This window comes from Cricetulus griseus, chromosome 6 (genome assembly GCF_003668045.3).
Source record: "Cricetulus griseus strain 17A/GY chromosome 6, alternate assembly CriGri-PICRH-1.0, whole genome shotgun sequence".
NCBI classification, from domain to species: Eukaryota; Metazoa; Chordata; class Mammalia; order Rodentia; family Cricetidae; genus Cricetulus; species Cricetulus griseus.
In genome coordinates this window covers 321,393-446,222 of record NC_048599.1, presented here as the reverse complement: position 1 = coordinate 446,222, position 124,830 = coordinate 321,393, and the positions used below count along the sequence as shown (strand labels likewise).

The window sequence follows — 124,830 nt, the reverse complement described above, 5'->3', positions numbered from 1 at the left end:
AGATTTCTGGGTTTGAGGTCAGCCTGATCTACATAGAGAAACCCTGTCTTGGAAGGGGGGCAGAAATGTCTAATTGTAGAGTGTCATTAATTTCAACTCTCATTTGTTTCAGGCAGGAGCATTCCTGTTACTTAATAAGCACCTGAGTGTTTTAAATACTCTGATTCTCTTAGTTTCCATTCAGAATCACACAAGATGATTCAGTGTGATTAGGAATACCAGGAAACAGTACTTCATATTACTCCAGGTTCTCAGAACACAAGGCCAGGGGTGGCTTGCCCAAATCATACTATCTAGGAAAATCTCATTCAATGAGCACATAAAGAGCCAAAAACTCTTTAACTTTTTCTCCCGAAATGTTTCTATGGGAGTACCATGCTATCAATTCCAATGTACAGGGAATTCTCAGTGCTGTTACCACTGTAGGAATAGATGAAGAAAGTTGATCCACTGGAACTGGCACATATGAGAAGAGCTGGAAAGTTAGCATCCTTGCACAGAGCAGCTGCCATATTGGTTCTGGTAGGTAGAGTCAGCCAGGAAGGAGGAGCACTGACTAAACAGCTTCCAGCTGCAGTCCAATGCCCTGGAGTAATCCCCAAACATTTGCCAGGGTGCAATCCTTTCCTGTGTGACATAGATCCCAACTGGGAATTTGCTGAAAGCATTGGGAACATCCCCAGAGCCTGCATGTGCAAATATGAAAAACAAGTCTGAGGGATATAGTGGGGCTTCTGAGGCCCAATGAGGAGAAGGCAGAAGACTAGGTTTATAACTGTTTGGGTTCTCTGATGAGCCACAAGACTGGGCTCAGCCATACATCAGGACTGGAAGCTTCTTCATACTCCCATACTGGATCTGAACACGTTTCCAGGAACAGGTACCAGTCAATGAAGGAAAACAGAATGACAGTCATGGCACCCACACTCTGTGTGTGCAGTATCCACACTGAACACACATCTTCAAAATACACAGCAGCTACATATTCTCACAAAGCACTTATCCTACTGTACACATAGCTGCCACACACTGCATGCACAGTACCCATACTCTGAACTCATAGTACTCACACATTGCACACACAGCACTGACAATGCATGCATACCACATATCATCCACATAAGCACACGTAGCACTCACACTAACATCACTCACACACTGCACATACAGCACCCATAAACAACATGCAATGAAAATAACTGTATGCATAGTATCTACATAGTATATGCACAGTAGCCACAAAAATGCAGGCCACAAAGAGCATCAATACATAAAGAAAGAAATAGACAACAATTCAGGACACTTCATCTGTGATCATGTGTTCCCCATAATACTGTTTTTCCTTTCTGCATCCTCCTTTTGTTCTGCCCCAGTATCTTTCTGACCTTTGATGTTCTGGAACTCTGGGCACTTGCTCTCTATGACCATCCCTTCTTCTGTGGCTATGAGGGATGCTGGTCAAGGAATGCTTACTATGAATGACAAAGCTGCATTTGAAAAGAGAGGTTTTGAATGCAGCAGAGGCTTAGGTGACCCAAAGCTTCCTTGTAACCAGAACTTGGTGTGGAGTCTTAGACAGGTGTTTTGGTTTCCTGGAAGGGTTCAACCATATACATAAAGTCCAAACATCAAGATTACCTTGAAGTTGAGCAGGTCTCCTTGAAATACAAGTAAATATAAGTATTTAGAAGGTCACACATTCTGCTTAAAACTGGAAAATGAAGAATGCCAGTTGCACCAGCAAATTGTTCCCAGTTTGTCCTCATCTTTAAATGAAGATGAGTAATTTCTTCTTTCAGAAATTCTCAAACTGGTTTTGAACTTCCTAAATAAAAGCATCCTGCCACTCACAGACTTCAGTGCTTTAAATGGGATAGAATGAGAACACAGAACAGACCTATTTTGAGCACCAAGACAAGACTGTGGACCACTTTCTCTTTACAGCTCATTTTTAGTGGGTATATGGTAGAAGACAGTCCAGTATCCAGCCAGACCTGAACCTTCTGGGATGACTATCCTGATATCTCAGGGACTAAAGGATACTCAGCAACCACAACCCCACTGAAATTATACATATCAAAATTTTGTGCAACAGACCTTGTGCCTCTATTTTGCTGTAAGCAATCAGACCCCCTGTCTTTGTTCCTCCAAGACTGATGTCCCCTCTCTGCCCAGCTGCACTGGTAATGTGAACAGTTTTGTTTTCTGGCTCTGCCACTGTTCATATAGTCCTTGCAGGCAGAATGGTCTTAGTCACTACTTGCCCAGGTGCTGGGGATGAAACCCAGTCCTCACACATAACAGGCAGGCACTCTACTGCTGAGCTATATCCCCAGTCCTTAAGTTTCTATTTTCATGTATTTATTTAGCGTGCAAATGAATAATATATAGCACGCATGTGGAATTCAAAGGACAGTGTGCAGGAGTCAGTTTTCTTCTCCTGCCTTGTGGGTCTGGAGAACTCAACACAGGAGGATGGGCTGGGCAGCAAATGCCTTTCCCACTGAACCATCTCATCGACACCTCACTCCATTTCTTAACCTCTACTGAGCAGGTGACTGTGGTTGATTATTAATTATAGATGAGTCTAGAAAAATCTGTTATCTGGCTGTGACCCTAGAGCCTACAGATCTGACAGGATCTTCAGACTTCTTCAGAACTCAACAGTGTGTCATCTGTGTAACTCTTGGTGGGATTTTTTCAGGAAAATCAGGGATATAGTTACTCAACACTGTAGACAGGTAGATGCCGTGTCTGGATAAATTACTGCTCTTCTACCAATGAAGAGCTATTGCTTTGCTCTCCAAGCCCCAACAGATATGTACAAGTGAACATTAAGAGTAGAAAATATCTGGGGATGGAGAGATGGCTTAGTGGTTAAGAGCACTTGCTTCCCTTCCAGAAGGCCTGAGTTGGGTTCCCAGGACCCACTCTGGGAAAAACCACTTGTAACTCCAGCTCCAGGGAATCTGATGTCCTCCTCTGGCCACCTCTACTCACATGGCAGACAGGTAGGAAGGCAAACAGAAAGGCAGGCAGGTGTTATCTCTCTCTCTCTCTCTCTCTCTCTCTCTCTCTCTCTCTCTCTCAGATAAATGTAAAACTTAAAAAAAAAAGTAGACAGTTATCAAAGACTGTAGGTTAAACCCCCAGTTCTCCAAGTGTCCTATACTAAGACAAGTAATCTGCTCACAAGCAAGGGGATCATGCCACCCAAGTGTATCCACTGTTCATAGACACAGCTCTTGGACATGCTGGACTAGGGGTTACAGCTTAGTGGTAGAATATGTGGAAGGCTGAGTCAAACCCCCAGTACCATCACCACCACCAAAACCAAAACTAAACTAAACCCCACACACTTACCAGTCTTAAACCCCTGTACACAGTCCAAGATACAAGAGCAACTTTCTCTGAACCTCTAGACACAGGGACACAGGACCTAAGGGATATATTAGGAAAGAGGGACATTTTGTATTAAGTGCGAGAGACAATATTTCAGAATTAGAGGAAGAGATGAACCAATGAAGGAAACAAAAATGACTTACAAACATATGTCTACCCCATGCAAATAGCAATATTATCTCAACTTTTCAATAATTAAATTAAGTCACACTTTTTTTATAAGATTTCACTGTGCAGTTCTAGAAGGCCTAGAACTTATGTACAATACACTAGCTTCAAACTCACAAAGTTTGCCTGCCTCTGCCTCCTGTGTGCTGGGCTTAAAGGCACATGCCACCATGTCTGACTAAATTAAGATAATTTAAAAATTTTTATGTGCATGGGTGTGTTTTCTTGCATGTATGTAGGTACACCACTTTTCCACCTGATGTCTTCAAGGACCAGAAGAAGGAGTTTGATCTCCTGGAACTGGAGCTATAGATGCTTGTGAGCCACCATATGGACACTTGAAATCAAACCTGGGTCCTCTGGAAGAGGTGACAGTGCTCTTAACCACTGAGCCTTCTCTCTATCTCCCTTATCTTTTTTTTAAAAGGGTGGGAGGTGGGGGGGGTAGTTTCAAGACAGGGTTTCTCTGTATAGTTTTCGAGCCTGTGCTCGCTCTGTGAATCAGATTAACCTCAAACCCATAGAGATCTGTCTGCTTCTGACTCCCAAGTGTTGGGATTAAAGGTGAGGTGAGCTCCACCACTACCCAGTAAGATATCTTTCTTTCTTTCTTTCTTTTTTTTGTTTTTTTGTTTTTTGTTTTTCAAGACAGGGTTTCTCTGTGGCTTTGGAGGCTGTCCTGCCTGGAACTAGCTCTTGTAGACCAGGCTGGTCTCGAACTCACAGAGATCTGCCTGCCTCTGTCTCCTGAGTGCTGGGATTAAAGGCGTGTGCCTCCAACGCCCGGCTTTTTTGTTTGTTTGTTTGTTTTTCGAGACATGATTTCTCTGTAGCTTTGGAGCCTGGAACTCACTCTGTAGACCAGGTGTACACCACCACTACCTGGCTAAGATATCTTTTAAACTATCTTTTAAAATATATCATTTGTGTGAGTTTATGCATCTTTCCTATTCTGTGGGCAATTGAAATGACAGCCAGAAGTTAGAGAACTACTGGCAGAAAATGTAGAAGAAACTTAGTATGCCACCTGGATGTCTGTACAGACAGCAATAAGATAGCTGCTGAACCATGTCACTGCTTTCAAAAAGCAAAGAGGGGTCTCCCCATGGGAAGGGGCTATGTGCTGAAGACAAACTATAAAAGGTACAATATGAACTTAACCACATCTCATGCCCAGCAGGACTACCTTTCTGTCCTAGATCTGCCAGCTCTCACTAGTAATCCAATATCCACAAAGCAGAGGAAGACACAGTTAACTGGGTGCCAGCTCTGATTGAAAACCCTGAAGGCCATTGCCTCAGGTTACCTGAAGAAAATCCAAGACCCCTCCCCATCTTGCCTACACATTCTCTGAGATGCTTCTCACCCACATTTATTGTCAATTAGTTGTGTCTTCAGAATGACCCAAGGTCTGATCTGTAGCAGGTTCCGAATGCCAAAAAACAGCCATAGGAAACCCTGGGGTCAGACATGATCATGATGGTGTATATATCTCTTATTCCAGCTTTCAGGAGACAGAAGGGTCTTGAGTTCCAGACCAGTATGGGCTATGTAGCAAGATCAAGTCTCAAAAACTGAAGAGGGGAAAAAAAATAATAAGAAAAGCCAGAATGTCTGCTAACACAACTCAGACAGCACATCTGTCAGAACACAAAAAGCTCACTGTGTGCTGCTGAAAAACATACTGATGCTTCCCAACTTGCTACTCTGATAAATAGGTTAGTAATTTTTAAAATCCAAATTATGTTTTTAAAATGCTCAGCTGCTTGGTGGTGGTGGCACATAAAATTTAATCCTAGTGCTACATAAAGAAACCTTGTTTTTAAAAAAATCAATGAGCTCTTGGGTTGCGGTGACAGCATTGGAAGGACAGAGACCGCATCTTCTAGAGCAGTAAGACCATGAAGTTACTATTCTTTGTGTAAGTGCTTCCCTAATAAATACCTAATTGTCATTTAAAAAATAAAAAATAAATGAATAAAAATAAAACAGTAATTTAAAAATATAAATCAAAGCTAAATGTCAGAAATTTAATTAGTCAACATAAAATCTTAAATAAGTCATACTTGGGTCAAATTTGATTTATTTTTCTTTCCTTTCAGTCCTTCATACAACACCCTGTCAGAAAGTGTTCTTTTTCTTTTCTACCTGCAAGCAATATCTTCAGGCACACTCCACTAGTAAGCCAGAGCACAAGGAGGGCAGGGAATAAAAAGGTGGTTAGGCAATTATGTACACCTTTGATGTAGAATACAAATGATGTAGGAGGCAAAAGGATCCAGAGTTTAAAGCATCCTCAGCTACACAGTGGGTTTGAGGCAAGCCTGGACCATATGTAACCCTGTCCCAAACAAAGCATAACAAAACAAAAAGAATAGAAAAGACTGGGTGCAGTGGTACTCAGCTGTAATTTTAGCACTTAAAAAAAAAAAAAAAAAAACAGAGAAAACTGCCTCAAATTTGAATCCAACCCAACTAGATACAAAGTTTGAAGCCAGCCTGGGCTAAAGAGTAAAATTCTATCTCAAAAAAATAAAAGGATGAGAAGAAAGGGGGAAAAGAAAAGAGCTAATCCTCTACCAACTCCATATTCTCATATCCCAGCTCTCATGACAAGTTCAGGACCAGAACTGGTCAGACCAAAGCCAGCAGAAGCAAGAAGACAGAAAATCATGACTGGAACAAGTTGGCAATGTTTCAGGGACTTGTCTTTTGGTCTTAATAGAACATTTCCCTTATCTGTTTATTCTTAGGGGTCAGGCCACTCAGTAAACTTTAGGAACAAAAATTTCCACCCACTCCCAGCTAAGAGATAAGATTTAAAGGGAAATTCTAAATCCTTTTTGTTTTGGTTTGGTTTTTAAAGACAACTTTTCTTTGAGTAGTCCTGGCTGTCCTGGAACTCACTCTGTAGAACAGGCTTTCCTCAAACTTAAGAGATCTGCCTGCCTCTGCCTCCCAAGTGTTGGGATTAAAGGCATGCACCTCCACTGCCCCGGCTTCAAAGGGAAACTTTTTTTTTTTTTTTTTGGTTTTTTGAGACAGGGTTTCCCTGTGTAGCTTTGGAGCCTATCCTGGCATTTGCTCTGGAGACCAGGCTGGCTTCAAACTCACAGAGATCTACCTGCCTCTGTCTCCCGAGTGCTGGAATTAAAGGCGTGCGCCACTTAACAATCCACCATCACTCCAGAGAATTTAAATTAGAGTATGTTTTTACAAAAGAATAGAAAGCCTACTTTTTTCAAAAATGAGAAAAAAGACTAAATGAAACATGAAGCCCCTGGAACAGGAGCTTAAGGCAAGTGCTAGGACCCTCGTGTGTTAATTAGATGAGACAGTTGTTTCTAAAACTTTCTTCTCACTAACAGCTAAGACGGTGCCTAAGCACAGAAAGTGACTACACTGTGAGGAATTAGTTCAAGTATTTTTCTGCCCTATACACTAAATGGGCCTCTTCAGTTCTCAGAGGCTAGTCTAAGACCTCATGGAGTACAGTACAGCAGCTGATCGGTGCCCCAGAAACCAGACCACAGGGACAGAGTGGCCCAATTATCCTTAATTTGAAAACCCACACACAAGGAGAAAGTCAGGAAGATCACTGTTAAAATATAATTCAGTTTAGAAGTATTTGTAAATAAGACATCTTCAGCAGTAACAGACACCCCCCCCCCATACTTTCAGGCATCGTCTATGAATCTTTGAAGCATTTTCTCCATTTCTTGATGTGTATGGCCTGGTTTCTCTGTTACTGTGTGACCAAGGAGCACCAGAAGTCACAGGGAAGTGGACAGGACTGGTCTGACCCTGGCATAGCTGATTGATTCAGGGTACTGAGTGTCACCTGTGGCCCTGGTAACAGCTGACAAGTCAGAAAGAGATGAGATTGGGGTCTGGACACAGGACAACTTTACATTTACATAAAGCAATGGAACATGAATAGAAATTATCTAAGCAAAGCAAAATTCTCACACTCCATTGTCAGTATCAGTGAGAAGCTTAATTAAATGTCCTCAGGCAGGCCTGAGGCCAGAGACTGGATTTTGGATTTCTAGAAATCCAAAGTGAGTTCTTTCTACTATTCTAAAAGAAAACTAGCAATAACCACCCCCCAACATCATTTCCCTTCAGAGAGAGAGAGAGAGAGAGAGAGAGAGAGAGCGCAATTACAAGGTTTTCAAAGATAATGCTAAACCTCTATCTGCCTAAGTACCACTACCATTTGCTCAATCTTTTCTACAATAATATGGGATGTAACCTAAACTTTTCAGTTCAAAGTACCTAATATCACAAATTATACCAAAACGGAGGAATCCTACTATAATAAACTTTGCTTCATTATTCTCGTGGAAACCCATAAATTTCCTTTTGGTGAACAAACTATTCTCTTGCAGAGTGGAAACACTGCCTTGCACTGGCAAGATGAGGACTAGCAAGAGCGGAATTCGCGAATCTGCACCCAAATGGGAAGTTAGCCTAGAGGATGGATCCAATCCAACGTTCTACAAGCGAGACAATGTATCCACAGGAGTGCTAGGTGCACAGGTGTCAGTGCCTAGCCGGTTCACTAAACCCATTTTCTAATTACCATTTGTTTAAACATGCTGATAACAATCTTGCCACAGTAACCTTCACTAAATGCACGCTGAGATTGTAGCGTTGGGAACCGGAGGAAATTCATTGAGAATTTCAGTCAAACTTTCTTCTGTTTATATTTCTTCGGGTTAGAAATTGTCTGTCCTTCGCCCCATTTAGCTTGTTCCCGGGCTCCAGGATTCAGTCCTATTGTGTATGACTGGTTCCGCCTACTAATAGTGAAATCGCTAGCCATACCAGGGAATCCCCCAACTAGCCAGAACCCTCTCAATGGTACAGAAAATTCCGGTTTTGCCCTCAGGATTGAGTTGTCGGACACTGACTTTCGCTAACCTGTGAAACTGACAGGTCTATTTACTGGGAAACAAAGACGCGACTCGTAGCGGACCCGGTTCCCCTGCGCGCCCCGTGCGCTCCGAGCGCCGCGTCTTATCTGCGCTCCCCTCTCCGCCGCACCGGGAGGGCCCTGCACCCCAGTTCAGTCCAAGATTAAAATGAAAATCTAAAACGACCGGCGTTCAGCTTCTGGGGAGACAATGACCCCTAAGACCCCCCCAGGGCCCACCTCCCGCAGTTCCGACTCTTGGCAAACTCAGCGCGGGCGGGTCCGGGTGCGGCTCCGCTGCGCGGGCGGGGGACGCACAGGGCGACGCGGGCGGGGGGCACAGGGACGCCCCCGGGGCTGTCTCTTGGGGCCAGGCGTTGACGCAGCAGAAATTACTAGCTGGAAAATTCCCCTTTCGGAGGTGAGGAAGAGGGACCCCGGCGGTCGCAGTGGCTGCCGGAGGTGCCACGGGGCCAAGGGTTCGGACAGCTCCGCGCCGCGGCCGCCTCTGAGATCAGCCCCGCGGGGACCTGCCGCGCCGCCCCGCCCACGCCACTCGGGCCGTGGCCCCACCGGCCTGGGTCTCCGTCCGCGTTGTCCCCGGACGCCATCGCCCCCAGGAGGGCGCCCCCGCGAGGCGGGACGGGGCGGGGCCGGTGGCAGGGCGGGGGCGCGCCCTGGCTCACAGCAGCCAGGGCTGCAGCTGTCCGGCCCCCACCCGGCCGGGGCTCCGGCTCCGGCCAGGGCTTCGGCCCCGGCCCCGGCGTGGTGCGCCAGCCCGGCCGCGCGGACAATGAAGCTGGCGCAGCTTACCTGTGACCCCATGGGGCGCCGGCGCGGGCGGGCGCCGTGGCCGCGGACCGGTGTTCGCGCGGCCACCGGTGAGCGCTACGTCCGGGAGGGTCCGAGCTGCGCGCTCGCCCTGGTGGCTCGGTCCGCCCGCCCGTCCGTTCGTCCGTCCGTCAGGCCGGCGCGCGCCCCGCGCTGCTTCAGCTCCGCGGCCCCGCGCGCCCCGCCCGCGGACCCTGACCCCGCCCCCGGCGCGCGCCCGGCCGCCGCTGATTGGCCCGCGCTGCGCCCTGGCCTCGGCCACCGCCCCAGTCCCGCCCCCGCCCCGCGCTGCCGGCCCCGCCCCCCGCTCCGGCGGCAGGGCGCAGCGGACTGGCCGGGGCCGAGTAGCCGCCGGTGCTCCGGCAGCCCACCGCCCCCACCCCCGCGGGGCCGGACAGCGGAAGTGCGGGCTGGAGCTCGCTGGGCATTGTGGGAAGCCCCCTCCCATGGGCTTGCGAGTGGCAAGGAATGGGGTCCGTGGGTCCGACGCTCCCGCCCTGCGGGATCGCGCAGCCGGAGACCACCTGATGGGAGAGGTGGGCTGGACAAGGGCACCGCAGCAGGGTCGGGTTGGCGCACCCCGCGTTGTCTGGGGACGCACGAGACCCAGGGTCATGGCTGTCTCCGAACCCCGAGGAGCCGTCGCCGTACGCGCGTCTCCCAAACTTAGCGACTTCCAGGCGCGCCATGGCGGTTCGGCGGGCCTCATGCTGAGCGGAGAAAACGCGCTCTAGGGGCGCGGTGCCCAGGAGGAGCTGGTCACTGTGTGCACCCCCGCCATCCGGGGACCTGGGCGCTCTCGCAGAGAAGCGCGCGTTGAAAAGGGGGCCACGTGGCGGTGCCTGCAAGCGATACTCATATTTGGCCAACTAGGAGCATTGGCTGCCGCACGTCGGTCTTGTCATCCAACTGCCGGTGAGGGCGTGGGGCTCAGACAAGGGGCGAGAACCCTGTCTTGGCCCGCAGCTCCCAGCCAGCCAGTGATCGCATCTGGATTCCGGTAGAGCTAGGGATGGGTCTCCTCACCCCGCCCCCAGTGGTGCGGTGCCTCGCGTCCCTTCTTGCCTCCTGCGTCCTCGAGTCGCTGGGGAGCTGGAGCCGGCAGCGTACATTCCTCACTGGCATGCGCGGGGGGTTAAAGGCCACCACACTCCCTCCTGGGCACAGCGGAGGAAGGGAGGTGAGCCTGTAGCTGGCCAGGGGCGTAGGGGAGTTGAGCCCTGCTGGGCCAACCAATCGCGATTCGCTTTGGCCTGTCCGCGCCCTGCCTCCTCAAGGGGCCAGCGCCCGCGGAATTCCTCTGGAAGTGGGAGGTGCCCGCCTTGATGGAGGATTTCTCATGTTGTGTGAGGAGGCATTCACCGGAGGCAGTGGGAGGGCTGACTGGAGGGGATTCTCCTTGAGTGAGCAACGGCGAGCAGTCAGAGATGAAAGCCTGGGATACTCCCTCACACTTTGTTGGCTCCAAGAGATGGCTGTGCACATGCCTTGCCCACCCCTCACCAGGCATCTAGGCTGGCACTCATGGCCCAGGTGTCCCTAGCCTCGTTCTTTCTGTTGGGGGACCCTCTTGGCACAACTGGTCTGAAGCAATCCTCCCCTCCTCCGCACACACCTCCCACACACTCCTGCCAACCTCCATGTGCCTATCCTTGGAGAAATAGGGCTGGCACAGTTCTGGCATAGTGCTCCTGACCTCCAGGAGGGTCCAACTATGTACACCTCCCTCTGAGGGGACAAAGAGAACTAGCTGTAGATAGTCCTTTAGACCATCCCCTTCTCGATTTGGTCTCTGTTGCAGCCCATGAAGGAAGTAAAGCATGAGGAGACCTCTACAGTCACTCTCCCTCAGAGAGAGCTCCAGTTTCTCCCAAGGTAGCTAGGCACCCAAGCCATCATTCAAGGAGGACCGTGTTTGATGTTACAATGTCTGTTTTCCATGCAGAGCAATAGAAGAGCCTTGTCCATGAACACAATGGGGCTCCGTCATGGATCAAGAAACCCATAAAGAACCAAGCCTGTGTCTAACACTAACAGGCCCACTCCATATGCCAAAAAGGTTACTCATCTTCCTAAGAAGTCTTCTTGAATTCTGAAACGAGCCAGGGCAAAATAGATACCGCGTTCTCTAATACTCATACACACTCTTGCACCTCCACCCCAGCAGCTCTACCAGTGACTGAACCAAGAACCCTGTCTTTTCTGCACCAAAAGCCAACAGCAGGACACTGAGCCTAAACATAAAGACAATACAGCTTGTAGACAGATTTGAAAAACAATCCCCCTGAGATGAGACAGGCCCACCCTGTCTCTACACTATCACTGTTCTGCAAGCTAATAAGCCCCATAATTGTTTTAAAACTCAAACAGCAGCAACTGCAACTTCTTGGCAGATATGAGGGTAAAGGAAGTCATAGCTGAGCTGGCCCAGGCATCTTGATGTGTCTGCTTTGATGTGTTACTGTTACCAGCATGGCTCAGGAACTCACACCAGGTGGCCGGCCTTAGAGATGGCTCTCGAGGATGAACAGATATGTTGGCCTCAGTTGCACTCTGACCATGGCATTCAGCATCCATAGCAAGGGTCAGTCAAGATTCCATGAAGATAGGCATGATCCTTACTGTCAACAGTGAATAGAAAATCATGTGAACAGACAAATGTTCAGAATTCTGCAGCCACATGGGTCCATGTTTCTGTTGAGGTCATTGCATAGTACCCCCAGGAGCTGGAGAGATGGCTCAGTGTTTAATAACAGCATTTGCTTAATGCTCTTCCATAGGACTCATTTGGTTCTCATTCAGCATCCATGTTGGGTGGCTCACAACTGCCTACAATCCCAGTTCCAGGAGATCTAACACCCTCTTCTGGCCTTGATAGACAGCCAGCTGCACGAGTGCGCACACACACACAACACACACATTAAAAAGAAAAGTGGAGTCAGGTGTAGTGGCATACACCTTTAATCCCAGTACTTGGGAGGCAGAAGCAGATTAATATCTCCACGTTTAAGAGCAACCTGGTCTACAAAATGAGATCCAGTCCATTCAATAAAATCCTATCTTAAAAAACAAAAACAGCAGTCGGGTGTTGGTGGCACACGCCCTTAATCCCAGCACTCGGGAGGCAGAGGCAGGCAGATCTCTGTGAGTTCGAGGCCAGCCTGGTCTCCAGAGCGAGTGCCAGGACAGCCTCCAAAGCTATACAGAGAAACCCTGTCTGGAAAAATAAACAAATAAACAATAACAGCAATCAAAACCTCACCCCCAGTTATCTGTATGAGCATGTCAGGAGATCATCAAGGAACATACCAAACCCCTGAAGGGAATTAGCAGCAACAGACCACACATTCTGGGTGCCAGACAAAGGGCACAGAAGCTGATCAAGCCATGAAGGTGCTTCTTCTACCCCAGGTACCTGGAACACCACAATAGCCATTAAGAGTGCCATGAGGACCAGGTGGAGGCGGTGCACACCTTTAGTCCCAGCACTCTGGAGGCAAAAACATGTGGATCTCTGTGAGTTTGAGGCCAGCCTGGTCTACAGAGCAAGTTCCAGGACAGGCTCTAAAGCTACAGAGAAACCTGGGGTGGGGGTGGGGGTGGGGGCCATGTGGCTGACCAAACCCAACATCTTCTGTAAACCTTCGAGAACCCCATGTGCCACTTGCTTTGCTGGTACCCTGCCCTCCACCAACATACCATGTGGCTCTCAAAGGGCTCTCAAACAAGAAGGGGTCCAACCTCAGGCAAGTACTGTGAAACAATAGAGAAATCAGGGACTTACTTGCATTTAGCCTCAGGGTTTGCTTTGTAAGTAATAGCCTGGGAGGAGCTTTGGAACCGAAAATTCCAGAACAGCAAATATCCCTAGTAGAGGTGTCACCCCACCTACCCTGTCATTGCTAGACATCCTCCCCCAAGGCACCGTTTCCTCATCTACCCCCAGCTAGGTTTTCTGTAGCTGTCTTTGTCTCAGTCACTGGTCAGAGAGACTGCCTGTTTATCCTCCAGCCACTGGTGTTGCTCAGTCGTCCCCATGGCAACAGCCCTGGGAGTCCTGCCCCCTTCCAGAACCTGTCCCTGCCCTCTCCAGGACTCTGCTGGAAGTCCCTATCTAGAGAGGCCAAGAGCAGGGAGGAAAGAAAGGCTACTCCTGTGGTTTGGGGATACTGGGCTGCCCAGGGAACCGCCCAACACACATCATCCTGGTCCCATAGTGTAACTGAAGCCTGTCTTAATCTGCAGCAAAGATCAATCCATGGCCATGGGAGGGGCTCCTCACCCAGGCTTTTGTAATGTGGGCTTCCTGGGCATAGCTTGGCCAGGTCTAGAGCCATCTGGACCTGCCCTCCTGTCCAGGCCTCTGAAAGACTGTCCTCCAGAACTGCTCCAGGCCAGAGGCTACCTGCCAATCCCATGGCTGCCCCACCCCAACTGTCCTCCAGGCTTGTGCCCCTGCCAAGCCCCAACTGCCACTCCAGCTGCTATTGCCAACTGTCGCCCCATCTCCATTCCAAGTGCTCCCTCACCCCCAACTGTCCTTCCAAAGTACCATAGCCAACTGGCAGCTCCTTGCTGTCTAAGCCTTGCCTCCCACCTACCAGCTATGGGCCCAGGGCTTAGCATTCCAGAGTTCCCTGCATTTCCAACCATACTGGAAGGAGCAAAGCCATACCTGCTGTGTTCCTGGCTCATGGTGGGCTGTGAGAAGGAGAGGTACTGAGCCTCAAGATGAAGGGCTGCCCAGGGGCCAGGCCTCAACAAACCAAGGAGAAGAGACAGTGAAAGAACAGAGCAGAAGCAGAGGATATGTCAGCCAGCACCCTTTGCTAGACTTAGCACAGAGGCAAGAAGCAGCCACAGTGCCCAGTCAGAACCAAGTATATACTTTGGGTAGAGGCAGACCTTACCAGGCTGTGGGGTAGAGCTGGACCCTGACACAGTGTTTTCCTCTGAGAGTTTCTAAGCAGCTTATCCCTGAGAAGGTCCTGGCATAGGTCAGGAACAGATCTGCTCCCACCATACCCTCAGGTGCCCACCAGCCTTCCACACTAAAGGTGTACCCTGTTCCCAGGTCTCAGCTGATGTCCTGGGCCCACCCTAGACTGTCTCTTAAGAGTAGATTTTCCCAGACTAGTTCTAGATATTTCTCCAGCTCCCAGCTATGGTCTTCTTTCCCCTTCTGCATCCCCAAAGCCCCTTCTCCACTTTTATCCAATAGTCTCCGTGACATGTCACTTGTATAAAGGAATACTTGCCTCATCCAACCACATTTAGAAGCCTTGGTACTTTCCGGGGTCCGGCCTGTATAAGTCACACTCTACAAAGGCCATCTATTCCAGGCTGATGTCTTTGGGGCTGTAATCGAAACCAGCCCCGGGTCCAACCCTGAGTGGGAGAGTGTGGACCTGGGGAAGCTAATTACCCAGTGGCATTAAGGACGAGACACAGATATCTTGTCATTTCAGGAGGGCTCTCAGCCCATGCTGGAGTCCACGGTTTATTCAGGCACCCTCTTAAATAGCTTTCCAATCATGGGGGTGATATCAGAAGACATCTATTATCATATATAAAGCTGATACCAAATATTTCCTTTAATCCTAGAGGCACCTGTAAAACTGCATATCCTCGCCAGCCTCTCACCAGTCCCTAAGCACATATACAAGCCCTCAGAATAGGTGTACTGGGTACTCAGTCTTTCCCTGAACCTACTTGACAGGTTGCAGTCCTGGCTATGCCAGGACACCAGGCCTTGGGGGAGAAACTGTTGTTGCCCTCACTGGTACAAGTCTGGGGCTGTAATTCCACCTTAGTAACTCAGAACAGACAATGAGGACTGGGCCTTAGTCCCAGCTTTAAAGCCATGGTTCCCCAGAGGCTACAGCCTTCAAGGTTCACATTGCACAGGCTGGTGATAGCTCTACAGATAGCACCACAAGTGAAAAGGGACACCTGTTATGATAAGGCTTGAGGGGAACCTTGCATGGGGGACGTTGGCAAATTCCATGGCAGATGAGGTTGACCAAGGCGGGGGTGGGGGGGTGGGGTGGAGGGGTGGGGGGTGGGGTGGGAGGGGACGGGACAGGGACGACAAACACGCCAGGCAGACAGAGGTTAAGTGAGAAGTTTTATTAGAAAGGGGAGGGAAGGGGAAAGGAAAGAGAAAAGAGGTAAAGAGACAGAGACAGAGAGGGGACAGAAGAGAAGAGGGAGACAGGAAAAGTCCTGTCTGCCTCAGGGGAGCATCAGGAAAGAGAGAATGGAAAGAGATCATAAGTGGGCATGGGGGGTGTCTGTCTTCATGCAGACTAGTAGTCATGGAACCCTGGGCTGACCAGGGTACTGCCTGAGTGCATTCTGCCAAGTGACAGGGGCAGGCCAGCATAATGCCTGAATCCTTACAACACCTGGCTCTAACTTGGTATCCCATTTGGGAGTTCCCAGGTCTACCAGCCTGAGACAAGCTAGGGTAAGAAAAACTGTTGTGTCAGACTAGTACTAGAAGGAAGGAAAAGGCTGCATATTCTATGAGTACTTACTATGTGCCCAGCATCTCTCCATATGGTGTTCCCATTTGGGGCTGCAGAGATAGTTCAGTTGGTAAAGTGCTTGATATGCTAGCAGGAGGACCTGAGTTCAATCTTCAGCACTCACACAACGAGCTGAAGTGCAGTGACACCTGTGTGTCTGTAATCCCAGGGCTGGAAAGGTAAAGACAGATAGATGCTGGCGCTAGTTGGATAGCTAGCATATCTAGCCTATGTTGGCCTATTCAGAAGCCCAGATTCCAATAAGAGACCTTATCTTGAAAATAAAATAAAAGGATGGACAGCTCCTAAAGAGCTCTTGCCTCCTAGTGGTTCACAACTGCCTTCATGTTACCAGGTGACCACAAATGCTGTGAGATTGTTTTAAATAAGCACACTGAGCTGCAGTTCCAGAGTATCAGACATCCTCTTCTGGCCTCTTTGTCACTGTATGCATGTAGTGCACTTACATTTAAAAATTAATAATAAATTTTAAAAGTTAAAAGATCTCAGTTATGTTTTGTGACTTTCACCATGGCATACCATGACCAGAGCCAGAAGGTAACAGATGGTGATGGTGCAGCCCACTGTACCCTACACAGCAGCATATGAACTCTGGGCTTTGGAATACTTGTAAAATAGATCTCAAATCCAGATGTGGTTGTGTGAGGGTTGCATTATTGGCTCTGATGAGTACATGGATCTCATATTAGATGATGTAAGAGATTCATTCTAAAACAAAGTCAAGAAAACAACTGGGCCAGATCATGCTAAAAGGAAATAATATTACTCTGCATCAAAGGTTTCCAACTAGAAGTGGTCAAGGACAGGAGACATTGAGAAGGCAGTAAAGTATTTTTGAAGGTATCTTCTGCCAGATGAGGTGGCGCACACCTGTCATCACAGCTACTGGGAAGTCTGAGACAGGAGGATCTCTTGAGTCCTGGAGTTCTAGGCTGTAGTGTGCTGTGCAGATCAGGTGTTTGCATTAAGTTCAGCATCAATATGATGACCTCCCAGAAGCCAGGACCACCAGGTTGTCTAAGGAAGAGCAAACGGAGCATGTCAAAACTCTCATGCTGATCGGTAGTGGGATTGTGCCTGTGAATGGCCACTGTACTCCAGACTGGGCAACATAGCAAGGACACAAACCCAAAAACACACACACTCTTTTAGACACTCACCCAGACACATTAATCCCAGCATTTGACAGACAGAGGTAGGCAAATCTTTGAGGCCAACCTAGTCTACAGAGTGATTTCCAGGACAGCCAGAGCTATACAGAGAAACCCTGTCTTAAAAAACAAAACAAAAACAAATAATAATAAAGGTGTCTTATGCTGGGAGCAGACTGAAACATTTATATTGTATATTATTGTATTTATATTGTATATTATTGGGTGACAATAAATGCTGTGAGATTGTTTTTGTTTTAAAAAAAATCTCAGCCCATCGGTGGTGGTGCATGCCTTTAATCCAGCAGAGACAGGTGAGTTCGAGACCAGCCTGGTCTACAGCGTGGGTGCCAGGACAGGCTCCAAAGCTACCGAGAGAAATGCTGTCTCAAAAAAAAAAAAAAAAAGAAAAAGAAAAGAAAAGGAGCTGGAGAGATGGCTCAGTGTTTAAAAGCACTGGCTGCTCTTCCAAAAGACCTGAGTTCAAGTCCCAGCAACCACGGCAGCTCACAGCTGTCTATAACTCCATTTCCAGCAGATCTGGCATCCTCACATAAACATATATGCAGGAAAATCATCAATGCACATAAAATAAAAATAAATAAATTATTAAAAAAGAAAAACCCCCAAGAAATAATAATCTTGGGCTGGGGAGATGGCTGGGATGTTGAGAGCCCTGGGAGCTCTCCCAGAGAACTGGGGTTCTATTCCCAGAACCCACATGGTGGATCACAGCTGTCTGTAGCTCCAGTTTCAGGGGATCTGGCACCTTCAAACAGTTATACATACAGGAAAAACACCAATGCACATAAGATATAAATCTTAAAAAAAAAAAAAAAGCCAGGCATTGGTGGCACACGCCTTTAATCCCAGCACTCGGGAGGCAGAGGCAGGTGGATCTCTGTGAGTTCAAGGCCAGCCTGGTGTCCAAAGCAAGTGCCAGGATAGGCTCCAAAGCTACACAGAGAAACCCTGTCTCAAAAAACCAAAAAAAAAAAAGTAAAAGAAATAAAACACAAGGTAACACCTCAGCTATTTTATGTATACTGGCATTGACATGTACAATGTCTCTTTTTTCCAGGGCAGTGGTCTGGGTCAACATCAATCTGTCCTGCCATCTTCATCAAGTTTTATGGGCCTTTACCTACACCTTTTTGGGTTTTTTGTTTGTTTGGTTTTGGTTTTTTGGCTTCTCCCCCGTCTCCTCCTCCTATTCTTCTGGGATAGCATCTTACTGTATAGGCCTCTGGTTTGTTTTTTGAGACAGGGTCTCACTTGTAACCCAGGCTGGCTTAGAACTCACTGCATAGCCCAAGCTGTTCTCCGACTTCCAGCCTCCTGAGTGATTGTTCACAGATGGTCATCCCTGTTGGCTGTATACACATAGGTGCACTTACCTGTCTCAATGAACCCAATGCCAAGTCCAATCTGGACCTTGGCCCTTCAAAAGGTCTTTCCTTGAGGGGCTCCATGTTAAGAGGCAGACAAACCTTTGAGCTGAATCTCAGAACAGCATAGCATGCATCTCTGCAGGGATTGGAGGACTGTGAGCTACTTTCTATTAGGCCTGGTTCTGTAGATGAACGGGGATTGGAAGCACTCACCTCAAGCCAAGCAGGGAATTTCTTCAGTGGACTGAGCCACACGTGAGTACTGGATGGCTGGTGATGAGGCCCACTAGGATCATGTAGGGTGAGCCAGGTTCTGACTATAGCCAAGATGAGGTTTCTGTAGAATACCAGTAAGACTTTTGAACAAGAGATACAATCTAATTATAACTCATCAGAGGAACTTAAGGGAATAGGACTGATGTAGCCTTGAATTAGAAGAAGTAAGGGACAAAGGGAAAGCCAGAGGATGTGCTTGCCTTTCCACATGGCAGTGGGTGACAGATGACTGTTCTTTGAACTGGAAGCCAAGAAGGTGCAGATGTAGGACCCACAGCAGGCCAGGCTTAAAGGAGAGAAACCAGGACTGCAAGGTCTGCAGGAACAAGTTTAGGAGGAAACAACAGGAGTGGCACTGACATTAATCACTTAACTCCCAGGGATGCAGAGAATTGAGGTCAAAAGAAGCCATACAGCAGTTAGGTAACCTATGGTCCTTCTCCCTCTTTCCAACCTATATTTTCAGAGCAGAACATTGTCTTTGGATGACTTTGGCCCTCATTGAGTTTCCACATTCTGCCCCCACAGAATGGAATTGTAGGGCCCTGGTCTAGACTGCAGCATGATCAAGACATTGACCCACAGCAGATAATGATCTTTAGGATCCCTATCAAGATACAGCAAAATACTACCTGGGCATAGTGGTACACATTTTTTTTTTCTGAGGCAGGGTTTCTTTTTGTAGCCTTGGCTGTCTGTCTTAGAATTCACTCTGTAAACCAGGCTGGCCTCGAATTCAAGAGATCCGCCTGCCTCTGCCTCCCAAGTGATGGGATTAAAGGAGTGCACTACCACCTCCTGACCCTGATCCAGTCTTAAACAGCTCGTACAAAGGTGATTTCAGCACCTAGGATCACACGCCTTCAATTCCAGCACTGGGGAGGTAGAGACAGGAATGATATGGCTGGGTGGAGAAAGGAATATGAGGAGGAGGAGACAGGATCTGAGAGCTTTTTGCCTCTGAGGATTCATGGAGACAGGATTGCCATTCAGCTAGATAGAGATAAGATCTACTGGCTTGTCTGCTTTGCTTCTCTGATCTTCAGCTTGAAGCTTGAACCCCAATATCTGTCTCTGAATCTTTAATCTGAGCATTCAGGAAGCAGAGGCAGAAGCAGGAGGATCTGTGTGAGTTCAGCCAAATCAGCCTGGTTTACATAGCAAGTTCCAGCTGAAACAGAGCTACAGAGTACCTGGTTTAAAAAAAAAATTATTTTTTACCAGGCATTGGTGGCACACGCCTTTAATCCCACAACTCAGGAGGCAGAAGCAGGTGGATCTCTGTGAGTTCAAAGCCAGCCTGATTTACAGCGTGAGTTACAAGACAGTCTCCAAAGCAATACAGAGAAGCCCTGTCTTGAACCCCCCCCCCAAAAAAATTATTTTTCATCTGTAGCTCGACAGATAGCCTAGTAGTTAAGAATACTTCCTGCTTTTCCAGAGGACCACAGTTCAATTCCCAGCACCCATTTCAGGTGGCTCACAACTGCCTGTAACTCCAGCTCCAGAGATCCCTTGCTTTATTCTGGCCTCCTTGGATATCTGAACACATGTGGTTGCAGACACATATACACATAAATAAAAATAAATTAACAGTAAAAACCCTAGCCAGATGACCTCCAGTTGTGGCCATGTGGGAACAAATCACTCTTGTCTCATTTCTCTGCTGCATAGTTTTAGGCTGAAGCTTCATTGTCCCTGCAGTGTCAACATATTTCAGGAGGTCCCAAAGCTCAGAACCTAGAATCTGTTCCTGGTCAGCACAATCTGAAGGAAGCAGAAAACATCTGAGATAAAAGTGAAAGACCCTTCCTTCCTTCCGTGTTCTCGAGTAGAACACCACCTCCCCAGGCTGGCTCAAATCAGCTCCTTCCATCTTCCTCACAACCAGTCTTCTAGATACATGAATCCTAGCTGGGCACCTGACTTTGAATTTAAGAGGGTGCCAGGTCATTCTCTGTTTACCAGACCAGTTGTACCCTTTACCAATTGCCCCACCTGCCACTCCCAACCCCTACACTATTTGGGATATCTTTGCTATCCCCTCAACCCCAAAGGCCTTTCTTGCTCCTGCCCCTTGGTGACTCTCAGCTGTTCCAGAAAATACCCCAAACTTGGTTGCTAGCCACCAAGATAAAGTCCTGCCCGGCTTCCCTTGATATTTTGTTCATTCCCCTTCCTGTTTCCCTTGGTCCCTACGACCTGATACTCCACAGCCATCCTAGCCAAAGTTAGAGTCACTCCACATGGTGTTAGATGGTCACAGTCTGTACCTGCAAATCTTTATCATCTTATTAGCATCATTGTCATAGGAGAGTTGACAAACCATACACCTCAGGTGTCTGAGGGGTAGGAGAACTAGGGAGGAGATACTGAGAATGGGCTGAGATTTGGGAGGATGTTTTCAGTCTTAGATAGCTGATAGACATTTCCTTCCTGTTAAGATTTGGGCTCGGGCTGGAGAGATGGCTCAGAGGTTAAGAGCACTGACTGACTGCTCTTCCAGAGGTCCTGAGTTCAATTCCCAGCAACCACATGGTGGCTCACAACCATCCGTTATTAGATCTGGTGCCCTCTTCTGGTGTGCATATATACATGAAGCAGAATGTTGTATACATAATAAATAAAATCTTTAAAAAAAAAAAAAAGATTTGGGCTCAAAATTGTCCTGGTTGCTTTGAGAGGCCCAAAGGCTGTGGGACCTTTGGAGGAGGCTATATTGCAGACCCAGACTTTGCTGTTCCTGAGACCTGCATGCTATATGGCAGAGAGCAATATCTGAGGGTTTCCTCTGTGGGCCTTTGCCATCATCAGGTCCAACCCAGGATGAGCTCATATCCTGGGGAACCCAAAACTGGGGGCTAGAAGGGGCTGGAGCCTTGGCCAAAGCCTTATGGGAGAGCAGAGGTCCTGCCCTTGGTTAAGCAGCACATGCAAGCAGCCTCCCCACCTTGTTTGGTCTCCCTCTGCTTCACTGTCCCAAATCCAGTTGGCCTAGGTGGTCAGAGTTCCCCTTTCCTGGAGCCTTATGGAGTACTGCCCTTCTACTGGGATGGAATATCAAAAGCCAGGCTCCCTGACCTCAGCCCCAGGTGGCAGGCTCCATTTCCTCCTCCCTGGGGATCCTGGTGCCGGGGTGGAGGCTGGAGTCCTTATCAGACCACAGGTTTTCCTGAGGAAGGAAGGCTGGGTGTGTATTCCAGGACAGGCGCCTCTCTGGGTGTGCCTAGGCCAGCAAAGAGGGACATATGCTCTGCCATTCCTCCTGGAGTGAAGATAGCTTCTCCTTGGGAAACTCAGGACCACAAAGACAAAGCAGTCCACATTCTGGAGATCAGAAGCCTGGGAGCAGAGGCACACATTCCCTGAAATCTCTGACAATGTCAGCACCATCAGAGAAGAGCCTACAGCAGCCCCACCAGATGCTCAGAGGGTCTTGTAACCTGTTCAGCTGAAGAGATATGCATGGTTGGGTTCACCAAACCACATCCATGACATGAACAAAACCACAGAAGAATAGCACCATCCTCTTATGGGTGCTGAACAAGATGCCTTCAGCTTTTGGGCATTTATCAAGCTATATCCTTAGAATATGCATACCTTCCTATAGGCATATGATATATAAGCTACACACGGGGTGGGGGTTGTATCTAAGAAGCCCTCCATAGATCCTTCCAGGGGGAAGAATGTTCCCTGAGGACTGCTTGTCTTGTGTCCTGACTGGGCCAGCCCCTGAGGCTACCTTTCTCTCTTCAGGGAACTCACAGGACCCTCTTAGAGGGAATAAATCCAGGGAGGGAAAGGGTGCCCTAGGAGAAATCATGGTTTGGAGCAGAGCCTGGCTGGCCAGGCTGACCACCAATGATGCCTCTGCCTTGCTAGGCGAGGCTCATGAGCAGCCCCCTCCTTCCGCTACTTTAGGGTAGAAGGATTAAACTGTATGGATAGGACCAGCAGATGTTGAGCCCACCTCACTAATGTGGGCAACTGGCCAGGGAGCGTTGGCGTGAGACAAGGGAACTGCCTGCCTCACCCACTAGAGGTTGCCCCTCCCTCCTCCCTCAGGGTCTGATCTCAGCAGCCTCTACCCCTTCCGCTTCCAGAGGCCCAGGGGCTATTTTTAACTTGGCTGAGCTGCCAGAGTAGAAGGTGGACCAAGCCCTAGGGGGAGGGCCCAGGAGAAAGGGCCTAGCAGTTGCTGTCCAGCCCCCACCCTCTAGAGGTCCAGGCATCCTAGGGGCACTGGTCATTCTTAACCTTACAGGAGAAATAGTATTCCATTCACTACCAGAGTTACAAAGGAAGGCCACACAGAAACTGAGGTTCAGAGATACACTTGAGACACACATCAAATGCACACATCTACTGTACCAAAATTCATACTTATTCTCTCTCCTCTCTCCTCAGTGTGTATGTGCGTGCGTGCGTGCGTGCGTGCGTGCGTGCGTGCGTGCGTGTGTGTGTGTGTGTGTGTGTGTGTGTGTGTGTGTGTGTGTGTGTGCTGTTGTGGAATGTAAGGACTAGATGCTGAAGTAAAGGAGAGAACTGCTTGGCCCAATTTGTCCTTCTTCACAATTACCAGCCCAAAAAGGATACTCCAGGTTCACAACACTCTCCTCACCCTGGAAACACCTTCTGATTCACAATTCCACAAGAAACAGGCTTCCCAGGAATCTGAGCTGAGCTGAGCTCAAAGGCATCTTCCAAAACCCTCATTCTCAGTCCCCACAGAAAGGACAGGAAACTCAGGATGGACTAGAAGGGCAAGAGTAGTATTCTCCTTGTCCCCTCCCTTTTCCCTGTTCCCATCCTTCCCTCCCAGCCTTTGCTTCATAGCAGCTGTCCCTGACCCAGAAGAGAACTGGAGTCTGATCTGCAGTTCTGTTGTGATCCTAGGGGCTGTAATGGAGGCCTCATTCACTTCATCAGGTCTAGAGGGAAGAGGCAGCAGGAGAAATTGCCCTCCACCCTCTCGGCCCCTCTCCACTCTTGGGCGGCTCCTGGGAGGAATAAGGGTGGGGAAATGGGGGAGGACAGGACATCCTCTTGGCAGGACATAGGACAACAGGCCGGAGGTTCCCAGACCCTGTCAGGGCCATAGGGGGAAAGGTCACTAGGTCCTAGGACTCACCAGGAGTGCCTCAACAGCCAGGCTGTTGCTCACTACACCTGGCCTACTAGGACTTGTGAGAGCCCCTGTTTTCCTCCTAGGACCTGAGAGAACCAACTTCGCTACCAGGACTCACAGAATCTGTGAGAGTTTCCATCCCATATCAGAGTCCACGGAAGCTACTCTACCCTCTTAGCCTCCTAGCTGTGCTTCACACTTGGCATAGCACCCACTTGCTATCTATGGGCACCGCTGCATGTCTGACTTAACTCTAAGTGGGAAATGGCACCTGTGAGCACGTTGGCATAGAGCTCAAGTCTGGATTTGCCTGTTCCCCTTACTAAGAGGGTCACCATGTGACCTAGGGTCTCTGCCCCAGGGATCCATGCACAAGACATGCTCTACAAGTGAGAAGGAAAACAGCAAGGAAAAGAAACCCTTTGTTGGGGATCTGGTAGGACTGCTCCAAAACTTTGTCAAACTTTGTCTCCACTTCTTACCTTTATGTCTTTCTTCCCTTTCTCATGGTTCCACTTCAAATTTTTTTAAATCTCTTAAAAATATTGAGACTGGCCAGGCAGTGGTGGTGCATGCCTTTAATCCCAGCACTCCAGAGGTAGAGGCAGGCGGATCTCTGTGAGTTCGAGACCAGTCTGGTCTACAAGAGCTAGTTCCAGGACAGCCTTCAAAGTTACAGAGAAACCCTGCCTCAAAAAAAAAAAAAAAAAAAAAAAAAAAAAAAAAAAAAAAAGAGACTGGGGAGATGGCTCCATTTTTAAGAGTATTGGTTGTGAGCTGGTCAGTAGTGGTGCACACCTTTAATCCCAGCACTCAGGAGGTCTACAGAGTGAGTTCCAGGACAGCCAAGAATACACAGTGAAATCCTGACTTGGTTTGCTCTTCCAGAGGACCAGGGTTCAATTCTCAGCACCTACACGTGACTCAAAACTGTCTGTAACTCCAGTCCCAAAGGATTCAAAGCCCTATTCTGGCCTCTGAGAGCACTGCATGAAGATGATACCTGGAGATGCATACTGACAAAATACTCAGATACATAAAATAATTTTTAAAATATTTTAACAACAACAAAAAAGCCAGGTGGTAGTGGTGTACGCCTTTAATCCCAGCCCTGGGGAGGCAGAGGGAGATTGATCCCTGAATTCAAGGCCAGCCTGGTCTACAGAGTGAGGTTTTTTTTTTTTTTTAAGATTTATTTATTTGCCGGGCGTTGGTGGTGCATGCCTTTAGTCCCAGCACTCGGGAGGCAGAGGCAGGCCGATCTCTGTGAGTTCGAGACCAGCCTGGTCTATAAGAGCTAGTTCCAGGACAGCCTCCAAAGCCACAGAGAAACCCTGTCTCAAAAAAACAGAACAAAAAAAGATTTATTTGTTTATTTAGTGTACACTGGGACTTTTGCCTGCATGTATGTTTGTATGAGGGCGTCAGATCTCCTGAAGCTGGAGTTACAGATAATTATGAGCTGCCATGTGGGTGCTGGATATTGAACTGGGTCCTTTGGAAGAGCAGCCAGTACCCTTAACCACTGAGTCATCTCTCCAGCCTCCCAGAGTGAGTTTCAGGACAGCTAGGGCTGCACAGAGAAACCATGTCTCAAATATATAAGTGTGTGTGTGTGTGTGTGTGTGTGTGTGTGTATGTGTATGTACATATATTTTTTTTTACTTATTTTATGTGCATGTGCCTGAGTATATTTATACATACTCTACATGTGTACAAGAGTCCATGGCAGCCAGAAAAAGGCATTGGAGCCGAGCATTGGTGGCACAAGCCTTTAATCCCAGCACATGGGAGGCAGAGGCAGGCAGATGTCTGTGAGTTCCAGGTCAGCCTGGTCTACAGAGCAAGTGCCAGGATAGGCTCCAAAGCTACACAGAGAAACCCTGTCTCAAAAAAACAAAGAGAGGGAGAGAGACAGAGACAGAGACAAAGACAGAAACAGAGAAAGGCATTGGATCCTCTGAACAGTTTTGAACCATCACTAGGTGCTTGGAACTGAACCCAGGTCCTCTGAGACATTTCTCTAGACCCACCTCCAATTTTTACATCTTTTCAAAAAATTAATCTCTATTAAAATCTAATTTGTACATATGATAGTCACCCATATTAAGTACAGCACAAATGAATTTTAACAAATTCATGACTATGCCCTCTTGTCATGAATGCCATGGTTCTAAGATTTCATGTAAACAGAATCATGCCTTTTGTATGGTAGTGGTGAAAGGTTCAGGCATTATGGTGGCCTGGCCCCGTTACCTGGCAGAATCTACTCAGGCAGAATCCTGGTCAGCCCAGTGTTCCATGGGAACTAAGTCTGCACACAGGTGTAAAGGACCCCTTTAAAAGACAGACCACTACCCACTTACACGCTCTCTCCTTTCTCCCTTCTCTCTCTTCTCCTACTCTACTCTAATGCCCTCTTTGCTCTCTTCTACTCTCACGACCTCTTCTCTTACGTTCTCTTGCTCTCTTGCCCTCTCTCTCTTCTCTTCCTCACTTCTCTCTCTTGCCTTCCTCTCTCTCCCACTCTCCCCCTCCCCCACCTGGAATAAACTATGGTTAATGTAGCTCTCATTCTCACATCTCATCTTGCACCTCTCTTTTATATTTTTAAACTTTTACTAAAGAACAACAAATGGTATGTATGTGGGAGTGGTCATGGTAGTGGTGGTGGTGGTGGTGGTGGTGGTGTGTGTGTGTGTTGCTTCAAGTAGTACTTGGGATTAAATCTAAGATCTATGCCCTCCAGGTAAGTGCTCTACCACTTAGATACATCCTAAACTCTCTTATTATTTCCTTGAGAGAGGGCTTCACCTAGTTGACCAAACTGTCCTTGAATTCACTCTGTAGCCAAAGCAGACCTTGAACTTTAATCCTTTTGCCTTAGCCTCCTCAGGAGTTGGAATTACAGACCTGTGACACCAGCCTTGGCTCCATATGTGGTATTCTATACATGGCTGTTTCACTTAGCATAAAATCTCTGAGATGCTTTTCTTCCCATTGTATAGAAGCATCCAGCTTGTTTATTGGTCACCAGTAGATGGATAATTGGGTTTTCCTAGTTTCAAGACATTATGATTCATGCTATGAACATCTGAGGACAAGTCTGTATAAACATGTTTAATTTCTTTTTGATAGACTCTGGAACAGAAGCTGGGTATGTTGCTCAGGGGTAGAGTGCTTGCCTAGTATGTTCTAAGTTCTGGCCTCAATACTCAGCTCTGCAAAACAACAAAAACAAAAGTAAAAAAGACTGGTGTTGTTCTATGTTCTGTATCGTGTTTTCTAAACTTTTTATATATTTGATTTTGGTTTCCCATTATCAGTTGTAGACCTCTAGAGGTGGAGATCTTACTTCTGTTTCTCATTGTCTTAATCTGGCTGTTTCTGTGATAAAAGATTTACCAAAATCAACTTGGGGAGGAAAGAGTTTATTTCACCATATAGTTTATAGTCCATCATGAAGGGAAGTCAGGATAAGAACTCAAGGCAGGAACCTGGAGGGAGTGAACTGAAGCAGAGGCCATGGAGGAACACTGCTTCCTGGCTTGTGCACTCCTCTCTCTCTCTCTCTCTCTCTCTCTCTCTCTCTCTCTCTCTCTCTCTCTCTCTCTCTCTCTCTCTCTCTTTGTGCCCTACAGACTCCCCTATAGGCCAGTCTGATGAAGGCATTTTTTTCAGTATAGTTCCCTTCTCCCAGATGACACTGGCTGTGTCAAGTGGACATAAAAAGCTAACCAACATACTCACTGATAGAAACAGAGAACTGAACTAAAGCACATCTCTTGACCAAAAGAATATTCTTGAATGGATAAACTAATGAATGAATGGTGGATTTGGGTCCTATCAAGGGGGTGGAAGCAATAAAAGTGATGCTGATGTTAGGAATGGGGCAGATGAAAACAATGTTCGCCTAAGACCGCTGGAAAACATAGGTATTATAATTCACAACAGTAGCAAAATTAGTTATGAAGTAACAACGAAAATAATTTTATCCTCTCAGGCCCATGGCACCAGCAAGATAGGCAAGTGTCATGGTCTCCATACTGCCAGGAAGCTCTGCAGTCACCGACGGGACCAGAAGTGGCATGATAAACAATACAAGAAAGCCCACTTGGGCACAGCCTGAAGGCCAATCCTTTCTGAGGTGCCTCTCATGCAAAAGGAATTGTGCTGGAAAAAGTAGGGGTTGAAGCCAAACAGCCAAATTCTGCTCTCTGGAAGTGTGTCAGGGTGCAGCTCATCAAGAACGACAAGAAAATCACAGCTTTCATGCCCAGTGATGGCTGCCTGAACTTCATTGAGGAAAACGATGAAGTTCTGGTTGCTGGGTTTGGTCGAAAAGGTCATGCTGTAGGTGATATTCCTGGAGTCTGCCTTAAGATTGTTAAAGGAGCCAATTTGTCCCTTTTGGCCCTGTACAAAGGCAAAAAGGAGAGATCAAGATCCTAAATTTTGACAATGGAAGAACAGTAATAAATTTTTATATTCTGAAAAAAAAGAAAAGAAACTAATTTTATGGTTTGGGTCATCACACCATGAAGAGCCGTATTAAGGAGTCACAGAATTAGGGAAGTTGAGTGATGGGGGATGTCCTTCTCTATATGTGCTTCTCTTATTGGTTGATGAGTAAAACACTGTTTGGCCAATAGAGGCAGGAAGATAGGTGGAATTAGGAAACGAGAATTCTGGGAAAGATATATGGAGAGAGACCTCAAGGAGACGCCATGTAGAGACCAGGAGGATAGGATGTGTCAGGCGTTCTCTAGTAAGATAAGGCCATGTAGAAATATATAGATTAGTAGTTATGGGTTAATAATTAAGTCAGAGCTAGCCAATAAGAAGCCCTGGCCATTGGCCAACAGTTTTATAATTAATATAGCATCTGTGTGTTTATTTGAGGCTAAAGCAGCAGTGGGACTGGACTGGAAGAAACTCCAGCAACAGTTGAGAAATACTGCCTTAGAACCTGATGTCATCAAAATATATACACTCTGAAACAACCATTTCTCCTTCCTCTGTGTCTATCATGTTGACCCCCAAGACTGTTATATCACACAACTGCTTTCTACAGCTACTCTTCTGTACTTTTTAGCTGCTTTCTCATCCAGTTTAATTTTGTGGTCCATCATTAAGAGTTGCTTCCTGGAATTACCAGAGGATTTGAATTTTAGTCTTCTTGTAGTATCCATCTGAGAACTCGGGCCAACACTCAAGCCACTGCTCATGCTGACACATCAACCTAGGAAGCCTGTGGAACCATGGATCATGACACTTTTCCTAAACACTTAGGATTTTGTATATTTAATTTTATAAAACATTTTCTAAGCTAGGCATAGTGGCAAACACCTTTAATCCCAGTACTTGGGAGGCAGGAGCAAAAGTCGGATCTTTGTGAGTTTGAGGGCAGCCTGGTCTACATAGTGAGTTCCAGGACAGCCAGAGCTACAGAGTAAGACATTTCCCAAAACTGAAAAACAAAATAAAAATAAGTTTTAGAATTATTTTTATTTTACATGTATGGGTGTTTTGTCTCTTTGTATATCTACCTGTTCACCATATGCATACTTTGTGCCCAAGGAAGACAGAAAAGGGTATTGGATTCCACTGGGACTGGAGTTCCTAGTTGTGAGCTGACCTGTGGGTAATGGGAATTGATGCTGGGTCCTCTAGAAAAGTAGCCAGTGCTCTTAACCACTGAGCTATGTCTCCAGTCCTAAATTTTTTGTTTGTTTTTAACAGCTGGACAGTGGTAGCACGTCTTTAATCCCAACACTTGGGAGATAGAAGTAGGCCAGATCTCTGAGTTTGAGGCTACCTTGGTCAGCAGAGTGAGTTCCAGAACAGCCAGGACTCCACAGAGAAACCCTGCCTCGAAAAACCAAGAAAAAAAAAAAAAAAAAAAAAGATCAGGTAGCCTCAAACTTCTAAAGATGACCTTAATTTTTGTATCCTCCTGTCTCTACTTTCCAAGTACTAGGGCTACAGGCATACAACACCTTACTCAGTTCTATGTGTGCTAAGTATTGAACCTTAGGATTTGTATATGTTTGAAAAGTACTCTACTCATTGAAGGTCATCTCCAATCCAGAATCATGTCTCTTGATTGTCTCATCTTGAAACTTTTTTCATGACTTTTTGATCATCTGTCAGTGTTAACTACAAGCTCTCCACACTAGAGCTGTGCACTTGTTCCTAGAGCACCAAAAGGAATGCCCAGGAATTCCATAGGCATTAAAATCAGATGCTCAGATTCCTTGTATAAAATGTAGGCTTTGCTTATAACTTGAATGTATCCTTCTAGGTGGGTAAATACTCTACCACTGAGATACATCCCCTAACATAGAATTTAATCTTTAAATAACTTATAACACAATATAAATAAATTATGTGCTCAGTTATGGATGTATTCTTCTTCCAAACGTTTTGAACCTGAGGTTGGGTAAATCAGACCACTCTGTGCATACAGAGAAGGAAGGTCGATTGCCTTTGTGAAATACAACAAAGTTTGGTATCTTCAGCGGTGGCTTCCTTTCAAACTCTGTGCCTTGATTTTGCAAGTCTGCAAGTCTCACTTATCTTCCTACCTCCATCCCAGGTCTCTACAGCCCACTGGCCTTGTTCTCACATGCACAGAAAACCCAGCTTGGGGCTCTCCAGGTTTAATCTGAAGATTAATTCTTATAGTCAGTCTCAGTTTCTGTTCTCTGTAGTCTTTTTGTTGTTGTTGTTAAACCCTCACTTGGACCTTTATTTGAAAATATTTGCTGGTATCTAGGCAAAATGGCCATGCCTGTAATCCTCATTGGGGAAGTAGAGGAAGAAAGATTAGTAGTTCAAGGTCACCTTTGGCTACATATCAAGTCTGCGTCAACTTGAACTACATGAGACCTATTTCAATAATTAAAATATCAGGTGAATAAACTTTTCTGAGGATGGTGAAGGTGGAAGTGAAGAGGACAGAGAATGAGGCACCCAGATCACTACTACCAAGAGCAAAGAATGGCCACAAAATAAGAGCTACTTCATTTGCCCTGATGGTGTCCATGGTAGAAACCCAGCTAGGCAGAAAAGGAAGTCCACCCTGGCATCTGATGCTTATTACATAAGGGACCCCTGCTGCCCTGCTGGCACTACTCCCACCCAGGTCCACAGGCCCTGCCTGGGACTTTCCAAGGGCAGAGCCAATGACCAGGAGTCTTTGCTAGGGCATTTAGGGCACCCAGTCATTTCCTGAGAAGCCTCCCTTCCTTTGCTCTTCTTCCTCCCTACCTCCCACTCTGGGGGGTTTCCGTAAGTCCAAGGTCTGCTATTTTCAGTTGAGAGAGGGACCAGTTATTTGACCCACTGTTGCTCCTACAGGAACCTTCGAAAAATAAATTGGGGATGGAATTAGGACAGGGATAGCAGGAGTCCTCTTTTCCCTGGTCCTCATACCCAGATACACCTGGCACAGAGGGTGGCTCCCTAGCTGGACTCTAAGCCTGTGGACAAGGTTACTTGCCTTGGGGAGGGTGGACTCAGGGCCTGGGTAGGATGCCACCTTCTTCCTGCAGCCTCATTCTAGCACTTCAAAGGCTTCTTGAGGCTTTGTGGTCACTCTGGGCTCCTGACCAACTAGAGGGGTTGGGGAAGCACTTGTTCCCTCAGAGTTTTTTGTTTGTTTTTTATTTTTGTTTTTTCAAGACAGGGTTTTTCTGTGTAGCCTTGAATGTCCTGGAACTCGTGCTGTAGGCCTTGACTCACAGAGATCCACCTGTGTGTGTGCAGCCAGCTGGGTGGTTGTGGCTCTCTCCTTAAATCCCAGCACTTGGGAGACAGAGGCAGGCGGATCTCTGTGAGTTTGAGGCCAGCCTGGTTTAGAGAGCTAGTTCCAGGACAGCTAGGACTGTTAGACAGAGAAACCCTGTCTCGAAAAACAAAACAAAATGACAAAAAAAAAAAAAAGGTGTGTATAGCCACCACCAGGCTGCATCCTCAGTTTTGACTCAGCTCAGAGAAGCTTCAAAGTGGTGAGGGTAGACAGAGGGTGTGCTTATCACCAGAGCTGGGGTGGTGGACATCATAGCTCCTTCTCTGCTCCTTTCACCTTCTCTGCCTCACTACCTTCCCTGAGTGGGGCCCAGGGCAAAGATACAGACACTTTCCTGGCCCACAGATCCTGTCTTGGATCAAGTGCCTCCTGGGATCTGTGATGTGTGTAGGTGTGGGTGGCCTGACCCTGAAGTCCCAGATATAGAAGTCACAGGAATCAAGGTGTGGGTACCTTCCAGGCCAATCTCCTTTTCTCTCTTTTGTCCCTTCTGTTCTGTTCCTTCTCTATTCTCCTATCCATGGTAGGTAGGCCCCAGAGTAGAGAGTAAGAAAGGGAAATGAGAAGAAGGGCCAGTTTGTTTGGGCTTGCCATGGGATCCTGGCCCCTACTATCCAGGCTGTGGTGGGTTTGACCCCACTACAAATCCCTGTCCTCGGTGGATGGAGTGGAGTGAGTTGCAGCTCTGGAGCAGCTGCCCTAAACTGGGGCCAATGCTGAGAACAGAGAGTGCCTGGGGGATGGGGCAAGTTCCAGAGTCCCTTGGGATCAGCTCTGGGACAGTTGCCATTTTTAATCTGTGCAAGTGACTTAGAAGGAGCCGCGAGGGCCATAACCTAGATCAGCACAAAGTAAGCTGGGTAGGTGAGCCCCCTCCCCCAGCCATGTGCCAGAGGGTGAAAGAGGCCCTGGTCACAGTCTTCTATCATATAGGACACAGATGTGGGTCTGTTGTGGCTCTGCATATCCAAGGCCTGTCCACATATCAAGAGACACTTGGCTCTGGGCTGGCTCTCTTCCCCCACCCCCAAACCCCAGGACTCTCCCCAAACTGGGGTCACCCTTGAACTCACAGTCCTGGATGCTTAGGCCTCAGTGGAAGCCAGCTTTCAATCTACCATCCAGGGAGGTTGGAGTTGTAGGCCCAAGGGAGGAAGGCACAGGGCAGTCAACTTAGCCAGGAAGCACTTTGCCTCTGCCAACACTACCTGGGTAAAGAGTAGATTTGGTTCCAGACCAGACTTCATTCTTAGGAACCACTCTGAAGCACAGCTTTCATGCTTTTCAGTGACTTCTCTGGGTAAGTAATGACTACACAGCTGGCTGACTTCAATTTCCCTTTTAAGCCCCAGGCCCACTTCCTACCACTGGAGCCCTCTGGCTGTGACAAGCTTAGTGAGAGGAGAGTGACAGGGTGCTGAGCAGGGTCCTTAGGTCATGCCTTAATTCTCTGTGAGCTTAAAATGGACTATCCTTTCTGTAGCAATTTATAGGGTGCCACTACCCTTTAGTTTTCCTATAGTTCCTTTCAAGAAGCCAGGAAAGATGTGGATAACATTTTCACTGTGGGGATCTCGGTACCCTCTCACAGAGTTGAGTCTCCTTGCAAGTCTCTCTTCTGGGACCCTCTTGACTGAATTCTTTTCCAGCCTCTATTACTGGTTTTCAGATCCCAACTGGCCAAATAACTCTGAGTCAGTGACCCAGGCTGGCAAGATGGTTCAGCTGGTAAAGATGCTTGCTAATAATCCTGATGACTTGAGTTTAATCCCTGGGACCCTTGATGTAAAAGAGAGAACTGACTCCCACAAATTGTCTTTTAACACACACACACACACACACACACACACACACACACACACACACACACACACACACAGAGTAATGAAAATTAAAACAAACAAAAAAATAGTGCCAAGAAAAAAGTCCATGACCCACCTTTCCATCCACCCTCAGCCCAGCTTTATAGCCTCTCTTTTTCCAAGACCCAGGGCTGATGGTCTCAAGTCCAGACCATAGTTTCTATCTGATCACCAGGAGTATATCACAGGTTGTCTCTAGGGGAAGGCTTCCCAATGGGCTTCTGACTGACAGGGAAGAGTGGCTTCTGCTGCTGTTCTAGTCAGTGGTCAAGACAGCGTTCATGAAATCTATACACACAGGATAGATACACAGTAAAAGTCCAGAGCTGCCCTAGATGGTGTAGAGCTTTCAAATATAAGTTCTCTTCTGGAGTGGGAAAGACTTACTGGTTGAGAAGGACTTTTGCAATAGCAATTTGAACATAGCCTTTGATAAAACAACATACTCTTAGGAATCTAGTATGTAGAAAAAGCATCTAGAAGAAAGGGTCCTTGGAAAAAACTGTGCCTGTACACATTGAAGCCATGTTTGCAGAGGGGAAAGCTCTCGAAGACTCTTGGTGATACCTGTCACGTTATCAGAATACCCAGGACAGTTTTACAACAGCTTGCCCCAGCAGCAGTGAAGCTCATGATACATTGTCATTCTACAGTGTACACTAAACTTATTTCTGTAAATAGAAATAACAAAATAAGAGGCTGTAGGTATGGCTCAGTTTTCTGCTTGCTTACTGTGCAGAAAATTCTGAGTTTTCCCAGTGCATAAACAGAGTATGGTGGCACACATCTATAATCCCAGTACTTGAGAAGCAGAAGTGGGGCTATCAAAAAGTTCAAGGTTATCTTCAGCAACATGGCAAGATCTTGACCAGTCGGGGAATACATGAAATTATATCAAAAGAGAAAAGGGGTTGGGGCAGGGTTTGTATGTATATATGTTTGTAGCCAAAAGGAGACAAGTGCGAAAGGACTGACTCAGGACTTAGGAAAGAAGTGGAGAGAACATCTAATTCACTGGCTGAATTAGAATGTTACATTTTGGTTAACAATAATAAAACTCACTTTATATAAAACCCTGGATATTTCCATTGTAGAATAGCTAAAGCCCCTGCTTTGAGACTCCCAAGCCAGAAGCGAGACTGCCCCCTGACCCTTCAAGTTGTATCTGGGAACCCAGAGATCAACTCAGGGTCATTACCTTGGCTTGAACCCCATGGAAACACTATTCACTCTCATAGTCTGTAGAAAGAATGATGTAGTGAGCCCAGGGAACTCTGATGGCATCTGAGTCCACCCTGAGATCTGTGAAAAACAGCATGACCATTCTCCTCACCACTGTCAAGGCTCTGACACTGGCCCCTCCCCACTGGTCCACTCCCTCAGGGCAGGTATAGGGGGTGCCAGCAGTAGTACTGGGCAAGGATTAGTGTGTCTTCTGTTCAAGTTCTGCTGGGGTTTAGGCTTTCATTTCTTCCTCTTCATGTACCAGATATGTTGCCCAAAGGGTGTGTCCAGTGTGGTTACAGGCTTTCACTGTGACTGAAGGTTCAGAAGGGATAATTTGAGGCTTTATCACCCCAGGATGGGTGTTAGAGCTCTCTGGGGAGGGACAGCTCACCAGGTCCTTCATCCTGGGCCAGACAATGGAGCAGCTCTTCAAAGAGCCAGGAAGGAGAGGGTTCCCCACCCACCCTACTGTCCTTCAGGGCAGTGGATAATTAATTCTCTGTGACTCCAGATGTTCAGCAGCTGTCTTGACCATTTCCGCCCCTTCTCTTGACCCCTTATCCGCCAGGAAGAGTCCCCTCCTGTCCTTGGGCTCCAAACAACCCCCACCTTCCCTGCACCCCATTTCCTGAGCAGAGGCGTTTATACAACTCAGCTTCTTTTCCTGAAGGCAGCTTCAGATTTCTCAAAGCCAGGGTGCTGCCATGGTCAGCTAGTGATGAGCTAAATACCCTCTTCCAAGGGACTCTGATCCTGGCTCCAGCCCTTCTGGCCTCTGGGACTGGTTTTCTCTCTTTCCTTTCCTTCTCCAAGGGTAGCTTTTCAGACTTAACAGCATAAATCAAGAGCCTCTAGGGAGGTGAACAGAACTGGCCAGAGAGGAAGCACTGCCTCAGTGGGGGAAGGGGGACATCCTGGACTAGCAGTGGGGATGGGGGGTGGGGGTATGGTGCATACTCAGATGTCTCCTTGGAAGGAATGGGTGGCAAGGATTCTTTCACAAACTGATAAGCAGGGACACAGAGTCCTGCCCCCATCCCCCACCCTGTTACATTGCTGTAAACAGGGGACTGAAGGTGAAATGATCCTGCTTGCTGTTGTTGCAGTTGGTCCAGTCTGGGTAGTGGAGGGCTCTTCCAGTAGAGGATAGCTTCATTTTTGTCACATGCTTTCCTGTCTGAACTGAGTTGGTGGTTCTGGGGCATTTGGGCTCCCATGGACTGGTAAGGTCAAGGACCAGACCAGACACACACTAAGGCCTGGAACCCCTTGGGACTAGTAGCTCCAGTCCACTGACCTCTGCCTCCAAAAATCTGATCTCTGGCTCTCCCTATCTTTTCCTTCTCTTTACAGGGGCAAGCTAAGAGCATTTGGACTGGGCTGAAGAATAGCCCCTTTCCAAAAGTCTCAGAGCAGATCAAGGTGGGAAAGTGCCTCCAGGAATAAACAGAGGGCAGTGTCTCCATGCACCATGCAGACAGTCTTTCAGGACATTGCCAGTGCCACTGAGGCTATTCCATCTGCAGAGTCCACAAACCCTCAAAGAACCTTCTTCACCAGTTGCTTATACCTGGGCTGAAGAGGCAGGGAATTCATTCTCTCTTCTATGGAAGTCACTACTATATCTCACACAAAATGAACCAGATGCCTTGGTCTTCAAGGCAGGTAATAACAGTTTCTAGAGAGTGAATGCCCCGCCCTCCCTAAAGTTTCTACCTTCATCCCTACAGGGCCAGAGTTGGACATTTCTGGAGTGTAAGGACAACAGATATCTTCAGGACACTGTCAATCCCTTGACCCAAAGTGAGGTACTGAGTGGTCTCTTTCCAGGACTATTGTATCCCAGTACCTAAGGAAAGTGTTTGAAGAACCTTAAGACACACTCTAGTCTTCAGACCTGACCAGTGAGCAGAGAAGCCCAACTGGAACAAAACCTGGACAGTCAGGGGAATCTGGGACTTGGAGCTGGATGCATATGCATCTGGGGCAGAATTTCCAGATTTAGAAAAACAAACCTAAAAACAGGACATGGCATTAAAATGAACTTCAGAACCTTGTGATTGTGGCACATACCTTTAATCTCAGCACTCGGAGTCAGGTAAATTTCTGAGTTCAAGGCCAGCCTAGTCTACAGAGCAGCTCTAGGACAGCCAAGGCCATATAGAGAAACTCTGTCTTGAAAAACAACAACAAAAAAAGAACTTCAGCCCGGGCATTGGTGGAACACGCCTTTAATTCCAGCACTCGGGAGGCAGAGGCAGGTGGATCTCTGTGAGTTCGAGGCCAGCCTGGTCTCCAGAGCGAGTGCCAGGGTAGGCTCAAAACTACAGTGAGAAACCCTGTCTTGAAAAAACAACAACAACAAAACTTCAGATAACTTTAATATACAGGTATCATTTGATTTTACATCCTGATAGATGCACTGTAAGTTACAAGTATTCTTTGTCTGTTATTTATTTATTTATTTTGAGGTGAGTAGTGGCAAGAATCTCCCTGTATGTTCCTGGCTGGCCTGGAACTTTCAGCAATACTGTCTCAGTCTCCTAAGTCCCGGGACACAGATGAGCACCACTGTGTGAGTTGGAGGCCAGGTCTAAGACTGCCAAGAATGATGTAGTGAGATCCTGTTTTTTGTTTGTTTGTTTGTTTTTAAGTATTTAATGGTAGTTAAGAGAGATGGCTCAGCAGATGAGAGCATGTTCTGCTCTTACAAAGGGTTCAGATTTAGTTCCCAGCATCAACATGGCAGCTGATAACCATCTGTAACTCCAGTTCTAGGGGATCCAATGCCCTCTTCTGACCTCAGTAGGTATCAGACATGAACGTGGTATACATACACACACACAGGCAAAACACTCATATAAAATAAATTAAACAATTTTTTTGAGGCAAGGTTTATCTTAGTAGCCCTGGCTGTTCTGGAACTGACTCTGTAGACTAAGGTGGCTTTGAACTCAGAAATCTATCTGCCTCTGCCTCCCTAGTGCTGGGATTAAAGGCATGTGGCACCACACCCAGCTTATAAAACAAAAGTTTTATTTAAAAACAATGTATTTGAGGGCTAACATGAAGGCTCATAAGGTATAGGTGCTTGCTGCCAAGTTTGACAATATGAGTTCAATCCCTGGGACCTATATGGTAGAAGAAGGGCACCAACTTCCATTAGTTGTTTTCTGACCTCCATGTGGATGGAATAGCATGTGCATGCCCAAACACATACACTCAAACTAAATAACTTTTTTGTTGTTGTTGTTTTTCGAGACAGGATTTCTCTGTGGCTTTGGAGGCTGTCCTAGCTCTTGTAGACCAGGCTGGTCTTGAACTCACAGAGATCCGCCTGCCTCTGCCTCCTGAGTGCTGGGACTAAAGGCGTGTACCACCAATGCCCAGCTGCAAACTAAATAACTTTAATAAAAATATGTTTAATACATCTAGCATACTGAGCATCACATTGTGGCCCAGCCTATTTTAAGTATACTCAGAACACTTTCTTAAATGAATCAATATTGCTGGGCAAAATCATTGAACAGAAAGTCTTATTATTTTATTATTTTATTTATTTTTTTTTTTGAGACAGGGTTTCTTTGTGTAGCTTTGGAGCCTGTCCTGGCACTCTCTCTGTAGCCCAGGCTGGCCTCAAACTCACAGAGATCTGCCTGCCTCTGCTTCCAGAGTGCTGGGATTAAAGGCGTGTGCCACCACCACCTGGCTTTAGAAAGTCTATTTTTACAACAAAGTGTTGACTACCTCATGTATTTTAGCAAATACTGTACTGAAAGTGAAAACAGGAGGTTTGTAAAGTTATGCTTCTGTACCACTGTAAAGTCATGGGGACCACAACTAGAACCCCAGCACTTATACCTGAGAAAGGAGGATTTTGAGTGAGCTTGAAGCTATTTTGAATCACACAGTGAGACCCTATCCCATACCACAGAGACACACAGTTTAATTATTTAAGGTCAACTTCAAATGGATATTAGGCATTTTATGTGTATTTGGGATAGGGGTGGGAAATAGCTTCTCAAAATCATAAATTCTGTTGATAGTCCTACTCCTCTGTTCCCTCTATGAACAGTTTTCCACAGCTGAGTCCAAAAGCTATGGAGTTGTCTGGGACAATAAGTCCCTTAATTGGAAAGTAGAACAGGAGACCAGGAAGTGGTTGCTTGGGCCTGAAAACCACTGTCCTTAAAAGCCTGAGGTCTCTTAAGTAGTCCTGGCCCTTGGGTTTAGGAAATCTGGCTGAATTTCCTTACTTTTTGCATTTGTTTCCAGTCTGGAACATTGCTAAGAGTTCCTGAGCATGGGAGTATGCTGCTCCCCAGCTCTGTCTGACCCTCAGGTGGGTTGGCCATCTTCAGTGCAAGAGAAAAAGGGGAACTCACCCACAAGAACCCTCTAGAAAAGAGGAAGATACAGTTTGTGGGTTGGTTCAAGTGGGAGAGAGATACTCAACCAGGGCTGAAAAAGAGGAACCACAGCTAGGCAGGACCTACCTGGTAGGTGATGGCTACTGTTGGCCCAATGAAACCAGGATTCAGAAAAGGTGTGTGTGTGTGTGTGTGTGTGTGTGTGTGTGTGTGAAGATGTTCCTAGCCCACCCTCATGCCCTTTCCAGGGAAAGTTAAGTGTGGAGCTGCAGGAGTAAGGCTATGAGCAAACACACCTAATTCCAACAGCAGCTCTGTTCTAACCTAAATTTTTGCTGGGAAATATAAACCATTAAACCCCAAGGTCCAAGGAGGGGCTAAGAGTGTGTTACCACAAAAGTTTGGCCCAGGTGTGGGAAATCCCTTTTGCTTAATTCTTTCTTCCCCTCAAAAGGAAGAAGTCAAGGCTGTTCATTTCTGGCCTCTTTGGTTGCCTGTGTTCAGTGGAGAAGGTTGGAGAAGCTAAAGGTGGTAGAAACATGGAAGAATGCTGCTGTGTGGTCCCAAGGTACTGTCCCAGGGTGTGGGACAGAACTTGAGATATACCAAGCCTTAGAACCCTTTGTGCTGGGCAGCACTTGGGAGGTGGAGACAGGTGGATCTCTGTGAATTCGAGGCCAGCCTAGTCCACAGAGCGAATTCCAGGACAGGCTCCAAAGTACAGAGAAACCCTGTTTCGAAAAACCAAAACAAAACAAAACAAAACAAAAAAAAAAAAAAAAAAAAAAAAAAAGAATCCTTTGTGAGCCCATTACTCTTGTGTCACTTCTCCCAGCAACAATGACTCACAAAACTGAGAGTGATACAGTTTTCCCTTGGCCCTGAAAGGCACAGGTCACAAAGGCCATTGGGGCCAACCAAGAGGAGTAATGCCATCAGAGAGCTGTGTGTGGCCCCTAACCCCGCAGCCGCCCGCTGGGACGGGCCTGCGTCTCCTGCCGCCATTCCATTACCAGGACTGGGCCTTCTGGCCTTGGGGCTAGCAGGGAACAGCACAGAGATTCACTGCCCATGTGTGTCATCTGCTTTATGAAGGCACTAGTGCACGTGTTCAAGATTTACTTGACAGCAAACTACACTTACAACTTCCGCGGCTGGCCAGTGGACTTCCGCTGGGATGACATACATACCACAGTCTCTGGTAGCAGCAGTCACCGTGCCTTGACGTGCGCTGCAGCTGCTGCAGGAGTATGGCTGCTACATGATGCAGCGCTGGGCGAGGATCCACTCACAAGGCCTCCACGCGGGACTCGGAGCCAAGCACAGTGCCTCCTCCAGCAGATCCGTGAGCTGCCCAGCCAACTCGCCAGCTATGCACTGGCCCACTCACTGGGCCGCTGGCTTGTATACCCTGGCTCTATGTTCTTGATGACACGTGCCCTACTGCCTCTCCTGCAGCAAGGCCAAGAGCGCCTAGTGGAGCGCTACCGTGGGCGGCGTGCCAAGCTGGTGGCTTGTGATGGCAATGAAATTGACACCATGTTCATGGATCGTCGCCAGCATCCAGGCAGCCATGGCCGTGGCCTGCGCCTTGTCATATGCTGCGAAGGCAATGCTGGGTTCTATGAGATGGGCTGCCTTTCCGCACCTCTGGAGGCTGGATACTCAGTGCTAGGCTGGAACCATCCTGGTTTCGGGGGCAGCACAGGCGCACCTTTCCCTCAACATGATGCAAATGCAATGGATGTGGTGGTCAAGTATGCACTGCACCGCTTGCATTTCCCACCAGCACATGTCGTGGTTTATGGCTGGTCTATTGGAGGCTTCACAGCCACCTGGGCCACTATGACTTACCCAGAACTGGGTGCACTGGTGCTGGATGCCACCTTTGATGATCTTGTGCCACTAGCGCTGAAGGTCATGCCCCACAGTTGGAAGGGGCTGGTGGTACGCACTGTACGGGAGCACTTCAATCTCAATGTTGCTGAGCAGCTGTGCTGCTACCCAGGGCCAGTACTGTTGCTCAGACGCACGCAAGATGATGTTGTCAGCACCTCGAGCCATATAGCTAATCTGCCATCCTGTCAAGTGGAGGGTGATGTGGAAGGTAACCGTGGCAATGAGCTGCTGTTGCGCCTGCTGCAGCATCGATACCCGTCTGTGATGGCTCGCGAGGGCCGCACGGTGGTAACCCGCTGGTTACGCACCAGCAACTTGGCTCAAGAAGCAGCATTCTATGCACGCTACCGCGTGGATGATGAGTGGTGCTTGGCAACGCTGCGTTCTTACCGTGATCACTGCCAGAAGGAGATGGATGATGCCAAGACCTGGGGGCCACACGGACTTACTTTCCCCTGGCTTGTGGGCCAAGGCCTGAGCCCCCGGCGGCGTCGGCAGCTTGCACTGTTCTTGGCACGCAGGCACCTCAAGAACTTGGAGGCAACACATTGCAGCCCATTGGAGCCTGAGGACTTCCAATTGCCCTGGAGACTGTAGCTACTGTTTATGTGACTTACAAATTTGGGCAGTTGTACATCTTTCAGCTCACCCACTCAACTCTTCCTCTCTTATACCTCTACAGAAAAGCAGGCCCTACTGGGATATTGGTGTCTGGGAGAGTGGGCAAGTATATCTTGGACTGTACTTGCCTTCACCTGTTTTCTGTTCTTTCCTGCTTCTGTTCTCGGTCTTCCTCCCACACATCAGAATGTCTATGCCTAGTTCTTGAAGGGAATGTAATGGTAAAACCTGACCTAATTTATGGTAAAGTGATGTCTGATCCTGGGAGGCTGTGGTGCTACAGGGAGTGTCTTTCACATGGCTTGGGCTACAGTGTAGCTCCTGAGAAGAGGATGTGAACTAAACATTCAAGTATCTCCTAGTGAAAGTACTAGCTGGGCAGTGATGACACACACCTTTAATCCCAGCACTCAGGAGGAATAAGCAGGCATATCTCTGTGAGTTTCAAGGCCAGACTGGTCTACAGAATGAGTTCCAGGACAGCCAAAGCTAAACAGAGCTATTGGGGGGGGGGCAAAAAGTAGAGTACTGGTATTGTAGGGCCTCATTGCTAGCAGTTTCAGCAGTTGCTGCTGTGTTCTCATTTCCACATTCTATGATGGAAGATCCATAGAGGGGCTGTTGTAGACCTAGAGTAATAGTGCACAAGGATCCCAGAGATCCTGAATGATTACTTGTTTTCTGGGCAGACCTGGGCTTTGTTCATGTCTCAAGAATGAAAAACATAAGGTGGGCATGGTGTTGCACACCTTTGATCCCAGCACTTGGGAGACAGGGGCAGGCAGATCTTTGTGAGTTGGAGGCCAGCCTGTTCTAATCCAGGACAGCTAGGGCTGTTACAGAGAAACCTTGTCTCAATCCACGCCCCCCCCAAAAAAAACCACTGCAAAACAGAATGGCAAGTCTTCAGCTCACTACCATCTGTACTGTAGTCACTACATGAAGCAGAGACTACTACTGGTTGTTCTTGTCATTTCCAACCCTGTGGACAGGAGCTGACCAGGTTGTGTTAATCAAGACGGTAAATAGGGAATATACATTAAAGGACAGCCCTGAACAGGGTATTGTCATAGTCAATGAATCACCTAGTCATGTGTAAGAAGATATCTGTAGGAAGAAGTGCCTGAGAAGGGTGGGGTAGTGGGAAGCTTCCAGGAACTTCCAGAAAGCTTCCAGTACTCATAGGGGTCTGGCTGGGGAGTTCAACTTTGTAGGAGGGTCAATTCTAAAAATGGGGGAATATCATTTAAGGATTTTTCTTCTGGGAAAATAAGGGCCAAAAGAAACAGTGAGACTTTCTTTTCTTTTTTCTTTCTTCCTCTTTTTTCTTTCCTCCTCCTCCTCTTTTTCTTTTGTAGATAGCTGCTAAGTGGTCACAACTCTCCCATCTGAAGTCAGGGGGACTTTTGTTTTCCTGTTAATGTTGGCACACTAACAGCACAAAAGTTCAAAGCTCTAGAATGATCTTTGGAAAATTACGTTACCCTCAGTGTGCTCATCTGTAAACTGGGAGGGGGCACCAGTGCTGTGAAAAAGAAATTGAGAAGACACTGGGGTGCATGAACAGGCCTGGGCTTCACTTACTGGGAGGGCCGAGCGTTCAGGGCTATGTGAACTCTTCCAGTACCAGACTGTGAGCCATCTCCAGCTGGAGAGAGCGGCGCCTGCAGGACAAGAGGTCGAATCGCGCTCTCTTTATTTTTAGTGCAACCCCCCAGACAATAAAAATGTTTTCGTAAAGAGGCTGCAAATACAACTTAATTTGTAGAGTGCTTGCTTAGCATGCATTAAGTTCTGGACTCTCGATCCCCAATACGATATAAATCGGCTGTGATAGCTTACTCCTGTAATCCTAGCACTAGCGAGGTGTAGGCCAGAGGATCGTTACATTCAAGGTGGTCCTTGTCTATATAGTCAGCTGTCTCCAAAACCAAAACCCAAAAGAATTTACCGGAGGCGGGGAGGGGTTGACAAGGGGCTGGGAGGATGCAAAGGCCTGAGTTTGACTCGCCGAGAGGCTCGTAGCCGAGGATATCATGGGGGTCAGCGCACTGTGACACAAACCGAACCATCCCTCAAGCTCCGGCCACTATGACCTTTTTTACCCAGGAATCTTAGTGGTGGAACCAGCCTGGAAGAATTACTTCCCGCTTCGTTGTAGTTTGGAGCTATAAAAGTGAATGATTTAGTCTTACGTAGGGCCAGAGGACATTCTCATTGGACACCACTTGAGCGAGGGCCGTGAATTAGGCGGAGCACAAACCCAAGCGGAAGTAAGGCAGCGCGTTGCTGATTACGTATTACAGCTGCGGCCCTACAGTTCCACTGGCTCGCGTGTACGCGGCTGCCAGCTTCCAGTACTCGGAGCTTAGCTCCTGTCGTGCCTACGATCTCCGTGCCGACGCCAGCTACAGCCCAGCTGCCACTGAATATGGACTCCGCCAGCCAAGGTACCCGCAAGTGGGTAGGGGCTGCGCCGCATTCCGGCAGTCGCGACTCGGCCCCCTCAGTCCTCTCTGCCTTCACCGGTCCGATTCATGGCCTTTCTTCGGCCGACAGGCCGTTGACCTCAAGGCTCCTTCCTGATGGTCGTTATGTGTGTGCTGTTTCTGCCTTGTTACGGCACCTGGGCCTCCCCTGGGATGTCTCTGAAGCGGCGTTCCTCGGCGCCCTCTCCGTTCCTAGAGTTTCTTAACTCCAGACATTTCTCCTTATGCGGTTCACTATCTGTTCGCCACTTGCTGGCTCTGCGGCCCTCTATCTTTCGTTGTTCCCTTGGGACTACCCCCATCTGGTGCTGAACTCTAGCCGAGGCGTTGTGGGCGGCTCTCTACAGGGAAGGGGCGGTGCAACCATCCTTGTGTTTAGGGCAGCGCCCCTTGGGTGGTAACGCCGCTGTAACCTACTTAAGAGGTTGCCTCATGGGAGAAGGGTAGAGTGAGTCAGGGGCACACCCAGAACAGAACTGATGCCAAAACAAGACACCGGAGACCAGTATGAGGTTGCCACAGAGAAGTGTGGCTCAGACTCAGGAGATTAAAATCTTGAGGTGGTACAAGTGGGGATGCTTACTTAACTACACTAGCTAACCTCAGAAAGCTTTTCCACGGTTTGACCTGCACCGACACATTACCTAAGTATTAGAATTTCTAGGGTTTGGTTTTGTTTTTCTGAGACAGGGTTTCCCTGTGTTCCCCTGGCTGTCTTTGAACTTGCTCTTTAGACCAGGCTGGCCTCGAAATCAGAGATCCCTCTGCCTCTGCCTCTGCCTCCTAGGTGCTGGGATTAAAGGCGAGCCCCCCTGGGGGGGCAGAATTTCTGGGTTCTTATACTTTCTGAATGTGTTTCTACTTTGATGGGTATTTGAGCTTTGGAAGTTCTCGTGGAGAGTGTCTTTTCCAGGAGCCTCAGTTGGTCTAAATGTTTTCCAGGTTTGGCCTGATTTCTGCTTCTTCCAGAAGCTGTTCTGGTCTCAAGAGTCTTCTTTGCAGCTCAGTTTCACTTGTCTCTGAAGGACTTTCAGCTTTTATTGTTGATTCTGGCTGGGAGGGCCTTAGTGAACCTAGTTAGTTTCAGGGATTTCCTGAAGCTATTTTGAGTTGTTTGCCTTCTTCCTTAAGGAGCTATCCCTGGGAGATGGAATATTTTCAATTTCAGAGGAAACTTTACACAACAATGGTAAAGGTCTTTCTCTAGTAGGTGTGAGTCTGTGGTTCTAGCCTGGCACCACAATAAAAAAGAAAGGAAAGAGGAGAGGGGGAGAGGAAGAGAGGACAAATTTGAAGCCACTGGTATCCTCAATAGATAGTAAACAGAGGTTACTCTGTGTGCTGGCTAGTGTTTGTCAACCTGACACAAATTAGAGTCATGTGAGAAGAAGGAATCTTTGTTGTTGTTGTTGTTTTGTTTTTTTTTTAAGACAGGGTTTCTTTTTGTAGCTTTGACTGTCCTGGAACTTGCTCCGTAGATCAGTCTGGCCTTGAACTCACAGAGATCTGCTTGCCACTGCCTCCAGAGTCCTGGGAATAAAGGCATATGCCACCATTGCCTGGTGGGAAAAAGAAATCTTAATTGAGAAAATACATTTATAGGATTGACCTATGAGCAAGTCTGTAGGGCATTTTCTTGATTGATGATTGACATGGGAGGCCCCAGCTCACTGCCACCCCTGTGCAAATGGTTCTCTGATAATATCAGAAAGCAGGCTAAGCAAGCCAGTAAAAGCATTCCTCCACAGCCTCTGCATCAGCTCCTGCCTCCAGGTTCCTGCCCCGACTTCCTTTGATAATGGATTGTGATGTGTAAGTGAAATAATTCTTTTCTCCCAAAGTTGCTTTTAGTCATGGTATTTTATCACCCCAATATATGACAATAGAAAACATTCTCCAACCCTATATTTGTAGAGATTTTTGAGGTACTTAACTGAATATGAGTAGATTCAGCACAATGAATATAGATGATGAAATAAACTCTCAGTTAAAAAATCTTAGTTAAACATTCAAGTCATTAGGGGCTGGAGAGATGGCTCAGCACTTAAGAGCCTGACTGCTATTCCAGAGGACCTGAGTTAAATTCCCAGGACCTGAGTTAAATTCCCAGCACCTGAATGGCAGCTCACAACTGTCTATAACTCCAGGATCCAATACCCTCACACATACATACATACATACATACATACATACATACATACAGGCAAAAAACACCAATAAAATACAATAGAATGAGAATTCAAGTCATGAACTGGCAAGATAAAGATGCTTGATGCCAAGCCTAACAACCTGATTTTTGATGCCCAGGTCCCAGCCTGATGGGAGGAAAGAACTGACTTCTCCAAGTTGTTCTCTGACCTCTACTCATGCCCTACCCACACAATTTTTTTTTTTTTTTTTAGTATTGATTTTTTTAAAATCTTTTTTTTAAAGATTTTATTTATTTATTATGTACACAACATTCTGTTTCCATGTATATCTGAACACCAGAAGAGGGCACCAGATCTTATAATGGATGGTTGTGAGCCACCATGTGGTTGCTGGGAATTGAACTCAGGACCTCTGGAAGAGCAGTCAGTGCTCTTAACCTCTGAGCCATCTCTCCAGCCCCAATTTTTTTTTTTTTTTTTTTTTTTTTTTTTTTTTTTTTTTTGGTTTTTTGAGACAGGGTTTCTCTGTGTAGCTTTGGAGCCTATCCTGGCACTCGCTCTGGAGAGCAGGCTGGCCTCGAACTCACAGAGATCCACCTGCCTCTGCCTCCCGAGTGCTGCGATTAAGGGCATGTGCCACCAACACCCGGCACAAATAAGTAAATCTTTTATTTTAGTTTTTCTTTTTTTATTTTATGTTTGTGTTTTGTCTGCATGTATGTCTGTGTACCTTGTGTGCTTGGTGCCAGTGGAGGTCAGAAGAGGACATTGGACTCCTGGGAACTGAAGTGACAGGTGGTTGTGAGCTACTGTGTGGGTGCTGGTAATTGAATTAAGGTCTTCTGGAAGAGCAGCAAGAGCTCTTAGCTACTGAACAATCTCTCCTGCCCCATAAATAAATAAATTTCAATCAAGAAAATGCCCTACAGACTTGCATGAAAGAAGCAAAAGTCAAAGTCAGATTCTTTAAAAAAAAAAAAAAATACAGTTAGGTGTGGTGTCACACTCCTTTAAACCCAGCACTAGGGCGGCAGAGGCAGATCTCTGAGACCAATCTGGTCTACCGAGTTCCAGGATAGCCAGGGCTACACACTAAAACTTGAAAAAAAAAAAAAGTCTGTAAAAAAATGTTGTCACCTACTGTTGAGCAGAACATCTTGTTTTCTAGTGTTTTCAATGTGTATTTAGAAGATTTTAGAATTTGTGCAGTTGACAAACTTATATGTGATTAAGATGTTTTTCTTTCTGTTCTATGCTTTTAACCAAGCTGGTGTTGAACTCACAGATGTCTGCCTGCCTCTGCCTCCTGAGTGCTGGTATTAAAGATGTGAACCACCATGCCTGGTAAGAATGGTTTGCTTTATGTGGTATCTTTTGAGATAATCGTGCAGATAGGAGGATGTGCCTAATGTCAAGAAAAAATGGTGACTCCAGGAACTTGAAGTGTGTCTAGTATGCTAGGTGTGTGAAAGAATGCACTCCTTCCTCTCTTTGTATATATGGCCATCTGTCTGTGAGAGGATCAGGGATGGGATTAAAGGTGATTTTTGTTTTGCTGATTCATTACTGGGGCTGGATGACTAACATGTATTCCATGTATGTAATCTTTAGCATTCCTTGAGTTGAATGGAAAGTAACACTTGCTATATTTACTTCCTTCATGCAAAAAACAAAACAAAACAAAACAAAAAAAAAAACCCAAAAAACCCAAAATAGAAACTTTATTAGATTGGATTGGTTTCTTTGAAGTAGGGCTTCCTGCTGTAGAAGATAATATTTTCACAAGGGAAACCAGAACCTGTGGTTTGGCTGCCTTCACTGGTGTTTCTTGTACTCTAGCAGCACAGGTGGTATTGAGTTTGCATCTCAGGTGCTCAAGAAGTAGCTGTTCTCCGTCCAATGCCCAGCTCATTATCATAGGCTTTTAGAGATATTTCTAATTTCTAGTGTTCTCCTGCCTTCTTTTGGCCACCAATTTCTTTCATTCTTGCTTCTTCCCTAGTAGAGTAACAACTTACTTGACACTTTTTGACTTCATTTTTGTCTCTGACAGATATCAACCTGAATTCTCCTAACAAAGGTGTGCTGTCTGATTTCATGACTGATGTCCCTGTTGGCCCAGGTGTGGCCTCCCGAGCTCAAGCTGTAGAGGGCCTGACAGAGGTGGAGGAAGAAGAGCTACGGGCTGAGCTTGCTAAGGTGCCTTGGTTTTATTTCCTATTCTGGTGTGATGATGAGACCCTTTGGGTTATGCAGAGAGTAGAACATGGCTTAACCCTGTGACAGAGCTGTTGCTGGGGTGTTACCTGCATTCTGTGTCTACTGGGCTATCTCTTTTCATGTGCCTATTTGTAAAGTGTAGACTTGAATCACCTGTTGAAGGCAGGGCCTGATCTCATCTCACCACTCTGTCTGGAAATACTAGGTGCCCCATGAAGAGGATGTCTGCACAATAATGTGTGCTTTAGTTTGTTTTAGGTTGGCCTCTAATTCATAGTTCTCCTGCCTCTTCCAAGTGCTAGGATCACAGGCAAGTGGCACCATGTTTACTTTTTTTTTCCTTCCTTCCTTCCTTCCTTCCTTCCTTCCTTCCTTCCTTCCTTCCTTCTTTCCTTCCTTCCTTCCTTCTTCCCAAGACAAAGTTTTCTGTTTAACAGCTCTGGCTGTACTGGAACTTACTCCCTAGGTTGGCCTCAAATTCAGAGATCTGACAGCCTCTGTCTCCTGAGCACTGGGATTAAAGGTGTGCTCAACCACCATCCACTCTTTTTTGTTTTGTTTTTTGTTTTTTAGAGACAGGGTTTCTCTGTGGCTTTGGAGGCTTTCCTGGAACTAGCTCTTGTAGACCAGGCTGGTCTCGAATTCACAGAGATCCGCCTGCCTCTACCTCTGGAGTGCTGGGATTAAAAGCATGAGCCACCACTGCCCAGTGCTCTTTTTTTTTTATCTTTATGATTAGGGATTTCACCCCATATAGGGTCAAGCAATTGTCTCCTGGGACTGTAGTACTGTACCACTTGGCCTGACTGAGAAGAAATTATTTTTCAGTGTAGCTATTTTACTATGACTAAAACTATTGGGGAAATATTCCATAGTGGGAACCCTTCAAAATTATCAAGAATCTTTGTTAGCCAGGCAGGAGTAGCACATTCCTTTAATCCCAGCATTTGGGATCTCTTCTCTGATCTCTGTGAGTTTGAGGTGAGCCTGGTCTACAAATTGAGTTACACAGAGAACCTCTGTCTCAAAAAATGTCCCCCCAGTCTTTTAGTTTGCCATAAGAACAAAGGACAAGTGGGCGGTAGTGTTACATGCCTTTAATCCCTGCACTCAGGAGGTAGAGGCAGGTGGATCTCTGAGTTCGAGGCCAGCCTGGTCTACAGATTGAGTTCTGAAGGTCAGGGGTACACAAAGCAACCTGTCTCCAAATTTGGTGGGGGGGTGAGAGAAGAGGGGCGTGGAGAATGAATGAGAATGAATATTACTCTTCTGTTGAGTAACTAGCTCTCACCAAGGCTTGGAGTTGACCTCTGGAACAACAGTTGCCATTAGAAAGCTTCTCTGTCCCCTAAGTCTCTGTCCCTCTGTCAATTCTGCTTCCTTTTTTTTTACTGTACAGGGGATTCCTCAGTGGGTCCTCACTTCTAGCAGATTCAGTTGCTATATCTAAGCCAGGCCCAGAACCCATTGGAAAAGAGACTTGTGTCCTAAAACTCATGTCCAGTCTTATGGAGAGCTCACTTCCCTTAAGCTCCTGAGGCTTAAGGGAAATGGGAAAAGTGGGTTTACAGTCCTAGAGAACTACTGACTAGAATGGTGGTAGAGTTTTCCAGAAGCTGGGGTGCTGATGCCAGATAAAAGCAGAACAGCTGCCATTGTGGGTACTATTTTTAAGATAGTGTTTCTGTAAGTGAAAACCTCTAAGAAAGTCTCATTATGGGCTGGAGAGATAGCTCAGTGGTTAAGAGCGCTCACTGCTATTCCAGAGGATCTGAGTTCAATTCCCAGCACCCACATGGCAGCTCACAGCTGTCTGTAACTCCAGGTCCAACAGATCTGGCATCCTCACACAGATATATATGCAGGCAAAACATCAACACACATAAAATAAAAATAAGTTATTTAAAAGAAAAAAGTCTCATTACAACCTATGTAAAGATGTTTGCTGGTCACTTCTTGTAGTAGTCATAGCCTCTCACGTCAACTGTATTTTTAATTTTTATTTTTTTATGCTGGGGTTCTAACTCAGGGCCCCCTATATGCAAGGCAAGCACTCTACCAATTGAGCTATATCCCAGCCCTGCTTCTTTTACAGGTGGAAGAAGAAATCATCACTCTGCGCCAGGTCCTGGCAGCTAAAGAGAGGCACTGTGGAGAGCTGAAAAGGAGGCTGGGCCTCTCTACTTTAGGGGAGCTGAAGCAGAACCTGTCTAGGAGCTGGCATGATGTGCAGGTCTCTACTGCGTAGGTACCAGTCCCATGTTGGGGATGTTCCTTTGGCTAAGAAGTGTTCACTAGGGATAAGCCTCTTTCTTGTTGATGGAGAGTATGGGTGCTGGGGAATAAGATGCTTTGTAACACTCAGTATTAAATGAGCCTGCTGGGAATAGGTGAGTTCTTAGGGACTCTGCCTGTTTTTACTCAGAGCATGAAATCTACATGTATTTCAAAAGGTAGCTGGATTTAGCTAGGTGTCCAAGTAGAAAGTGTTTCCCCTGGGTCCAAATTGGTCAGCGCACCAAAGAGGTCTTTAGAGAACTTTTCTGTGTCTGTAGAAGTGGGTCCCAGTCTTACATGTGACTGAACTGTTAGAATTTGGTTAGAGTTTGCTGTATTTGTGTCCATATTTCTCCCTTGTTAAAGCATTCCTTTGGGGGATGTCTCCAGAAGCTTTTTACTAAAGAAGCAAAAATTGAATCACATTTTATAAATTTCACCTATAGAAACCCCATGTTTCTGTACTAGGATGTTGGAGACTTTGAGTCCAGTCTCATAATAACTGTCAGAGCATGCAGGGGCCGTGAGCTGTGCCCTTTCCAGGAGCCTTCTGCTGTTAAAAGACCAGGTGTTCCTGTGTTGTGTTTGGGAGAGGGTGTGATCATCTTTGTCCTGTAGAGTCCTAGCTAGCCCTGGACCTACACAGGCATGGTAGTGGCTCTGGACTGTTTGGGTGGGCTGCAGAGCAGGGATGTTGCCAGGCAGTGTTTCTGTCTTCTCTGGAGTCTTACCTGCAGCCTGAAGCCTGTATTGAAATCATGTCAGATATTCATCACAGACTTTCTGTTTTTAGCTATGTGAAAACGTCTGAGAAACTTGGAGAGTGGAATGAGAAAGTGACCCAGTCTGACCTGTGAGTGCCAATGCTGTCGGTGCCCTTCCTCACTCTTCTTGCTGTCTTCCTGGGGCAGGGAAGCTGCACCCTTGGCACAAACTGTCTCTCAGTGCTTGCTGGCTACTGTTCTTTTCCTAACTATAACTAAAAATATGCTTTGAATACCTGAAGGATAAAGTACAGTAGTTAGAGAAATCCACCGAGTCACCAGACCATGCTTAAAGTTCTCTGTGTGGTTGTGTGAGTTTCCTGAACTGAGTGGGCAGTGTCTCTGAATATTAAATACACCCTGACTTGTGGCAGTGATGTGGTGGTTGATGCCATCTGACCTGTTGGTGGTGGTGGATTTTGTGCTTGTCTTCCAGTCCTCTGCCCTCAGGTTCAGCTCCAGCTGTTGGTATATAGGAGATTCTTGGTGGGGGTAGGAGTAATGATGGCACATGTTGGTGGGTTCATGAAGTTCTGTGATCTGGAGGTGCTGCACTGTCAACCACATAAAATATCAGTAGAGCATGAATTACTTGTGGGGAGGCGCTGTATGTCTGTCAAAGCTATAGTTTAGTGACTTCTGTTGTTTTGGGATCCTTAATCTAGGTAATAGCATGTCATTTACCTATGTCTTATTATAATATCTTTGTCCTCTGCTGGGTTGATTCATGATTTAATCAAACTTCAGGAGATGGTTTCTGGAAGATTTGACTGCCAGTAAATAGTCTCCTTTTAGAAGGAAATGCTGACATGGTTACTAGAAAGCTTCCATGCTTGGCCTAAAGGAAATTCTGCTGAGCTTATCCTAAAGGTGCCTGGGAACCACCTTGGTTCCCTGTGTGTGTAGGGCCTTAAGGTCTGGTGTCATATGGGAAGCAGTCGGGTGTAGAAAGCTCTGGTTTGCTTTGGTTCAACACCCAGTTGTTACCTTAGCTTTCCTATGAGCACTGACAGTTGTCTTCAGGACTACACTAGACAGTGAGTTTGCTGGAAGCATATATTCCCTTGGTGGAGACATTTGTCATTTATGCTGCTAGAGCCCTAGACAGGCTCATAATGCAGATTCAATATGGAGATAGTCTTGGGAGAAATGTATATTCATGGTGTTTGAGAAATCACCTTATATAGAGCTGTCTAGGATGCCATCTTGAAAAATTTCTTGAAGAGCTCACATGAAATACATGGATTCTGATATCTCCCAGAGAAATCTATGGCTTTGTGTGGAAGTGTGGCTTATGGAACACCCCATTCCAGTCACTTCCTCTGGCAGAGGCCTTCTTCTGTTTTTTTGTCCCATCTTTTGGGGGAAGAGCTGTCTGTCAGCTGTGATTCCTAAGCTAGACACATTCTTTATTAAGAAAACAGGGTAATGGGAATAGGACTAAAGATGCCACTTGCTTGGCTAAAGATTCCTCTGCTTGGTTAGTGCCTATCTTGATCAGAATTCAGGTGCTGGACTGCTGGTTGATTTGACTTAGCCTAGCAGTTTCATAGAGGAAGGCCATATGTGCAAGCTTCCTGACCCTCTTGACCTATGTGTTTGTAGTTTCCTTTCAGCCAGTAGCATGCTGGAGGACTGGAACAACATGGGATTCATTAGTGTCTGCCTCTCTGTGCATAGCCCTGAGAAAATTGTACTGCACTTATACAGCTGAGATGCCGTGGGAGTGTGGCTTGCTTTCTTAGTCATTTGTGTATAAAGGAACATCCATGTTCTATGGGTCATGAGATCTTGTTGCATTCTTTTTATAAGTAGCAATAACTAGAAACAACAGTGTTGAGTGTACCATATAAACTCTGTAGTTACTGGTTGGTTTACCTTTTACTTTGAGTTCTTTGGGCTATAGTTTTAACAGCACAACTAGTGTCAATCAGGGTAAGATGACAGAGAAGCTCCTGCTTGTAGCTTTGCAGCCTAACAAGGTTGCCCAGATGTAGGTATTAGGAGAATGAGTTACTGTGTATAGGGAGCTGTATCTTCTGGTGAGCCTAAGAAGAAAGTGAGGTTGGCTAGAAGGGCAGGGAAAGCACATCCACAGTTGCTGACAGATACACTGCCTGTTCAGGTTCTTCCAAGACAGTAGTTTTCAACCTTCCTAATGCTGGTGACCCCCAACAATAAAAGTATTTTTGTTGCTATTTCAAAAATGTAATTTGCTGCTTTTATGAATTGTAATGTAAGTATCTGATATGCAGAATATCTGGTATGTGACTCCTGTGGAAAGATCCTTGACCCCCTCAAAGGGGTCTTGACCTGCAGGTTGAGAACCCTTGTTCTAAGTCTCAAAGAGGAGCTGTCTCAGGCAGCACAGCACAGTGCTCCCTAGCTACCTCTGTCTCTGGTTTCCAGTTATCACTTTCTGAGTTTAGCTTCTCCAGTTGTGTCATGTGGTGATTCCTAGGTTGCCAAGGATTATGTTTGTCTGGGTATATGAGGCTGTCACAGTGTGCTGCAGCACTGGAGCCTATGGACCTGAGTGATAACCTTATGACCTGCCTTCCTTCTTTCCCTCTCTCCCTCTCTCCCTCTTTCACTTCCTATTTTGAAATAAGGTCTTGCTGTGCAGTTTAGCATGGCTTCAGACTTTTTATCCTCCTACTTTAGCTTCCCAAGTGCCAGGATTATAGGCATGTGCTACCATGTGTGACTGACTCGAGTATGTTTGTGTTCTCTCTGTCTCTCTCTGTCTCTGTCTCTGTCTCTGTCTCTGTCTCTCTCTCTCTCTGCCTGATTTTTCCCCTTCTCTCTCCCTTTTGTAGGTACTAGTTATCTTGAATTTATATTTCTGCGGATAAATACTGTAGTCCTTAGTTACCTTGAACTTGATGTTTTTTTTTTGTAATTTATTTATTTTATCTACATTAGCATTTTGCCTGCATACATGTCTGTTTGAAGGTGTCAGGTCTTAGAGTTACAGCCAGTTGTGAACTGCCATGTGGGTGCTGGGAATTGAACCCTGGTCTTCTGGAAGAACAGTCAGTGCGTTTAACCATTGAGCCATCTCTCCAGCCCCAAACTTGATTTTTTTTTTTTTTTTTTTTTTTTTCTCGAGACAGGGTTTCTCTGGGTAGCTTTGGAGCCTATCCTAGCACTCGCTCTGGAGACCAGGCTGGTCTCGAACTCACAGAGATCCGCCTGCCTCTACCTCCCGAGTGCTGGGATTAAAGGTGTGCGACATCAACGCTGGCCAAACTTGATGTTTTAAAGAAACTCTTGGTTTGCAGTGAAGTGTACTTTTTTTAGGAATCTCGCTTTGTTAGCTTTGGTAGGAAAGTGCTGTGTACCCTGGGCTTGGGTAGGCTCAAAAGGAAGCTACAGGAACCTTGTGGGTCACCAGACCTGTCTGTAACCTGTGGACTGGCAAATGTTCTTACCAGATCTCCTGTAGGAGGTAAGGGCAGGAAGCCCTTGGAAAGCCAGTTACTGATAACCCTCACTTTAGGCTTTGCAAGGTATGTGGAGGAAGTTCTTCAGGATACCATGGTGTGATACTAACCAGTCTCATGAGTCTCCATCTACTCCTGACTCAGCTTCAAGTTCCCCAGATCAATCCGGTGAGGAGCTGTGATCTAAAGGTTTTGAATGAGGCATTGGTTATTTGTTTTTCTATGATCTTGGTTGTTTTCAAGACTGTTGTCTTTTTGTTGTTGTTGTAGCAGAGCCAACAGGGAACCACAATCCTTATGATGGACTCCATAGTATCTCTGCCCGTCATTATAGTCATCCCATTGGTATCACTGTTGTAGAGTCATATCTCAGTGTGGTGTGTATTTATGTGGATAAACAGTAGAGGGAGTGGGAGGAGGTGAGATGGTGGTCATTGCTGTGGGCAAAGGCCGCCTATGCACTGTAGAGGGAGCATGAGAAAAGGATGTTCATGTTCTGGAAGGATATTGTCTAGAAAGTGCTGGAAATCACAGGGCTCTTCATTCAGCATAATGAAGGCACTGCACAGGTGCTAAACCACATTGGGGACATCCTTCATGGATGCTCTTCAGCTGTGCTTTGTCTTATGTGGGAATTGGAAGGGGAAGCTTTGAGTTTGAATTGGCTGGACCAGGAGCTGATAACTCTCTTGGCCTTTGCTGCTTCGGCATTGCCTGCCCAAGTCTACTGCCAGACCTAGCATGTCTGTTGTCAGCAGGGTTTGGCTTCCTGAGCAATCAGAAGTATCATAAGAAAACAGGAGAGTAGTAAAGTCTCAGGTCAGGGTTAGATGAAGTGGAAGTTGAGAAACTGCAGTAGGTCAGCATTGTAGGGGCCCAGGGAGCATGTCGTCGCCACCCAGTGAGTGTTTACCACCTGCCCAACTCCTCCCTGCTTTTCTCATGGGGGTTCTCTACATACTTTGCTTCTTTTATGATGGACTGTTACTGCCCTTGCTGTTTAGTTAATCTAAGTGGTGTGTCTTTTTCCCAGTTACAAGAAGACTCAAGAAACCCTTTCACAGGCAGGACAGAAGACATCTGCTGCATTGTCCACCATGGGCTCTGCCATCAGTAGGAAGCTGGGAGACATGAGGTAAGCAGTTGGAAACCTGCTTCAAGTCAAGGGTTCAGACACATAACATAGGGACACTCATGATCCTGGACCAGTCTACTTGTAGACCTTTGTGGGAATTCCTCTTACTCCTCTTGTCAGCCTTTGGCCATTTTTGTATTACTTGGGAAAAGAAAGATTGCTAGTCTCTTTTCCCTGTAGCACTTTTTTTTGTTTTTTTTTTTTTGGTTTTTTTGTTTTTGGTTTTGAGACAGGGTTTCTCTGTGGCTTTGGAGGCTGTCCTGGAACTAGCTTTTGTAGACCAGGCTGGTCTCGAACTCACAAAGATCCATTTGCCTCTGCCTCCCGAGTGCTGGGATTAAAGGCGTGTGCCACCACCACCTGGTTCCCTGTAGCACTTTTGCAAAGCAGTGATGTTGCCTAGGATGAGATGGAGTGTTTAGGGCAGGTCACATGTTGTCTTTAGGATCAGCTTAGGGCTTCTTGAACTGTAAGATGCTATGTCTAGTGGTGGGTAGTTGCTGATTATACCACTGGTATCCTGACTAGCTCCCAGGAACTATCATTCTTTTCTTCCTGAAAAATAGGTTACTTGTTCATTTCAGGTGTTCTCACTCTCTCTCTCTCCCTCTCTCTCTCTCTCCCTCCCTCTCTGTCTCTCTGTCTCTCTCTCTCTCTCTCTCTCTCTCTCTCTCTGTGTGTGTGTGTTGTCCTTTTGAGATAGTTCATCACTCTGCATGTAGACTTACAGTAATTTTACTGTGTCAGCTTTCCAAATGTGGGGATTAGAGGCATGAGATACCACACTCAGTTTTACTGCTTTTTTATCTGTTCAGAGTATTCTGGTAGAAATCTGATAGGATGGGCATACCTTGGTGTTGATGGAAAAGGCTCTGAGCCATATTTTTTTCTTTTTTTGAGACAGAGTCTCACAATGTATACTTAACTGGTCTTGAACTTACTAAGTGGATCAGCTCGTCTCAAACCCATAGAGATCCACCTGCCTCTAGCTCCTGAGTATTGGTATTGAAGACATAGATACTATGCCTAGCCTGTTTAGCCATCTTTTTGTTTGTTTTTTGTTTTTTGAGATAGGGTTTCTTTGTGTAGTCTTGGCTGTCCTGGAACTTGCTCTGTAGACCAAGCTGGCCTCCAATTTACTAAGATCTGCCTGTTTCTGCCTTGGGAGTGTTGGGATTAAAGGCGGTGTAGTTCTGTTACCCGACTATGTTTAGTTGTCTTGATGGAACTGTTTTTTTATGTGGCCTGCCTTTCTTTGGGACCATAAGACATGATCCTTGTTGGAGAAGAAATAGTTCCTGTTTTCTCCTCAGAGAACTGGAATTTGCTATTGACCCTATGTCATGCAGTCTTGGGACTATGGTAGGCAGTTAGCAGGGTCCCTGTGGCAGTGATGCTGGCATAGCAGTCAATGCTCTGGCATGTGTGGGCCAACCACAGTGACAAGGGAGGGTTTTCAACAAGGTCAGAGAAACTGGTTCTCTCCAGTTGGGTGGTTGTGCTGATTGTGTTCACAGTGCCCAACAGGCTTCCTGTTTACTTTGTGTCTTCTCCCTGGGAAGAGAGCATATCTGTTGGTGTTTGTATTGGTGTTTTGAACTCTGATTTCTCTGGTCCACAGCAGAGCCCCCATCATCTCATAACCAACCACAGTGGTTTCTGTGGCCCAGGTCTATCATGCTCATAGTTTCTTTTTTTGTGGTGGGGGGAGAGTTGAGACAGGGTTTCTCTGTCGTTTTGGATACTGTCCTGGAACTCTCTTTGAAGACCAGGCTGGCCTTGAACTCACAGAGATCCGCCTGCCTCTGCCTCCCAGTGCTGGGATTAAAGGCGTGTGGTGCTACCACAGGCTTGTAATTTATACTCAGGAAGTTAATAGCATGTGTTTAGGAGGGTTAGATGGATGTTTCTGTCCATGGTAGACCAGTCCTAGAGCCATTGGAGCTCCAGGAGCCTCTGATATACCCTGAACTTGGGATGGAAAGAGAGAATTAGGTTTGATGACCCTACTTAAACCTACAGAGTGGTGAGTGCATTCTCCAGTGGTCCCTTCTGTGTTGGGATTAGACTCTGCTCAGGGTCACTCATAGATTTCAGCAATTTGGGGGTGGAGGGGGGTCGTACTGTGAAAGAGTGACTAGCTATGTTGTTCTATTATGCTAGCACCTGCCCTTGGCCATGGATTTGTTCTAGGCTGGCCTCTGTGATACAGCCTAGAGTCTTAGTGCTTAGCTCCTAGTATGTTATAGGTCATCTTATGGTGCTTGGGTTCCTGTTTAGCTTTCAGAGAATGCAAGGTGCTCCATGGACATGAAGTGTTGACCCAGCCTGGCTGGCTCACTGTGTCATATCTCAAGTCTTTACTCACTGGGCTATTTATGTCTCAGGGTTTTTTTGTTTGTTTGTTTGTTTTGTTTTGTTTTGTTTTGTTTTTAAGACCTCCTTTTGCTTTCTCTCCTTTAACATGTAATTGTTTGTATTGTTATACATGTAACAATGCTCAGAAATACAGTGTCATGAACCATATGGTTGTCAGATATGCTTTCTTACTAGCCTTTTGTGGAGTCAGGATGGGGCTATTCTGCTGTTCCTATCAGTTTAAGCACTAAAGAAGCATTCAGAATGTCTTTTCACAAGCTAACCCTACTTAACCTTCCAGAATTTGAACAGAGAGACATAGGGCTTCTATTGGGGGTCTTATATGGCCTCTCTTGCTTAATAATGCTGTCTTTCTTCTTTTCTCCTGCTGCTATCTTTCAGGGCTCATCCGTTCTCACACTCCTTTAGGTAAGGTGACCTTGGACATGACCTATGGACACACCTATATTAGGGCAGGGTGGTCTCTGGTAGGCCAATGGGGGACTTCGCTGGGTGGAAGTAGGAAAGCCAGTGCAGTGGAAGCCCCCTCTGCCTCAGCATGGTACCCAGTAGGCAGCTTCTTGCTCACAAGGCATGGTTTATATGACTGTCCCTTTTGAGTGCCTCATCTGGACCTGACTGGATTGAATGTTCCTGGGGCAGTAAATGACTGATCTAACATCATATGGCAAATGTCCATATCTAAGTTTGTGCCTGAAAATAAGCATTATCATATAGGAGGAAATATCAACCCTGTCCCTTGTGTTCTCAGTCCTATCATGTACAGACCCTGTGTTCTTGTTTGTGAGAAGCAATCCTATGCTCCAGACTTGTTTAATTTATTATTTGAAAGCCCTTAGATACTCCTCTCTAGGAGTCTTCATGCTGACATCTGCAGTATTGCCACATCCTAGTAGTAGGCACTGGGAGATCTAAAGCCAAATCAGAGCAATCTGTGACTTTAAATATTTTTACTTAACTTACTTTGTATGTTATACTTTTGTCAAAACATCATTCAACTTGCTGTGGGCACCTGAAGACTGTGTCCCAAATATTCCCAAAAGCCCTAGTCTAGGTCTCCACACAGTTTCCCTGTTTTGTTTGTTATTTGTTTTTGTTTTTGTTTTTTGTTTGTTTGTTTTGAGTCTCATTGTGTACTCCTGGTTGGGCTGGAAGTTGTTTTGTAGACTAGGCTAGATTTGAACTCAGAGATATACCTGTCTCTGCCTTCTAGTGGTAGGACTAATGGTGTATACCCCTGATTTCAGTTTCCCTGTTTTAATGCTCTTCTTGGTCAGTGCCACACTGCTCAGCAATGGTAGCATTGGAAACCCTCGGAGCTGCAAGAGAGGGCATTGTGTAGAAAGGGTCAGTAGCTCACTCTCATGGTGCTGGGAGAGTCTTGCCTCTTCTTATATGTGAGCTAAGCTGGCGAGTGTGGGCTGATCTGGCACCATGGGCTAATTCTTGCTTCCTTCTCTGCTTTCACCATGCTTCCAAGCAGCAGCTACTCCATCCGCCACTCGATAAGTATGCCGGCCATGAGGTAATGTATGCCTGCTTCCATTGCTCCAGAAATGTCTGTGGGTGGGGGTGGGCAGCAATACCAGTCTACCTTGTACTTCTGTGTTCCCCAATCCATGTGTCTTCATTTTCTTGGCAGCTTCCTCTCAGCTAAAGACTGTATATAGGCTGGCAAGGAAGAGCTCATGGGAAGGAAACTTCTTTCGAGAAGGGAACCATTATGTGAACCTATGACCCACACTTAACTTTGCAAGCTCTAGCTCTGGATGCCTGTGGTTTCAGCAGGGAGGGTTAGAGAGGCTGGCACAAGGACCTGGGACCTCCATAGATGGATCTCTGGAGACCTCATTTTCAGAGCCCAGTGGGACCATCTCTAGTGTAGCCTGTTGCTTCTCACCTGTTTGGCCAAGCATAGTGCCTCAGCAAAGTACATTGTTGTTAGGAAGATTGTTGTGTCTTACTGTGTGAGGACTTTTCTCCTCTGTCTTCCTACCCTCTACTATTCTAAAATTGTCTGTGATTTCCCTTTTATGTGGTTTGTCTGAAGATATACTTGAAAGGCTCCAGGAATTCTCATAATCCCAACACTAAAAAAAAAAAAAAAAACTAAAAAACAGAGGAGACAATATGATCAAGAGGTGGCTTTTTTTTTTTTTTTTTTTTTTTTTTTTTTTTTTTTGGGTGACGCTCACTTGTACTCTAAGTGTGTTGACTCCAGTGATTTCCTAAAACGTGGGAACTTGATTGCATGATTTGTGATAATGGGGGACCATATTCTTGCTCTCCTAGCAGGGGACCTCCTAAGGTGTCTTTTGTTTTTTTCAGTGCTTGATGACCCCACTGAGCTGCATGTGATCTTGATCAAGGCTGTCTACTTAGATTGCAGCAAGGATCCTGAACACTGTAGTCAGGGATTTACAGTATGCTTTTTTTTTTTTTTTTTTTTTTTTTTTTTTTAATAATTTGAGCCGTGTTTTATTAATATACTCAGAGCAGTACAGTACTCTTAAATGACATCTGGACCCAACCTGGAAAGCACCCAAAAATGACCCTGTGTAGAGTTTTCAAGGTCATTGTTCTCCTTTCTGTTGTGTCATGCTTTCATGATGAGAGTTTAGGAACTGGTCATAGTCCTAGCTGTAGGTCCTTCAATGAAGAAGATGAGGTGACAAAACAGTTCTTCATGCCAGCATCTCCCTTCTCTCTTTAAAGGAACTCTGCAACCTTCAAGTCATTTGAAGACCGAGTGGGGACCATAAAGGTAACTATCCCTGGGCTGCATGGTTTCTTGAAGTATGTGTGTGATCTATTGAATCAATTTATTTATTATTGAGGAATCAGTTATTACAGGACTCATGTTAAAGGCCTTTTGTGCCTCTCATGTTGTTCCTGCAGTAATAACATCTTACAGAACTTGGGAAAAGTCTCGACACAAAGACTCTGTTTTTGTTTTTAATTTTTTGAGACAGGGCCTCACTGTGTAGCATGGCCTGGAATTCACTCTGTAGACCAGGCTCACCTTAAATTCAGTTCATCTGTCTCTGCCTCCGAAGTCCTAGGATTATAGGTATATGCCATCAAAGCAAGCTGAAACACATTCTTATTTATCAGTGCCTCTGGAGTCATGCCCACCTTCCTTCTTCCTTTGCCCTGCCAACCCCTAGTTTGTTCATCTCTATAATTTTATCCTTTTAAGAATGTCTCTTAGGTTGTAGAGATGACTTGGATAAACACTTGCAGCACAAAAATGAGAACTCAAATTCAGTTCTATTTCTCTTTTAAAATTTATTTGGGGGAGGGTATGTATATATGCCATGGCACACATGTGTAGGTCAGAAGAAAACTTGTCTCTCCTTTTACCATGTGGATCCCAGGGATCAAACTCAGGTGGTCAGTCTTAGTGGCAAGAACCTTTACCTGCTGAGGCCATTCTTAGTGGCCCAAGGACTGGAATCTAGATCCCTAGCATGAAAAAGTCAGGTAGGTGTGGTAGCCTGCCTATAATCCCACAATATTCTGGAGTTAGAGACAGGGTATCTCCAGGGCATACTGGCTAGCTAGACTAGCTAAGTCCCTGAGGTGAGGGTTTGGTGAGATAATTTGCTTTAGTAAATAATGTGAGGAATGATTAAGGAAAATATCTCATGTCAACCTCTTGTCTCTACATCCATTCATACCTATACCATGCACACATAAGCAGAACGTTTAATCCCAGCACTTGGGAAGCAGATGCAGGCAAATCTCCATGAATTCTAGGCCAGTCTGGTTTATATAGAGAGTTCCAGGACATCTATTGATATATAATATACCCTGTCTCAAAAAAAAAAAAAATTTTTTTTTTTTTACTTTGTGTTTTGCCTGCAAGTATGTATATTCACTATGTGCATGCCTGATCTTGTGAAGGTCAGAAAAAGGCAGTTGTGAGCTACTACGTAGGTGTTGGTAACTGAACTTGAATCCTTTCCAAGAGCAACAAGTGCTCTAGATCAATGAGCCATTTCTCCAGCTCCCTCCCCCAGATATATGTTTCTTTTTTCTTTTCTTTTTTTTTTTAAAGATTTTATTTATTTATTATGTATACAACATTCTGCTTCCATGTATATCTGCACACCAGAAGAGGGCACCAGATCTCATAACAGATGGTTGTGAGCCACCATATGGTTGCTGGGAATTGAACTCAGGACCTCTGGAAGAGCAGCCAGTGCTCTTAACCTCTGAGCCATCTCTCCAGCCCCCAGATACATGTTTCTTAATATGCAAAATATAATCAATCTAGTGGAAGCACACAGTATGAGTACTTTTCTAAACACCACAATGAGTAATTCTTGGGGAACCTATCCAGACTCTTGTGTGTCATTGACTCATTTCTTTTCATTGCTGACTAGTGTTCATGTTGCATAAACCTGTGTAGAGAGTTGAACATGGTCCCTGGACCTATTCTGTTTTTTGTTGTGTCTTAGGTTTACTTTCTCTGTTTTTTCTATAGTCTAAGGTTGTGGGTAGCAGAGAGAATGGCAGCGATAACCTCCCTTCCTCACCTGGAAGTGGTGACCAGCCATTATCGGATCATGCCCCTTTCTAAGCTTGTTATAGCTTATCAGCCACAGAATACAGAAGCACACCCTCATCATCACAGCTGCAACTCTGCATGACAGAGCAACCAGCCAGGGCCAGTGAAGAGCTGGTTTTGAAGACAGTCATACCCATCTACATGCAGATGTGGCTGCTGCCTTGGCATGAATTAGAGAACAGTCTTGTACATAAATGTTTTACACTAAAGTTCATAGATGAAGCAGATCACTGTGCCATCCTTTCCAGGGCCACAGGAAGTGGACAGGGTGGAGGGGCTCGAGGAGTATTGAACAGGAGCAATGTTCCCTTTGCTGGTCTCACCAGAATGCTGAGGGGAAGAATTGTCAGGGGTAATAATTGTCAGCATTTCCTTGCCTGCCCTCCTCAAGGAATATACTCACCGAGGTCATCCTGCATGGTTATAGTTTTTCATATAGATTTGAGAAATGAGAGAGTTCTCTATTTTCTGAGACCCTAGAAAGGAAACATAAGCAACTGCTTCATTCTTAGAAAACAACCTTGCTTTGGCAGAAGCAGATCCACTATTTTTTAAGTGTGATGGACTTTTCAAAAATTAAATAGAAAAAAAGTGAGGCAAAACAACTTTAGCCTCATTATTGAAAAAAATATTTCTTTGAATTCAAGCCTTACATTGCCTTATGCTTTATTTGTTTATAGTCTTTTTTAATATCCCTATAAATGAGGGTTCTTAAATGAGTTATGAGTACTATGTAGAGTTTTACCTCTGGCCCATCTCATACTCTGCCAGTACCAGTTAGTGCGTTTTATTTCTCTAACACTATCTCCTGGTGTGCAAAACTTGGTTCTTTTGAAGAATGGCATTTCCCAGTAGCTTTCCACTCTGGCACAAGGCTCTTGTGCTGTGTGTCAGGAGCATTGAGAGAAGGAAAAAAGCCTCAGTCTTTGGCATCTTAATGGGATATGCCCTGCACAGTGTTGCTTTACTGACAGTGAGCAGGGCTATGGTTCATAGTTCCTGCCTACCTGTCCATTACACAAAAACTAAATGAAAAGCAGAACCAGCCCTGCAGGTCAGATAGGGGATGTGGTTTTGGTTCAGCCAGAACTCTGCTGTCATCTTTTCTCAGGAGCTACAAAGATTTCTAAGTTCCCTTCTCCTGCCTCCAATTGCCACATTCTGCATCCTCTCAATGCCAGGGCCCTGAGTGTTGGGAGGCATGGTCTGGAGGGAGGGGCAGCACTGTGCCTTAGTGGCTCTTAGCAGGGCAAATACTTTGTCTTTTGTGCACATTTCTGCACTCCTGGAGGGGGATGGGGTCTGTCCATTTAAGTGTCTGGTTTGATCCGGTGTGATGTATCCTTTGATTATCAAGTTCCTTGGTTTCTTTGGATACCCTTAGAATACTGTACCACACAAAGCAAGGAACAGTGAGGAACTGGGGAGCTGAAGAAGAGATATCTTGGTGTCTTCTCTTTCAGGATTAAAAACAATAGTGTGAGGAGGCAGGCTACAGGAGTGCAGGTCACTGATGTATCTTCCTACAAAGAATAACAGGCAACTTGTCAATAAAGCATTCCTTTGGAGGAAAATCCACATCGATTTGTTTGGTATGTCTTTTAGGATAATGACAAAAGAGTGGGGAGTGAATGCACATGATTCCTTGCTTTGAATGGGGGCAGACAGGAGACAGTCATGTACAAATTACACGTCATTAGTGTGCATATAAAGGGAGGGACTTGTGTAGAAGCTGCATCTCTGGATGAGACCAGGGATACATGCCAGGCATGCAGTTGAGAGGCCTGCAGTCCATTATCAAGATCAGCTGCACTGAAGGTGCCCTTTTGTCCTGTGATCATCTAGCTTTGCTGGCTTTTGCCTCGAGGTTGGATGATACCCAAGAACTCACCTGGCATAAGTGGGCATTGAGAAGACCAGCATCTTAAGCCCCACTGAGAGAAGATTGTCACTCCTTGGCATAACAACCTTTAGGAGGTGTGATCCTTTTCTGCAGATGAGGGGCCATGTGAAATAATGATGAGTAACTGAAGACTCTTAAGTGCTTAGTGAACAGGGTAAGTTGGAATTGTTGGCCAGGTCAGAAGGGATGATGGTGTGGGTGGGATGGGGAGTGGCCCTCACACCGGGCAGGGCAGCAACTGGATCTGGACTAGAAATTCAATATTTACCCTTGGTTATATTGGAAGACAGTCCGGTGCATTCTGATCATTAAGCAGATACCTTAAATTAATCAGTGGCTATGAGATTGCTTGCCAGGCTTTGTGGGTGCATGATTGTGTTCATGGACCCAGATCTCAAGAATTGAACTCCTTGAAGATGTCTTCCTTTGACCAACTTTGGTTCTAATAAAATGAGGTGTGATGTAGGTCAGAGCATATGGTGGACTGGAATGAGTGAAATGGGTTTGAGAAGCTTGTACTGGGGAAGAGCAACTATAACTGAAGACTCAGATTGAGGATGGTGGAATCTGCCTTATATAAATGAAGGGTTAAATAAAGCACTTAGCATCAAAGGCAAATATGAAACCCCCCTCAAGTTAACTACTGCCAGTATTTGTCAGATATCTCTCTGTCATATGGTCTCTTAAATGTTGGCTTACTCTCTTGGCATAGTGGTGCATACCTTAAATCCCAGCACTTAGGAGGCAGAGGAAGGTGGATATCTGCAGCAGGCTTTCTTAGATTGACAGCCCCCAAATCATGACACAGAAACTAATTATGGATGCTCAGCCTTATCTTTTTCTTTTAAAGATTTTATTTATTATGTATACAACATTCTGCTTCCATGTATATCTGCACACCAGATTTCATAACAGATGGTTGTGAGCCACCATGTGGTTGCTGGGAATTGAACTCAGGACCTCTGGAAGAGCAGCCAGTGCTCTTAACCTCTGAGCCATCTCTCCAGCCCGCTCAGCCTTATCTTAAGCTTATTTCTAAGCTATCTTTAAAAAAAAAATTAAATTAACCCATTTCTATTAATCTATGTGCTACCCCAAGGCTCATGTACCTCATCTATGTACTGTCCATCCTGCTTCCTCCGTGTCTGGCCGACTGGTCCTCCCTTTTTTTTCTGCCTGCCAGCCCCACCTTTTTCTATTGACAGTTCAGCTTTTTATTAGACAAATCAGGCGCCTTAGGCAGGCAAGGTGAAACATAGGTAAACAAAGGCAGCATAAACAAATGTAACACATCTTTACATAGTTAAACGGATATTCTATTTTACAACAGATATCTGTGAACTTGAGGCCAGTCTAGTCTATGAAGAGTTTCAAGATAGGACTACACAGAGAGAGCCTGTCTTCAAAAAAAAAAAAAAAAATGAATAAAAACAAAAACGATTGACTCATTTAATTATGAATATTTGTAAATTTTTTAAACATCATGCTTTTGCAGAGTTTACTGTGAAGAGTTATCACAAGCATTGTGTGTGTGTGTGTGTGTGTGTGTGTTGTAGCCATTTTTTTCCCCATAGCTATTTTGTATATGCTCCTTTGTTTTTGTATTTCAAGACAGGGTTTCACTGTGTAGTCCTGGCTGTTCTTGACCTCACTATGTAGACCAGGCTGGCCTCAAACTCAGACATCTTCCTGCCTTTTAGTGCTGGGATTAAAGGCATATACCGCCACTACCCAGCTATTTTGTATACACTTTTATGGTATATTCCATTTGAATGTACATATTTGGGCAGTTGGGTGGCAATTTTCCATTTTCACTATTATAAATTTTTGTTTCTTTTCCCAAGATAAGGTTTCTGTGTTGCTCTGTCTGTCCTGGAACTCACTTTGTAGACCAGGCTGGCCCTGAACTCTAGATCCTCCTGCTGTTGTCTCTTGATTAAAGGTGTAGGATTTTTGCCATTTTCACTATTATTTATGATACTACCACTAACATCTTAGTACATAAAACTTAAGTATTTGGAGATATTAGAGACAATCCTAGATCTTGAGGGATTCATTTAAGGCTGAATGATTTTTTTTCTTACAGTTCCCAACATAGACAGCTTTATAGCTTCAGTTTTCAGTGGGTTCCAGGTCCATTTTTCTATTTCTTCCAACTGTGGAATTTTTCACTCATGTTCTCCCCCTCAAATGGTCTCATTATATAACCCCCTACCTCAAATTCAAGAGCCTCCTGTCTCTGCTAGGATGACAGGCATGTGTCATTGCACCTGGCTTTCCTTTTATTGAGTTAATAGATAACATGGTCTTCCTGCTTATTGATTTTCTTACTTGCTTCATGTTGTGCAACTTACTGAGTTTCTTGAGCTATCCCCTACTCAAAGTCTGAGCCTGGAACAAGTCAATTCAAATTCAACCAGTGTGCACAAAGTATGAATGAAGAGAAAAGACATCCAATTGGGTGATGTGAACAGACCCTGTTGGGAAAGATTGGATTTTGCTAAGTTCATTATGGGAGGCCTTGAGTGTCATTTGCTTTGTTTTGAAAGCTGATTTATGGTCACATTAGTAGCACCCATCTATAACTTGGTCATAACCAATACCTTTCTGATTGGACTTAAGGCCTGCTCAGGAAGAGGGGAATCATGCCTGACACTGGAAACCTAGCCAACTACTTCTGGGGCTAGTGAAGTCATGGATCACTTTACTAAACCAGCATAATCCCTAGTTACATCCTAAATAGTTATCATTATACCCACAGATATGTGTAGTTTTCACCCTTAATCAAAGAAGCCTCTTTCAAATAGATGCAGATCATCATAGAAAACTGCAACTATCAAACTGCAGAGTTGTAGAGCCCAGTCCCAATTGATGCATCTACAACACAACTCTTGCACCTAAGGCTCAGGGATCATTGTAGAAGAGGGGAAAGAAAGATTGTAAGAACTAGGGGGACAGGAAGTTTGCTTTAATGCCAGAAGCTACATCCATGAAGTCTAGCCAACATGTCTGACTAACTTCAACCTGAACAAGGACATCAGCAGACATGTTAATGTGTAAGGGAGAATGCCCACAAGGCCTCAGCCCTAAACCAAGAAATACAGGCAACTAAGGAATTGTGAGAGCTGGAGAAACAATCTTCCTGAGGGAAAGCACATAGCAATTTGGTCAGCCTTGAAGATGTACACATACAAGTAACATACAGACTAAGCAGGTTATTCCTATATCTAGGAATTACATATGTGACAACAAAAAAGAGGCCGTGAATTTAGAGAGGAGAGAGAACATAAAAGGGTTGGAGGGGGAAATAGTGTAATTATAATCTAAAAATTATAATAAAAATGGTTGATAGGCAAGAATGAAAGTGAAAGTGTAGGAGCACTTGCCACAAAGATCATTTTGGTAGCTCTGGGTATCTGCCTAAAAACACAGTAGCACTTGAAACGATAGGATTATTTATTTTCAAGACAAGGTTTCTCTGTGTAGCCCTGGCTGTTCTGGAACTCGCTTTTTAGACCAAGCTGGCCTCGAACTCAGAGATCTGCCTGCTGGAATTAAAAGTGTGCACCATCATGCCTGACGAAATGGTGGGATTATTACAGGGGGTAATAGGCAAGGTGACCAGGTTTCTCCTTAATAAATGAACAGGATGAACAAAGACTGTATGGGAGAGAAGGAAAAGTCCTTATCCGTCCTCGCACATGGTTGCAGGTGATACCTAGAGGATCGCTAAGTAATGGCGGTTGGTTTTTCAGTGACTGGGGAGGCAAGCAAGAAAGTACTTTCTGGGTGGTCTCCAGAGATGACCAAAAAATGTCAGTCCCACAGCAGTGGCTAGCGATGAAGATGAAGGTCTGCTTCTCCCCGCCATCTCCCTCTCTAGATTTTGTTAATGAGAAGTAAATTTTTTGAGGCTTAACTGAAGCACTGAGCAAACTCAACTGCTAAACAAGGGCGCATTTACTCAGTGGAGTGCTGCTTGTCTGCTTTCTGGGGCATGATTCACCTCATGTCCAGAGGCGATGGAGCGACCCTCACGCCGGGGCCCTGCTTGACGGCAGCGGCATCCTGGTTTAGAGGCTGCAGGCTCCGCCCACCTCTTTAACCCTTCCCAGAGATCCACCATCGGGGCACCGCCTTTCTGGGACCCCAGGTCTACCGGAGCTCCCGAGACTCCCCGCAGGGCTGCTACGTTGGCTCCGCCCCCACAGGCGGAGCCTCTATGTGGCGCTCTGGGCGCTTGCGCAGCCGGTTCTGACCCGGCGAGCACACGTCCTTCCGGGGCGCGAGTGCCAGTTCATGAGCGTGCGCGTTCTCGCCGCCGCCGGTGCTGCTTCCGCCGTCCTCTGCCGCTGCTACCGCTGTCGCCGCCCCGGATCCTCAGGCCGAGCTGTAGGACGGCCGGCTGCCCATCAGCGCCGGTACGGAGAGCGGAGCCGCGGGACCGGTGGACAGGCGGGCAGGCCGACAGGTGAGCTCACTGCCGGGTGGCCCTCGAATTAGGTGGAGCCGCGGGAGCCGGGGGAGGGGAGGGGAGCGGGGCGAGGGCGCCGCAGAACGAGGTGAAGGCTGCCCACAGCCGGAAATGGCGGCCGGCCTTCAGTCGGGCTGGGCCCTGGGCGCCGCTAGGCCCCGCTCGACCTTGCGCACCGCGCGGCGGCGCGGGGACGAGGCTTTCCGGGCCAACCCGGGTCCGCACGCTCGGCCGCCTCCGCGGCACCCAGGACGCAGAAACTCTGGTGTAGGGAGGAGGGCATTGAAGGCTCCGAGGCTCGTTCACAGCCTGGGGCGCGGAAAATTGCCTTGCAGTTGTAAATTCCAAAAGCATTTACCTGTGAAAAAAAAATTATATGCTTCACAATGACATTTTAAGAGGCGCTTTTGTGTAATTCTGTTAGGGAAAGTTATTAGGGACTCATCCGTTTAGGCTCCAATTTGTGTTATCTGGCTGGATTAAAAGCTTGTTTTTCCTTGTGCCTAGGAGATGATTTTCCGAATTCTTTAAGTGCGTCTTTGGAAAAAGAATGCAAAAGTAGCTTTGTTTTCCGTTTGGACTTACGGAAAATTGGGTGATTTGTCTGTTGAAAAAAAAAAAAACAAACACTACTTAATAACAAAGAATACATACATATACATATATGTATATATATGTATATGTATGTATATTGTCACGGTTACCTAAAGGAAGAACTCGTAACAGTTGTACGATAATTTTTTATTTAAGGAAATAGCCATCTGTTGGTTGGCAAAAAAAAAAAAGTCAGGACTTAAGTGTTTCTGGACCGTTTCTGACCTAATGTGTTAAGACTCTGTTATCTGTATCAGTGGTTTCTTTTTTCTTTTCTTTTTTGGTTTTTTTGTGTAGCCTTGGCTGTCCTGGAACTCACTCTGTAGACCAAGCTGGCTTTGAACTCATAAAGATCCTTGAACTCAGCACAGCATGTCTCTGCCACCTTAGTGCCGGGACTAAAGGCTTGTGCCACCACTGCCTGGCCGTTATCAGTGTTTTCATACTTAGGTTGGCCTGTCTGTGTGGACCCCAAGTGTGGAGCCAGTGTAAGCTCTGAATGGAGACCCTTTTGGGAAGAGGTGGTGCATCAGTCCTTGGAGAGTTTTAAGCTCCCTGCCTCACACTCTCCTTGCCCCTACAGGCTCCTTGGTAGGCTATGAACAAATTTAAGTGCTCAGCTCTTGATTTTTTTCTTGAACACTCACTTATTCCTGTTCTGTGAGATATTCTTAGATTCTATTACTTAGAATTTCACCTCTCTACTTCCCATTTTTCTCCCTTCCTTGCTTGCTTAATTTTCACACAGCACTTGACTCTTGCTTAACATATGTAACATTTTTTCTAGGTAAGATTTTTAGTATGTCCCCAGTATTTATTGAGTGAATGCAAATGAACTTAGTAACAGCTGGGCTATGGCCCTCTCACCAGGAAGTCAGTCAGTGAATACTAAACGATTGAAAGGTGCTTGGTTCCTGGGAGATAGATGTACAGGGAACCATGTATTCTCAAAGACAGACCCACCAACTTTCCCCTGCCCATTGAAAAATGTACAGTCAGTTAATAGGGTATTAGAAAGGAGTTTAGGACTTCCCTGTAAATCTCTTTGCAACTTTTGATCAGTGATTATTTGAAAGTTAAAAGCTTTTTAAAAGTCAGATATGCCACTGGCTAAAAAGTAAAAAGCTCTTAGAATTGTTGTCTTTGGTTACCTGTCTGTTGGAACTTGAGGTGACAGTGAAATGAAGTCATCTTACTCTTACTTCTTGTGAGGAGGTGTAAACAGGATCTGACTATATGCTGGCTTGCTACTTGTGCTCCTCCTGCTCCAGCTATCATAGGCACCACCATACGGTCCAGCTTCTAATGCCCTCAGCTGGAAGCTCATTATGTGGGGTGCTATGGCAGCCCAGGAGACTTCTTAGTGACTGAAGGACTCTGGGGTCCTTTTTAAGGCCTTTGCTTCCTGTTCATCTAAACTTAGAAGAGTATCTAGATTTCTCTGTATTCTTGAGAACAATTGTGTTAGTGTGTGGTTCATTGTTGGGTGCATGTCGCACAGTTTTACCCACTTTTGCCCAAGGGGACTTTGGAGAGCGTGATGCTTCTGGGTACAGATGCACCCTGACAACCTGCTATGCTCAAGACCTAACCTAATAAATCAAACTTGAAACTTCAAATGAACTCAAGGCTTCTGAGCCAGATTCTTTTGTTCATTGACCATAATCTGCCAGCATGATACTCACAGGTTTTTGTTGAATAAATAACCAAAATGCAGTGATAAAATGAGGTGTGAAAGCAGAGGGCAGGTAAGCTTGGGGTGTGGGATTTGAAGTATGTGATACTGTGGGCAAACTGTATCAGCAAGTTGAGAGAGAGCAGTTTTTCTCTAGTAAGGAAACAAACTCCTGAGATTTAGGGAACTGGTTAGGAACTGTTTGTATGGAAATGAAGTACAAGCATCAGTCCTACATGTGAGGACTCCTGGTGTTCCTGTGGTAGCTCGGGTTGGAGGGATGGCTTAGAGGTTAAGAGCACGGGCTGCTCTTCCAGAGGTCCTGAGTTCAATTCCCAGCAACCACATGGTGGCTCACAACCATCCGTTATGAGATCTGGTTCCCTCTTCTTGTGTGCAGATATACACCGGAGCAGAATGCTGTATACATAATAAGTAAATAAATAAAATCTTTTTAAAAATGTAGTTGTCAGAGTTGAGGGTCAGGGCAGATCAGAGGAGAGCCGTTGTCAAGCAAGTGCCAGGCCCTGAATTTGAGCTCTAAACCTCAAAGAAAAAGTAAAAAAAGTTGCATTCTTAAAATGAGGCTTTTGGGGCTGGAGAGATGGCTCAGAGGTTAAGAGCACTGACTGCTGCTCTTCCAGAGGTCCTGAATTCAATTCCCAGCAACCACATGGTGGCTCACAACCATCCTTTATGAGATCTGGTGCCCTCTTCTGGTGTACAGATACACACAGAAGCAGAATGTTGTATACATAATAAATAAAATCTTTTTTAAAAAATGAGGCTTATTATTCTTGCACTATAGAATGTCTTCTGTCAGGCAGACTTCCTATTCTTTCGCTGTCCTTCCTCCGTCTTGTGTGCATCAGCATAATGTGCTAGATTATCCTTCCTGAAAGAGGACAAGGCTAAAGCTGACATCACCAGGCTCTTTCTGCCTCAAGGCTCTGTAGTTCCTACTTCTCCTGCCTTTTGAAGTAGAGGAAGAACTAGTAGAAGGATATTTTCCTGATGGCTTCCTGAAAAGAAGTCACAAAGATTCTGAAAATTGTGGTAGCCTTTCTTTGTGAAAATACTTACCCCTAAAACTTTAATCCAAGAGCCTGTGCTGCTGTGCCAGGCCTACCTCAGATGAAGGCAGTCCTGATGAGGATTAGCAGCTAGTCTTAACGGGCAACTAAACAAGAAGATTTAAGGATTAGTTTACCCAACAACCTTCGGTGTGGATTTGCTTCTCCTGACACTTTTCATTAATAAATATACTTAAAGTTAATGCAAAGTGTGTGTTCTTTATTCATGATATTTAATAGGTATTTTTTTTAAATTTGCTGTGTGTTGTATAGGCATGTGATTTTTGTGTGTGTACCCTCCTGTGTGCAGAATAGGAGGCCAGAAAAGAATGTTGGGTATCTTCCTCTGTGGTTATTACTACCTTGAGTCAGGGCCTCTCAAATAAATGATCCACAAGTTCCCTCAGTTGTCTGGCTAGTGAGTTTATAGGATCTGCTCAATTCTGCTCCCAGTGCTGGGGTTACAGGTACACAAAACTATGCCAGGCTTTTAAAGTGGGTCCTGGGATTAAAATAGGACTTCATGATTTCAGAGCAAATGCTCTTACCCACTGAGCCAGTCTTCAGTATACATTTTCACAAATAAGTGCATCAAATTTTTGAGTTTCTCAAGCACTTATATTTTATATCAAAGTTGTACATTATAGAAACAAAATTATCTCATTCTTAAATAGAGTGAGGTCAGGTTTGGGAGAGATCTCTGAAAATTCTGCATGACCAATTTCTTCTCTACTGATCTGTATGTGGTTTTATTTCATTCCAAAATTACTATACATTTTTCACAAGTGACATTTAGTTTGTGTCAGAACTTTGTTGTTTATTTCTAGACTTGTTTTTTTGAGACAGTTTCCCTGTAGCTTTGGAGCCTGTTTTGGGACTAGCTCTTGTAGACCATGCTGGTCTCTAACTCAGAGATCCACCTGCCTCTGCCTCCCTAGAGTTGGGATTACAGGTGTATGCACACCCCTCATTTTTAAACATTTTAAACCCCCTCTTAGATTTTGTGATTTTTGTGATGTATGTGATGTATTATGAATGCTCAGTGAATGTTCCTTTAATCTGTGTAAGCGAATGTTCCTCATTATCATGAGTTGTTGTTTTTATTGTCAGTTTAATTGCTAAACATTAAACTTGTGTGAGTGAGCATGCGTGTACGTGAACACACACGCGCGCGCGCGCGGTGTTTTACACGAATTATGCAGAGTTCTTTTATGTGTTCTAAGGAATGCTTGCCTATTAGCTATAAGGTTACAACCCTGGTGAGTCAGAGGATTGGAATGAGGATTTGCTGGGCGATGGTATCAGGTGTGTCCCATCCAGGCTGACTTGGATAAGAAGTGTGGCCATTTTAGAAATCTGCCTTAGGTGGTTGCTCTTTTTATCAGGTAGAGTTGACTGTGTTCCAGTGAAACCTCATGGTATTGTTGCTATGAGTCAACCTTAAGGAACAGGTTCTAAGTCAAGGGCCTAGAGTTGTAAAATGGCAGGCTCCTCTGACACTCTTTCAGTGAAGGTGAGATAAAGGGTGGGACCAGGAGGAGTGGCCTGAGCTCTGCAAGGGAGGTGTTGGTGCCTGCCTTTATTTTCTCTTATTATAGGAAGGAATTAGAAGGCTTGTTGAGTTTGTCTTAAATACGAGTGCATTTTATTGTAGTTTTTTTTTTGTCATTTTTAAGTCTTTTTTTTTACTAATTTATTTTTAATGTAGTTTTTCTTTGACAAATTGTTAGAATTTAAATGTTATTTTTTTAAAGTATATTACCAATTTTTGTTCTCCTCTGGTATTTGTGTCTTTTCCCCTTTGTTTGCAGTGCCTTGTATAACTCTTTGACTTTTGCCCAACCCAAGAAGCACCCTTGACATTTGTTTAAGTATGCCTCACAAGGGAAACAAATTTTCTTAAAACCTTTTAGCTACTGTCATGTCGCTGTCTCCCCACCCACCCACCCACATACACACAGAGGGTTTCTCTGTAGCTTTGGAGCCTGTCCTGGAACCTGGCCTCGAACTCAGAGATCTCTGCCTGTCTCTGCCTCCCCAGTGTTGGGATTAAAGGCATGTGCCACCACTGCCTGGTCCCTTTTAGCTGCTCTTGAACAGCTTTGCCCTTCCTGCATGGAAAAACTTTTGTAGAACCAGAAGACGTGTGCTGAAGGTGGCATGGAGTCCTAGGAGGTGTCAGAAATTTATCACCTGTAGTCTTCATTGTATTAGAACTGTGAGTTTGGCAAGCCAAGTGTTTCATACAAATCATTTCAGTAATTTTATAAGTATGGGTGTTTTGCTTGTATATACATCTATGCACTGCTTTGTGTGCCTGGTACCAGTGGAGGCCAGCAAAAGATGTTGGAATAATTCGAACTGGAGTTACATGCAGCTGTGAGCTAGCATGTGGGTGCTGGGAATCAAAGCTATCTCTCCAGACCCCCTTTTAACAATTTAACAATTTTAAAGCAGTTACCCACCACTAGTTTCCGAGTGTGTGTGTGTGTGTGTGTGTGTGTGTGTGTGTGTGTGTGTGTGTGTGTGTGTGTGTGTGTATTTTTAGAGACAAGGTCTTGTGTTTCCCAAACTGTTTCTAAGCTTTCTATGTAGCCTGAGGATGACTAATGAAGCTAAATCCACAGAGCTCCCCTGCATGACTTGCAGACAGCTCTTCCTTCACTGGTGTGTTTTCAAAGTAAAAACATGCAGTCCTTTCCATGAATGTCATTAAAAGTGAAATACATGTTATAGTTCAAGAAAGTACTATGGTAACAACCATCTGTAGATGTCATAGCTTAAAATGGCATGATTAAATAATTATCTGATGCTGGTTTGTTACATTAATGATACAATGGGCAAGAAAATGTGGTTATTTCTAGAGTATATATATAGCATTTTCAGATAGCTGGAATTATGAAATGATTCCAACACTGCTAGATTTTTGTTAATTCCATATAATATCTAAGACAGATTAATAGTACAATCACAAATAACACTTAAGTTTATTGTTAATTTGATAATTCTCATAATTTAATGCATAGAAAAAACCTAGTTAATGTAGTATCCTTTTCTTTATTAATTGATTGATTTGGGGGGGGTGGTCTCTGGTCCTAGTTGTCCTGGAATTCATTATGTACATCAGGCTGTAATTTTATTCTTTTAATTAAGATCTAATTACATAATTTTCTTCCACCCTTTGCCTTGTTCTCTCTTGAATTTGTGGCCTCTTTCTTTAGCTGTTGTTACACACACATATAAAAAATATAAATGTAACCTATTCAGTCTATTTAGTGTTGTTTGTATGTATATGATTTCAGGGCTGATCACTTAGTATTGGATAACCTGTTAGGGGGGGCTCATCCCAGGGCAAGATTTTTTCTGTCTCAACATTCCTTAGTTTTGCCTGTAGTTCTTTATCTAGGGATGGGACCCCATGAGATCTCCCTCTTCCATGTAGCATGTCTATTAGTGTTGTATTTGTTCAGGTCTTGTTAAGGCAGCCATATTGTTGAGGTATCATGGGTGAAGAAGATTACCTGTTATTCCTTAGATACACTTACACAACAGATTTCTGAACCCCCGTCTCTTGAAATCTTTCTGCTCCATTTTCTAAGATGTTCCCTGTGACAGAGGAGTTGTGTTGTTGGTTTATCAGCTGGTCTGGATACCCCATGATGAGTTATTTGTTCTTTGCATTTTAACCAAATGTGGGTTTTTGTTGTTCTTTGGTTTTGCTTTTATTTTCAGTTGGTTTTCTCTAATGGTCTTTGGTACAAACTGACCTTGGTTTCTTAGTCTTGCTGCTTCTACCGTCCATTGCTGGAATTACAAGGGTATACCACCATGTCCTATATAATAGCTCTTTTTAGTAAGAAGTATCTTTTTGAGATATTCTAAGGGTCCACCTGAGAAATTCTTGATTTTGAAGCTGGATGTGTGCCCACAGCCCTAGCATTCAAGAGGCTGAGGTACAACAATTGAGTGTGTGAGACCAGCTTGGGCTGCAGCAAGGTCTAGATAGAATCATTTTGAGAAGTTCATCCAAAAACAATCAAACAAACAAATAAAAAACCCCAGGAATTTAAAACATTAATCAAAGCAGATCACAAGTCACTGTGAACAAGTCATTATTCATTTAACAACCAACTAGTTAATGGTTGAGATCATTATTTTTTTTAAAGATTTTATTTATTTATTATGTATATAACATTCTGCTTCCATGTATATCTGCACACCAGAAGAGGGCACCAGATCTCATTACGGATGGTTGTGAGCCACCATGCGGTTGCTGGGAATTGAACTCAGGACCTCTGGAAGAACAGCCAGTGCTCTTAACCTCTGAGCCATCTCTCCAGCCCCGGTTGAGATCATTAAATACTCCAAAAACGCCTCATTGTAAAGTCTTGTTAGATTTGGTTTTATGTTTATCAGTGTTTTTTCCTGTATGCATGTATGTGCACTCTGTGTGTCAGAAGTGTTGGATCTCCTTGAACTAGAATTACTGATAGTTGTGAGCCACCATGTGGGTGCTGGAGACTGAACCATGGTTCTCTGCAAGAGCAGTACATGCTCTTAACCTCTGAGATGACTTTCCAGTCCTGAATCCATATGCTTTTAATAACTACTGAATTTTATGGAAAACTCATAAGCAGTTCTCTCCTACTCTTAGCAATTGGTACATCTTTAAAATTTACCCTCTACAAATCTCCTACAACTTTGTTGTTTTTGTATTCGGTTTCCCTCTTCAATTTAAAATAACTGGCCATTGTATTTTGGGACAAAATTATTTTCTCTTTAAATGAATTTTATTTTATGTGTAAGGGTGTTTTGCCTGTACCACATGCAAGGTTGGTGCCTTCAGAGGTCAGAAGAGGGCATCACATCCCCTGGAGTGGTAGTTATCAGCACTTGTGTACTGGGGGTGCTGGAAATTGAGGTTGGGTCTTAACTGCTGAGCCATCTTTACTCCAGCCCCCAAATTACTTTTTCTCTAAACAGTACATTTTTGTGCCCTCTTGCTTTTCATTACCAAAAGTGCATATAACCTTTTATATTTGAATGTAGGATTTCCTTCATTTCTCTGATTACTTTTGGATCTATTAGAACTCTTACACAAAGAAGGCAGCACTTATAAATGGCTTGACATATCAGTAGTCTGTAGTTTGGCAAATCTATGAATCCCAACTGCTGGAAGCATGTGTTTTCTTGTAGTAAAATTTGCCAGTATGGCACAGGACATAACATTTGCTAAGCTATCTTTAGTCTCTGCAAAAAAAAAAAAAAAGGAGGCAAATATTTATCTTTGTTTGATTTGCTATGCCAGAGAATTTGTTGTTTGTTCAGGTTTCCCTCAACTTCAACTTTAGATTCAGTCTTTGTATTTCGGGGAGGGATGGCTTAGACAAGATCTCACTATATAGCCAAGGCTGGCCTAGAACTCTTGATTGATCATCCTGCCTCAACCTCCCAAGTATTAGGATTACATGTATGGGTCCCCAAGCCCAGCAAGTAGGAATCCCTTTTCAAAAGGCATATACCTGAGGCCTCTAGCTGTGTACTATTTAATCTTGGATGCAATTCAGTTTTTAAAAAATGACTTAAAGTTGATGAGCTCACAAATTTGTGTTGCTTCATTCAAAGAGAGAACGCATCCATGACCCCACTTGCTTTTGGAGAGTCATGGACACAGTGATCTTGGTAGGTTATCTTCACTGGGCTAGTCAGTACTGGGGCATGGGTGCTTGGAGGAATGTCTACTTGGAACATTTGCTTGAGACCTTCGATCCTGACACTAAACCCTTAAAACAAAATCATAGACAAACAAGTTTGAGTAGATTTTGAGTAAAGAAATGATTTATGCGGCTGGAGAGATGTCTTAGGGGTTAAGAGCACTGACTCTTCTTCCAGAGGTCCTGAGTTCAATTTCCAGCAACCACATGGTAGCTTACAATCACCTTGAATGAGATCTGGTGCCCTCTGCTGACATGCAGGCAGAAGACTGTATACATAATAAATAAAATAAAATAAAATAAAAACTATAAAAAAAATGATTTATGAATTGGGCAGCACTCTGAACCAGTAAAGGTGCAGAGAATTCCACCCAGCCACTAGGCAGGTGGCATTAATATACATAAAAGAAAGTGTGGCACACAGAAACGGCTTAATTTGTTACAGCCTAATTTCAGCATGTCTGTTTGGAGTATGGTGTGTTTTAATACTTACCCTTTGAAATTTGGTGTGTCTTTCAGTTTGTCATGTTACAGTTGTTTCTGATTCTAGGTTACATGATGGTTGGTTTCCAACAATAGTTGTAGGGAGACGGTCACTTTTAATGCATATTCATTTGCTAATTTAAGATAGTCCTCGGGTGGCATATACTGGCCAGCTATATACCCAACATAATGCCACTTCTATCAGTTATGTTTTCCATTAAAACATTCTGTGTCATCTATAGTACTTTCATGAATTTTGACTTAGGTATATTTGTCTTAAGCTTCAGAATGTTTTGGGACCTGCCTTATTGGTACATTCAGTCCATTATACCATAGGAACTAGACCATGATCGGGAAGAATGGATCATTCAGTTGGCAACATCCCATAATGAGCAAGGTAAAGGCAGCATTTGCAGTGCTCTGAATGTGTGTCCCAGAATGTTTAAATAAATGTAGTTGTCTACACTGTCCTAATAGAATTTTGGGTTTACTATGTTTTCTTGTGTTTTGAAACAGTTTTCCTATGTAGCCTAGATTGACCTTGAACTTGAAATTCTACAGCTTTAGCATCCCTTCAGGACAGATTACAGTATGTACTACCATGATAACAGTCCTGAGTATTTTTATAAGTGTATGCTATTTGTAGTTAAAGATTTGAATGTTGTATATCTTAGTTTTATTTTCTGTTGCTGTGATAAAATACCCTAGCAAAAGAGAAGGGGTTTGTTTACTGTACAATTTGAGGTTACAGTCCATCAATTTTTGGAAATCATGATGGTAGGAACTTGAAGCAGCTAGTCATATTATATGCACAGTCGGATGTAGAGAACATAAATTAAAGTATGCTGGTATTCAGTTCATTTTTTTTCTTTTACATAGCCCAGATCCCATGCCTTAGTGAATGATTCTTGTCTCCGTGTAGACAGGAAGGTTCTTAATTTTGTGAGCAAGCACAAAACACCTATTACTTGAAAGATACTGGGTTTTTTTGTTTGCTTTGTTGTTTGTGGGGAGGCTGAGACAGTATTTCTCTCTGTAGACCAGGCTGGCCAGGAAATTAACAGAGATCCACCTGCCTCTTCTCCCAAGTGCTGGCATTAAAGGTGTATATCACCACTGCAAAAATGAAATATGCTGGTTTTATTGTGTTCTGAGTTGTTGGCTTCCTCATACTCTCATTGGTGGCTGATTTTTAAATATTACAGCATGGATTGTAGTTTAAAATTGCCCCCCAAAATTAGGAATAACAGCATTGTATTTCATTTTTAGTAATGTATTTAGTTTTTTGTTGTTTGGTTTTGTTTTTTGTTGTTTTGTTTTCCCCCTCCAGATAGCATTTCTCTGTATAGCCCTGCCTGTCTTGGATCTAACTCTGTAGACTAGGATGATCTTGAACTCACAGAGATCCACCTGCTTCTGCCTCCCGGAGTGCTGTGATTAAAGGTGTGCACCTCTACCACCAGGCTAGTGATTTCATTTTTAGCAAAGCTTTTCTTCTACAATATGGGCCAGTGTGCATAAGGCAGAGCAGTAGTAACCTGCCTGTCTCCTCAGTGCTACATTTCTCACCAGAAATGTTTGCAGCCTGTCCTTTCTGTGCTGTATGACTGTCACACTTGGTGTAGTTTGTTGTTTGTTTGCTTTGTATCTTTATGTGAAATCACAGTTATGTGGCCTCTTTTCCTTTCTGATGAGGTTAATACTGCTTGTCAACTGGATAGGATCTGGAATCATTTAGGAGACAGATATCTGGCATGTATGTAAGGAGGTGGATTTTAGTTTGGGTTAATTAATGTGGGAAGACCTACCCTAAGAGTGAGCCGGAGCCATTCAATGGGCTAGGGTCCCAGACTGGATAAAACTAAGAAAGCAAGCTAGATACTTGTTCTCTGATTTCTGACTATGAATGCAACATGGCTAGCTGCTTCTTGCTCCTGCCACTATGATTTCCAAAAATGATGGACTGTTGCAGACAGCCCTTTAGTCCCAAATGAACACACAGAGGCTTATGTTATCTATTTGGCCGATGGCTCAGGTGTCTTATTAGCTAACTGGCTCTTAATTATTATTTAATTACTATTATTTAATTACTTAATTATTATAAATTACCCATTTCTATTATTCTGTGAATCTCCATGTGATCTTGGCTTATTGGAGAATTCCCGGCATCTTATCTTCCTGGTAGCTACATGGCGTCTCCCAGTGACTGTTTCTCTGCGTCCCTCTCCCAGAATTCTCCTAGTCTGTTTGCCCTGCCTATACTTCCTGCCTGGTTACATCCTGCCTGTCCATTGGCTGAAACAGCTTCATTCATCAACCAGTAAGAGAAACATATTCACAGAATACAGAAGGACAGCCCGAATCAGACTGTACTCTCAAACTGTGAGTCAAAATAAATCTTTTCTTCCATAGATTGCTCTTGTTGGGCATTTTGTTACAACAATAAAAAAAGTAACACGTTCATCCTTGGCTCTGATGTCTGTCCTTTCTGTGATAATCCTCCCTCCCTAGGTCTTTTACAGCCCTTCATCATAATTAGACTTCTGTATCAAGGAACTGAACTTGGTCCTCGGCAAGAGCAATATGTGCTCTTTACTGTTGAGCTATCTGTTAGTATTCAGGCATCTGTACTGGTCTGCCCTTGGGGTTCTCACAGGATATGCTCTCAGCTGCAGCCACTAAGAGCACCACCTATGTACATTCATTTAAGTTTCTTTTTAAAAGGGCCCTGCCTACCACCTCTCACCCCTCCCATCTCCCCTCCCCATCCCCTCTCTCCTCTTCCCTCCCTCTCTGCCTGTCTCTCCTTCTTTCTCCCTCTCTGCCTCTCCAGTCTCCCCTCTGCCCCCCTCTCCCCCTTTTCCCATTCACTCCCTCCCAATAAAAAAAACTCATCCATCCAAGCTCTGTCGAATGTCATCTTTCTCTTGAGTGCTGCCTTATTAAAATTACAGCTAAGTTCAGTTAGCATTTTTCAAGTTACAACAAGCCCCTGGTCTGCTCACAGAATTGAATAAGAACAGGCCTTGTCCATGTAGACACAAGAACCAGTTTGCAGGCAGGAAATTCTTGACTTACGTGTCCACAGCAGGATGTATAGGATGTATTAACTTTGTGATCTGTATATTTTTTTGGATACTTTCCCTCCTTTTAAACTTGGCTGGGCAGTGGCCTTCAGGGTTATGCTTGTCCAGCCCAGATCCTGGGTTAGCCTGAGGTAAGCAAGGAGAAGCCAGAAGTATAGCAGGGAAGCTCTGAGAGTCTCTCTCTCTCTCTCTCTCTCTCTCTCTCTCTCTCTCTCTCTCTCTCTCTCTCTCTCTCTCTGTGTGTGTGTGTGTGTGTGTGTGTGTGTTAATACAGGATCTTACTGTGTAATCCAGGATAGCCTCCAGCTCTCAATATTTAAGCTTTCCAAGTGTTGGAATTTCAGGTAGATACCACCAAGCCTATAATTGAATTCTCCTAGTCCTTAAAGGCTGCCACACTTGCCCAAGACTTCATGTTGAGTGTTGCTCTTTAGATGTCAGTCCTTAAAGCCTGTTTGACTAGATTGGCTGCTGGGTGAGGTGCCAGGATCCATTTTTCTTCACTTTCCAGTGCTGAGTTGTTGTATGCTGCTGAGCTAATTTTTATATGGTTACTGAAGATCTCAGCTCAGGTCATGTTTGCATAGCAAGCATTTCACTCATTGAGCTATCTAAGGCCTTCAATTAGTTTCTTAATTATAGACCTTCTATTTAGGTCTTTGATCTATTTTGAATTGATCTTTGTATGTAGTGATAAAATAGGGATTTAGAGAATAGGGATTTTTCTATATATTGACATTCCTAGCACAGTTTTTGAGGACTGTTGTAACAATAAGTCTTTCTGCTGAGCTGCCCATGCCCTTCCGCCACGTGGGTGCTTTTTGCCAGGCTGCCTGAGTTCCACCCGCCACCACATCAAGGTCCCAAGTAACATACAAAGACTTATATTAGGTACAAATACTGCTTGGCCAACTGACTAGGATTTCTTTCTTGCTAGCTCAGCCTTTTTTTTTTGGGGGGGGGGGCAGGGTTTCTCTGTGTAGCTTTGGAGCCTAACCTGGCACTCACTTTGGAGATCAGGCTGGCCTCGAAATCACAGAGATCCACCTGCCTCTGCCTCCCAAGTCCTGGGATTAAAGGCGTGCGCCACCAACACCTTGCTAGCTTAGTCTTAAGTATCAACTATAAAGACTCAATTGGACGCCAGCTTCTGGCGTCTTCTTTTGGCCGGGATCACATGACGGCCCAGAGCAGAGAGCAGGAGGAAGAGCGAAAAGGAACTACTTTCTTCTTGCCCTTGCTCATATACTGAGTCTGCCTGCTATGTCATGTTCTCCCTGGATCTTTTACTACATTTCCCAGAATCCTCCTTGATTCATAGTTCCACCTATCTTGCTTCCTCATTGGCCAAGTAGTACTTATCAACCAATAAGATAATCATATACACAGAAGTACCTCCCCCATCAGACTGTCATTTCTCCAGTGTAGCACGAATGATAAAAACCCAGAGACAGATATTGGGGTTCAAACTGAAGATCAGAAAAGCAAAGCATTTAAGCCACTAGAGATTTCTTAGCTCTACCAAGACTCAGACCAAAGGGGGGGGGCATTCCTGTCTTGAGAGTGACTGCAGACTGCAATGCTCTTACCAAAACTCAGTTGCTGTTCCAGACTACACTGAGCTTCTGCTTTATATTCCTCTCTAATGCTGCTATCAAAGGTTTCAGCTCTGTTTCTCTTTTAGAGTAATTCTCATGTAGCCCAAAGTGGCCTTGAACTCACAGAGATCTACCTCTGAGTGCTGGGATTAAAGGTGTGGCCACCATTGCCCATCCTCTATGACTAACTAGTGGCTTAGCTCTGCACTCTGATCTTCAGGCAAGCTTTATTAGATCATAAAATATCACCACACTCCAGTATGTTTTTTGACAACTTCAGTGGTTAATCTTGATTGAAAGTCACCATGGAAACACTTTTCTGGATATATCTTTGAGAGTGTTTGCAGAAAGATTTAATTAGAGAAGTGGAGGTATACCTAAATGTTGATAGCACCATCCCATAGGCTGAGTCTGAATGCAAAGTAGAAAGCTGTGCGTTGCTATTTATCTTTTTACTTCCTCATTATAATGTGACTGGCCACCACATGCCTCACTGCCCACTGCCATACTCTCCTGGTAATGATATACTGTGTTCCCTGAAACTAAGCCAAAATAAACTTTTTCGTCAAAACCAGTGTGATTTGTAGATTTATTTTTGTCTGCTCTGTTTGTTCCATGGTTCTTTCTCTGTGTTGATTTTTATGTAAACCAGTATGTTGCTATTTTGGTTAGTTTGCTTTGTGGGGTTTTTTGTTGTTGTTGTTGTTGTTTCTTTTTTTTTTTTTAGGCAGTTGTGAGCTGTGAAACATAGAACTGAACTTGGGCGCTTTGAAAACTAGTTCATGCATTCTTTAACCACCAAGCCATAGCTCCATCTCCCTTTAAATTTTATTTATTTAAGCTGGGTGATAGTAGCGAATGTCTTTAATCCTAGCACTCAGGAGACAGAGGCAGGCAGATCTCTGAGTTCAAGGCCAGCCTGGTCCACAGAGTGAGTTCCAGGACTTATAGGGCTGCACAGAGAAACCATGTTTTTTTGTTTGTTTTGATTTTTCGATACAGGGTTTCTCTGTAGGTTTGGAGAGTGTCCTGGAACTCTTCTTTGAAGACCAGGCTGGCCTGGAAGTCAAGAGATCTGCCTGCCTCTGCCTCTGCCTCCCGAGTGCTGGGATTAAAGGTGTGTGCCCGGCGAGGAACTCTGTTTTGAAAAACAAATACTTATTTTTGTTGTCTTGTCCTTTCTTTTTCTTTTTTAAAGTAAGGTTTCTCTACAAAGCCATGGTTGTCCTGGAACTCACTCAGTTTTAGAATGGTTAAGATGAAAACCACAAGTGACAGCTCATGCTGTTGAGGATGTGGAGCAATAGGAACACTCCATTGCTGGTGGGAGTGCAATCTTGTATAGCAGCTGTGGAAATCAATATGGCAGTTTGAAAATTGGGAATTAATCTACCTTAACCCAGCTATACCACTCCTGGACAATAGCCAGAGGACACTCCACTATACAACAAGGACACCTGCTCAACTATTTAGATGGAGTTTCTGTTCTGCCAGGTCCCACAGCTGCTTTGCCCCAAATACACAGAGACTTATATAAACTGTTTGGCCTATGTCTTAGGCTTCTTACTGGCTAGCTCTCTCTTAATTATTAACCCATAACTATTAATCTATGTATTTTTACATGGCCTTATCTTACCGGAGAAGGCTACAGCATGTTACTTCTTCAGCATTTACATGGTGTCTCTCTCTCCTGCTTCTACACAGAATTCTCCCTGTCTGGTAGCCCCATCTATACTTCCTGCCTGGCTACTGGCCAAACAGTATTATTTATTCATTAACCAATAAGAAACACATACAGAAGGACATCCCCCATCACAACTATGTTCATACTAGCTTTATGCATAATAGTCAGAGAGTAGAAACAACTTAGATGTCCCTCCAGTGAAGAATGGATAAAGAAAATATGGTACATTTTCACAATGGAGTGCTACTCGGTTGTGACATCATAATTTCATCCTTTGACAAGGTTTTCATTACAAATTGAATTTTATTAACACATAAAGCTATTCAGATTTTTTTTGTTGTTGTTCTCACCCTTGGTTAATTTCAGTCGGTTCTATTTTTCCATTTATTGGCCTTTCCATTTTCTTGGCAGGAAGTTGGTCAGTGGCATCTTACACTCCCTGCAATGAAGTCTTTCCTGGGCTTTCTGTCTTCTCCTTTGTTTCTTCATCAGTCTGTCTGAGGATGTCAGGGGAAACAAAGAAGAAGAAAAAAAAAGAAGCTGGCATGGTGGCATACACCTTTAATTCCTGAGATTAAAGGCAGGCTGATTTCTGAGTTTGAAGCCTGTCTAGCCTATATTTTGAGTTCCAGGCCAGCCAGGACGATATAATGAGTCCCTATCTGAAACAAAGATGATAACAAAAGACCATGCACCCCAAGTAAGCAGTTAGTGCTTCAGGAGACACCAGCTCTAGGTGTCCTGGAACCCCATTCTGTGTCTGCCTGGACTTAGTTTTGATCTCATAAATGAATGGCTCGGTCCCAGCACTGACACTATCAAGTCTTTTGTTTTCTTTTGCTTTTTGACCAACTAGCCAAACTAGTCAGTATTCCTATAACCTCTGCTATATTGGTTACTTTTTTATTGCTACTAAGAACAAAAGCCTTTGTAAAAAAAAAAAAAAAATGTCTCAGGTAATCTGCCCTCAGACCTTCTCCATTCTCTATTACCCCTGACCCAGTTCTCTAGCACTGTAACACAATACCAGGGTGTGTGTTCGAGAGCATGCCTCTTCCCCCACCACCCCAGCTTCTGCAGACCATCCCTCCATGGCCATTTCTTTCTGCCTCATTGCTGTGACCCAGCCCCAGCTCAGGTGCCAGAAGATCAGCCTCCAAACACCCATAAGCATTTCCCTGTGAGCACAGTAGCTGAGCAGACAAGTAAAACCGGCAACACCCAGCCAACATACTCTCCAAAAATCCAGAGAGGAATTAGAAAACCAAGGAACAAAACTCCCACCCAACCAAGATGAACCCAGAAATCAGCACCTAGACCTATAATCATCCCAAACCCAAATGCCTAAGCACCAGCACAAGAACACTATATCAGCCAGGGAAATGTCTCTATCAGAGCCCATCTATCCTACTACAGCAGGTCCTGAGTATTCCAATATAGCTGAGGCACAAGAAAAAAGACCTTAAAACTGACTATATGAAGATTATAGGGAAAACACAAGCAGTTGGAGGAAATGGATAAATCCCTCAAAGAGAGCCAAGAAAACACATAGTTGAAGGAAACAAAACTGTTCAAGACCTAAAAATGAAAATAAAAGCAATAAAGGAAACACAAACCGAGAGAATCCTTGGAATGAAAAATTTAGGAAAGTAAACATCACCAACATAATACAAAATACAAAAGACAGAATCTCAGCCATTCAAGATACAATAGAAGAAATGGATGTATTGGTAGAAGAAAATGCTAAATGGCACTAAACATTTAGAAAATCTGGGACACTATGAAAGACCAAATCTATGAATAATAGAAAGAGGAAGGAGAATACCAACTCTAAGGCCTAGGAAATATTTTTAACAAAATCATAGGTGAAAATTCATAGGAGTTGCCTATAAAGGTACAAGAAGCATCCAGACACCAAATAGGACCAGAAAAGAAAATCCCCTCACACAGTAAAACACAGAATATACAGAGCAAGAAAAAAATATTAAAAGCTGCAAAGGAAAAAGTTTCAAGTAACATAAAGCCAGACCTATTAGAATTATACCTGCTTTTCAGTGGAGACTTTAAAAGCCAAAAAGGCAAGAAGTGCCAGCCCAGGTTACCCAGCAAAACTTTTTCAATTACTATAAATGGAGAAAATAAAATATTCCTCAACATGGAGGATAGACATTGCTTCAGGGTAGGAGGTTGGAAAAAGACATTTCAAGCAAATGGATCTAATAAGCCAGAAAAATTGTGTCTCTTGAAAAACCAAAAGGAAAGAGTGGAAAACATCTTCAACTAAATAGTGTTGGCCAGACTGGATGTCAGCATGTAGAAGCATGAAAATAGATCCGTATTTATCAGCCCTGCACAAAACTCAAGTCCAAATGGATCAAAGACCTCATCATAAAACCAGACATACTGGTTGGGTGGTGGTGGTGCACTCTGGAGGCAGAGGCAGGCAGATCTTTGTGAGTTTGAGGCTAGCTTTGTCTACAGAGTGAGTTCCAGGGCTACACAAAGAAACCCTATCTTAAAAAAACAACCAAACAGGGCTGGAAGGCTGGCTTGGTGGTTGGAAGCACTGACTGCTCTTTCAGAGGTTCTATTTTCAATTCCCAGCAACCACATAGTGGCTCACAACCATATGTAATGAGATCTGATGCCCTCTTCTGGCCTGTAGGCATACATACAGGCAGAACACTGTATGTATAATAAGTAAATAAACCTAAAAATAAATAAATAAATAAATAAATAAATAAATAAATAAATAAATAAAGACACATTGAACCTGATAGATGAGAAAGTAGGGAGCAGCCTTGAATTCGTTGACACAAGAGACATCTTTGTAAACATAATGCCAATAGTGCAGGCACTAAGATCAGTAATTAATATGACTTCATGAAACTTAAAAGCTTCTATAAGGCAAAGGATATCATCAGTCAGGCAAAGAGGCAATCTACAGAATGGGAAAAGATTTTTACAAACTTCATATCTGATAAAGGTCTAATAGCCAAATACGTAAAGAACTCAAGAAACTAGATAATAAAAAATTAAGTAAAAATGGGGGTGCAGATCTAAATAGAATTCTCAATAGAGGAATTAAAAAATGGCTGAGAAATAGTTAAATGTTCACTGTCCTTAGTCTTAAGGGAATGCAAATCAAAACTACTTTTTAGAGTCTGTCTTAAACATGTCAGAGTGACTAAGATCAGTAATACAAGTGACAGCCCATTCTGGTGAGGGTGTTCAGCAAAGGGAATACTCCTCCATTGTTGGTGGGAGTGCAAACTTATACAACCACTATGGAAATCAATATGGTAGTTGCTCAGAAAATCGGGAATTGATCTACCTCAAGACCCATCTGTATCACTCTTGGGCATATGCCCAAATAATACTCCATCCTACCACAAGGACTCAACTATGTTCATTATGGCTTTTTTTTTTTAAAGAAAAAAAGATTTTATTTACTTATTATGTATACAACATTCTGCTTCCATGTATATCTGCACACCAGAAGAGGGCACCAGATCCCATTACAGATGGTTGTGAGCCACCATGTGGTTGCTGGGAATTGAACTCAGGACCTCTGGAAGAACAGTCGTTGCTTTTAATCACTGAGCCATCTCTCCAGCCCTCATTGTGGCTTTATTCATAATAGCTAGAAACAACTTTGATGTCCTACAACTGAAGACTCAATAAAAAAAATGAGATAATTTTACCCAGTAGAGTATTACTCAGCACATTGGGGGCAGGGAGACAACATGAAATTTGCAGGCACATGGATGTAACTAGCAATAAATCATCCTGAGTGAGGTAGTCCAGACCCAGAAAGACAAATGTGGCATATATTATAAGTGAATATTAACTGTTAAGTAAATGATAACCAAACTACAATCTAGAGATCCAGACAGATTAGATAAAGAGGATGACTATGGGAGGAAGCATGGATCTCCTTGGGAAAGGGGAAATAGAATAGATTCTGTGGTTGTACTGGAAGTGGGAGGGATCAGTTGGGGGGTAGAGATGTAGAAAGAGAGTGCTGGGAGAGGGACACCTGGAATTGGTGGACACTTGCAGAATGGTGTGGAAACCTAGTTAAGTGAAAACTTCCTTGTAGCAAGTTGGGTTTTTTTTTTTTTTTTTTTTTGTATTGCCAGCTCCCAAATAATGACAGATTGATTATGGAAGCTTGGCCTTAGCTTCAGCTTCTCCCACTAGCTCTTTGGAGTGGGGGTTTGAGGCAGGGTTTCTCTGTGTAACAGCCCTAGCTGCCCTGGAACTCTCTTTATAGACCAGACAGAGATCCTCCTGCCTGTGCTTCCGGAGTTCGCCACCACACCCGGCTTCCACTAGTTCTTACAACTTAAATTAACTCATTGATTTTAACCTATGTTCTATTGTTAACTCATTGAATTTAACCTATGTTCTGTTGTGTGGCTCATTTCCTCATTTCTCCATACTGCTTTCTCCACCCTTTCTTTGAGTCCTACTTGTCCCCAGAAGTCCCACCTAATGCCTCCTGCCTAGCTATTGACCATTCAGCTCTTTATAAAACCAAACAGTGAAACATCTTCACACAGTGCAAAGGAATATTCTGCAACACTTCCTAAGATCTGTGAGGATGGCACCAGAGAGGACACCTCATAATGGAGGACGTAGAGTCTAAACTGTCTGTCTTTTGTAGACAGGCAAGGCTTCCAGTGGTGGGACTGGGTTACATTTGGTTGGTTTTTGGCTGAAGAGGTCCAGTAGAGATCTCTAAATGCCAGCTGATGCTAAGACAGAAGGTCACTCTCTGAAAACTGGAAGAAGAGCCCCATTGCCAAGGACTTCCACACAGCACCCTGAATATAGAGAGGTCAAGCTGATGTGGGCTTGGAGCCTTACCCCTAGTCTTCCATATGAGAAGGCACTTTGCAAGCAGTGGCAAGAAACTGGGACCACAACCCAACCACTAAAATCTTCGCCTACAACCTTTCCTGCCTATAGGATGTCCTGGGGAGTGGTGGCATAGAACTTGAGGGAGTGGTCAACCAGTATTTGGTTTAACTTGAACTGGAACTGGATAGCACAGAGATATAGAGTAGAACCAGACAGACAAACTTTAAAAAAAAAAAAAATCAATGAAGTGATTCCTAATGATATTCTGATATACTCATAAATGGAAGCCTTGTCCATTTGTCATCAGAGAGGCTTCCTCCAGTAGCAGATGGGGAGTCAGCCAGTGCAGAGACCCACAGCCAGATATTCGGAGAGGAGTCTATAAATTGGAGATCTCCATTGCATCCCTCCTTTCGGAATAGGGGGAGGAAAGACTTAGGAGTCAGAGGATTTGGAGGATACCAGGAGAACATGGTCCACTCAATTAAGCAGGGTTCAAATGGGCTCCCAGAGACTGAAATGGCAAGCACAAGGCCTGCATAATTCTACACCAGGTCCTCCTGTGTGTGTATGTTATGGCTCAGCTTGGTGTTTTTGTGAGGTTCTTATAGTGGGAATGGGTGTTATATTTGACTCTTTTTCATGCTCTTGAGACTCTCTTTTCCTCCTAATTGGGTTGTTTTTTCAGCCTTGAAATGAGAAGACTTTTGAGACAGTCTTCTGTGCATCCTAATCTTGAACTCTTCATCTTCTTGTCCCCACTCGAAATCATTCAGGATTATAGGTAGATTCAATCTGGTGCCTTCAAAAAGGTAGATACTTTGAAGGTTACAAATAAGGGGTTATATTAAAAGATGGATATACAGGCTCAGTTGAATTTGTACTTTCCTCTTCTACCATATGAGTTGTGGGACTCAAATCTAACTTGTCAGGCATGACAACAGTGCCCTTATCCACTGATCATCTTGTTGGCCCAGGTTTTGAATTTTTCTCCATATTTTCCTTTATCTTCTCTTGTAGATTAATCTAACATGGCTGACCAGAGGCAGCGCTCACTGTCTACCTCCGGGGAATCATTATATCATGTTCTTGGGCTGGACAAGAATGCAACCTCGGATGACATTAAAAAGTCCTATCGGTAAGCGGTTGTGTTCCAAGGAAAAACACAGATAGATCCTCATCTGGTTTCTTATATAGTTTATCAAGAACCATGATGTATGTTTTTCTTGGCAGACTCCCGGCAGTTGCATTTCATCCTTACATGTATAGTTTAATCCTAAAACTTAAAACTGTTATACTGGCCATGCATGGTGGTGCATTCCTTTAGTCCTAGCACTTGGGAGGCAGAGGGCTAAGTGTATCTGTGTATTCAGGCCAGCCTGGTCTGCATACTGAGTTCCAGGGCAACCAGAGCTATGTAGAGAGGCCCTTTCTCAAACAAACCCTGTTACACTGGTGTTCTCTCGCAGCAAGAAAATACGCACATTTGTAAGATATTGCCAACTATCCTCAGACCACAGCATCAGGATTTGCACCCTGGGCATAGACAGAGCCTTTATTGTGCTAAATACTGTACTTTAACAAAATGGTGAGGGTGGTTTTGGTTTTTTTTTGTTGTTGTTGTTGTTGTTTTTTGTTTTTTCCTGTCATGGCTGTTTGACTGGACTTGAAGAATATAGCTTTTAGGTGCAGTGTTACATGGTAACGTAGAAGGGGAACTGGGGAATCTTCATCTCAGACACTCCTATGGTTTTCTATTTGTGTTGTCCTAGAATGTCATTATTATACACTTCTCTGTCATCACCTAATTTGTCAGATATGCAGTTAACTGGCCAAGATGCTAGGAGTTGGCAGTAGATTTTCCTTTGAAAGCAGGAGTCAGTACCCTTAGTACCTCAGGACTCTCCCTTGTGAGTGTATCCTAGTAGGGGGGTTACCCTAAAGCAATTACAGAGACTGTCTTTTTCACTATGATGAGCCAGATCTCTGGAAAGTTGAAAATAGAAATGCTAATGGGTGAGCATCTCTTCCCTTGGACTCTGATAGAGAATTGTGAAATGCAAGACCAAGGTAGAGCCAGGAAATGGTTTTGGTTACAGGAAGCTGGCCCTGAAATATCACCCTGACAAGAACCCTGATAACCCAGAGGCTGCAGACAAGTTTAAGGAGATTAACAACGCCCACGCCATCCTGACAGATGCCACGAAAAGAAACATTTATGACAAGTACGGCTCCCTGGGGCTCTATGTGGCCGAGCAATTTGGGGAGGAGAACGTCAACACCTACTTCGTACTCTCCAGCTGGTGGGCCAAGGTGAGGATGGAGCAGCAGTCATAGTGGGCTGCCACACTGAAGGCATTGAAAATTCTAGTGCCAGTAGGACTATAGATGCTGAAAGGTTGATGCCTCCTTTCTCTTAGCGTGGTTTCTGGTCTGGAGCTGTCCTCTGTGTGCTGTGTAACTGGGCATGCTAGCACATTCATGGCAGGCACAGTGCACAGTGTACATGGAGCAAAACCATTTTGCATTGACCTGATTTTCTCTGAAGCATGGTACCAAGTTACTAAAACGATTGAGATAGGAAACAATTCTTTCATCATGATGTGAGGAGCCTTTTTCTTATCAGGGGAGACTTAAAAATCTCACTTTAGAGTGACTTAGTTTGTTTTATTTTTAATTTATTTTAATTTCTGCTTTCCTTGTCTGTCAGTCATATACAAAGTCAGAGTAGTCTGTCCCATAGCCCTTAGGTATAGGAAGCCTGATTTTGGCTTTTACTGATTAGTCTTCAATCTTTATAATTTTAGAGAGAAATTCATTATAGATTTATAGGTGGGAATTTAAGAGGGAGAGAGCCATGCCATTTGAGTTAGCATGGAGGTCAGATACATTGCAGTCCAGTACACAGCTATATTGCAGAAAGTTGGGGGTGAGACTTCAGAGAAAGATTAAGGTGCCCAAAGTACTAGAGAAAGCATACACTTAGGCTCTAGCCAACATCTGGACAGAAAAGAAATAGAAGAGAACAATAAGACAAAGTTAAGCCTTTCTGGGTTCAGAAAGACAGGCAAACTCAATAGAACCTCATGGCAGCTTGTGCTCAATCCCATCTTTACATATGACTTCTTGCTCTATTTTTCTTGCCTTTACCCTGCAGATTTACTCTGTAGCCTTCTCCTAAAAGATACCCTTAGCATAAGCCATATATTCTGTAGCTCTTGTCCTGTCTTCTCTAGGGAGGTTCTTGTTAATGGCCTATGGGCCCTTGAAGCTGTACAGTGCCAGTATTCTCTTTCTCAGGCCCTGTTCGTTGTCTGTGGCCTCCTCACGTGCTGCTACTGCTGCTGCTGTTTGTGCTGTTGCTTTAACTGCTGCTGTGGAAAGTGCAAGCCCAAGGCACCTGAGGGTGAGGAGACAGAATTCTACGTATCGCCTGAAGACCTGGAGGCACAGCTGCAGTCTGATGAGAGGGGTGAGTGCCCACCCCAGGACCTTGTGAGTGTGTGGGGTGGAGCCAGCACTGGCCCTGAACAGTGTCAACTGTCTTGTCAAACAGGAGGGCACTGACACTGTGCCGAGAGTGTTTGTGGTGGCATCTGGGACTGTTGAGGTGTGAACGTGGACACTTGAGGTAAAGCAGGTGCAGGGAGCTGTTCCTGCCCGCAAACTCTGGTAGCCGTAGATCTGAGGGACTAAAGGCTGGGAGGGTGACAGGCAGGTGGGGAGGGCCGGGGGCTGGTTGACCTAAGACTGCTGAGGAAAGTGTGTTGTGTTGGGTGGAGGTCAGCAAGTAGCCTCTCCCCTGAGTGTCTGTCCAGGTGGCCGAATGACGTGATGCAAGGACCATGTCGATGGGCACACATACGGCTGCTACCCTTGTGCCATGAGGCTGCCTGCTTACTTTTCAGAGGCTACAGACACGCCGATCGTCATACAGCCGGCATCTGCCACAGAGACCACCCAGCTGACGGCTGACTCCCACCCCAGCTACCACACCGACGGGTTCAACTAAATTCAGGAGAGGCTGTGATTAGAGGATGAATCAGCACCTGGCCACTGCAACCTTAGAATCATGAACTGTAGTCACTGAGATGGGGAGGCAGCCGTCAACCTGACCTGCTGTGGCTGGTCAGGGTCCCTCCCACCTCCTCTAAGCCCACTCATCTGTCAAACCTTGATACACGAAGTGCGTAGCATGCAGTATTTAAAGCAGTGTAGCTACGGTCTTCTTCTGTTTTATCCTTTTTTTAATAGCATGTATGGGTTATGTTCAGTGTCTGTGTTGTGGATGTGCTACAACTGGGCTGAATTAACTGGATGGTAGTGCTTTCTTGGGTTTTCAGCCAAGTGAGTCCAGTGAGGTTCAGCTGTCTCCTTGTGCTTACAGGAGTCAGGTAGGCACCTGGAGCTACATCTCCATGTTGGCCTCTGTGTCCTGTGACATGGTCTAGTCCATGGCTCTGATCTCATCCTCAAGGCTGCAGACAGGGTTCTGATTTCACCTGCGAAGGAGGGAGCTGGGCCCCATCCTCCCAGGCACCACCAGCATCAGTCGTTTGCACAGTGTTCGTGTTGGGAAGCTTTCATAGGGTCTCTGCATCATCACTCGGCCTCGTGACAGTTTTCCTGTGTTAGATCTGCTATGGAGAGTGCAGGTATGCCCCTTCTGAAAGTGGGAGCACACTCTGTGTAATGTTTCTATCTTGGGTCTCCTGGCCTTGTGGACTGAGATCCTATCATTGGAGGCATGTCCCTTGCTGGTGTGTGGGAAATCATTTGTCTCTGTTCTGCACCTTTCCAGGTCAAAAGCTGGATTGACGGGGCCACAGCCTCCTTCCCTCATTCCTGGGTCATCTTCCACATTCCTTCAAGCCAACCTTTTTAATCTTGTTTTTGGACTTTAAGAACCACAAATGGTAGCACCTGTCACTTAGTCATAGTCAGAAAGTCTTGGAGTCCAGTTGTGGGTGGCATATAGCTGCTTATAAAGAGTTTGAGTGCCCTGTGCTTGCCAGAGCTCCATCCATCCCCCACTTGCCTTCGCTTCCACTTGTCATCATCATGCCTCTGCCAGAGCTGAAGTGTTGGGTTCCTGGGGTAGGTGACTGGTCCCTGGTGACCCTGGATCAGAAGGGTTGGCTACTAGGGAAGCTATGGTAACAGTCACTCGGCCTGAGATGCCAACTGCAGGCCACAGAATTTCTTTGTGAACCTCTCTCTAGTCAGTATTTCAGTCTTGGTCACAGGGTACCATGGTGGGTGGAGTTGGAAAACATGGTTACCAGGGATTTGGAACCACCCCACCCTTTTACAGTTAGCTGGATTAGCTACACCAGACTCCAATGAGCCAGGTTCCTCCAGAGCCTTCCTGCTGGCTGCTGCTGACCATCTGCATTTCCAGTACAGATGAAGAAGGAGAAGGCCCATGTGGTGGCTCAGTGGCTCAGACAAACCACCATGTGTTTCCGAAACCCACCCTGTCCACCTCCTGACCACAGCTCACCAGGGCCTTCAGGGACCAGATCAGGCTGACAGGAAGTTGCAAGAAGAGGCAGCAAACCTGGCAGTGTTTGTGGGTACCTGTCCAGGTCCCGGGAAACAATGATGCCAGGATTCCTAGCTGACCCTATAGGAGAACTATATGAGCCAAAAGCTGGAGTCAAGGTCCTTCCCTGGTCTTATTGGTTTGTTTTGTTCTTTAAAGGATTTTAGGGATATTCATTAACATACTCAGAAATAATTTGCAAACATCAGATCTATGGCTAGATGTAGTGGGACATGCCTGTAATCTCAGCACTAGGGAGACTGAGGTAGGACGACCTTGAGTTGTAGGCAAGTCAGGCTTTACACAGTAAGACCCCGACTCAAACAAACATAGTAGGAGAATGAGAAATTTGTTGCTGGACCCATTGTTGAAATGGTGGAAGAAGAGAGGCCACTGGGTAATCTGGGGTGCAGGTCTTGGTGCCCATAGGTAACTGATGAGTAGAGAGCTGCCATCTGGTAGCATGTCCCTCCTGCATGTGGCTCTGTGGCCTTTCCCTCACATCCTAGTGAGCCAGGTCCTGAACTGGGACTTGTGCTGTTAGGTGAGAGCACAGAAGTTGAACCTAGTGTCTTTTGGAACTTGTAAAGCTAAATAAATCATGTTGAACTTGAAACCATCAATATGTCGAACAGTTTCAAGGTGATAATAGTGATTGCCAAGGCCAGTGAACTCCCTGACCTATCCCTGTATGCAGACTCCCTTCAGGGTTTTTACTGTGTTGATCTAAGGTCTCCTTGATTTTATTTGCCCTGACCTAAGCATAACTGGTGAGTCTCAGGATCAGCCTAACTATTCCTGACCAAATACTATTAAATATAAAGACACACACACACTCCCCAAACTCCTATACTGGTGGGCAATGTAGATGGTGCTGTGGTGTATTGCCAAGGGAGTGCTGGAGTCTGTGCATGGAACTTCATCCAGTGCAGTGGATATCCCTTCAGGACCAGAAACTGACCACATCTGAGAGACCCTGGGGACCCATCTCACCAAGGCTAGAATGTAGATTTCTGTTTGTTCCCAATGATGTGGTCTTTCCTTGTCTTCCTTTTGACTGTATTTTTAAATTACTTTAGATAATTCTGTGCAATGTTTATAACCCTTCCTAGTCTTCTGATGTTTGGTTAGCACAGCTAGCACCCAGCTAGGACCTGTTAGAAAAAGAAATCAGTGCTTACTGTGGTTAGCAGGAAACTTTTCCAAGTTGTTGGTTTCTGGGTTTGTTCCCGAATCATAAAGACAGTCTTTTCTCAGATGTTCAGATGCCAGGTTTTTACTACCATCAGTGCCCATTGTCCTGCTGACCCATGGCTTTTATTCCAGGTGAACCTTGTCCAAAGGAGATGCCATTGTTGTAGCTGGTAGTCTCCAGAGATGGTGACCCAATCATTCAAGCTGTCCCTGGAGGGTCTAGGTGCTGTGGTATGGAGAACTGGTGGGCCATGACCATCTTTCTTTGGCCTTTAATGCACCTTTTATTGAGGGATAGCTGTGAACAATGTAAAACATGACTGATCTCATTCTTTTCCCAGTGTTTTGAGCTGTGAACCCATGTGTCCCAGCACTGGCCTGTTCCTTTTACTTTGGTTGAGTTATCCTCCTATGGAAATAGCAAAAGCTACATCTTACTATCCTCACAAGCACAGTATGTGTTGTCATATGCTGTGAATGTGGGCTATGGTATGTGTTGGTGTGTGTACATATGTGTATATGTATATATCACGCAGCAGGCCTGTCATGCTGCTGTTTGGTGGCAAAGCAACAAGTACAATAAAAGTCGGCTCCAAAACAGCCTGCGGTTTCTTGGAGTGTTGGGCAGGGGTAGGGTCTCCTGGCAAAACACAAAAGGAAAACCCTAAGCTTATTGTGTACATATAGGTACATGTACCTGAATGCACTACATAGGCCCTGGCCAGCATTTGGTTTCAAATATGTATGTTGGGCACAAGGGTGACCATATCAAATAATATTCCTGGGGACCACAACAAACTTACCCGACCCTCAAATATATGAGGTCTAGAAGCTTTCCTCTCTTGAAAAACTTGAGACCAATTTATGAGCACCCGTTAAAATCAGTGACCAAGGTGCATGTAAAGGGTAGCCTGGGCAGGGGTTTTCTGCAGTCAAGAAAAGGCCCTGCCTAAGTGCCCATAGGCTGTGCTGCTGGTAGATAATTTTCTAGGTTAGTGTTTCATGCTAAGTTGGGGGAACAAATTTTCACTTAAAGATAATTTTTAAGAGCTGAATGCAAGTGCATGGAAAGCTGTACTAATTTTAACCACAACTGAAGTCTGTATACAGCAGAATACAAGCTGCTGTCTGCCCCTCCTCCCCCCAGGCTAACTGACTTTGGCGTACCTCCAAGGGCCAAGCTGAAAGCTGTGGTGGTTCCGCATGGTGACCTGTCTAAATGTTGACCTAAAATAAATGTTTTCACTGCAGACCAGATGTGTGTCTTATTAGTGATTCCTGCCTAATTCTGTTCATGAATTTGGCACTGAAATGGCACCTGATGTTGGCCCCTGCTGGGTCCCCTGTGGGCTGAGGCCTCGTTTTCTCATTCCTGGTCTAGCTGTGAACACCCCTCCCCTCAGTTCCAATACCTCATTTCTAAATGCCTTGTCCGGAATGAAGAAAAGAACCTGTTAGTCCCTCATACCCTGCTAAAGTAGCTGGATTTTATCTCACTTGTATTGGTATGATTTGTTCTCAGGAACCAATCATCCTGGTTGGACTTGGGTAGAGCCCTCTTACGAAGTACCTGGCTCCTACCTAACTTCTCATGGTATTCCTAAATTCCTCATTTGGGAAAACCTGACTGGAAGGAATAGAATAGTCTTTCTTCAGTTTCTCAGCAATAAAGTGCAGGAATGAATGAACCATTGGATAGAGCCTGGAGACCTGAAAGAGGATCCATTTACCTGTTACAGAGAAGGTCTTCCTGACCTCTTCTTTGGTCCTCTGCACTCAAGGGGCCTAGCTGCCCCTTGAGCGAACCACTCACCTTATCTCTTCACCATTGTAGACTGGCCTCTGCCCAACAACTTCCTGTCCCCATCTCATGACAAGCAGAAAAAATGCACACACCAAGCTGGAACAGAGTTTGGGGGCTCCCAGCCTACCTGTCACAGTTCAGAGATCCACAGTTCATATCCAATTAGCTGTCCATGTGTATGTCTGTCATGTCACTGGGATAGAATCAACATGACAGTAAACAAGCAGTTTCCAGAGAAGCTTGTCTGGTAGCAGTGAGGCAGGGCTGGATGTGAGATTTTGGTTCTGAAAACCTGAGGCTCTGACCATCATGGAGCTGAGTCATCCATAGCTTAGTCCTTGCCATAGCTTCCCACACACCAGCTTCTTCTGGGTCCCTTGGTAGTATAAATGTGGTTGGGAGAAAGTGGTCACAGAGGCTGCCTCCTATAACACTCAGAACCCTAGGTAGCCCTGTCTTTGGGTCCAGGTCATGTGGGCACTGAGCTGTGTGGTTCCTTTGGAGGCCCCACTTCTTCCCTTATCTCCATCAGGCAATGAATGAATAAGCTTCAATTGTAAGGAAAGTAGAATGCAGGAATGAGAATACCTTGTCCCACTGGACAGAAGCTAGACCTTTCTCCTCATTCTCAACTCCTGTCTTAGAGTTTCTGTTGCTGTGAAGAGACACATGACCACAGAAACTCTTACAAAGGAAAACATTTAATTGGGCCTGGTTTACAGTTCAGAGGTTTAGTACATTATCATCAAGGTGAGAAACATGGCAGTATGCAGGCAGACATGGTACTGGAGAAGTAGCTGAGAGTTCTACATCTTGTTCTGCTGGCAGCAGAAGGAGCCTGTGTACTGATGTAGCTTGAGACCTCAAAGCCCACCCCCACAGAGGACACACTTCTGACAAGGAGACACCACCTAATATTGCCACTCCCTTTGGGCCAAGCATTCAAACACACGAGTCTATGGGGGCCATACCTATTCAAACTACTACATACACCTTGGCATCTGCCAAGCCCACCCAGAATACATTGTGCCACACCTTCATTTTTTGGAGCTTTATTTATTTTATAAAATGTGAAAACTAAATATCATAGGTAACATTTTTAAATTCAAATAAGTTAATGTGCTGTCTACAATCCAGGAGGCAGGATAGAGAAATAAGAGTAGCTCAGGCTGGGAACTAACCCATAGAGGCTGTCTCTTCCTCATCACTGCCATCAGGGACTGCATCTGTCCCAAAGTAGCGATCACCAAAATTCCCTGCAAAAAGAAATAGCCTTGTGTGATTGGGTCCTCCCGGGTCATCAGACATGCCCCTGGGCTATGACAGTCTCACCAATGCCTGGGATGATACGGAAAAGGTCATTGACACGCTTGTCTACAGCTGTGGTGATGATTCTCACACGTGGGAATGCATAGGCCACAGAGTGCACACCCATCTCTGCCATGAGTAGGGATAGCAAGAAGATCTTGTCCTCAGGCACATCATGGTCCTGTGTAGCATGGGGACAGGTGAAGTTCCAACACCAAGGGAACCTACCTGCAACCCACCCAAGTCCACTTACCAGGAGTACACGTACAGCCATCATGGCTGCAGCACCTGTGGATACTGTGCAGTCCATCAGGATCACATGGTCATCACTAATATCCTTGGGAAGTCTCAGGTAGTGGAGCTATAATGGATAGTAAGGTCAGAGTAGGGCCCCCACATCAGGCTTCTGAGCCCCTCACTCTCCCCAAGGACTGGGCATGACTGTGACCCTCAGCCCTCCCTGGCTGGACACCTCAGGCTCCCCTGTGAGCTGGTTGGTCTGGATGAGGATAGTGCCAATGCGCACATCCTTGCACACAGCACGCAGCGCAGGCTCCATGGTTTCCCCTGCACGCAGAATGGACACTCCGGTTATCTAGCAGGGAAGGGAGGCCGAGTAAGCTGCAAGCTGGATGCCTCCAACCTATAGCCTCCTACCCCAGCAGCTATTGCCATCTTACTTGCTTTCCAGCGTAGCACTTTCCCACGTAGTCCTGCCCCTGTGGGGTCTGTACAGTGCAGTCCTGCATAGTGAATTGGGGTATCTATAAACAGCCAGGGCTGAACCTCCATCATAAGCCCACATCAAGATGGCAGGACTACTTCTACCCCTTATCCCACAAATCCACACCTGGAAGGGTAGGAAGGACAGTGCATGTTCAATAAGCAGCCTCATCAATCTTTTGGAGTAGAAAATGAATTCATCTCGGCTAGTCTCCTTGTCCCTGATGGTAGAATAAGCAGGCTTTAGAAAGGGATGGGCCAGAACCTGGAGGTAGAGTGGAGCAGAATTTGGGGTAGCACTCTTTAAGTGGGCCCTTACCTGATGATGGTGTGCATGCCTCGTACCTGTGGGGTACTCTTGAGGACACTCAGTGTCTGGGGAAGGGGATGGCACTGGTGAGCTGAGGCCAGCGCAGCCCTAGAGATACAAATTGATTGGCATATCTTATTCAAAAGTCCCTGTCTGCCCCAGAGGACGTCTGAACACCACCATGGGGACAGGCATGTGCAGGGTGGGAGCTGTCTTTTGGCTATGGCTGACCCATGAAAGAGGCCTTGTTACCTAAAATGCCAGGCAAAAGTAAGAAAGCTCAATTCTGAACACTGAACACCGTCTCAGTGAGGATGCTAGGGGCTGAGCCATGAGGTGTCCCCTCCTAGGCTCAGATAAAGTAGAGAGGCCAGACAAAGGAAGAAGGGAGCTTACTATGGGAACAGATCCCAGCCTCCAAATGGACAGTTTTCCCCAGCTTCTCCTGGGAGCAACATGTAAGCTGTAGGGTCAAGTTCCACTTAGACCCATCCCCCAGGTAGTATGCAGCCCCTCTCAGGAGGGAGGGCCAAACAGGGAGGGCTCAATGTCAAAGGCTACTCCACCCGAAACCCAAGCCTGGAGAGGGAAGGGGCAAGGGACTTGTGAGGCAGAAGGAAGCAGGGCTGGTTAGGGGGTGCAAACAGTGATCATGGAAAGGAGGGGTCACTGAAGCACAAGTTCAGGAACAGTGCAGGGTGTGGGGTGGCACACAGCGCAGCACAATCAGAGCTTGCTCTGCTCACATATCCCAACGCAGCTTCCTCTGCTCGCCAGGTGAAGAGCGTGTTCAGGGAGGGAACAAGGCAGGAAACAGGTTTACAGAGAGGAAAAGAACAGAGAGAAGAACACTTAGTGGGGAGAGTAGCCAAGTCCTTACAGAAGGTACCCTGTAGCTACCAGATGGCTAAAGACTTGTGTCAGGAGGCTTGGCACTGACAGCCTTGGTGCTTGAGGGTGGAGCACCACCTATACCCAGACATTTCCCCCTCCTGCTCACCGGTAACTTCCTGGAGTTGAAGGAGACCAAAGGGTTTAGCCACTACTTCCTTGGCTGACCAGAAAATGGAAAGTGAAGCTGGCTGTGCCTGGAGATTTTTCTTAGAATTCAGGCTTTATAAAGGCTCTCGCACAGGTCTGTGGCACCCTGGTCTTGGTGAGGCCAAGCAGAGATTCATGCAAGGACAGGAAGCAGGGCTGTTTAGGCGGCCCTGGAGGCATTTCCAACACTGGCTCAGAACTCCTGGGGTATGCAGTGGAACCAAGAGGGCTCCCACAGTGGCTCAATTGGAACTTCCCAACTCTGAGGAAAGCGTAGAAGAAGGGCAGGTCCCTGGTGCTACCTGTGGCTCTTGCCTGGACTTCGATCAGCAATGGTTAATGGCATAACTCAGCCTATCCAAGATTCCTGCTGCAATGCCAGCATTGCTCCTTCTGCCTGAGTTGTGCTGCAGCTTGAAGATTAAGCTAGGATGGGGCAGGGCATGGGTGGAAAAGGCAGAGCCAAGCTCTCACTCCCCACTCCCCAGGGAGATTCAGCTGAGCCCAAAGGCCCTAGGATGGTTCATTTTACAAGATACAGCAGCCTAGTACGACCCAGGCTTATTTATGATTCTAGGAACATGTCAGTGTAGTCCCTGTCTTGGACGTGTGTGGCAGTGTTGGCCTAGGAGGACAGCTGTGTTCTCTGTGACTGGACCCCAAGATAGGCTCTATGGGGAAAGAACCTCTATGAACATCTGGCCAGCACAGGTAAAACATAAACCTGGGCCGGTCAGTGGTGGCACATACCTTTAATCCCAGGAGGCAGAGGCAGGCGGATCATTGTGAGTTTGAGGCCAGCCAGGTCTACAGAGCGAGTGCCAGGATAGGCTCCAAAGCTACACAGAGAAACCTTGTATTGAAAAACAAAACAAAACAAACAAACCCCACATAACCCTCGGAAAGGCCAGGTGGTGGTGGTATGTGCCTTTAATCCTAGCATTCTGTAGGCAGAAGCAGGCGGATCTCTGAGTTTGAGGCCAGCCTGGTCTATAGAAACAATTCCAGAACTACACAGAAACCCTGTCTTGAAAAAAAATCAAAACAAACAAACAAAAACCCTGGAAAAATTCCTTATTTTCTCTGTATGTTAGTGTTCTTGCATGCTAGCAAGGGAAGGAGCAACTAGGCTGCACCACTCTATTCCTGTGGTATGGACTGACTGACTGCTTGGCTAGGTGACAGCTGACCTGGAGCTCAATGTAGATGTTGGAAATGCCTCCATCTGTGCAGAGAGTTGTGAGTCTTACCTGACGCTGAGTTCACGCTGTGGCAGCAACACAGGGAGACACAAGGGAATGGGTGATGCATCAGTGACCAGGGCAAGCAGCCAGGCTACCCCCAACCCCCAGTGATGGACACTCCACAGCACCATGTCGAAATAGCTCAGGGTTTGCAAACTGTAAGAGGCAAGTTTCTAAGGACCTCTGAACTTGGGACAAGCTGGGCTGGGACCTGTGGCTCTGGGCTAGTAGTAGTGCCTGGACAGAACTGTAGCCAGACACTACAGCCCAGCCATAAATCACCTAATGTGGGACCTATAGTGGGAAAAAATTACTTGTAGAGTAACTCAGGAAGGGAAGATGGAACTCATTGCTGGAGAGTGGGTCACCCACCCTTGTTACTCTCCCAGGGTTGGGATAGGAGTGCACCCTTCATGCATGGCCAGGTCTCCTTGCCTATCACAGAGGGCTGCACCATTTAAATAAACTCAGGGGGTAGGTTCAGAATACTTGAGAGCCAGTACCTGGAGGGTATGTGAGGTGGGGTGAGTATGCTGCTGTGGGGGAGACAACAGAGAGACAGGGACTTTGAGTGCTAACCTCTTCCAGCTGGCTGTGAACATGTTGTACAATCAGGTCAATGGCTACTGTGTTCCCACTCCCTGGAGGGGGAGAAAGAGAGGATAACTCAGAAGCCTTCTGGCCCTTCTGCCCCACTGGCAGGAAGACAAGTCTGGCAGGCTCACCTCTGGGTACCACAATATCTGCCAGGCGCATGGTGGGCTGGATATACTGCTCAAAAGCAGGCTTGACAAACTTGTTGTACTGCTTAATGACACCCTCAATGTCCCGGCCTCGCTCACTGATGTCCCGGCGTAGCCGCCGTACCAGTCGGATATCAGAGTCTGTGTCTACAAAGATCTTCATGTCTAGGAGCTAAGTGGGGAAAACAAGCCAGTGCACAGGGCTGAGGTAGGTACCTGTGACACCATCATATAGACACCAGGATCGACAGAGCTAGAGTGGCAACATGATCAGCTCATTATCTATAGGAGCCATGATCATGGGGGCCAGCTGCCGACAAGACACCTATTGGCCTAACCATTAGTGTGTGTAGGGTGCATCCATAGGAAGTGTGCATTGGGATGCATTGTGGGCATGGGGTACAGAATGGACACAGTGACAAGTCAGGCAGGAATGGGACTTGGCAGTGTGATGTATACATGACTTCACTCATTATATCTCACATGAACACTGCAAGAATGGGGCTTTGTAAGCTCAGGGTGTGGCCTCCTCCAGTCAGCATGTGATAGGTGGGCCCTGAAAGAGCCATGTAGGGACTGGAGCTGCCATGTGGACATGGTAAGAGTCCTCTTGGCCTGGGCCAGGGTCACATTCAGGTATATCCTGGAGGCCTTGCTCAAACTCACTGGCTTTAAGTCCTTGTTTGTTCCTCAACAAGGAAGAATATCAAGAGCAGGGGAAATAGAAGTACAGCCCTTAGCAGGTAGGAGAGGGAACTATTGTCCCCAGAAGCCATACCCCCACTGCAGTAGTCAGTTAGCTGATGGTGCAGAACATCTGTGCATGTCTAGTATACACCAGGTAGGGCTCATCTAGAAGCACCTGATAGGAAGCAATCTGCTCAGAGAGCATGGGGCATGGAGGCCGTGGGGATGGGGTAGAGTGTTTAAAGGAATTGTTTATGGGAATGCCTGTGGAGTAGGTACTGCACGAAAGCTCTCACCTCCAGCAGTGTCTTGTCAGCAAAGGCCATGATACCCTCAAAGATGATGACATTTGCACCATACAGTGTTTTCTGCAAAAGAATCCAGGCAGTTTCAATGTTTAGCTCAGGTCCTTACAGCCTCTTCCAGAGCCCCAAAACCATGGGCCTACCCAGTCTTTTTTCCGGCTATGAGTAGTAAAGTCATAGATGGGTATTTGGACGCTCCTGCCCTGCTTTAGTTTCTTGAGGGTAGAAATGATGAGATCAAAATCAAAGGCATCGGGGTGGTCAAAGTTGAAATTGTTGCAGGCAGCCTGTTCCTGCTGCTGCTGTGTCAGAACCTAGGGGAATATGATGAAGCCCTGTGATCACAGGCCTACATTTGTAGGGTCAAAGGGGTCATAGAAAGGAGGTGCTCTGGGGAGATGACCAGAGCCTCACCTTATAGAAGGAGTCCATGGACAGCAGGACCACCCAGGGCACATCTAGAGCTTCAATGATCATCCTGGCCACAGTGGTCTTCCCAGATGCACTGCCACCTCCCAAGCCTGTGGGTAGAAGGTTAGTTATAGATGGGCTGACCATGCAGACTGATTCCCGAAGGCGTTGTCCCACACTGATATTACCAATGGCAAAGGCCTCCTTGGACTGCGTGCCATGTTCATTGTACCATGGTGGCCGCCCGGCTGTGTAGATGGTACGTTTGCTTGTGCGAAGCAGGGGTGGCTCTGACTTGCACTGGCTGGTGGTGCGCTTCCGGGGTGAGCGCCCAGTTCCCACTGGTGGGAGTAGTCTGTCCAAGGACCCTGCATTGCTGCTGTGAAGAGGGATGTGCTCAGCCTCAGTCAACAGTTGTCAACCTCCCTGGTCATGCCCAAGTGGGACAGGCACAGTATGGGTTCAACTGGGGAGAATGTGCCCAAGAAACATACCTGTCGCTGGTCCATGGAGTTAATGGGGGCACAAGACCTCAGACTGTTCACACAGCAAGGATAACAGACAGCAATGAATGGCAAGAGGGCACAGGAGGTATACACAATCTCAGAGCCACAATCCTACCCTTCTGTGGACTGTAGTGGGTAGAGCCTCGGTCTCAGGAAATGAATACTCAAGGATAAAGAAGATCCCATTAAGGACTGTGCCCTCTCTCCAACATAGCATACTCTTTGGATAGTCCAGCCAGCCACTACTGCCCTGCAGGGTGGTTGTGCCCCATGAGGCAAGAGTGCAATGTACTGGCCACATGACAGTGGCAAGATATGCTCTGGGGGACTCTCTGATCTGGCACCTGGTCAAGAAATGTAGGAAAGAAGGCAAGAAGGTCTATGAAGAACCTACTTCTCATTATGACTCCTTCTGTGTTCCCAAGTCAGACACTTCTAGCAGTCTGTAAACGCCACCTGCCTTGGCTGATGTGTGTTTGTGCATGTGTGTATGGTGGTGGTTTGAGGTGGTGACCCAAGATAGAGGAGAGACTAACAGAGGGAAATGTAACCCAAAGAAGGTCAAAGTGGATCTGTAACTGTGTATGCCCATAGCCTATCACTCATGCTAGATGGGCACTCAGAACCCTAGTGACATGTGCATTCCTAAAGGGGTGCCATTTCTGGACATGGCTTTCACATCTGAGAATGAGCAGTATGGTGGTTTGAATAAAGATGGTTCCCATAGGCTCACAGGGAGTGGTACTATTAGGAGGTGTGGCCTTGTTGGAGAAATTATGTCACTGGGGGTGGGCTTTGAGGTTTCAGAAGCTCAAACCAGGCTAATGGCTCACTGTCTCTTCCTGCTACCTGTGAATCCAGATGTAGAACTCCCAGTTACTTCTCTGGCACCATGTCTGCCTGCATGCCTCCATGGGCTTCTTGCCATGACGATAATGGAGTAAACCTCTGAACTGTAAGATGCCCCAGTTAAATGTTTCCCTGTAGGGAGAGACCCTGATTATATGTACTGCTGACCACGCCTGTTTGGGCATGGTTGTGGGTAGGTAGAAGGATATAGATAAGTGTGAAGGAGAGCTGGGCGCTCTCTCTCTGGGTGTTGAGCCAGCATTAGGAATCATTCTGGGACTGGACTGTTCAGAGTGCCAATCTGGTTACTGATTCCTCATGTGAGTACAACTCCCCAATAAATTACCAGTTAATAACCTGTCTCGGATTCCATTCATGTTCGTCTATATTTCCCTTTATAAGAGTTGCAGTAGTCAAGGTGTCTCTTCATAGTAACAGAAACCTTAACTAAGACAAGCAGCTTCTACAGAGTCTCAATGTGCTGCATCACCTTCCTAATACCTGACGTTTGTACTGAGATACAGCCTGATGCAACTAAGAGGGCTGGAGAGTTGGCTCAGCAGTTAAGAGACTGACTGCTTTTCCAGAGGACCCAGGTTCAATTCCCAGCATCCACATGGCTGCTCACAACTGTCTGTAACTCCAGTTCCAGGGGATCTGACACCCTCACACAGACACACATGCAGGTGAGACATCAATGCACATAAAATAAAAATAAATCTTAAAAAAATAATTTTTAAAAGTGCTAAGAGAATGAGATGTGTTTAACAGAGGTACTTTCTGGCTACTGCCTGAAAGGAAACCTGGGTAGGTCGCACAATCCCAGCTTCAGCTTTCAAATTTACTCAAGAAGCTCTCAAGTCAGTGGCTTAGCCATGCATGCCATGACTCACTCATGTGGGATCAAACTGAACTATGGCCACTGACAATACAGGATAGTGTCTGGTGGGTAGGAGGGCTGCCAATAGACTGGCAGATGGATGTGCCAGGCTAACTCCTTATAGGATGCCTCCTGCAGTGGCTGGTATAGTCTGGAGTACCACAAGAGAAAGAACACTGTATGGAATACCAGGTAAGCCTGAGGTGAATAAGGCAGATTGGCAGGTCCAGATGGGAACAAGTATCCCTAGGCCACTCTTGGATAAGAAAAGTATACTATAATGAAATATGGTTCCATTTCATAAAAGCCTATCAATAGATGAAAGATGCTCACTTAGGGACTGAGGACATAACAAGTCTGGGGCCTGATTCTCAGTATATCCCAAAACATCCTCACCCAAATGCACATTCATGCCAATGTCTGTGAGAAAGGTGTGTACTCAGTAGCCCTGAAAGCAAATATGCCAGTATGATAATCTGGATTTCCCTGGAGAGCACAAGTACAAGCTCTCTTATCAAAACGGACATTAGCAGGGCAGTGGTGGTGTATGTCTTTAGTCCCAATACTCAGGAGGCAGAGGCAGGTGGAGCTCTGTGAGTTCGAAACCAGCCTGGTCTCCAGAGCCAGTGCCAGGATAGGCTCCAAAGCTACACAGAGAAACCCTGTCTCAAACCACCCCACCCCCCAAAAAAAAATATCAATCAAAACGGATGTTGGGTTTGTCTGGGAAACTCTGTTACTGCTGCCTCACAACTCACTATGGTGCTTCCCAGGGCTGATAAACCAGGATGTGGTCTGAGGCAAGCTTCTTTCTGCCTCTGGGATAGCTCAGTTTGGGAATAATTATGTTCTCAGCTGATAATCCTTCTTAGAACCAGGAAGATTTCCCGCTGTGTGCACATGAGTGGGGGACAAGCAGTGGAAGAATGAGTAGAAACCCAACATGTAACTGGTCATACTGGCAGCTCTGAAAGGTGCAGGACAACATACACACAAGTGAGCATCATGAAAAGAGCCCATCTGTATCCAACGAGGAAAACACTGCAATTCATCCTTGGGGACAAAGACAATGGACCTGCTTGTTTCATACCACGCATCCTTACCAGAGCTCAGAGAATGAGCATAGGGAATAATTAGTCAGTCTGTTAAGTTCAGCCTCACCTCCACTGCTCTGGAGACAAGCACAGGAGCTCAGAGCATGGGCTAGGCACAAACAACACAGTTGAATACCTAGACCTGAGTCTGCCAGTCAGGGGTCTTAGGGATAGATAGCATGTGAGGGGGACACAGATCAAGAAATGATGAGCTTACTGAAGGGGCATCACCTGCATCCCAACTCAGGCCTACCTGAATGGCTCAGTCAAAAAGGCAGACAACTGTAAACACAAACAATGAGGTCCCCAGATCCCCAGACAGAGGGTAACTGGCTGCTCACCCGAGTATACTAATCCATTCACAGTAAACAAATGGATCTGTGAAGCTTATCCATTGGACTGACCTTTCCTGTGGACAAGAGCGGGGGAGGGGGGGCAGCTAGAGGAAAGAGCAGAGACTCCCTAGGGTTCCAGAATGGAACCTTGCCTTGGTCCCTAGAGGCAGCATGACCACAGTACACAGGGTAGCTCTGGAAGGCCCCAGTAAACAAAAAACAAATTCAGGTCCTCTGTCTTCCCACTGGGTCTCCTATACATTCCCCCAGGGAGCTGCCCTCAACTTTTGGGAGTAAACCACTCCAATGCAGAGCATTTGACTTACAAGAGGCCAAACAACCTGATAAAGCTCCTAGCACTGCCTGCCTGTAGGTTGTGCCATAGCCACCATTGGTAAACACAAGTACACACAAAGAGGCAACAGGCTGGGGCTGTTTTCCTGATTCCCCTGATTCTCACAGTACCAGCTTCCCTAGAGAAACTTAAGTTCCCCATCAGTGACTCTTCTCCACCTTGGGGAAGATCCCTTCCAAGATATGTGCCCAGTTGCAAGCAGATCAGGGAGGGCTTTGCCAGAAATCCACCTCATGCTGTGTCTGTACCAAGCCCAGCCCCCCCTGTTCTACTCAAAGTTAATAGCTGTCTCCTGAAGCCAGAGATAAGGCATCAGCCCCTTTCTCACAAAAGGTGCCTCTTGATAGGAAATGAGCACAGGGTACTTCATCTCTCACCCACAGACAGACAAAGCAGCTTCTGGCCTCAATAACAAAAGTTCATTTGTACAAACAGAATTAAGAACCACAGCAAATGCAAGATGCTACTATCCATAACCCATAACCCCAAGCCAGACACATCTGTAACCCCGAACACTTTTCAGCTCCCAGGAGCATCTGCCAGCTTGTTTGTTTTCATATATCCTTGGACACGCATCACACACAAGTCAGGAATAATCAGTATCATTGGCAAGTGGGGTTCTCATCAGCAGGGACTGCTGCAACTCACCTGCCTTCTGCTCCAAGAGTCCAGCACCCTGAGATCCTGATGCCAGGGTAAGCTAGGGGGCTGCTCATTGCCAAGGATGCAGGTAGGTACAGAGGTGGGTGTCCCTGGACAGTGGGATGATAAGGTATGTGTGGTCTAGGTGTTAGCAGTTAGAGTATTACTACCTCTTAGAATTACTATTGTTCCCAAGGACAGCTTGGGATTTCTGGCCACCTGAACTAGTCCTCCATGGGTGGAATCACTCCTGTGGGCAGCACAGCAGAAGATCTAGGTGGGGTTGGACCCCTAGGCTGGCAGCAATAGCTTACTATATACAGGGGGGTGGGGAACAGCAGCTAGATGGCTCCAGGAGCCCTACTGCACTAAGGGAACACAATGCTAGACTCAGAGGCCAAGGCCACATGTATAAGAGGATCACCCAGTTAGGGCTCATGCACCAGATATTAATAGTACTGACTCTGGCCTGCACAATCCCCAGGCCAGTTGGTATGAAGTGTATTTCAGTGTCAGCCAGTATGCTCATTGGCCTGAACTTGCTGAGGACCTCTGTACTCTAGCACCTTTCCCCCAATTTCCTAGAAGAAATACATCTGTGCCCCGAATGCATACACAGCAAGATAAGGAAATCTGGGACCCCTCCAAGCCAGGTGATCTGAATGTCAGTGCCTCCCTCCTGGCCCCAAGGTGCCTCCTACAAGGATAAACAAATCTGAAACTCTACCCTAGCACATCCAAGAATAACCTTCCCACCCCCACCTTACAGAGGCTCCAGCAAGTCCTAAGGCCATCCAGGCCTTATCATTCAGCAGGGAACATAGCCACCTCCCTGCCCACAGCACAGAGAGAAAAGGAAGATTTGGTGCCAGCCTCAGCTGAAATCTCTTTACTGGCTTAAGCTCTAATCAGAGAGGTTCTACTGGCCTTGGGGTTCCCTTCCAGGGGTGGGTTGGCCTTACTGCAACCTCATCCTACCTGGCTGACTTCCAGCACAAAGACAGTCTGGCAGGTGCTCAGAAAAAAGGAAGCTTCCAAATGGACTTCACACACCTGAAGAGGAGCCACTCTGGGAGCGCCTTGGAAGCAGCTCTTCTCACTACCTAGGTAACTCATGAATATGTCTACATCACTACTAGACACCTGGAACAGGAAGAGCTTATCTATGTTTACATGTACATGTATGTGTTTAAGGTTTGTCCCTCTGCCTCCACTCTCAGGTGATTGGCTGGATATGCTCTAGGATTTCTCTGGGAGGCTAAAGTTGTTCTGGGCATGGATGCAGAGTCAAGGGGTCCTAGGGAATCAGTTCACAAATTTGCCTGGCTGATCACAACAGAGGATCCTGACATGTTCTTTGAGTACCCTATCAAGTCAGGATCAATGGGTAGAGAAGCAGGCCACAGGTTTGTGCTGATCTCAGAATGGGAAGACCTAATTGCAGGTTACAGTTAATAGACCTTCACCACCTATTGATTCACTAACCTTGGCCCCAGAACATCAGACCCTGACTCCTGAACTTCATCTTAACCTGGGATATACCAGGCTACCTGGCCAATAACTCTGGCCCCTAAGTTTCCTCCTTTTAGGCCTCCATTTTAGGTCTCAGGGCTGTCTGAGGTAGGTGGTGCTGGAAGCTGCTACTCAGTCTTCATTCCCCTCTGGCTAACCACCAGGTGATGGCTCTGTCAACTGTGGCTCAGATGCCATCACTTGGTGGGAGTGAAGCTCAGGAAATAGGGTTACTGAGGACCTCAGCAGGTGCCTCACTGATAAGGAACCTACATGTGATAACATCATGGAAGTAGAGCTGCCCTGTAATTTGCATTCCCCTCTGTCAGAGAAACTAGAATCGAATGTCTACAGCAGGGTCTGAAAGGAGGCAGGCTCATCGCTTGGACCACCAAAGGACTAAGAAAGGTCTCAAGGTCCCTCTGCTGTCACTAGATCTACAGTCAAGTTACCTTCTGACTGCTTCTATGGAAGATCTGCAAGGGGAAGGGGATGGTTCAGAGACAGTCACCGAGGCAAAGTTCACAAGGTAGACACAGGACTGGGAGACTAGAGGCTTCCAGTGGCTCACTTGCCACACTGTAACTCCTTCACTCACACACCTCCACCTGCATCCCAAGGCTCTAGGTGGGCACCATTAGATTCTGTTCACTCTCTATAATCTCAGCCCAATATCCATTTTGTATATTGACACAAAAGCTACTGGTTGTACCAGCTAAGGTCAGGAGACTCCAAGGAAAAAGCATCGAGGGTGGGCAGATAAGGGGACAGGTGCTAGGAAAAGCAGTAGGAGAAACCTCAAGCTGGACAAGGCCTACCAGCCACTCCCTCTCCTACTGCTGCCAGTGCCTGAGGCACCAGCACAGTCTGTATCTTCTCAGGGTGTTTCCTCGGGAATCCCTGGAAGTATGTGACCATGATCTCTTTGCTTCTGGTTATATCGAGACCTTCTGAACTAGAAAGCATCAGAAACTCATCCTTGTTAGACCCAACCAAGTTTTTCAGGCTACCAGTTAGAATGTCTTGGACTGTGTGAACTAGCCGCGATTTGCCTCATCCACCTCCAACACCTGCCATCCCAAAATCGTCTGGGCTCACAGTTCCCCAAGCAGTGCTCTGCGGCCGGAAGATATCTGGCCTTCAACTGGTTCAATCAGACCGGAAGAGGGGCCACATACAGTTCCAAGTGCGGCCACCGCCCCCTGTCGGCCGTGGCCTGGAGTTGCTACTCGGGATGATCAGGCGGAGCCCTCTCAAAGGTCCTGAATGCCTCGGAAGGGTCCGCAAACTCTCGGGCAGGTGATCACCACCTCACCCAACATTCACAATTACCACTGGCCGCCAGGTGGGTAGGAGATGGTGAGATCAAATTCGACGAAGTAAGAAGGTCGAGCACGCCCACCACCCACCTGGGAGCCTAGAGCCAAGTGTGCAATCGCTAGGGACAGAAACCCAGGCCACACAGGTCAAACAGGTTTCCACTCTCCGCGCCTCCAAAAACTAAGGACTTGGGCAAGTTCCGCCTTCCGTCCGCTGCGGCCCTTCAGGCCACCTGCCACCTCCCTCTCCCTGGCAGGGAGTTGCCTACACATGGCTCAGGAGGCCCCAGGGCTCTGGAGAACTGCCGAAATCAAGAATCCACGCGGCTGAGGAGACCTAGCTGCCCTAGCCGCGGAGCCACCCGGGCTTTAGGAAGGGAACGCAAGCCGTGCGCTGACCCCTCCCAAGAGGCGAGCGCGGCCTCTGCCTTATCCAGGCCCGCGCCTACCGGTCCTCACACGCGGTCTCACTCTGCTCGGCCGGGCGGCCAGGCACGTCTGGGGCCACAGTGGATGGTAGGGGCGAAGGGGAAGTGTCTGCAGAAACAGGCGGCGCAGCCATGGCTTCCCGAACCTGGGGGAGGCTGAGTAGGCGCGCCGGGAGTCTGGCACGCTGCGGACTACGAGCCCCACAAGGCTGTGCGGCAAACCTAGGGAAGGGCCCGCCCCCAACACAAACTCAGCCGCACAAAAGCCCTGGGGGGAAAAAATCAATAAACATTTATTTGATACAGTAATTTTAATACATACAGTTGATGGCCCACCACCGCACCACTCCGGGCCAGGGGATGAAGATGGGGACAGATGATCACAAGGCGGGCAGGACCCAAGCTCACCTCAAAACATCTTGCAAATAAAACACTTTGTAGATAGAATATATATGCATGTATATCTATGGTTACAAGTGATAGCCAGAAATGCACTTGTGTAATGAGAACTGCATTAAAACAAAACCGAGGAACCCAAAGTTTAGGAGGCGCTGCAGTCAGGTATGAGGGGTGACCTGGGAAACCAGGTCTCCAGGGCAAAAGGCCCGTGTTCCACCCAACAGGGAAACACAGAAACAACTCTCCCCTCAGAACCACCATAGGGACAGGAAGGACAGGAAGGCCCCAAAATCTGCCTGTGCAGGAACATAAAGTGCACCCTGGTTCTGCATGAAATGTCTGCCCTTGGCACTTCTCTGGTATTTTTAGGGCAGGGCAAGCGCTGAGCCAGAGGTAGATCTGTAGAGACCCTGACTTTTGCATTTTGCCAAGGACCCAGGGTTTGTTTGGGCCAAGTCCACCCCTCCTGGAGACCTGCCATGATGGTCCCTCTTAAGAGGGTCTGTATAGGCTGGTGGTCACCTTTGGGCCAGAATAGGGAGGTGGGCAGACTGATGAACCCTGCCCAGGGAGGGCCTTACCACCTTAGAAGAGCTTTACAAACTAGCTTGCCAAAACCCCTTACCAGCCACCACCTATCCAACTGCCACTTTTGACAGCTGCCCCCACACCCATTTCAAAGACAAAGGAGTTAAAGTGCTGAACATCAAGTAATAGAACCCCAAGTCCCATATCAAGGCCTACATCTGGGCCTTGAGGCATGTCCTGGAAACTCAACCCCCAGCAAACCTAGGCCCTTCTTCTGACAAGTGCTAAGTACCTGAGAGGCTGGGGTGGATGGTCACACCCCACAGAGGTGTTTTGAAAGTGCACTTGGGGCCCCATTCCCTTCCACAATTGCACACCACCACCCAAAAGTCCCAGGCTACCCTTTGAACTTTTGACACTGGATCTTACCCACCTCTGTGGCCACCTTCTGATCATGTCAAAGGTGTGTAGGAATTGAAGAGTTTATTTGTTCATTCAACACCTCCAGCATATAATGCCAGGGTTGCCCAGAGTCAGAACCATCCTAGACAGGAGTGTACAAGGACTCCATCCCAAATCTCCTGGGAACCCCTCCCCCTTGAGGTTGGGGGTCAGGTGCCAGTCAGTACTACAGCCCAGCTCTACCTTCGGCACCAGGAAACCCTTAGCACCAAAACATAAAATTGTTGAGTTTTATATATCTATATATATATGTAAAAAAAATTTAAAAAAGGTTGCTACTTGTCACAGCAACAAGACTGGCATCAACAACATCCAGGACACACACAAGCAAATATCAAAATTCACATCGTCCAGGATCAGAAGCAGAGGCCTCAGTCCACCCCTACCCACACTGGAAAAAACTGTTCTCACCCCTTTCAGCCTTCTTCCAGTGTGGTTCAGAGGGGTGGGTATGACCAGGAAGGAGGCCAGATCTCTCTTCCAGGCCTTGCCCAACCTGCAGACCCTGTTATCCTCAGGGCCCCTAAAAGGGTGGGGCTCAGCCTAGAGCTGCTACACTGGCTGAGACCCCATCTTTTCACTATCCTTCAATTTCTGTATCAAATGACTGATTGCCACTAGACACTGAGGACAGATGAAGTAGTGGGGAAAAAAGAGGGCTTCCACAGAACTTGGCTTATGGGCCCACTTAGCATGGTAGACATAAGCTGTCTCTCATAGGCGCTACTCCTGGACTAGAGGCTCCTTCTGGCCAGCCTCTACTTTACATGGCTGTGGCCAGAGGGAGGCATCCCTCAGGGTGCCAACAAGATCAGAAACTGAAGGCTGGAGGTGGAGCATTCTGGTCCTTTGCTCTCAGGTTGGTAGCTATGGGTCTGGACCTCCCTAAAGGTAGAACACACAAAGTTCTTTCCTTGCCTGGAAGGCTACATACTCCACCATGACCACACCAGTCAATGGGGTGAGGCCTGAAGCACAGCAGGGATGACAGAGGAGAGGAGCAGGCCCAGAGAGGTAGAAAACAGAAGCAAGGGGGTCATAAATGGATACAAGAAGACAGATGGGTGGTGGCTGTCAGGGCAGCATGGCAGTAGCTAGACAGGGTCTGTCCTGGGAGGTAGCTGGGAGTACTGGAGATCCAGTGTTGGGTGGAGGTGAGGCCTAAGTGATGGCAGCCAGGCTGCTCATGTGCCTCATCAGCCCATGGGTCACCAGGAATGTCTGAGCCTTAAGGGAGTCAGAATGGGAACCCTACTGGGCCAGAGGGAGGAGATAGGGGCCATTTGGCTGTTCAAGCACACTTTGTGCCCCATGGTGCCAAGACTCTAGATTCTGCCAGGTCCAAGAATGTCCTTGTAGGGATGGCTGGGACCCCCCTCCCCAGCCTATTGCACTTTTGCTACTGCCCCTGGCCCTCCTGGGGAGCCCCACCTAGCCACGTGAGGCAACCTAAACAGGGGAAGGACCACTTTCAGGGAGATCAGAGTGGTTTGCCAACCTCTGGACAGATGGGTGTGTGTGTGTGGAGGTGGAGGACAAGTCTGGAACTGGTTCCCCTAATCTCAACAAAGCTGGGCATGGTGGCTAGGCCCTGTCCACCAGGCTCACTTTTCAGGTGCCTTCCCAGCTCCAGCCTTCCTCCCAGTGGAGCCTCGGGTCCCCCTGTCTCTGCCTCCCGGGGGCCAGTCATCCCTGTTAGGTGGCAGCTTAGATGCTGGCTCCTCAGAGGACCGTTCCTTGGGTTTGCGGCCCCGCTTCTTTCCTCCTGATAGACTTTTCTTCTTCTCTTTCCTAGGCATCACGGAGTCCTGGCTCTTGTGTTTGGGAGGTGGATCAGCTGAGGTCCGGAACCAATTCTAGGGAGGGAAAACTTGCAATCAAGACTGGGAACCTTGATCCAAAGCTACAGACCTAACTCTTTTTTTTTTCATTAGTTTTTAAAATTTTTTACTTATTTCTTTATTTTTGGTGTATGTGTCTGGATGTGCATGTGAGTGCAGGTGCCTATGGAGGCTAGGGAGCTAGAGCTACAGACAATTTTGAGTCTTTTGACAAAGGTGCTAGGAAACAAACTTTTGTCATCTAGAAGAGCAGGAAGTACTCTTAACCACTGATGCATTTTTCCAACCCACCTAAACTATTTTTCGGTCAGACATGCAACTGCTAGGGAGTAGCTGAAGACAAGGGTTTCCCCTGCTTTGGGAGGCTCCACTCAGGGGTCAGGTACCAAGATGGGGCACCACCAGACTATTCTTTTTTCTTTTTTTGTTTTTTCAAGATTTATCACCCCATGCTCTGGACACTTCAGGGGAAGTGAACTGTATTTTGAGAAGATAACACCAGATTTCTCAGTGTACACCATCTGAGCCACCTGTTTTCTACCACCCATCCCTAAGGCCAGTCTCCAGGCCTGCAAGCCCAGAAGATAACTCTCATACCTCTGCATGGGTCTTAAGGATGTGGTACTTGACACCGCTCTCAGAGCTGAACTCTTTGGGACATAGCAGGCAGTGGTATTTCCCCACCAGGTGGTCCCCCTGCAATGCACAGTGGTCCAGTACCCAACCTTCGGAAGATTCAAAGCACCCACATCTGGTCCAAGCCCTTATCCTGCTGCTAAAAGGTTAGGACTAGGGTCAGCCAGAGAGAAGCTGCACTGTCTTTTAGGATGTGTGCAATAGGATTATTAAGCCATCACTGCCAAAGGAGTAGGAAGTAAGAGAAGAGTGGGATGAGGCAGGTGGTACAGGGATAGGTCATAGTCCTTTGGTGAATGTCCTCACCTCAAGCCAAGTGTGCCCTCTGCTCAGGTCAGGATGAACACTTATATCACAAAAGATAAGGAGATCCAGGGAAGGATTTGGAACTAAATGACTAGTATAGGGAACAGAGAGGGATTCTGGGCCACCTGTTGAGTACCTACTAGTCTCTGAGATGCAGTGGACAGGGTAGGGGGTCTTACACCTGTATAGGTAAACCCTTGGCACGAGAAAGCTGGGAGTACTCAGTGTCCCACCCAACCATGGGGATAATCCAAGAACCAGAACTGACCTTGCTGCAGCTGGCAAGATGGGCCTTGAGGCCAGACACACTGGAGTAGATGGCTTCACAGCACTGCAGGCAGGAGACAGCTGTGGGGGAAGCCCTCCCACAACTCCACACAAGGGGCACCCCACCCTCAACCCCAGAGCATTCTGGGGCTTCTCTGAGAGCAGGTCCCTGGAGCCTTGGATTTTGGGCAGGGTGGGTAGATGGGTCCCCAGGTTGAAGTCCCTTTTGTTGACATGATATCTATGTGAAGACTCTACAGGAACCCAGGGTCAGAGATAGGCTGGTCACACTAAAGATGGTTACTTCCCAATAGGACATTCACTGTCTTAATCTCTACTGTTGCCTGAAGGGCCAAACCTGAGCCCTTTATCCTGGAGCCCCAATACCCCACTCCCATTATATGCTGGTCCCGGCTTACATCATTGGGACAGTTCACATGGCCTTTCTCCTTGACTTCATTCTTCCATGCCTCCAGCAGCTGGGGATTAAGTGTAGGGAGGCCTGGCCGAGTGTAGTTGAGCTGCAAAGCCAGGCACAGCACCAGGTGAGCTTCAGGCTTAGGCACATGCTGCTCTGACACATTGCATGTGCATCTGCAGCAGGCTCATTGCCCCTTCACAGACGGGGTTAGTAGATGGCCAAGGTCACAAGAACATGGCTGCCACAGGGGAATCAAATGAGGCCTGTCCTGGTCAGAGACCAAGAAGTTGGGGGAGCAATTAGGGAATGACCAAGGGCCAAGATCCTGCCCATCCCTTAGGTGGGCCACTCACCCTTGCAGTCTCAGGCACAAGATCATCCTTCATGCGCCGTTTGGTCCAGTCACGGGCTAGTTCATCTTCTGCAATCTCCTGTAGATGGAACACGGCAACCTGGGCCGATGTGCGACGGATGCGACCACTTGGAGTCCGTTCTACTCCAAGCAGGTCCTCAGCCTCGGGGATCTTGTCGGTGGGCTCCTCAGGGGGCTAGATAGCAAGTAGATAGCAAGGACACACAGAGGCCAATATAAGCCATGGAGAAGAAAGACATCCAGAGACCAGGAGTTAGAGTTGGCATGAGTTGTAGGCCATTTGTGGTCTCTGCAGGTATTGGGAGACCCAGGATGCGTACAAGTGGTGGGAGATCTAGTAGACACAAGAAAAACAAGACACTGGAGCACCAGGCTCCCATCTGTCCTCTCAGGACACACAGACTTAAGATTACTGGGCGTTGGTGGCTCACGCCTTTAATCCCAGCACTTGGGAGGCAGAGGCAGGCGGATCTCTGCGAGTTCGAGGCCAGCCTGGTCTACAGAGTGAGTTCCAGGACAGCCTCCAAACCAATACTGAGAAAAAAAAAAAAAAAAGCCTTAAGATCACTAAAGGCAGAGATTACACCTACCAGGGAGCACATGAACTCACAAACACAAGCATGACACATTATAGGCCATTAGAGCAAGGACATGGTGGATTATAAGCCACTCACCGGGGCTGTGTGCTCTGAACGCACATGGTAGTCATGGCCAGCCTTGGATCGGTAAGTCTTGCCACAGTGGGTACAGGGGAAGGAGGGACTGTCTACCTCACATGGTGGCTTCCCACAGCGCCGCTGGTGGTACTGATAACCCATGAGGCTGGAGAAGGCGGCTCCACAGCCCTGGGGATCCAGGTCAGAGACTCAGAGACCAGGTAAGCAATCATCCAAGTACCCAAGTCCTCAACTCTCCCACATGATCCAAGACAGACCTCTTGAGGGCAGCGTAGCCGTCCCATCTGCTTCAGCACCTTTCGAAGCCTTTCTCGCTCCTCCTGTTCTCCCCCTTCAGAGGCCTCAGCATCAGTGGGCTGGAGACAGAGCAAGCCTCAGACCTGATGCCAGCCAGGAGTTAGGGCCACAGATCCAAAATCAAGCATAGAGGAGCAGTGGTGGAATGAGAGGTCAGCAGTCAGGGATAGACAGGGAGCTAGGGGTCAGGCAACATACCTTGGCACTGTGTTCAGCCATGGTATGGTAGTTGAGGCCAGCCTTGGACTTGAACTGTTTCCGGCAGTGCTGGCATTTCAGTGCTTCCTGCAACTGTAGACATGGCCTAACTATGAGAAACCCATCAAAGTCAGGGGATCTTCCCTCCCAGTACCTTAGGGGGTAGGGGTAGGGGCAGAAGGCTTACCTTATGACATACTTCCATATGCTTTTTGAGCCCCACGAGGGTCTTCCGGGTAACCACGTTGCAGGTGGGGCAGACAGCCTCCCCCCGTTCATGGATGGCTCGCTGCCACTGCTCCTCAGGGCCACCTGTGAGGCAGGGCCAGGCCTCAGGCTTGTGGGGCTCCTGAATGACCTGGACTCCAGGAGCAGCCCCCATGCCTTTGCTACAGGATCCAGCCCACCATGGAGACCTGTCCTGGGTCCTGCCAGGCAGCCCCCACCTGGGGCTGGGTGGGCCACAGGAGCTGGAGCCTCCTTGCTGACAGTGACAGGGGTGGCCAGCACCTTCTTCCGAACTTCCTCGGAGCCTGATCCTTCTTGTTTCTTGGAGCGATGAACTCGGGCCTTGTCTTCAGCTTTGGCCAGGCCTGTAGGCACACACAATGTGAATAAGACATATGGGCTAAATACCAGCATACTCAGTCTCAGAGGTCTCCAGCTGGCTGGGGTCTTACCTTTGAGCCCAAAGGTCCCTGAGATAGATGGCTGCTCCCCTGTGAATTTCTTAGGTGTTTTCTGTTTCCTTCCTGACTCAGGGGAGAGAAAATGAGTACCAAGATTCTGGTCACATAACTATTGAAAGGCCAGAGCCCACCATGGCCAGTCTCCCAGTACTCTTTTCTTACTGTGCTTTGTGCGCTCGGGGTCCTCCTCTGGCTGGGATGCTGGGTCTGCAGGCCGCAGTGCCTCTTTGCTCATCAAGGGCCTGCTTCCTGGCAGTAGGGAGCTGTTGCTAGGATCTGTACCCAGCTGAAAAGTCACACTTTGGCCCATGGTGGATGGGCCATACTCTCCATTCTCTGGCCTTGCCTGCTTTGGCAGGATGGGGCAGGTGTCCAAACTGTCTGCAGCCCTGCAAGTGTAGGTTAAGGTGAGGTCCAGGCAAATGCAGTGGCCCTCTCACCCCCTCCCCCCGAGGCACATCTGACAACTTACCACCCCAAATAACTTCCTGTACCTTTTCTTATTGCTGTTCTTGCCTGTAGCACGAGGTGTTTTGTTCTCAGATTTGGTCAGCAATACCATTTTGCAGGGTGGTGTGTGTCTGCTGATGGCAATGGGCCTGCTGACCGGCACTGGCTTGCTGACCACAATGGGCCTGCTGACTGGTACTGGCTTGGTGAGTGGCACAGGTTTTGTAACTGTCACAAGCTTGGTGACGGGCATGTGTTTGGTGAGTGGCACAGGTTTGGTGATTGGGATGGGTTTGGTGACTGGCACAGGCCTAGACACTGGCATGGGCCTACTGACTGTGACAGGCTTAGTGACTGGCATAGGCCTGCTGACTGTGACAGGCTTACTGATGCCAATGGGTTTGCTGACTCCCACTGGTTTGCCAACAGTAACAGGTTTGCTCACTCCGATGGGCTTGCTGACCCCAACAGGCCGGTTGATGGTGACTGGCCGGCTGACCGGGCCAGGCTTGGGGGTAGGCAGAGGATGGTCCATGTGATTCCAAATCCGGTGCTTCTCCAGCTGGGTCTTGGAGGTGAATGCGGCCTCGCAGAAGGGGCAAGGGAAGGCCAGCCTATCTGAGATAGCGCCCTGGGCAGGGAGGGCAGGTGTGGGATGGGGCCCCGGGGGCCTCTGCCCAGATGCACTCCCAGGCCTCCTCTTCCCCGACCCACAGCCCCTTACCCCTTGGCACCGCTGATAGTGGTACTTGAGCCCGTAGATGCTGGGGAACTCTAGCCAGCACCCTGAGTTTGGACACTTCACTCTTGAGTGTGCCTTGAATTCATCTTTCCATTGGTTCATCAGGGAGAACTGGATAGAGGAAAAGGTCAAACTGCTGATTTGCAGCTACCCAGATTCAAAGGGCCCCCAAACCAAACCCTTTAAACCTCAAGAGCAGATCAAGTATTCAACCATGCTGCAGGCTACTAACATAGCCCACTGGGGCCTTATATGGGTCAGATGCAAGGGCCCTTGGCCTCATGCTGAAACAAGCTGGCACAGGATGTATTGTGGGTAGGTAAGGGCAGGGCAGTGGCCTTCACAGGCTGAATAGTATGAGCAGCACCTCCCAGCCCCACCCTCAGGGAGCTCACAGGAATATCTCGGAGAGCCTGATTCTCGGCTTTCGGCCTCCCTTTTTTCTTCCCTTCTGTCCTGTCACTGGCTGGGTTTCCGGGGTCAAAGCAGAGTGAGGCCTGGCTAGGCACTGTATGTCCACTGTGAACCACTGGCATACCTACAGCACAGGAGAGAGCAAGGCCCAGTGGATACATAACACCACCACCTCCCATGGGGCAGCAAGTCCAGACTGAGTCTTGGCTTACCCATACCAAGGCCCAAGGTACCTAGGACAAGAGTTTAAGACTCAGGCTAACAATATCCACCCCAAGAAAGTCCTCAGGATATCCAAGGAGGTAGCCTACTCTACCACTGGCTATCTGTACCCTCTAGAATTGATTTCTGCCATGGCTCCTTACCCAGCTTTGGTGGGTCTTGCAATATGGGAAGCTGGACATCCTTCCGGCTGCCACTCTTTCCAGATCCACTTTTGTTGGACCCTTGAAGCCGGCGGCCTCCTCCAACACAGAAGGATTCAGTCATCTCTATAGAGCAAGTGCACAGACCTATGAGCTAAATGGGTCTAACTCAGGGCTTTCATTGGAACTATCCTTGAGGCCCACAATAGGCCTCTCTACCCCATCAAAAAGGATGTAATCGGGGCTTCTAACTCAAGGAAGGGGGTCTGCACAGACAAGATCTGTTTAAATAACTGACAAGGCATGAGCAGTGTGGAAAGAGCTGAGACTCTTTGCTATATTTGACACACTCATCTCACCATCATCTAGACACATGGTACCACAGTGTGCAAAGGATCAGGTGGGGCTTGTGTTCAGAAAGGGACTGTGCAATAGGAAGGAGACTGATAATATCCCTCTTGGGGGACAATTAATTCAAAAGCAGCCATGCCATGATGCCTCAGGGACACCTTCTCCTTAGGGCCCTGGCCTCTGCCCCTCCAGATATGTGATACTAACTTACCCAGATGAGCACCCTTAAAGACCTCTCTATGGACACAGAAGACAGCCAACGTGAGAGTTGAAGGCCTGCTTCCCCACCACATGCACCCATCTCTCTGGTGGGCAAAGTGAAGACCCACTGGAACTCCATTTTGGTCCCCATGCTTGCTGAGCCATCCTACCTGCCTGTCTTCTCAGCCTTCTGTGTAATCAGAGCCCCTCCACCCAGATGGAGGCACTGGTTCGGACTCTGAGCCACCACAGGCTAGCAGGCCACCATTGCTTGCTATTCTCAATAACTTCGAGATTACTTGCCTAGTTGCCCACTTCGGCTAAACAAGTTATAGCCAATACTGGCCCAAGCTTCAGAGCCTGCCAGGCTGAAGCACAGAGCATGCTGGGGGTGGGGGGGTGTGAGGTTCAGGGACCTTTTCTGCTTGGGACATCTCATACCCTGAAAACTGAGGGGGGCTCTGACCATAGTTATGTGGAGGCCTCTCAGAGGTACCCAAAACCACAGAAGGGGGCGGTACCAAAGAGCAAGGTTCAAGCAGGGGAACCCTCTCCTGACAGTTTGTGACCAACTCAAATCAGAGGGGATATGTAGGCGCTGCTATATCCGGGAGCGCTCAGGTTAGACGTCAGGTCAGCCACTGTCCACTGCCAAAGGCAACACCCATACTGGGCCTAGGGGAAGGAGGGGAGGGTCTTAAACCAACAAGTTCTCTGGGTGTTCTCGTTTTGTAGCTTCAGAAAGAAACGAGTCATCCAGAATCCTGGTAACATTTGCGGCCAGGGGCAAAGGGCCTGCTGCACCCTTCCAATCTGGTCAGAGATCAGAGTTAGGGGTAAGGCATGGTGGTCGCCAGAGTAGAAGGAAAATCCCTCCACCACCTGGGGTCCCCAGGATCTCGCTTATAGCCTCCGGGGAAGGGGGCGCCGCCGCGGACTCAGGCCACTCTCCTGGTCTGGCGAGCGCTGCCAAGACGAGCACCTGAAGGCCCGTGGCCACCCACCTGTCACCTGAGGCCGGACACGGGCTGCAGCCCGGGCCCGGAAGCGCCGACCGCGGGGGGGCGAAGGCAGTGAACCAAAATGGCGACTTTTTCTGGAGAAGGAGGAGGCGGGAGGACGGCGCCGACGCGGGGAGCGGGGCGCGGCGCGGGTCCGGGCGCGGCGGGGAGGCGGGCTGAGCACACGCCTGGTGCGGGGCACGGGCTGGCGCCGGGGCCGCGGTAGGGCGAGCACGGCCAGCGCTTACCTGCAGCGCCCAACGGGTGCGGCCGGGCCAGGCCGGAGCCGGAGCCGGGGCCGGAGCCGGGGCGCGGGGCGCGGGGCGCGGGGTCCGGGCGGCGCACACTCCGCGCCGTGCTGCGCACATGCGCGCTCCCGCCCCTCCCACCTTTGACAGTTTTACTGCGGGGGGGAGGGGGCGAACTCTCGCGGTATTCACGCGGCAGCCGCTGCGGGGAAGGGGCCAGTGGGGCCTGCCTGTGCCTCGAGGCTGTGAGATCCCTATCCCCGGTGGTACCAGCACCAAGAGGCCTGTCAAGCGTGCCTAAGGCAGGAGTCGCTTTGTGGACAGTCCAGTAAACTGAGGCATGTCAGGAACTCTCTGGACACTACAAATTCTGTCTCACAGATTAAGCAACCTGTCTGGTTGCGCTAGCTGAAGTAGACCCTATGAGGAAAGATTGCCGTTATAGGAACTCCATAGACTGTCAGTCAGGGTGCGCCCCAGCCTGTATCTGTCCTGGTGGCCACCTTAGTCAATCTACACTCTGTAAAACCATTGGGCT

General features: G+C 46.5%; 6 protein-coding genes and 1 pseudogene across 35 annotated transcripts; 5 read left to right on the top strand and 2 right to left on the bottom strand.

The window, feature by feature from the left end:
- Window positions 1–16,380: 16,380 nt before the first annotated feature.
- Window positions 16,381–16,697, top strand: LOC113830733 (annotated as a pseudogene).
- Window positions 16,698–24,183: 7,486 nt separating this feature from the next.
- Window positions 24,184–28,268, top strand: LOC107977927 (40S ribosomal protein S23-like). Its single transcript, XM_035446534.1, is given in 3 exon segments — window positions 24,184–24,252; window positions 27,820–27,937; window positions 27,940–28,268. Coding segments are annotated over 3 exon segments (516 nt in total).
- Window positions 28,269–40,149: 11,881 nt separating this feature from the next.
- Abhd16b (abhydrolase domain containing 16B) lies at window positions 40,150–41,706 on the top strand. Its single transcript, XM_027419993.2, has one exon. It carries the CDS (start codon window positions 40,160–40,162, stop codon window positions 41,582–41,584), a length of 1,425 nt encoding a protein of 474 aa, XP_027275794.1. The 5' UTR covers window positions 40,150–40,159; the 3' UTR covers window positions 41,585–41,706.
- A 2,187-nt stretch (window positions 41,707–43,893) lies between these two features.
- On the top strand, window positions 43,894–64,621 carry Tpd52l2 (TPD52 like 2). Of its 7 annotated transcripts, none has more exons than XM_027420000.2 (8): window positions 43,895–44,058; window positions 48,301–48,446; window positions 50,563–50,711; window positions 51,538–51,597; window positions 55,988–56,089; window positions 59,952–59,993; window positions 61,184–61,232; window positions 64,505–64,621. In XM_027420000.2, the coding sequence occupies exons 1-8, from the start codon at window positions 44,040–44,042 to the stop codon at window positions 64,508–64,510; spliced, it is 573 nt and encodes a 190-aa protein (XP_027275801.1). In that variant the 5' UTR covers window positions 43,895–44,039; the 3' UTR covers window positions 64,511–64,621. The 7 variants fall into 7 exon arrangements, with proteins under 7 accessions (XP_027275799.1, XP_027275801.1, XP_027275796.1 ...); XM_027419995.2 differs by having other exon boundaries at window positions 62,958–64,621; XM_027419998.2 differs by lacking the exon at window positions 51,538–51,597 and having other exon boundaries at window positions 43,894–44,058; window positions 62,958–64,621.
- A 4,659-nt stretch (window positions 64,622–69,280) lies between these two features.
- Dnajc5 (DnaJ heat shock protein family (Hsp40) member C5) lies at window positions 69,281–98,182 on the top strand. Of its 4 annotated transcripts, none has more exons than XM_027420004.2 (5): window positions 69,281–69,415; window positions 91,212–91,329; window positions 92,291–92,504; window positions 93,492–93,663; window positions 94,100–98,182. In XM_027420004.2, the coding sequence occupies exons 2-5, from the start codon at window positions 91,223–91,225 to the stop codon at window positions 94,201–94,203; spliced, it is 597 nt and encodes a 198-aa protein (XP_027275805.1). In that variant the 5' UTR covers window positions 69,281–69,415; window positions 91,212–91,222; the 3' UTR covers window positions 94,204–98,182. The 4 variants fall into 4 exon arrangements, 2 of the variants coding, with proteins under 2 accessions (XP_027275805.1, XP_027275806.1); XM_027420005.2 differs by lacking the exon at window positions 69,281–69,415 and adding an exon at window positions 81,319–81,339; XR_003486266.1 differs by lacking the exon at window positions 69,281–69,415 and having other exon boundaries at window positions 94,100–94,846; window positions 94,993–98,182.
- Window positions 98,183–99,770: 1,588 nt separating this feature from the next.
- On the bottom strand, window positions 99,771–113,617 carry Uckl1 (uridine-cytidine kinase 1 like 1). Of its 11 annotated transcripts, none has more exons than XM_035446984.1 (16): window positions 113,448–113,585; window positions 110,174–110,277; window positions 105,695–105,885; window positions 105,510–105,616; window positions 105,239–105,409; window positions 105,087–105,158; window positions 104,086–104,275; window positions 103,940–104,001; window positions 103,367–103,383; window positions 101,085–101,183; window positions 100,893–100,986; window positions 100,723–100,806; window positions 100,515–100,637; window positions 100,296–100,403; window positions 100,067–100,223; window positions 99,771–99,990 (listed from the first exon to the last, which is right to left on the bottom strand). In XM_035446984.1, exons 2-16 carry the CDS (start codon window positions 110,239–110,241, stop codon window positions 99,911–99,913), a joined length of 1,623 nt encoding a protein of 540 aa, XP_035302875.1. In that variant the 5' UTR covers window positions 110,242–110,277; window positions 113,448–113,585; the 3' UTR covers window positions 99,771–99,910. The 11 variants fall into 11 exon arrangements, with proteins under 11 accessions (XP_035302875.1, XP_027275791.1, XP_035302876.1 ...); XM_027419990.2 differs by having other exon boundaries at window positions 100,723–100,785; XM_035446985.1 differs by having other exon boundaries at window positions 105,695–105,882.
- A 78-nt stretch (window positions 113,618–113,695) lies between these two features.
- Znf512b (zinc finger protein 512B) lies at window positions 113,696–124,440 on the bottom strand. 11 transcript variants are annotated; one of them, XM_027419972.2, is made up of 17 exons: window positions 124,293–124,439; window positions 122,492–122,617; window positions 122,108–122,250; window positions 121,695–121,823; window positions 121,015–121,601; window positions 120,683–120,909; window positions 120,512–120,583; window positions 120,239–120,424; window positions 120,019–120,143; window positions 119,832–119,924; window positions 119,594–119,692; window positions 119,334–119,504; window positions 118,640–118,834; window positions 118,285–118,386; window positions 117,867–117,929; window positions 117,254–117,352; window positions 113,696–116,671 (listed from the first exon to the last, which is right to left on the bottom strand). In XM_027419972.2, the coding sequence occupies exons 2-17, from the start codon at window positions 122,613–122,615 to the stop codon at window positions 116,420–116,422; spliced, it is 2,667 nt and encodes an 888-aa protein (XP_027275773.1). In that variant the 5' UTR covers window positions 122,616–122,617; window positions 124,293–124,439; the 3' UTR covers window positions 113,696–116,419. The 11 variants fall into 11 exon arrangements, 9 of the variants coding, with proteins under 9 accessions (XP_027275773.1, XP_027275772.1, XP_027275774.1 ...); XM_027419971.2 differs by lacking the exon at window positions 124,293–124,439 and adding an exon at window positions 124,048–124,265; XM_027419973.2 differs by lacking the exon at window positions 124,293–124,439 and adding an exon at window positions 124,048–124,265 and having other exon boundaries at window positions 120,248–120,424.
- Between the last annotated feature and the right edge of the window lie 390 nt (window positions 124,441–124,830).

What these genes read in the sequence shown, in the direction of transcription:
- Abhd16b (XM_027419993.2), top strand. Translation starts at nt 40,160, where the DNA reads ATGTGTGTCATCTGCTTTATGAAGGCACTAGTGCACGTGTTCAAGATT.
- Tpd52l2 (XM_027419995.2), top strand. An exon ending in AAAGTGACCCAGTCTGACCT is followed by an intron (nt 51,598 to 55,987) that starts GTGAGTGCCAAT and finishes TCTTTTTCCCAG; the next exon opens with TTACAAGAAGACTCAAGAAA. An exon ending in AGGAAGCTGGGAGACATGAG is followed by an intron (nt 56,090 to 59,951) that starts GTAAGCAGTTGG and finishes GCTTCCAAGCAG; the next exon opens with CAGCTACTCCATCCGCCACT.
- Dnajc5 (XM_027420004.2), top strand. Translation starts at nt 91,223, where the DNA reads ATGGCTGACCAGAGGCAGCGCTCACTGTCTACCTCCGGGGAATCATTA. An exon ending in TCTCCAGCTGGTGGGCCAAG is followed by an intron (nt 92,505 to 93,491) that starts GTGAGGATGGAG and finishes TCTCTTTCTCAG; the next exon opens with GCCCTGTTCGTTGTCTGTGG. An exon ending in GCTGCAGTCTGATGAGAGGG is followed by an intron (nt 93,664 to 94,099) that starts GTGAGTGCCCAC and finishes CTTACTTTTCAG; the next exon opens with AGGCTACAGACACGCCGATC.
- Uckl1 (XM_027419981.2), bottom strand. Translation starts at nt 113,560, where the DNA reads ATGGCTGCGCCGCCTGTTTCTGCAGACACTTCCCCTTCGCCCCTACCA. An exon ending in AGATATTGTGGTACCCAGAG is followed by an intron (nt 104,002 to 104,085) that starts GTGAGCCTGCCA and finishes CTCCCCCTCCAG; the next exon opens with GGAGTGGGAACACAGTAGCC. An exon ending in GGCATGCACACCATCATCAG is followed by an intron (nt 100,987 to 101,084) that starts GTAAGGGCCCAC and finishes TTCTACCATCAG; the next exon opens with GGACAAGGAGACTAGCCGAG.
- Znf512b (XM_027419972.2), bottom strand. Translation starts at nt 122,615, where the DNA reads ATGACTGAATCCTTCTGTGTTGGAGGAGGCCGCCGGCTTCAAGGGTCC. An exon ending in ACTATCAGCGGTGCCAAGGG is followed by an intron (nt 121,602 to 121,694) that starts GTAAGGGGCTGT and finishes CTCCCTGCCCAG; the next exon opens with GGCGCTATCTCAGATAGGCT. An exon ending in TGGCTGAACACAGTGCCAAG is followed by an intron (nt 119,693 to 119,831) that starts GTATGTTGCCTG and finishes CTCTGTCTCCAG; the next exon opens with CCCACTGATGCTGAGGCCTC.